We start from the raw sequence: 121,896 nt of genomic DNA, 5'->3' as shown, positions 1-121,896 counted from the left end.
TCATAAATGAAATGGTCATAGCAGAATATTAATTCTACTATATTTTGGACTTTATTCTCTCATCTACTTTTCCAGTACTCAAGTGTAACAAGTAATTTCAGCTGGAACATATTTGTGTTCACATTTTACTCAGTTCCTGTGAAAGTTCATTATGAAATTTCATTTAATGACCAATTTGGCCTGACCAAAAGAAATGATTGTTTTATAGATTATGTTTGGTTCAGTAATGGTCAGTTTAGAAACCACTGTCTATCAAACAAAGTCTAAAGAATTTTCTTACTATACTATTTCCTGAAGATTCTAACAGATATTTGAGCAATCTTAGCAATTCCTATGAGTTTGTACCACATAAAAGCTTCCTGGTACAATGGAAGCTGTGTCATCCAACTTGCAGAAATTCTGTTTATAAAATGTCAATAATTTCACACGAGTGAACAGCATAAAGCCCTTCACTGATAAGACAGCCCAGCAAACTTATTAATCAAATCCAAGCCAGTCTCACTGCCAGTGAGCTTCAAGACAAAGTCTAAATCAGATTTTCAGAGAAAACAGAAATTCTAGCAGAATCTCCAAATGACCTAAATGATTTCAGTGTGAGCAACAAAATACTGCCACCTAGGGAGCCAAAGGAAAAGACAATTATCAGTCATTTAAATAAAACCAACCATGAATGGCAGCATAAATTTAACTGGTGTACTTAATTGAGTATAATTGTGAATTTTTTTTTTCAGTTAAGGAGCCTCCTGCTCCCTTTTTTAAAAAACTCATTATATTTCAATGTATTTTCTTTTGAAGAAATTTTCTTTTTCCATATTTAAAATAAGGGCTACATCACTTATGCTGTGGGGATCACAGTGCACCCTTTGGTTTGGTGTGGCCACTGCACAGGCCACCCACATGGATTACCTTGCATCCAGTTTTGATGATCTCACAACCTTGCAATAAGCAACCCTGAAATATTCACTTTACAAATTCAGTTTAGATGTAGGAAGTGAGGGCCCTACCAAGTGCCAGTTCTGCAGGTTCCTCCCTTGTACCATCCTGCAGAATTGAAGGACGCCTTTTTGTGGGACAGAGAGCAAAAGGCCTGATAACTACCTTGTAAGCAGTCTGAAAGCCTCTGTTCATGTGCAGTCTTACACAGCTGAAAGAAACTTTGTTTCAAAGGTTTGTGAAGAAAACTCTATTTTATTATTTCATTTTCAGAATTGGAAGACATATGTTGATTTTGAATAAATGTACAGCAGCTATACTGACTTCTAATAAAGTTGCATGGACAGAAAAAGATCCTTAAAATCTAGCAGAAGTTGTATTTTCATTTTGTGTGATAATCATCATCTCCTTAGAGGCACTTGTGTTCACTGCCAGCTGTCAATGTCCTGCATAATTAAACTTCTGGTTCCATTAAAACCCAGTGTGAACAGTTCGCGTAAGAGCCAAAGAGTGGAGAAGATGTATTGACATATTACATCATGATTATTTGACAATATGACAACAAATCAGAGTTCTCTCCAGTAAAAAAGAACCCAACAAAACAAACAACTTATTCCAAGCAGTCTTTATTTCATTTCACACAAAGCTGAATTTGATTTCTTCTTTCCCAGGGTGGCCTCTTAAAATGCACTTTAGGTAAGAAAAATTCATCAATAAATGTGATAATTCAACCAACCATATCTTTTATGCCTAGAAACTCTAAAATCAATAGATGCCAAAGGATGGCTTCCTTTGAAAGCAACCAGAAGGAAGGTAGGTGCTATTTTCAGAATTGTTACACTACAAAGTTAGCTTTTATGGATGGTCATGCACTCATTTCAGAATTGTTGCATTACAAAATTAGCTTTTATGGATGGTCCTGATACATCTCTCATCCGGGTTGCTATTTTTCTTGCATTTTCCCCACTGACATTGCTGATGCTCCTCATGATACTTCTTTTGAAAGCCATTTCCTTTTCTGCTGATGCTACTGATTCTGCTGAGCTAATGAAATTGGTGTGGTCGCTGCTAATGGTCCTGAACGGTTGCTTCTCTTCCTTTCCCAAGTATTTATATTCTTATTCTGATTTTACACCCCCTAGGGTCCTGGGAAAAAAGAGAAAAAGTGGTACGCCGGTAAGTACCTCACGGCCATTGTGAGGCCGTGACACAAACGACAAGGGGGATGATTAGCGGGAGCTTCGCAACTCTCCCTGAGCTCCAGACCGTCCCAGAGCAGGGGCAATTCCTCGTACCGCTTCCTTCCTCCGGCACCAGAAAGGGGAAGCGCTGGGGCGGCTGCGGGTCTGTCACGCTTTAGGCGGCAGAGCTTTCCCTCATGCCAGCAGCCTGGCAGAGCTGCGGAGTCGGTGTCACAGAGACTGGGCTGGGCTGCCGAGCCCCAGCCGAAAACCAGGAAAGCTCCCAAAGCCCCCGTGCCTCCGAGGCCAGCCCTGCCTCACCCAGCCCGACCGGCTCAAGCTGCCGGGAGTCGGAGGAAAGGGGGGACCGAACTCCCCGTCCCGCCGCGGGCATCGGGCCATCGCGGCGCGCCCCGCGGGGCCCACCCTCAGCGCTTTCTCAGCCACGGCACCGCCGCCCGGCGCCGACCCCAGGGCGCGGCGGGCGGACGGAGGGAAGCAGGGAGGGGCGGCGGAACGGCGCCAGCGCTGTCCCGCCTCCTCCTGCGGAGCCCCGACTCCCCTCCGCCTCCATTTCCCGGCGTGCGGCGCGGGCGCGGGGCAGGAAGTCCCGTGCGCCTGAGTCAGGGGCGGCCGGGCGGCCGCTGCCTGGATCGGCGGCGATGGCGCTGGAGACCCTGTCCCCGGACTGGGAGTTCGACCGCCTCGACGACGGCTCGCAGAGTGAGCACCCGCGGAGGGCGGGCCGGGCGGGGCCGGGCCGGCGGAGTGCGGCGGGAGCCGCCTCGGAGCCACCTCGGAGCGGGGGGAGGCGCGGGCTGAGCAGAGCCTGCTCCCCCTGAACCGCCCCGCTGCATCTCCGCCGGGAACGGAAGGGAGGGGGGGACGGAGGAGGAAGCAGTCGCGGGAGCTGAGCGGGGTCGCTCTCCCCGCCCCGCGGACTCTGCCCCGCGCCCCCGCCCCCAGCCCAGTGCTGGTCCCCCTGCGGCCCGGCCTGCAGTAGTGGGCGGCCGCCGTGACCTTCTTTGCTCTCACTACCTTCTCCGTAGCTGTCGAGGTTGTTTTAGGGTGGGGGGAGTAGCTTTTACAGCCCTTCATCCTTTGCTCCCTCGGGGGAGTCGTCTGCGGTGCCCCCCGTGCGGCGGGGAGGGTTAGGCTGCTTTGTGCCGCCCTGTCTTTTCTCGCACTGACGGGGCTTGTCGTGGGAACGGTGTTTCTTTCCTTCCCGGTCATTTCTTGTGGCTCACAAATTTTTGCAGTGGCTTCCTTGGTTATTCAGAGAAGTCACATCAAGATATGTTGTGAGCAGTTAGTTGTATTCAGCTTTCATTGGTAAAGGCTCTCTGTCACGGGAGGTGGGCGGTCATTTGTAGTTTCACCTTTAAAATAGAATTGAATTAGATCTTCTAAGCGATGCCGAAGTCTTTCACGGTGGATTCGTATGCCCGTCAAAATACACGTTTTATTCAGCCTGTGGAGGTGACCTAGTTTCTAAACAGGGAATTTATATGGTTGTCACACTGTAATACACGCTGCAAATTGAACTGTGCCAAGTTAATTATACCAGGTGTTGCTGTGGAAATATGTCACTCGTGGACCAACTGTTTCACATATAATGTTATCCCAGGGGATGATACTATTTATGTCATGTTCGGATAGTCCGGTTTCAGTGGAAACAGGCTGTCCTGAGCAGAGCTTTTTATCAATTCTCTAGCTGTGGAAAGGAAAATGTAGCTTTTACTCAAAATGCCAGCTCTCCGCTAGTTTGACTAGGACTTGAAATGAAACTCCAAAAAATTTACATGACTTAATATGCCCTGTTATCACCATCTCAAGGGTGAAGAAACAGGCTGATCTTCCATCCAGAGCAGCACACAGTGTTCTAGAGAAAAGCCAAAGAATAATCGTGTGACTTGAAAGGCATTTTTTGTTCTTGTTGTCTACTTTTGCTTTGCATTGCTAACATTTAGCAATTACAACTTTCTCAACTGAGAACATAAGATCTCTGTCCTAGATGTGCATGGCTATGACGCTTGCAAATCTTACTGCCAGTGACTTCATTGAATATTGATATTGCTGATTTTGGAAGAAGTTAAGATTGAGGCATCTGCTGCTGAGTTGATCTCTTGCACTGTTCCAACTATAATGCTTTAGTTTTATCACCTGAGGGGAAACTAAATCAAACTTTCTTGTAAACACATTAGACCTTATCAAGCATGTATGCTGCTCTGAAGAAAAGGATGATATTTGCTTTCTATGATTTCATTTTCTTCCTCTGTGTGAGTCAGTTTATTTAGGAAAAATGTTCTGCATCTTAGAAAGCTTCTCTTATCTCCCAGGTAATTTTTTACCTGTGGAACTGCCTATCTCTGGCTAGCTAAGAGCTTCCACTCTCTTGTCTCACTAAGAAAGTGAGAAATTATTCCTGTGTCTTATTTTATAGGTAGCAAATTGATGGCTGTCAATAATTAAGTATTTGGAAGTATTTCATGAGTATACTGTTGCTCAAATCCATCATTTGTCTGCTGGAAGGGTGACAGTCAGTGAATTTCTAGCAGAGTGCTGTTGTGAGATTTTGTTTGAGAAATGCTCAGTGTTTTTGTTTCATAGAAACTGATTTAAACAGCAATGCCAATTTCCTACTCTTGTATGACTTTGAAGTTTTTTCTGTTCTTCCTTTAAAGCCCCAGTGCCTGTCTGGTTTTTTGTTGTCAGTTTGTCTTTTGTGTGAAGGGAGGAGATGTGATGGGGAAAGTACCAGAGCATACCTCTTTAATGTCTCCCCTACTCTGGATTTTGTAGCAGTAAAGCACTGAAGCTGACATGATGGCTGGTTAAAATCCATTCAACGGGGCTGTGGATCTATCAGTGTTTTACTGGTTTGCTGCAGCAGAGCCTGCAGAATATGCACTGGAAAGAACCTGAAGGATGAGATGAACTTGATGGAATAGAATTGTACAATGATACAACTTAAGGGCTACACATCAGTGCTTGGAGTGCTGCTGATGGAGAGTGTTTTACTCACTTCTCCTACATGAAATTCATTCTCCTGATCTTGTCAATGCCTGTGCTCTGTCTAGGCTGCAGGTACTGCTAGGACTGAACGGCGCTAATGCCATTATTGTGGGGGAGTGTTCTGTGCTCCTTGGGTAGGCTTTGCAGTCTGCATGCCTTTATGGTTGGCATTGCTGCTACTTTCAAAGTACTATCTTAAAATTAATTCAGTCTTCACTGCAGTCATTTCTCCTTCTCAGTCTCAACCTCCCTACGCGTAGTCCTTTTCATCTTTTCCTTATCAATTTGTCTTTATTCATTCTTCCTTTTCTGGCTGGTGCAGTTTCTCAGATATTTTTGTTTCTGCAAAAAATGTTTCAATGATGATTGATTCAGCAGTGCTCTCCCACTGAAGTAGAAATCAGCTACCATTTGGCTCAGTTGTTTGCAAAGACAATGACTAAGAGGTTGAACATGCAGAATAAAAGAATATATTATTTTTAACTTCTAGGCAAGTCCACTTGCTGAAATGCAAAAAGGGCACCTATAAAGCTACGTGACAGCTGAATTCTTGTGTAAGAAAAGTTCAGTTGTCCAGTTGACCTTCATTCTCTAACTTTTTTTAGATAATCCTATTTTCAATGAATAGCAGATGATCACAAGCTGTTAGATTTGTTATCTAGTGATGGGAAAGGCGCTTTAGTTTTCACATGAAAAAAGATTGTACTTCCTGAGTGTAGGAGCCTTGAACATTTACTCTGTCGTTCAGATTGTGCAGCTAAGTCAGCAATTATGTATAATTTGGGGAAGAGTGTTAATATGGGAAATAAAAAAGATCAGGATAGAGAGCATGAAACTGTTTTGCACCAATTGCCTTTCGATTTACTTTGCTACTTAAGACCGCTGTTGCTTTTGTTTGACCAGCTGAATGTTAGCCTTTGAACCTGTTTGTCCCTTTGAACCTACTTGCCCCTGACACTAACAGGATAGCTATGCATTTCAATGCCCAGCAGAAGAAAAATTCTGCCTGAGAAGAGTGAATTTGAAAGTGTGAGGAAATTACTAAAAGCCATAAGCTTTCCGTGTAATGGTCAAATAACTCACTGAGAGATACCAGGGAGAAATGGAAAGTGGATTGCTGGAAATTCAACTGCCACTCAGGCTGAAGTGATTAGACCCATTGCCTCAAAGTTCTTATATAATTGCATTTGTACTGGTTCAGCTGATGGGTAGGGTCACCTGCTGTGCTGCAATTTCCACAGTAGTTTCTTTGCTCAGCACCTTATGTGATTATTAAGGTCTTAGTAGTAACAATACACGTACCTTGAAAAAAAATAATTTTCTGCATACTGCTTAGATGTTCGAAACTCTTCAAGTAGTATTTGAATTTCTTTTAAACCAACACTAAGTTATAGGATTGTTTTTAAACAAATAAGAACTTTGCATTAAATCTGCATTTTATTAAAGAAAAATGCCACAGCAAAAAGAAGAATACAGGACTAAAGTTAAATAGCAAGATATTGAATGTTTTTAATAACATTTTTTGAAATTGCAGTTTATTGAATTGTCTGTAAAACTGTATGATGTTATCAATTCTCAGAAATTCATGCTGAAGTGCAGTTGAAGAGCTACGGAAAATTTCTTGAGGAATATACATCTCAGCTGAAAAGAATTGAAGATGCTTTGGATGACTCTGTTGGAGATGTTTGGGACTTCAGTCTTGATCCCATTGCTTTAAAGGTCTTCATATATTTAATATACATTGCATCTGTTACTTTCCTAGTTTGTCCTTTCCTTCAAAACCTCCTAAGTAAAAGCTTGATGCATTTTTGCTCTTAAAATTTTGACTTGTGTCTTTGAGAAAACTATCCAGTACTAGTTTAATTATCAAATAATTAATAAATTGGTGCATATCATATGGGAAGAAGCTTTCACATGATTAGTTTCTAGTCCTATGGTTACTACCTGAAGTTGAATGAATTTCTAATTCTTCATGTGTTGGGAAGGCTGGTTGCAGCAGATGTCTTCCCTGTGACTGTTAGTGTTTTTATCTGGGGGCCTAATGGCCTTGGTGCAGTATTGGCTGTTTTCTTGGTCTCCTCTGTGGAGCATTAGCTTTTCCTCTTCACTGAATTTGCAGACATAATTTAAAAGCACTTTTGTTGCCATATGAAACTTGTCTGTGCTGAAGACGCACTCTCAAGCAGTCATCTGTCTGAATAATTTGAATAAATTATGTATAGTACTGCACAGTACTGCATGTTTATGGATTAGTCAAAATCAGGCTGACTTAAGTACAAATTGCCAGTGCCTGCGCACAGGTGTACTTTCTGCTTCCTGTTTCCAGCATTTGGAATTTAATAATGTTTTAGTTTTCCTGAGCTGTTTTTCTCCTACATATGCCATAATGATTGTGCTTTTGCTTTACAAGTTTTGTAAGTAAATTGTTGAAAATGCTATATAATATACCTTGGTATTTGTCTGTCTGCCTAAAGTGAAAGGAAAGGTATTTCCATATGAACATGAAGAGTGAAGGGCTCCTCCAGTGCAGGCTGGCAGTCAATAAGAGAGCAATTGTGGCTCTCTTATTACTGACCCTATTTGAGATTAAACTGGAGGGAATACTTGCCTAGTTGGATGAATGTATTTTTGACTAATGTTTATTTAAAGTTGTTGATTTTTTGTTTCTGTTTGGTTGTTTTGTGGTTTTTTGTTTGCTTTTTTTTTTTAATTCTAGCTTTTGCCATATGAACAGTCCTCCCTACTGGAGCTCATAAAGACAGAAAACAAGGTAAGCACTTTATGCTTAAAGGGAAAAAAAGTTATTCAACCTCAGTCCAAGCCCTCTAAATGTGAACTTGTTTGTAATCTGTGTGATTTTTTTCCTCATTTTGAGTCTAGGTTCTAAACAAAGTTATTACAGTGTATGCTGCTCTTTGCTGTGAAATCAAGAAGTTAAAATATGAGGTAAATTCAACTGACTTTTATTATTATATATGAAAAGTTTTGCAGTTTGGCATGCTGCTGATATATGCATTTATTTTTAACAATAAAGAAACAAGACATGTCTAAATAATTTTGTAGCTTGATTACATATATCCTATTTATTAAAACCAAATTTCTGCTTTTGTTGTTAGGCAGAAACTAAATTTTATAATGGCCTCCTGTTTTATGGAGAAGGAGGTAAGTAGCTTCTTTTTCTGTAAACGTGTGTAGTTTTATATTATTGCTTCAGGTTATATTAAATGCTACAATTACTGTAATTTTATTATACAGATATATGCTTTCTCTGTGATGCCACCAAATAGAGAACTTTGAGCCTATAGGGATATGTGTTAGTGTCTTGTAGCTATCCTGAGTTAGCTTAAGATAAGGTTTCTCTGTAAAGCCCTGCAGTATGTGTTGTTACACGAACAGGAAATTTTGTTGCAGCCTTGTTTACATGGGAAGTAGGGAGTGTGAGCTCCCTACATAGAGCTTGTCTGCTGTAGCAGCTATTTTGCAAGGTATGGCACTGAAAACATGTTTTTCACATGTAAACACATCCTAAACCAACTTACTTCCTTTTGGAGCTACATTTGACATCGGTTGTAGTTAAACAGTAAATCTGTGATTTAACTGAAGTAAAACAATGAAACCATTAATAAATAACTTGGCCCAAGCCCTGGCCTCTTCACTTATGCAATTGGTATTCCAAGACAAGTTGGAGTATGTTGATATCACCTTCCCTTTCAGTGCAGGTAACTCATACTACATGTTCAGACCATGTCATAAGAGGGGGCCCAAGTCATCATAAGTCAGTTCACAAATGGTGAGACACTGCTGTAGGTGACAGTTTTTTGCCTTGGAGTTAAAACTGGTAACTCCTGAATGACTTGGGGTACTAGTGTGGGAATAAGCACAGATCTTTGTCATACGAGACATCAGAAATATCAGGGAATGTGAAATCTTTGAGCTTGGGGCTGTTTATAATTGTTTTAAGTGCTATATAAGATAACTGTTGTGCTTAAGGAGCATAGAAAAGTGGGGGATTTGTTAGCTTGTTATGTGGGAGGTTTTTTGGGGGGTGTGTGTGTTTGGTTGTTTTCCCTTTTTTCTTAGCAGACTTACGTGTCTTATCAGATATGGTTTTAAATATTTTAGAGTCATATGCTGCCAAAATGGTACTAGGAGATCCTTCAGAATTTTCCATGTCTCTAGTGTGAAAAAACCAGAGTATAGCAGATTATTATATTACAGCAGCAATTTGTTCCTGATGGGTATTGTGCAGAGAATGCTTGGAAATGTCAGGAACTGAGAGGTCAGCCTTCTGAGGATTAAGTAGGAATGCAGTAATTATGTTCCTTATTTCCATATCCCTACTTGTAGCATTTTCTTTGATAACAGCAAGCTTGCTTACTTTAAACAACTGGCAAAGTTACTTGCTCAAGGATGGTTGAAATTTAAACCAATACTATGCTGGCTTTTTCTATCTATGTAAAGAGAACTTTTTGCCCCATCTTGTCATTGCAGTGGCTAGGACTAGTCTAGGAACTTCAGGTAGTGGGGTAGGGTTTTTTGGAACATACACTGAAGAGATTAAAAGTTGCATAAAATGTGGAAATGGGAAGCAAAGCAATGTTTAGTATTCTGTCCCAGAGCTCCATGTTGGAGAAAAATGGAGACTCCTTTAATCTCTGACAGCTGTAAAAGAATATATTGTATGTAGCAAGAAGACCTGCATTTCTTAGGTAAACTTGTAATTTTAAGTGAGCTTTTCTTGCTCAGAGTGACTCAGAAGAAAAATCTCAAGTCTAGAGCATCTATCTGTTGTCGCATTAAAAAGACAGTATTTTGTCAGGTGATGTTCAAACCGCTCCAAATGACTGAAACACTTTGGCATGGCTGATGTAATTATTGTAGTTCTGTGTTCTGTGTCATACAGATAATGCTGTGAAGCTATGGTGGTAAGCCTGTTCTTTTGTGCAGAAGGATATGTAGGAAAAAAAAAATCTTTCTAGTTAATCATGTAGTATATTCTCTCCATAAAAAACATCTGGATGTTTCTTGCAAGATAAATAACTAGTATTTTCATGCAAACTTCTTAAAAATAGAAACATTTACATGAAGTTACATAATACATATGCCCTTAAAGAATTATGGGGTTTATTTTTTTTTCTTTCAGATGAAGAAGACTTTTCCCAGCTTTGTATCTAATTTATAAACCATGTAGTTTTTAATGAAAAAGAAACTCCAAAAATAAGTCCACCTTAGCAAAGCAAAATTAGGAGGTTTTGAGGCTCCATCAATACACTTATAATAGTGCACTCTACTAGTATGACAAATAAATGGCTTGGAGGGCAAGATTCAGTGTTAGTTTAACAGGTACAACACAGGCTTTAGAAACTGTTGACAAATGTTTCTCTTTTAAGCCACAGATTCCAGCATGGTGGAGGGAGATTGCCAAATACAGATGGGAAGATTTGTTTCTTTCTTGCAGGTAGAGTATGTTTTGATTGTTTGACAGCAATATAATCTTAATTTTACTTGCAAAATGCCATATTTTACAGTCTGCCATATCCCGTTTGCATTTTGCTGAAAGGCATAGCAGTCATCTGATATGTTGCTATGTTTTGCCTGCAGACCAGCTGATGTATCACACATTGTTTGGGGATTTTTTTATACTTCTCTCTGGAAGTCTAATGAGAGAAGGAATTAGAAATTACTTTAAAACACTTCAGTAGGAGAAGATAAATTGAGGTTGCTTTCATCCGTAGTTAAATATAACTGAGTTTAGTTAGCAAGTTCTGGTGTTTATTGAACATTGGAAATGGGTTGATTGTTTTATATATTTGGGTTTTTTTAGCTGGTAGAAAAAAACAAAATCAAAGTATGTACCTGAAAAAAATTGCTTATGTTTCCTTCAAACATTTTTGGAAGATCACTCCTTTCAATGAAAACAGGATCTGTTTTTATTCTGAGGAATACCTGTGCTCTTGGGATTCAGTCTATTGTGGAGTTTTTTGTCCTTAGTATAACTTAAGCAACTGTCTCATTCCCAAAAATGTTTCTATTTTTATGCAATGTTGCTTGTAAGGAGTAGATGTGGTGAAGTAGAGAATATAGAGGAAGCTTCCAGAATATTTAAATAAATTCTGGTTGACCAAGGGTTAAAATTTATGTTCTGATTCTGCAGCATGACACTAATCATTGTCGTGACAAGACAAATGCTGTGTAGGAAGTAATTTCTCAACTTCCTTTACTATGCTGAAGTGCAGTGAATTGTTAGGATCACTCATGTTTTCTTTCTCATTTTCCAACCTCTTTGTCTTACCAGCTTTGTAGGTTTCATCCTTCATTCTCTGTTTTGCTTATGAAGTTTGTTCTTTTTCAGCAGTTGGATTGTCCTAAATCTGTTCAGTGTTCTACGTCCCTAGATTAGGAAATGCTGTTCTGGTCAGTGTTATAAGCATATCCCCAGGGGTGGTGTGAAAATATGAAGTTAACAAAAAGGTGAAAAGTTGCTTTCATAGAGCTAATCACCATGTATTGGTTTCTTGGCTCTTCTGGGCTTTCTGGATTAGCTAGATGCAGTAGCCTCAAATTTGCTAGGTCAGAAAGTTTTTTTAAAGCATTATCAAAATAATGCTCTGAAATATTAGTTTATTACAGTCTTTTTTGTATTATGTAGCTGCTAATATACATGTGCTGTTGAACTGGACTTCTTTCCAGAAATTTTAAAATGGCAGCTAATGCTGCCTCCCCAGGAAACATGATCTCATCTGTCTATTAATTCATTCTTCTGTTGGCTTATTTCAGCTGCATTTGTTAGAGCAGTACAATTTTAAGAAGTAATGTTTTGTGAAAACTGGTGACTAATAGAAGGCAGAAGCCCAAATAGGATCTATTTTTGATGGAGAGGAAGACAGAATTCAGCTGTTAGCTAGTCTCCTGGCTGGCTGACTGTTCATCCAGTGTGAGCTGTCTGCTATAAAGCCATCTACATGCAGACTGGCTAGACTCATCACACACTGACATTTCCCTGATGGGATTTGTAAGGTAAATTAATGAGCAGATATTACTGCAGTTAAGGGAAACTCATATTAATTTATCCTGTTGTTCAAGGAATGCCATGTTAAAATCCATTGTAGAAATTAAGATGCTTCTTTACATAGTCAGAGTTGACATGTTCTTACTCATTTTGTGTTACATAACCAAGCCTAAGTTCTGCCTTCTTCAGGCAAACCTTTCAAAGACATTGACTTTCTTTGTTTTAAAGCAATATTCTCTGGCTTATCACTCTTACAGTAAGAGCTCCTATGGTAATTTCTAATTTGAATTTGGCTATTACCAGCATCCAGAGTGTGACTCTTGAATCTAGTGGGGAAAAAGCACAACCTCTGCTGGATTTTGTCCCTGAAAGTACTTGGGATCTGTTGTCAAGTCACTTGTTGCTGTCTTTGATAAATTGAACCAATACTATAAAGGGTCAGAGTTGTACTGGAAGCTTGTGTTTGGTAGTTTCTTAGCTTAGTCCCAGATCCTTTTTCAGAGCTGTTAGTAGGATATTTTCCATCCTGCTGTAAATCTGTCCACTGACTTGGGTTAGGGATGTAGTTGGAGCTTTGGCTGCGTATTCTGTAGTGTATGTTCAGGGGTTTTTTTTGTGTAATGACAACTTGTCTATGAGGAGGATCTATACATTTATATGCATTTTGTTTTCTTGTATTTCAGGAGCTGTCTTGCTTTGTTACCCGATGTTATGAAGTGGTGGTGAATGTAGTGCATCAGCTGGCTGTTCTGTATACCAGCAACAAGTAATTATTTTCTAAAATGCTGTATTGTTACTATGTAGAGTTAAATGTTTAAAACATTAATGTTCTGTTTAAGGCATAGTCATTTTTGGAATATTGTTGTCTAGAGATAGAGTGCTTTGCTGTGTAAGTTTCATAAACAGTTATGGAAATGGTTTTGTTTTGCTTTCAGAAAAGATAAGTGCTTGTATATAGTGAGATGCAAGGATGTTAGTGTTTGTCATTTTTAGTCTTTATATTTGAGAAATATTGCTGATTTTTTTATCCTTGCTCTGTTTGAGAGGCTCCTCCTGTTTCTTGATACATAGCTTAAAAATCAAATCACTTCTACAGTCTAATTTGAAAATGTAAATCTTGGCATATATTTTTCACAGAACAGCCATGGTTTTAACATCTGAAGTTTAGCTTGGTAAGGGATGTTTGGTTTAGCTCCTTTGAAAACTGTGAGGAAGGTTTAGTTCTGAACAGGATTGTTGGAGTTAGCTTTGAATACCTCTGCAGGACTCTCAATTGTTTCCCCATCCCCCAATAGGATAGCATCATTCTTCTCAGTTTTATTTGTTGCTTTTATTTTTGACTTATACCACAGCACAAGGCAGACTTCCTGTGTGGTGTTGGATGTGTTGCTTGGTCATGGCTTGAGTAGATACAAAGTGGTTTTATTTTCTGGGTGTGTAAAGGCTATTCACATAACTAAAGTGGGAATTGCTGACACACCTGTGCATTGAATACACTTGGTTGTTTCAACCAGTCACATGCTGTCTCTTTAAAAATAAAGTTTTAAATTTGATCAGAGCATACAGATTTCAAACAGTATATACTTTTCATCAGGTTTTGATGTTCTTTTGTTTCCTGAAGTTACTGTGTTAATGAAGAAAAATGTACCCAGAACACAGAGAACACACCATGATACAGAACTGATAAATGTGATCTGTTCTAAGGATTAAAAAGGCATTAAAATACTGATTTTATTTACAGGAATGCACCTAAAATTATAGAGACATCTGGAGTTCATTTTCAGGTGGGAATGATTTGGAACCCTTTTGCTTATGTGAATATATATAGCTCTTGATTAATCCTGAGAAAGACAGCATGAAAGTGACTTCAGAGAACAGCTTTCAATTTAAAGGTTTTATTTTATTAATCAGCTTTTTCTGACCTTTGTATGGGAAGGCCTGGTGTCTCCATGTCTGTCATATTCTAGATATCTTAACAACAAAGTGTTTGCATGCTCCTTTATTGCAATGTGTGCCTTGGCATATAGACTATTTAAAAAATTGCGTCTTCAGTGTCAAGATAGATCAAGGAATTTAATTTGTGTGCAGACATCCCTTTAATATTTCTTGTGTCACTACAAGTCAAATCTTAAAGCTGCTAAGCCACAATTTCTCCTGTTTAACTCTCTAACTGATATCTTGTTGGCTGAAAATGCATTGAAAGGAACTGAAATTTTATGTGCCTCATATGACTGCAGTAAACTTTCTAATAATTACAGTCCTTTTCTTTCTTTTTTTTTCCCTTCACGAACAGGCAATGTATGAGCATCTAGGAGAGTTGCTCACAATCTTGATAACTCTGGATGAAATAATTGACAATCATGCCACACTGAAAGATCACTGGACCATGTATAAGAGGTGTGTCTCCGATGTGAAAAATACTTCCACAAATTAAGCCATAAAAGTATATGCATCTGTCTGTGTTCCAAGAAAGTCAGTGTGGGAACATGGATTTTGGTAGTCTCTCCAGAAATTTGTGGAAGAGCAGGGCTAAGCTCCCACAGTGTCCTTCTAAAGGCACCAGTAAATATTTTGTCTGTTTGAGTATGAGTGTTGCATTTTCAGTGCAGGGTAGGCATCTTGGCAAATAACGTAATAGTTGGTGGGATTTCAAGAATATTCAGTAAGAAATTTAGTTGTGTAAAGAACTGTGCTAAGACTATCCCTGTCCATACTGATCATGGGAATGGGCATAGAGCTTTAAAAAGGGATGGTACCTTAAGTAAAAGCTGAAGAGTCAGCAATTATAAAGGTGGCTGAATTAGTGGAATATTAACTCTGTCCTTGAAAACCCAAGTAGTTACTCAAATGCAAATTGTTTATACAGTCTGAGTGTATTTTGGGGGGTTTTTTGGCTTTTTGGTTGATTGGTTGGTTTTTTTATTTGTTGGTTTGATTTTTGTGTGGGGGTTTTTTGTTTGTTTGGTTTGGTTTGGTTTTTGTTTGTTTTTGTGGTTTTTCTTTTATTTTGGGGTTGCTGCTAAGGGCAGGAGGGGCGAATTAAAACGTCTTATCAAAATAGTGCAGGATATGATAAAACTGTGACTATGTTTTAAGTGTGCTGCATGTGTGTGTTCCACATCTACCCCTCACAGGCTGCTAAAATCTGTCCATCATAACCCTTCTAAGTTTGGGATTCAAGAAGATAAGCTAAAGCCATTTGAAAAACTGCTGTTAAAACTGGAATCCCAGTTACTTGATGGAATGATATTTCAGGTAATGAACTTCATATTCCCCAGTATGATAAAGGAAGCTTACATGAAAGCAAGACTCTTTTCAGAATGGTTAGTTTGTTTGTATTTTGGTTTTGTTCCAGTCACAGTGATGTGTGAATTTGGCTCTTGGATCTGTGCCTGGGACAAAAAAGGATCTTACAACAGAGCCTTTCTTGCACTTCTCGTGTGCTTGAACTGTGCCAAGCTTTGAATGATAGCAGTGAATGCTGACTGTTTTGCTGAACTAGAGAAACACAGACAGCTTGGCATTAGGACTGTGTATTATCAGAATTCTGCTTTGTCCGCATAATAGTGAGCAGGTTTACATAGCATAGGTCTTTATTTTAGCTGCAAATTAATTAGTTTCCACAATAATCTTTAAAATTTAAAATATGTTGAGTATGACCTGTCATTAGAGACCACTGTGGTGGTACATACCCCTGGATCATTCAGCAATACAGGTGGATGAGAAGGATTTCATTACATTTTCTGTGTAGTTAAATTAAACTTTATTAAATTCATACAAGAACCCATTTCTTTGCAAAAGTGTATATTATAGACATTGAAATGGGATGTTGTGGCATAGTGGCCAGATGATAATGTTGTTGAACCTGTTCAAAGCAGAGTCAGTTGCTTGGGTGGTGCCATTACATCTTAAATGGCATTAGGAAAAAATTGTTTCGACCTTCAAAAGGAAATTGTAGGTAAATAATTAAGCACAGTTTGGCTTATTCTTTCAAAGGACAATGCTACCAGCTATCCATTTTTCATGTTGTAGTTCCCTAATGCTGTTTAAGTACAAAGACTTAATTATAGGTTTGAGACATCAATACGATTTGACTGGAATTTATTCAGGAAGTTTCCTCTCCTGTCCTGCAAATGCCTCTTCCTAACAAAAATTCATTAAAAATATTAGATGCAGTTCTAATAAAGACTTTTCTAGTCTCTTTGTAAATTATGGAATGTGTCTCTATTTTTTGACTGTCATGAGGTTTTGGGAGCTTTTTTAAACTGCCAGCAGTAGAGTGTGATTTTATTCTGCAAGGCCATGAGCCACATCCTGTAAGTGACTTGTGTGATAATATTGATTAAAGGACAGTTAGTAACAGGTTATAATGTGATAATAAAAATATGCAACTATTTTCTTAGCACTAGCTCATCAAATGGCTTCTTTAAAAATGCTCCTTAAAGGAAATGGGAAAATAAATAAAATGGGGTTTGGAATGTCAAGTGTAAGAGTGTTTTAATATTTTCTGGTTTTATATTTAAAAATGTAAGCATAGTTAAGAATATGTATGTCATAGTTCAGAATATGTATGTCATAAAAAGTTAAGGCTTACTTTAGGTTAGTGTTAAATCGGTGTGCTCTTCCAGTATTCTCTTGAAAACCAGTATTCTTTCAAGGTCCAAAACTCATGGCATTATCTTGATATATTGATATTTCCCCCCCCCCCCCCTTTTTATTCAGGCCTGTATAGAGCAACAGTTTGATTCTGTAAATGGTGGAGTGTCTGTGTCAAAGAACAGCACATTTGCTGAAGAATTTGCTCATATTCTTCGTACATCTTTCTCAAATGTCGAAGCCAAACTTGGTAAGGCAAGCTCATGCTTTTCCAGACAGACAACTTCACTGTTTCTCAAATTGTTTATATTGTTTGTGTGGGAGTAAAATTCACAGGGGTGTATTTTTCAGGTGAACCTTCAGAAATTGACCAGAGAGATAAATATGTGGGCATCTGTGGCCTGTTTGTATTGCATTTTCAGATTTTTCGGACTGTAGACAAGAAATTTTATAAGTCATTGTTGGATGTCTGTAAGAAGGTAAGTGCTTTATTCTTTTGTCTTTCAGTAATGAAGTAGATAATTTCCTGAGTTACATAGTGTAGCACAGTGTTGGGAAAAGAAAGAACACAAAAATGTCTGAAAACAGAGTTAAAAATTTTCCACCTTTTATAACACTCCCCTGCTATTTTCTTTTAAAGATGGTCTAAAATTGGTGCACTCACATAGCAGCAAGGTAAAATAAACTTACCATTTCTATTGCAATCTTTCTTCTCAAGATTAATATGGCACTGAAGACAAGAATCTCTTTGAGTTATGAATACTCTGGTGCTGAATAAATGCTTTGGGTTTTGACTGTGACTAGAAACATTGGTTTTGGAAGACCTCTAAATGCAAAGTTGAGTGGGATGTTTTCATATGGGATGGTATGAAGAAATTATTAAATTTTCTAATATTGTTTAGAATCACTGAGAGTGGTTATAATTTTGCCCATGGTGTCCTTAGTGAACATCCAGGGGAACTTTTTTAATATCAATGCAATACTCTGTAGAAAACAGTTACACAGAAATAAACTGAGCTGTCTTAATTGTGTTTATTGCTACTTGGTAGTATTTCCCCCTCCTTTGTTTTTTTTCTTCCCAGGTACCAGCCATTACATTAACAGCTAACATTATCTGGTTTGCTGACAATTTTCTGATTCAGAAGATTCCAGCTGCTGCCAAACTACTGGACAAGAAAAGTATTCATACAGTTAAAACACAAAGGGAGAACTTTCTACAGCAGAGGGCACAGTCACTTACCAAGTATGCATCCTAATACTGCCTCATGATGCTATTTGGCAAATAGTTTTTGAGCACGTGGACTTGGGCTTTTTCATTCAGTGTAGTAGCATGTTCTGTGGTGTCTCTCAGTGGTGTTAGTCACTTGTTCCACTTCACTGCAGCAGTGCGTGTGTGTGTGTGTTAGGGTTGGCACAAAAATTTTGGTCAAAACTAAGCTGCATTTCATGTCATGCTTTCAGAAAAATATGTATTATTACACCAAAATAGCAATGCTCCTAGCAGTTCTAAATATTTGTTTCAGTTACTTCTGTTTCTATATTTTCAAATTCCCTTTTGTTTTTTAAACTAGTGTCTAGTGACCTGGGCTGCTTTGTTTTCTATTAGGGCTCTCTGCTTTCTATGTGTTTATGGAGGTAAGTTGCTAGTAGACTTATAGTGGAGCTTTCCTCTGCTTGGTGATACTTTCTTTGCAAGGTTTTCTTTCTTTGTGACTTTTTTATTGCTTGTTTAATGGTCTTTGAAATTATCTGTTTTTGAAGAAAGCCTCTCTTGTTTTGTGTTCTGCATGTAGTGTGTAGCTCACTTCATTGTCTTCTAAAATATGCTTAAAGATGAGATGGAATATTTTTAGCTGTTAGTCTTAAGAACAAGTGTCCTGCATAGGAAGATAACAGGGCTAAGGTTGGTATGTTTGAGAACAAAACAAGAAAGTGCAAACTGGGGTCTGTGGAATGGCAATAAAAACTTAGGTTTTGCACTTTGTCTTCCAATAAGCAAGCTGGAAGAACTGAGTTGGAGGCAGAGGAGGGAAGGGGGGAAAAAGCAGCTCTGTGCCTGATTCTCTGGCAGATTATTTTCAATTCTGCCCTGCTTTCTTTTTCAACCCACTTTTTCCCAGCCCTGATTCTTTCCTGGGCTTTAATTCCTAGGTAGGGCATAATTGCACTGCTGCTTTGCTTCTGGTCTTGGGCAGTGGTACAACTCTTAAGATTAAGAAGAAGTTCAGAAAAACATCTTGGTATTCATATGCATTTCACAGAAACATAGAATCATTTAACTTGGAGAAGGCCTGCAGGATCACCAGTTATAACTCAGCAGTGCCAAGTTCACCACCAAACCATGTCCCCAGGGCCCAGATCTGCACATCTTTTAGATACCTCCAGCAATGGTGATCCAACCCCTTCCCTGGACAGCCTGTTCCAATGTTTAATAGCCCATTTGGTGAAGAAATTTTCCTAATCTTCAATCTAAACCTCCTCTTGTGCAGTTTTCTCTTGGGCTGTCATTTGTTACTTGGGAGAAGAGACCAGACCCCACCTCACAAAAATCTGCTTTCAGGGAGTTGTAGAGAGCAGTGAGGTCTCCCTGGCTCTCCAGGGAGAACACCCTCAGCTCCCTTGCAGGCCTTATGCTCCTTCCCCAGTTTTGTTGCCCTACTTTTTACACACAATTTTGAGAATATTTTAATAAAATCCAGGTTTTGCATCTGCTGATTTGAATTGTGCAAATAACTTTTTCTTGCTTGTTTACAAATCCTTGCACTGCCTTTGATAATTGGACTGTTCCCAGCATCAATGACCTAAATACTTTTCTACTACAACTGCTGGAAGAAGTTATATTACAGTGTCACAATTCTCTAACTCTACTTAACCATTTATTAAAACTAGTGTAATTCACACAGATGAACTTCTGTGGAATTATGTTACTTAAAAACAGTCCAGTCTGGCATTGATGTAATCACAAATTGTATTTGTTTGTGTGTGTGTGTAAGCAACAAAAATTCGAACTGAGTTGAAAAAAAGTAGCACCAGTGTTGGACTTTTCTGTCTAGTGTTTAAGCATTTTCTAACAGTTTTATGTAGTCTTTTAATTTAAGGAAGTGTGGTATATGCACTGATAACAGGGCCATGTGTTCTCTTGAAAAGTAGATGATTTTTGACTCATTGTATAGACATAATTGGCAGACTAACTAATCCTTACCTGTAGAGAATTTAAATGTAAATGAGTATAGGGTTCTGATACTTTAGGGAAGGTGAGTTATTTTGGGGACTGAAGGTTTAGAATATTTCCCCTGCAAGGGAAAGGTTTGGAAAGAAAAAGAAAATCTTCATAATCTTCTTACTTGAAGTGAGCAACTTTCTCTGTTTCCTTCTCCAGAGATATGCAGTCATATTATGTTTTTGTGAGCTCGTGGATGACAAAAATGGAATCTATCTTGTCCAAGGAGCAGCGCACAACAAAGTTTTCTGAAGATCTTTCTAACCGCTGCAATGTCTTCATCCAGGTGTGCAATCTTTTAATGTGGTGATGCAGCAAACTGATGTTTTGGTGCAAGTTGTTGAACATAAAAAGAAATCACAGGAGCTCTGTGATCACTGGTGTGTAATGTCACAGTTTTGGAATTCTTATAAAGTTTTTAATGTCCAGTACTCTTCCAAGAAAATCTGTAAAAGATCTTTTGATAAAGAATGTGGGGAGAGGGAATCTGACTAAATATTCAGTAGCTAGAATTTTGGATTTTTCTCGACACAGGAAATCAAGAAAGCTTAACCTTCTCTGTAGTAAAGGTTTTGGATTTCTTTCCTTTTGAGTCATGAAGTACTTACAGTGGACTGAACCAGTGTCTATTTAGTTTTATCTAGGACAGTACATACTCCCAGTAAAGGTTTTGTGTTGTTTCATTGTGCTTTGCCTAGTGATGATACATGGTAAGAATCTTACTACCTTCCAAGACAGCTGGGGTATTTTTGCCTACAAACAGCATGTAATCTTAATTATTTCTTAATTTATTTTTTGCTAGTTTTTATAAGTATCTATCTCTCTGACAGAAATGTGATGAGAATAGGTGTGTGAAAGTGGCATGATCTTGAGTCTCCTTTAGCTAAAGATAGGCATGTACCAGGATCTGTGTTTTTTTACATTTGAATTAGTTGCAGTGGACTTAAAAATTTGCTCCATACTGAATTGAGTTTGCCACACCACTTACTGTATTTTCCTAGTCCCTTTTTAGTTTTTTCTTCTTTGTTACTGCTTCTTCTTTGAAGTAAGTTTAATAATTGTTTGTCATGTTGTATATAATCAACATTTTAAAGCTTAGCATATATTTATGTCGAAATGATTGGTATCTTTATTATGGGATGGACATCTCTATTTAGAAAGTGTAAAACTGTCTAAATACTGTCAGTGTATTTGTTCCACAGAATCTGGAAGGTTTAGATTGTTTTTGTGATGGGATATTTCTTAGGGAGATGGAAATTGTTTGATGGGTTGGTTTACGATAGACTGAAGCTATTAGACCTTTGAGGCTCTGTGATTATTTGACTCACTAAACTGTGTTTAATTGGAATGGCTTTAGAAGATGTTAATATATGATCTAATGAGTCATAGGCAGTTTCATGGTGTCTGCTAATAAAAGGGTCTCATTCAGCTTTGGTATCCCAGGCTTGATTAGTGGACTGGTAGGCTCTCTGTTGTGCAAAGGCAAAGATTAGCTGTCATGTATGGAATGGAACAGAGGGCACTTACTTTATTGACATGTGGAAAAAATGAATTTTAATTTTTCTTCCCCTTGTATTCATTTTATTTTTAGGGTTTTCTTTATGCATACAGTCTTAGCAACATCATTAAAACAACAATGAATCTTTACATGTCAATGCAAAAACCTATGACCAAAACCTCAGTAAAAGCCTTGTGCAGACTTGTGGAGCTTCTGAAGGTAGGTCACTGGATGAAAATTACTTCTTTCATGTAGGAAATACAGAGAACATTGACCAAACATCCCATATCAAAAAAATTGTGATGAGAAGTGTTTTTGCATGCATGACCTCTTGTTTGAGAGTGGTTTGGTTAGAGAATAGATTAGGGAGGCTAGGGCTGAGTTGGTTTGTTCGTTTGTTTGGTTTTTTTCCATAGCTTCTAACTGACTTCCTTAGTTGATGTCACAGAATGTTTGAGGTTGGAAGGTATCTCTGGAGATCATTGGTCCAGCTATCCCTTCTCAAGCAGAGACGTGTAGAGCCAGTTGTCCAGAACTGTGTCCAGATGACTTTTGAATATCTGCAAAGGTGGAGACTCCACAACCTTTCTGGCCAATCAGACTGTGACAGTGCTTGGTTATCCTCATAGTAAGAAAGTATTTTCTGATGTTCAAAGGGAAACTCCTGTGTTTCAGTTTGTGCTCATTGCCCCTTGTTCTGTCACTGGGCACATCTGACAAGAGCCTGGCTCCATCTTCTTTGCACCCTCCCTCCAGGTATTTATGTACAATGGCAAGATCCCCCTCCAAGTCTTTTCTTCTCTGGCTGAACAGTCCCAGCTCTCCCAGCCTTTCCTCACATTTGAGGTGCTCCAGTCTGTGAATTACCTTCATGGCCTTTGGCTCGACTCTCTCCAGTGTGTCCATGTCTCTCTTGTACTGAGGAGCCAAGAACTGGACCCAGGACTCCAGATGTGGCCTCATGAGTGCTGAACAGGGGGAAGGGTCACCTCCTTCGAGCTGCCAGCAAAGTGTTGTCCAGTGGAGCCAAAGCTACCGTTGGCCTTCTTTGGGACAAGGGCACATTGCTGCCTTGCACTCTACCTGCTGTTCACCAGGACCCCCCAGGTTCTTTCCTTCCAAGCTGCTTTCCAGTTGGGTGATTCCTGGTATATACTCGTGTATGGGAGATTGTTCCTCCCCAGATGTGGCACTTCATGTTTCTCCTGGTAGTTTTTCCAAAAAGAAGATACTCCTTTTCATGATAACTTCAGAAAGCAGTGGTGAACAAAACAGAAAAAAAATCCAAAACCAAAAAACAAAACTTAAATCAGTCCTGAAACTTTTTAATGCTCATAAATAGTTTTATTTTCTTGGTTTCTAAGGGTTAATTGTAACTGCTAGTAACATCACGTTACAAAATTGAAAGAGTCTGTATTTGCAGTGTGGATGTGTCACACAGCATAAAGCCAGATTCCTAAGGCAGCAATTTTGGTAGCTACATGAGCTAATGTGTTTTGGAATTGACTTCAGGCAATAGAATATATGTTTTACCGAAGAAGCATGGTTGTGGCAGACTCTGTGACACACATCACTCAGCATCTGCAGTATCAGGCTCTTCTCTCTATCTCTGTGGCCAAGGTATGTAATCAAAGTTCTAATAATTAATCTCCCTAAGTATTTTAAAAACTATTAAGTTTAATTTAAAGTGATTTTTGTATTTTTTCTACATGTGTAGTGTAATGCTCTATCATAATCCAGAGATATATAAGCTTTCCAGTCATTCCAAGCTTTTTCCCAGGAAACTGTACAGCATAGATCATTACCTGTTTTTTGACTAAAAACTGGTTCCCCTCTTCCTCTAAGCTGCTGCATCTCTTGTTATCTTCTTCTTTTGTTGTTTTTAGATTTTATTTCTTGTGAGTTTTCACAAGCTGACCTTTGCTTACATCTTTTCTGATGCACATTGATAAAGCAATCTGTTGCTGGGCTAAGCAAGCAGGCTGTTACTTAAATCTTTGTCTTTTTGGCAAAATAGCAGTACGTGATGGCTTACAGCAGCCTACTGTGGGCATAAATTCTGTTTCACTGGGGAATAAAATAATTTCTTTTGCTTGTCAAACCTTGAATTTCAGAATTCAGGTCGAAGGGAAAAATGAGACTTTAGTATGCCTGTTCTGATGTATTACTCATTGGTTTTATTCTTCATCACATTCAGTTACAGAGTTACAAAGGATATGTGCTATTGTTACTGGTGCAGCTATGAAATTTCCTTTTTATTTGACTGTAATCTCAATTTATGTATCTGGCATCTCTATATTTTCTAGGGTAAGCAAAAAAATAGTTGTATCTATAAAAATTTATATACAGATATATAAATTGAACTGAGGAGTTTCCAAACTTCAAAGTCACTAAGAAAAATTGTGTATCTTCAAACGCTTCATGTATATATCTATATCTATATCTATATCTATATCTATATCTATATCTATATCTATATATATATATATATATATCTTTCATAAACATTTCAAATTATAGCTGTAATTACATTGCAATTATTTTTAAGTTAAGAAAAATATGTTAAAACTTTTGCACTGAAGGATATTAAACACTTGTGTGAACAGGTCTTGATATTTTGACTGCTTATCAGAAAATATGTTAAAAGGCAAATGTTGGTAAATAGAAGGATCCATTAGTATGACTTAAACTATGTTCATGTTGGCTGCACATATTCCAAGAGTATAGACAGGTAATATCACTGAATTGGCAGAGTAAGTGAATTTGGATTCAGTTAAGTCTGTTCACAAAATATATTTGCAGAAATAGTCAATTTATGACTAGTCCGCAAGCTTTGGGAAGAAGTAGTAAGCTATTGCCTTTAGGCTTAGGTAACTTTTCTCTGAATTTCTGTGTCTTTTTGTCATCAAGAAAAGGGTGATTTCTGATAGAAAGTACAGTGAGCAGCGCCTGGATGTCCTCTCTGCTTTGGTGTTGGCTGAGAACACCCTCAATGGGCCAAGCACAAAACAGAGGCGACTGATTGTTTCCCTTGCACTGAGTGTGGGAACACAGATGGTAAGTGCCATCATTGTGCCAGCCCTTCATTTGTTTGGTGGAGTGTCTTATGAAAAAGTATCAGCTTGTGATCTCTTGGGTTTTTTTTTTTCTTCATTTCTACAGAAAACATTTAAAGATGAAGAACTTATTCCCCTTCAGTTAGTTTTGAAAAAACTGGACTTGATCAGTGAACTTACAGAGAGGTAAGCAATGACAGCAGTATATAGAAGGTAGCATAGTGTCTTGGGGGTGGTGGATCCTCACTGTGTGAATGGTAAAATCTGGTCTCTGCATGCTGGTGGTGATTTTTGCATGTTTTTTAGACCAGGAACGAACAGAAAGAATTACAGAGTTAAGCACGAAGCTCACTTGTCTTTGTGCAAGTTATGTTTCACCTGGTTGTTGATTGTTTAGAAATTCTGTGACTTTCTTGGATGACTTGGTTTTATGATAATCTGAAGTGTTCCCGTTAACCCAACCCCAAAATTTCTGAGTTAATATCAGTCTGTTTGGGAGATTGGGCTGCTAGTTTACATGTGAACCATGTTTTACTGCTACTGTAGTTTCTGTGCACACTCAAGTTACATCATGCTGGCCATTTGTAAGCCAGGTGGATATCTGGGTTCCATGCAGTTTTTAGGGGAGAGACAAACACCTTTAGTGGTTTGTAGTAAACCCCACTGGTTTAGCAAAGGCACCATGGAGGATTTAACAATAGGAATGCTGACACAGCAGCAGAGAAGTTCCTCACCCCCTGACTCAGAGCCTATCTTTATACCCTTTTAAGGAAAAAGCTTGTATTCGTCACTTTATGGTCCCTCTAACCCTTTGCCATTGGTGAAGCTTGGATTCTGGCCAAGGCTATAAAAGTAGCATACTGTACCCCTACTAACTTAGAAGAAGAAGAGCTGAGACCCTTCATGGACTCCCCAAATAAAGCCATCTTCTTGTTATAGCCGGCGTCTTCTTCCTTCTCATCTCTCTCCATCTGCTGGAGCCTCGAGCCAAGGGCAAAGTTACCCAGCAGCAAGCTGAAATCTTATGAGCTGGCTAATCACTACAAGAGCTGAATCTCACCCTGCTTGCTGGCAGTTTGACCCGTGGCATCTTGGTCTAAGCGAGCTAACTTCTGGCACTCTGTGCCCCTGGGGACAGAGATCCCAGGCTCATGCTCTGCCTGGGATAAGGCCAATACGGGCTCTCTTGGTGGTTGACTTATGAGATACAACCTGTCTGCATTTATCCCAGGAATTTATCAGGAGAGGACTGTTTCTCCTTTGACTTACAGGAGAAATTTAAAAATATGTTTGATCTCTAGGCTATTAATTGCATGTAGTAAGACAACAGTTATTTAGGAATTTGCTGTAATATAAGATTTAAGTCTTTCAGAGACTGAGTTAACTTTTTCTCAAAAGCAAGTACCTTTGATTTATAAATAGGCTAGTGGAAAAAAAAAGTTCTTTAATAAAGAACTTTCTTCTGATGGTCAGTGCATCTGGAACATTAAAGTAATGCTGTAAAACTTAGGCTTGAAATGCACTTGTCTTTAGTTTAAACACACTCACTGTGTTAGTGTGTTAGTGAAGCAATGGCTTCTTCCAAATCTGTGTCTAACAATTAAACTTTTATTCCAGAGTTCAAGCACAATGTGACTGTTGTTTCTTATACTGGCATCGAGCTGTCTTTCCAATCTATTTAGATGATGTCTATGAAAATGCAGTGGATTCTGCTAGACTACATGTAAGTAATAATGTTAAAATTGTTGTGACAGATTCAGATGAATAAATGATAAACCTCAGACTGAAGCTCTTAAATGAAGAGCTCAAAAAGCAAATCCCTGACTACTACTGAGTCAGACATTTCTTCTCATCCTGGAGGATATAAAAGCAATATTTGTTCTAAATCTAGATTCTAAATCTAAATTTAGATTTCTTTAAAAAATCTCGGGTTGCTATTGTTGACTCTGTGTCTGTCTCTTTGTTTCTCTCTTCATTCTAATTTGAAATGAACACCAGCTAGACTTGAACATTAAAAGTCTTTGTTCCTCTTTGTGGTTACATATTTCTAAAGCATCTATCACTGTGTTCAGGGGTTCTGTGTTAGATAGTTGTTCTGTAGTTTTTTCCACCCCTCATCTCTTCTCCTCATGTTGAAGTAATGTGTGCTTTCTGCAGATGTGAATCAGGCTTTGGCATGATAATCCTGATAAAAATCAAATGTCTGTTCCAAGGTTCTATAGTACTGAAATAAATAAAGTGCAAATAATTTCTGATGAAATAGCTAATAATTAGGATCTTCCAGTCAGTAGCAAATAATACCTCAGATTAAGTACAGGACACTTCAGTAGGGTTTATGAAGTCAGTTTTTAATGAAAATGGGAAGACTAGTGGTTCTGATTTTTGATAGCTTTGAACTCTGTTTGAGGTGCTGGTGACATATCTGTCTGTTAATAATATGTGTTTTTTAATAAGTATATGTTTAGTGCACTACGGGACTGTGTACCTGCTATGATGTATGCAAGACACTTGGAATCTTATGAGGTGCTTCTGGAATGCTATGACAAAGAAATCATGGAAGTGCTCAATGAGGTAATTTTTTGTGGTTGGGAATTAAACACACCACTGTGCTTGAAATATCTTTAGCTCAGATTAGCATTTTTTGTAGCAAATCTGATATGATCTGTAAAAATAGCACAGAGAACTTTGGTGTGAAGTGTTTTAATAAATAGGAAAGTGTTTGGTTTGACTGACAATTTTGGTTATTTAAGACTCATGTTTAATGGTATCTGTGTTGGCTGGGAACATGAAAATACTGCACTCTAAATTATGTAAATTTACAAAACCTCAGTTATAGATTTGAATGTGCAGACAGAGGAGTGCTTTTTTCAGATTAGCTTCTGTTTGGATGAATGCCTAAAATCAATGCTACTGTTCTTAGTTTCCATGCATGGCTTTTAGTAGTGAAGGGTCTGTAAATACAGATGCCCTCTTGAGTGAATTATTATCTAGAATTATGAAGGAGATTTGACAAAGAAAATTCAAATTTGGATTTCCCAAGTCTTAGTTTTTAACCTTTGAAATATGCTTTTTATTTGACTAGTTCAAGACAAAACATTACATATTATTCAGAAAATCAGACCAAATTTCTTATTGCAAGACTCTTCCTCACTGAATTTGTTCTTACTATTTAGATAGAGAGCCCTAAGCTTAGTTCCCCTTAAAATGAGAAGTGAGAATACTTGAGTTGTGTTAAACTTGCATGTGGAAGTTTTAAGCATGTAAAAAATGACATTAGGTAGGTAAACCTTTATGTTTTCTGAGCTGGGTAGCTTTTCCTTGCTATTTGTACTAGAACAAGAACACAGGAAATCAGTATCTTTCTGGTTCCCAAGTATTTATTCTCTTTGACTGGTGTGGCCTTACCAAAGCAAAGCTTTCTTCATGAGCTTAATCAGTCTTACACATATCTGTGGAGAGAAATGTTGATTCTTCTAACAGAGCATTGTAAGTGGACACTGAACGTGACTTTTTTTTTGTGTGTGTTGTTTGTGTGTTTGTTTGGTGTTTTGGTGGGTTTTCCTTTTGTTTTTGTTTTTTTAACTTTTTTGAATAGCACTTGCTGGACAAATTATGTAAAGAGATAGAAAAGGACCTGCGCTTATCAGTTCACACTCACCTGAAGCTAGATGACAGAAACCCCTTCAGAGCTGGCATGAAGGACCTGGCTCACTTCTTCTTTCTGAACCCAATACGCTTTTTCAATCGGTTCATTGACATAAAAGGTAAGGAGTTATGCATTTGCTTGGTTCTATTATTTTCATCTCTTATACTTTGGCTTTGTATATCTTTTCACTTCTTTACACACTTTCGTAACTAAATAGATAGCATTATTTTAGTTCATCCTTCGTGTTCACAGCTTATGTAACTCATTATTTGGACAAGACCTTCTACAACTTAACAACTGTAGCACTTCACGACTGGGCCACCTACAGCGAGATGAGAAATTTGGCAACCCAGCGCTATGGTTTAAGTATGACTGAGGCTCACCTTCCCAGCCAGACTCTGGAGCAGGTACAGTGCCCACAGGGCAGGAATAGAATTTAAACCACCATTCCACTGTCATAGGACTGAATCACTGAAATGAAAGTATCAAAGAGCAGAGAACTGTTTGGAAAAAGTGACCTTTAATTTCTGGTTGAATTGTGAGACAGCATCTGTATCTGCCTTTGGAGATCACACTGATATTCATTAATGTTATGTTGGACTTGAATTTTTAATTTTTTTAATGTAATGTAATGAAATGAATTGAGTATGCAAACCCAGAGACAGTGTTCTTGAAAATTCAGTGTCAGCAGTTTGGCAAACTGCCAAGACAACTGTTACAAGTCTGGAATGACCTTTGAGTGATGGGTCTTTCTCCCTGGTTTATTGCTAGCTTTTGCTTAATGATCATCAAGAGAAATTATTTCACAGGCTGGAGATGGAAGACTTTGGGACACCTGTGAATTAGATTCTAGGAGAGTGATTTAGAGCCTCCTAAAAGCTGCTAAACATGGTGACATTCAGAATAAAGTTGTGGAGTCATCAAGTTAGTGGTGAAGATATTCATTGTTACAGGGTCTACATATTGCATAGTTCTGGAGACTTTCTTTCTGGAGTTACAATATCTTGGACATTTTTGACAGTTTGCTTCTTTCCCTCATTTAGGTTAGCACATTGGTGAAGGCTCTTAGAAACACAGCCCCTTTTTTTCTAATGTTCATAATGGCTGTGTCTTCCTAAGTTGAAAGACTGCATAGAACTAAGAACTTGAGCTGTTTTTTTGGCGCAGAAGTGCTGTAGATCAGTTTCTGTTTCCAGCTTTGGTTTTCTCTTGGCCGTATTTGATCAGCACATTGTTACAAAGAACTAAACAATTTAACAAATTGGTTTCATAACATTGATTCTGGTATGAACTGTACTTCACAACAAAGACACCTCACACTTCAAAAACCCCCAGCCTCAAAAGCGTGATGAAATCCCTGGCACAACTGGAAATAGGGTATATAAATTAAATAGCATCATCTCTAGGCACAATGATAATTAAAGGACTCCTTAGGGGAAATAGCGTATACAGTTGTAAAATTTATACTGTTAGATAGCAAACTTCAGTATTTTTTACAGGTTGGGTCAACAGTACTGATAATTAGCTAGTTGCTTATTTCTCTGTAGACATCTGTATGTCTGTAGGAATCTCTAAGGCAAGATTCTATATTTTAGAATGTGAAAACAGATACATCTCAATTTTTAATTTTTTATTGTTTAATTCCACCTTGTGGAATAGGCTGGAGAATTCCTTACTTTCAGGTGAAGCTGGAAAAAGCCAGGCAGGAGTGCAAATATTAAAACATGGGCTGAGCTGCTTTTTTCTCCTCTAAGTGTTATCTTTCAGACACCAAACAAAAATTGTTAAGAGGTTCTTCATTTTGCAAAGAAAGACACTGCTTTCTAAAATACCTTGAAATAACTGCATAAATAGCATTTCTGCACCTTAGTGGTTAGGTGTGTCAGGAGGTCTTGAGAAGTCTTATCATAGTAATTCTCAATAAATAATATTGTTTCAGGGTCTGGATGTTTTGGAAATCATGAGAAATATTCATGTTTTTGTATCCCGCTACCTCTACAATCTGAATAATCAGGTAAGGTATATCCCATACTTTTCCTGGCATTTGGCTCCAATTTGAAGGGATTGCGAAATGCAGAGTGTAGTACGTGTAAAAAAACCCAGGCAGAACATGCATAGTGAGAGGCTATAAAATGGTATTGGTGCTCTAGAAAAACATCTTGGGGGATGCTATGGCTTGGTTTTGGAGAATGTTGTGTAGCATATTTTAGAAATGTGTTGCCAGTAGGATCACTGCATGTCAATTTTCCAGGGAAGCCAGATGACAGCAAGGATAATTGGCTGCTCTGTAAGAACATACTAAGTATGTTATGATTTTTGAGCTTGAAAAATGTGTATCTGAAAATGGTATTGGAGAGATGAAGTGGCGAATGACATGGAGAACATGGACAGGGAACAAACCTTTGGGGTTTCTCACAGTGTGAGAATGAGGTGCCTATTACAAAAATGAGCAGCTTCCTGAAAGAAAATAAGTACCTTTTTTCATAGCTTAAAATTCAGTAGTGGAACTCATTGCTGTGATATATGTGGGGTCAAAAGTGCAAACAGGTGCCAAAAGAATTTAGACCACTTAATGTAGGATATAATCTCAGATATGGGAGTCTTTAGTGCAACATCTGCCTTAGAATTGTTGAATCAATGCTGTGTTGAAGTTGGAAGAATTGACTAAATAAAGTTCATTGTATCCATGCTGGATTTTCTTGGTTCTTTCCCTAATCACCAGTTATCAGCTGCTCTTAGGATATGGGCTAATTTGATCAATAATTTATCACAGAACCAGTTTGGAGTACTTAACTTTATTTTCCCTCCCTGCCTCCCAGATCTTCATTGAAAGAACAAGTAATAACAAACACTTGAACACCATCAATATCCGACACATTGCTAACTCAATTCGAACTCACGGAACAGGAATCATGAACACAACAGTGAGTATCTTTTGCACTGCTGCTGTTGGGTTATTTGTTTGTGATTGTGCACAAAAACCTCCTCCTTGCATCTCCTAATAGTTTATTTGGTTATGCAGTTTTAATAATGCAGTAATAATGTTCTGCATGAATTAATAAAACAAATGAGTTCTTGGATATGGCACAAATCACAATGTTTTGAGTGTTATCACTTCCAGTTACCTATATGTTAAGGAAGCAATCTAAAACCACATCAAAGGAGAAATAGATGTGCTGGTTGGACTGTTCTGGACAGTATGGCCTGATTTTCTCCTTATTGGCACTTAACTGCAGCAAAAGTATCTCTCTATTAAAGCAAATCTTGAAAAAATGCAATGTGGATTTTTGAAGTTCTTCTTGTAATTGTTATGCTTAAGAAATACGAGCTTTTCGATTTGCAAAATAAAGCTACAGACCTCTGATCGCTTGTTGGAAAAATGGGTTCCTATTACAAAGCTTTAAATGATGTCTGAGGTGTAGGTGGCCATTTTAACCAGCCAAAGGTATTTGCCTCTTTGCAAGGTAAATGCAAAGAGGTGCATTGTGTCTGCTACAGCAGGAATTTGTCATTGGGGTTCTCAAATTTGGATAGAGTGACAAAGGTGTTTTCAGGTCAGTGCTTTTCAGTCTGCTACTTCAGTTCTACCTTGTTGCTGTTTCCTTTTTTCTATTCTTCTGGCTCTATCAAATAAGGAAAAAAAAAAAAGAAAATGAATTGGTTGAAATATTGAACCCATTCTCAAGTCATTATTTCAGAAGTGGAAATTACTAAAAGTTTTGATGATTTCTTTCACTTTTTTTCTGAGACTGGGACAGTGGGGACTGTCTCAAAAAATGCTGCTACAAACATTATTTTTTGGTGATGTAGATTTACTCACTTGTGATGGTGAGTTAAGTTGTTTTGGCAGACATGAGAATTATTGAGATAAGAAAGTACTTTAGAAAACTTTTTGAGGAAGTAAAAAATTTGTGTCAGGAGGTTATGAAGATTCTACAGACTGAGGAAGTTGATCGTGTCTGCCTGTTTCTACTTGATCTTTGTATTGTTTCAAAAGGGCAGTTACAGGGTATTCCAGATAAACTAATGGCTGTGTAGGGCAGGGGATCAACTGAAATACTGACCTTGTTCCTTGGTCCTTTCCTGGAAGGCCTTCCAGGAGAATGTTTATTCATTTTTCCTTATTCTTTTAAAACAGTGAAATTAAAGTAAGTTGAGAACTTGCATTAGAAGTTACTCAGGCATGTGGTGAAAACAGGGTCTTAGATGTCTTTGTTTTACTTTGTTAACTTTTTTGATTTGATTTGATTTTGATTTTTTTTTCTTCTTGCCTTCAAGGTAAATTTCACTTACCAGTTCTTGAGGAAAAAGTTTTACATTTTTAGCCAGTTCATGTATGATGAACATATCAAATCCAGACTTATCAAAGACATCAGATTCTTCAGGGAAGTCAAAGATCAAAGTGATCACAAGGTATAGTAGTTTTTGAAGGCTCAAAAGTATTTTTCTAAAAGAAGTGCTACTGTCATGTGACCAAACCATAACCCTGCTATTATTCAAATGTGTATCCCCAGACAAAGGGACAGCTTTTCTCCTGGCAAAATGCAGTGTTACCAATGTCTGTATTCAGGAGGGCTTTGTTTCATTCTGTCTGCTGTGTAAATCTGGAGTTGGCTAAAATCATTCTCTTCAGTGGCTTAAGGATGATTTGATGGAGTTGTAGTCTGTTGAAGGTTGCTTCTTGTTCAACTCATGCATAATAGTTTTCAGTTTTGAATAATGAGCTTACTTGAATGGAATCCAAAATGATGATCATGTAGCACTCATTCTAGTATGTCAGGATTTGGGAATGAGGTTTTCCATCCTAGAAGATTGTCTTAAAAATGAGAGAGACAATGTATTTCGTAAAATAGACTGCTAGCTTCTTTACGTCTCCAGTGCTTATTTGTTTAAGAATACTTTCTTTTTCAAAGTAAAACTATTTAACTTGTCAACTTGCAGAAGTGACTTAGTAAAATGACTCTTGGGAACTAATACAGACAAGCAGGTCTATAATTTATAAAAAAAAAAAAGCTGTAAATGTGACGTAGAACTACATTTCAAATAGAACTTTATTGATGTGATGAAAAACTTTTTTGCTAAGGGTAGGTAATTATTACAAATAATTTAAAATTTTTTTTCTAGTATCCCTTTGAAAGAGCAGATAAATTCAACCGTGGCATCAGAAAACTTGGAATAACTCCAGATGGCCAGAGCTATCTTGACCAGTTCAGACAACTCATAAGTCAAATTGGTACGAAATGCTATCTAACGTGTTGTAAATGTTATTAAATGTAAAAGATCTTCATCACCTAGTAACTGACCTTTTAGCTGAGGCTAAAGCTAGATTTATTTCCACTCAGATGGAAAATAGTTCACTTGTATCCCATGCTAAGAACATGCTCTCACCTATTTATGCAGAAATGGCCTTTACATGTCTTAATCTAAAATACAGTTATAGCTTGCATAGATTCCTGTTCCCTTTTTAGTTCTTTTCTTTGTTTTGGAACTGACTTTTACCCATGTTGAATGTATTTCCTAATAAAAACCTATTAGTGCTTAGTTTCGTGTATTTCAAAAATGAGCCATATATCCAGCTGAAGTATCCTCCTTGAGGGATGCATGATGTGACAATGATATTTTCAGCCACTGATGCTGTAAATGTGCAGAACTGATCAGAACTTACAACTGTTTAATGTGCCCACTGGAAAGAGTTTGTACTGAAGTGGACAAAACCTTGCTTGATGATGCATTTTTGTTTTATTTTTTTACATAGACTTTTGATAGCAGGGTTCAATTTAACTTCTCTTAACTTAGCTTTCAGAGCCAATTTCTGTGCCAGAACTACATGGCAACTTTAATTTACATTTCAGAGCCTATAGGAACTATGCAGAGTGTGTGTGTGTTTAAGTAATTATAAATTGTTTCTTTTTTTTTTCTTGTTTTTAAAGGCAACGCTTTGGGTTATGTACGAATGATAAGATCTGGTGGACTTCACTGCTGCAGTAGTGCCATTAGGTATTTCTACAAATAGTTCATTTTTCTCTTAGCTCCTTCTCTTCCCCTTGCTCTCTATTCTTGCTGATATTCCCTAAACGCTTACCTATTCCCCATCAATTTTGAAAAGCTCCATTTATATGCTTTCATTTAAGTGTAATTCTTGAAGACAGTGCTGGGATTCAACACTGTACAGTCATGGACATAAATCACTAAAAATAAAACAATTTCTATCAAAGCATGCAAAAACATGGCAAAAGAGTTAATAGAATGTACACATTGGTAAGATATTAGTCCATAAGCCAGCAATTTGTGATGTTAAATAATTTCAAGGATGTGTTAAGGAAAAATAATAGAAACATTGAGGAACTTGGAAAACACATTCCTTTCATACCTTTTTCTGTACAGATTTTGTCTGTGTTTATGAAAAGTCATTAAAACATAGTAACTTTTCCATAATAAGGAATAGTTAGTCTTCTTGCAAATAGTAGGAAACATAGAGTTACCAAGAGTATCCAGTGCTAGAGGGAGGAGATGATAGCCCAGTAAAAACAGAAGTACAACTGATGATGTGTCTGTGTTTGGAAATGAGGTTAATAATGCTTGGATGAGAATGTGAGACAGATATGACATAACTTGAACTAAGTAGTTCAAGCCCAGAAGGTTAAATTAAGTAAATTATAAATTAGGGTAGATACTTCAATGAGCATAATCCTAGCAAACAGTAAATTTTCAGGTTTGTTCCTGATCTGGAAGATATTGTTAACTTTGAAGAGCTGGTGAAAGAAGAAGGTCTCTCAGAAGAAACACAAAAAGCAGCAAGGTACACTAACATCATTTGAGGTCTGGGGCAGGGGTGGGATGAGAAAATTGACATTATATGCTACTAAATGCAGCTATTAGTTGTTTGTGTGTGTATGTGTTAAAAGTTCTGCTGCCTTTATGCAAAAATATTTGTTTCTAAGCAAAGCAAATAGAAGCAGTTGTTTTGAAAATGTGAAGTAGCATTGATAGTAATAGACCTAGAACCTGATTTCATGAAGAAATCCTTGTTCAAAAGCTAACAAGCTTTCCTCACTGTGTGCCCGAGCTCTACTTTTAAAATTTTCAGGGTCTTAGGTAAAAAAGATGCAAGTGTTCTATTCACAGGCCTTTTTTTGAGACAATGAAATCAAAAACCACTATTCAAATGGGCTGTAGAGGGAGGGTACTCTCCCAAATCCTGGACACTGGCAAAGGGCAAAGAGAGGGTTGTTTTCCAAGAGGTGGGTAAGCAAGGGGGTTTTCAGCAGAACTAGGTAACTCATTGCTCATCCCTTGCAGGCAGCTGGACTCTGTGCTGAGTGACCTGACCCGGAACTTTGCAGAGGGAACAGAGTACTTCAAAATGCTGGTGGATGTGTTTGCCTCCGAGTTCCGCAGCACGAAGAACATGCACTTGCGGAACTTCTACATCATTGTTCCCCCCCTGGTGAGTGTCTGCATTGCACCAGGGCTTGCTTCAAAAAGGTCTTGTCAGATCAGGGCTGTGTTTAAATGTTTTGTATTAGACTGTAGTAGCATGTATGACAATGCTTTGTGACATTTGTGAGTTTCTTTGTGATTCCAAGACAGCCTGTCATTCTTTCAGACTCTCAATTTTGTGGAGCATTCAATCAGTTGCAAGGAGAAGTTGAATAAGAAGAACAAAAGTGGAGCGGCTTTCACTGATGATGGGTTTGCCATGGGTAAGTTTCAGCATTCTCACTAACCTTTGGGTAAGCCAACATAATGGACATTTGCAAGAAAAGTTTTGTTTATACTTTGTTCCCATAATTAAAAATTCCATAATTTATTTGGATTTCTCTTTGCTTCAGCACAAGGGATTTGAGGGTTATGGTTGTGGTCAGAATTTCCTAACCATGGAATAGGTGTGTATGGGAGCAGACAGTTTTAACACATTGGTGTTTCCAAATTTCTTTCCAAGCTTGTGGTTCTCATCCAGATGAGAAGGAACGCAAGTATTTGGAGAAGTGATGTTTTATAAAAATTTAAGCTTGTTCTTTATTGTCATTTTTCCTGATAGATTACTTGTAAGTTAATAGCAATTTAAATTATATTTGCATGGAAATATTAACTTAGGTTCATCCACTGAAGACGTTCACAAAATGTTTTGCTAATTGCATGTTGACTTCAATACATGGTTTGTTAATGACTAGGTGTGGCTTACATTCTGAAGCTTTTGGATCAGTACCAGGAGTTTGATTCTCTGCACTGGTTCCAGTCTGTTAGAGAGAAGTATGTGAAGGAAATAAGAGCAGTAGCTAAGCAACAGAACATACAGTCCACTAATCAAGATGAAAAACTACTACAGACTATGAACCTTACCCACAAGCGACTGGAAGTTTGTTTACAGGTACAGCGTGAGCCTGGTTAGGTGTTCTGGTAACAATTTCTGTTCTGTATTGAGTTCAACACTTACTCGTTACAAATCAGGTAACTGTTCTAATGGAACACATTGAGAGCAAAGTCCTGAACACTAACTACAGCAACAGTGCAGAAAGAGCATAAAGACTTGGTGTATGACCTGGAGGGAATACCATTGGTTTTTGTGATATTTGAAGACCTGTTTCATTGGAATTCTTTGTCCCATGGAATTTGAAGGCTAATGCAACTAAACCATAAATGCTTAAATAGGAGAAAATATCTTTTGGTTAAACTTCTTATAACAAGGATTGCACATAACGCTGTGAACCCTCAGAGCTGCCTGTGTGTTAATTCTGAGCTGCATGATGCATAATGAATGATGCATTACCTATCAAAGAGAGGAAAGGTGTATTTGAATTTTTGAGCACAGCAGCTCAGGTTTCATCTATGGTGTGGTGCTTTCTCTCTCTTGATTGGAGAAGCCTATGGGACAAATCTGTCAATGGCTATTTTTACAACCCATGATTACATGCTGTAATGTCTTGTTGGAATACATAAGGCCCTGTATGCCCTCATGGTTCCCAGGAGTGTGCACTGCTTGGTCCTCTGTTAAAAAAACACATCGCTGAGCCTTGTTCATACAGGCTTGTGGTTGTTTAAACTATTGGCTGCATGAGTTTCCATGGGCAAGTTGCTCTCACTGCTGTTACAAACCTCATTTTCAGCCTCAGCAGATCAGTGACAGATTTATTGCAGTGATGCTGCTTTGCTTAGGTTGCCCTTTAATGTAATTTGATGTTTGCTTTGTAAAATGTGTGTGAATAAGGAATGAAAGGAGGAAGATTTTCAAGAGCATTTAAGTGATTTAGATACTGAAATCTAGGAGCCTAAGATACTAATGAAAAATCCCATTGATATTTGTCTACATGTTTGTGATACACTGATGCTCCTCTTTATCTTTTACCTTAGGAATTTGAACTCCTCTATTTCTCGCTAAGTAGTGCAAGAATTTTTTTCAGAGCAGATAAAACTGCAGCAGAAGAAAGCCAGGAAAAGAAAGAAAAAGAAGGTGAGTGAATCCTATAAGTAGATCATTTTGGCTAATGAGATTGTGTGCCTTAATAGTGTTTTTTTTAATATCTGCTTTCTTGTTCATAGGTTAGTGAGAGAGGTTTATGTGGTCATGGGTGATTTAGACTCAGCAAGAACAGCTCAAGAAGTCCTTCTTTGGAATATGTGAATTCCAAGCTGGGCTTCTGGAGTGTGGGAAAAAAAATACACCACCACAGAAGACCCAGCTGACAAAAAATGGGCTGTAAAGCCCGGTACAGGGAGAATTGCATACTTGCAGTAATATTAAATTCAGTAACTTCAGCATCCTTACCTCTTCAGTTACCAATGTTGACAATAACAGCCTTAGGTGGTGGTTTTCACCTTTTGTACTGGCTGACTTTCAACTTACATAGCAGATGATACAATTACTATAGATATTTAGATGTTTGATATGCTTGTTCTCCCATTAAATTCTATATTCAAAGGATAAGATCTTAATTTGTGGTGTGGTCTCTTGACTAGGTAACACTGGTATTTTGCATTTCTATTTCTGGTTGTATATTCTCCCTCATGAATTCTGATTCTCTTGGGAAAATTCTTTCCAAAGAAATGAGAATGCTCCTAAGGATTAAGATACAGAAATGTAGTTTGGTCACAAGTTACTTAGAAACTCAAGGAACAGTAGTATCTTAAAATCTGAATTGGTAAATAATTCTCCACTGTACTTCTGACAAAGGCACGAGTGACCTGTGAGATTATAGTCACTGGAGAAAAAGATTAGTTTTCTTCTGCACTAGAAAAACAGTTTGTAAAGAAAAATTCTTTTAGCATTAATTTATATTTGATCATATTCAGTGAAGTTGCTCAGATAAATATTCAGTGCATGAAAAAAAAATAAACAAATTCAAAGAACTCCAAGAATTGTGGGAAGAATAGACATGCTGCTGTGGAGTTTGTAGGAGATCATTCTGGAGAACATCAGCTAATTATATTTGAGGTTAAATATTCTCTGTTATGATACTGGTTCAGTTCCCCAGGCAATGTATTTTGCAGGGAGAAAAACTGGAAATGCATACCAGGGTGGAGAGTTTTCAACATGGTAATAATATCTATGCCCTCTACTATGATCTTTGGACTTGGACTCTGAAATGTGTGAGCATTGTATATGTAATTTTTAGACAAGTACTGCTGATTGAAGAACCTTTCACCCCAGATAGGAATTTCTTCAAAGGTCTTGTGCTGCGAGATCAGGTTGCATATGCTGACTGTGAAATACTGCATAAGGTGTTCCTGTGGACATCAGTATCATATATATATATATATATATATATATATATATATGTGATATATATGTATACGCTAGAATTTGAGGGGTTTTGTTTCAAATACAGTGTTAAACATCATCCATGCTTTTTTTTTTTTGTCTTTGTAGAAGAATCTGGTAAAGCAAGCAATGGAGATCTTTCCAACTCTACACCTGCAGAGCCTGTTGTGAAATGATGTGGCTGGTATGGGTGAAGATTACTTACTCAAATAACTCATGTCCTTGTCTTCATCAGTAACACTCTGTAGGGGCTAAAGCTCTAGATTTGACTTACTTGCTCTGTTAAATCCAAGAGAAGCATACTAGCATCCACTGAGGCTAGGTCTGTGTTTGTCTGTATTTTCTGTAGAAACTCCTATTTTTCAGGAGTTTGCATTATTTACAGCACTTTCTTTAGATTGAAAATAATTTAATAAAATGTTGACCTTTGAGGTATTTTAAAGTACAGATGTGCAGATAAAAAAATCCTTATTAATTTCTAGATGCATTCTCGCATCTCTATCATAGCATTTTAAAAAAACCCAAACTCATAGGCTGTTGGTCCAAGGTTTGAACTGGCATCTCTTCAACCCAAAAAAACCCCTGAATCCAGATATTGGCTGTATCTATTGTCCAAAAAATAATTGAGACATGTCATTGTGCAATCCTGTTGCATTTAATGCAGTCACAGATTACACTGTGGGTGTAACTGTATGTTCTGAATATATGTTAAATCTGTTACGCAAAATGGAAATGCTTATTACTGTTTTATTCCAAACTCCCTTGTTATTACTATAGACAGTATTTGTACTGTGGGAACTTAGGATCCCATCAAACATTTATTTCCCCCTGTTTTTGCCCCCTTATCGAAGAATGGGGAAACAAGAAAAGTGAATGTTAACAAATTCTCATTTCACACCGAAGGTTTGATTTGCATCCACAGAAGTAAGGAAATCCAGAGCCAAGACAGAACCACAATCAGCTCTTTCTTTCATGACCAGGCACTGTGATGAGTGTCTACAGTTCATGAAATGTTGCGCCTAATTGCAAGTTTCAGCCTCAATTCTGTATTTCCTAGCCTTTGTAGGTCTGTTGTACTGTGTGTTGTTCATATAGTCTTACATGCCTGATTATTAACAATAATTGCACTGCAGGCTCAGAAGCTGCTGAACACTGTGAGAACTCTTATTTAACATCTGTCCATCCCTGCAAGTAGAGCTTCTAGATTGTGCAAGAATTACTCAGATCCCTAACTTAAGTAGCTAGAGTTAAAAGAAAACACCACCTTTATTAAAATATACGGGTGTGTTTTAATCTCCCAGAACATTAACACCCTTCTAGTTCTTACCAACCAGAATACACTACTCCAGTCAGTCCAGCTGAGAGAACTACCCTTGCTGGGGGGTTTTCTGGCACTCTTAAACTGTATTTTTAGACCAAACTTTCTTTAATGTTTGTTTTAATGGTTCATATTGTTCCACCCACTCTTGGGTCATTGGTTTAAACAATTCCTCACGTACTTTGATTTGCCCATTCCTGCCTGTCACTTCAACATTCAGACAGCAAGGATTAATGTTTTGTCGCAACTGGAAAGACCAGACTGATATGAACGTTCCATTTATTGGTTCTGAGAACATGACACAAGCTTTGTGGACTGTTAAAATCAGCTGGGCTCATTAAAGTTTTTATTTTTAGTTCATTATAACTGCCCTAAAAAATGCTGCATTACTTGATTTATGTTTTTGCTTTTTTACTTTGATACAGGGTTGTTTTTTTTTTAATTTGTGTACACTTTTTTGACCAAACTTGCCCACACTGAATGCTCAGTAGCATTGCTGAGATCAGCATTCTTGCTGCTGCTTCCCATCCTCCTGCAGTTGCTGTGCACATCCTTCCACAATCCCATCTCTGCTGAAGTCACCCAAGTTTGTGGAGTGGAATGGCTAAGTGCTGCATTTCCTTCTTCCACAGCAACGGCAGAATCACCCACACATGATGTTCCTTTCCCCAGGATGGCCTTGCTAGGGAGCTGTGTGCAGTCAATACACAGCTCACACTCTAGTCTGCACTTGTATTTTCTCTTCTCCATTTTTTCTTTTGGAGACATTATCTTGCTAAGGTAAGACTTTGCAGTTGAACATAACGTGCACTGAGCATTGCCTTTGTGTACAATAGTTAACAAATTCTTGTGGTTCTGGTGATGGAAATTCTAGAGGAAAAACATAGCCTATTTTTATAGATGCCTGTTTAATCTGGGAGAACTGAATGTATACTCTATGTGGCAAAAATATATGCATATGCAAACATGTACAGTGATAATGGAGCTATTCTTGCTAATACAGGACTGTAGTTTGTATTTCCTTCTTTCTCTTTGTCATGTAGCAGCATAGACATGCAGAAAGATTTTTCTCATCTGAAATCCAAGGTGGGTCCTGGGTTTGGATGTCACGTGGCTGAGTTGCATTAAGTCTTTTTTCTCCCCACAAGGATAAGGAAGGGGGGCAAAATTCATGCTGTGGTGCTACAACTCTTTCTGTTGCTTTTGACCTCCTGTCACAATTACAGGAACCAAATGGACCCTAATTGTTGTCTGGAGAGGAGAATGGAGCTAAAACAAAAAAATCCCCTAAACTAAACCAAACATGCTCACTCAGAAATTCCTAGGGGTGACAGAAGTGATGATGAATTTTCTGCAGGGATATAAAACATGTCTAGGGTTTTTTTTTTCTTCAGGGCAGGGTTGGAACTGGCTAAAGGCCAGGCTCTCACCCCCAGCAGGCATCTGTCAGCACTGCCCTCAGGTGTTCAGCCTTGTGCCAAGGCTGCTGGAAGTGCAGCAGCTGCTCTCTGAGGCGTTGTGGACACCCAGCTCTCTGTCAGCCCTGCCACCAAGGGTTTGCATGGCCCCAGCAGCTGCAAACGCCTGGTGCTGAAGGGCACACTCTGCAGGTCCTAATGCAGCCTTGAACCAGAAAAACATTTGAGTTGCATTAGACATCCATCAACAGCTGTTTTCAGCTTCTCAGGTACAAAGGACCAAATGTAATACTTAATGTTTCCTAACTCATTGTACAAAAGGGTATTTTGTTACTCCAGTCTCTTTGGTTTGGGAGTAGAGAACGTTATGTATATAAAACTGTGTTAATAAATGCAATTTTGAGAACCTCATTCCCAGTGTTTTCAATAACACCAGTTCAGTAGGTGTTAATTTTTTTAATAAGATAGCTTCAGCTTTTATTTACGATTAAGTTTTTTTCCACGGTGCTTTTAAACATTCAATAACCAGTTAGACTTATTCCACATCAAACACTTCCAATCTGGGATCTTTCAGATACTGTTGCACAGATTCTGCTTATGGAAAATCTAATTTCTTGGTGACTGAGTTAAATTAAGTTTGAGGAATTTCAGGCGTATTTTCTAGGTACCTTATCTTGATTAATATAAACTATACTACAGCTTACACCCCCTCCCCCACTAACAGCTCTTTATTTTGTCTATTTTGTTTGTTCTTGCAAAGTGATGTTGCTGATGTTTTCAGGATGGAAAAATGTAAACTTATTAGCCAAATCTCTCTAGCATCTAATCTCAGGAATGTACTGTGAGACTTTTCAGTACCTTGTAATTAACATTTTATTGCTCAGTTTCTTAAAGGTTGCTGTCAGACTCAGCTGTTGCATGTTACGTAAGAATTCTTACTTCTTCATATAGTAAGAAGTGGCAAGAAACCTAACCACAGAAAAACTGCACACAGCTGCCTGCTTCTGACGTTTGCATGTCAGTGGTACTTAGAATAATAAATCAAGGAAGTACAATTTGTCTAGTAATTACAGAATGTGAGAGTACAGTCCCCTGGAAGGTAAGAGTAGGCACTTAAATTTGTTTTGTAAGCTTTTTCTAGATGCAATATAAAAATAGATTATATTAATAGGAAAAATTTAGTGTTTAACAAATAGTTTTGTAAATAGGCTAACACAAAAGGTAAATCTTGTTAAACATAAACTAGACTAAAAATAACTTCATCTGAAATAAAGTAGATAGTGCATTTTTAACCTTCAATCAGATGCACATGATCATACAAACTATGAACATTGACTGTGGTAGGAAATCTGAGGCCTGATATTTGTCAGAGGAGCTGGCAGCTCACACAAATTTCAGTGGAATGAGAGGCTGCTGGCCCTGTAAATGTAAGAAATGCCATTAACCCTTAGTTGCTGACAGCTGTGCTCTCCTGCCCACCAGCAGCACTAGCCTCCTGCTCAGGACTGTCAGCTCCCCAGACACAGTTCCACCCTATGCATTCACAGATGCTAAATGCGAGTCCTGCTGTGCTTCCACTGTAAATCCAGAGGGACTCCACTGCAGACACACCACTGCTCTCCAGCAGGAAAGGGCAACTGGCCTCAGGTGTGTGCAGGTGACTGAAAACCAGAGATTCTTGCAAAAAGACTCCCTGCTTTTCTGCTCCCACAAAGGCTGCAGGAAGTGACAGGAGCTGCTTATGCTTCTGATTCCTCCCCTCCTTCATGCATGGTTCCATCCTCTTCTGACAAGTCATGCAGAAGCATGAACTTTCCATCATTTGTTAATGGCACAGACTTCATTAGCTGAGCTAATGCTTCTGGATCCTGAAGAAAAAGAAGAGAGGTCAGCAAGTTGCAGCAGCCTTTGAGGAACACATTTCCCAGTACTTCTTGCTAAGCTTTTGCAACTTTGGCTATTTTTAACAAGCTTTAGAATAAAGATTTGAAACACAAGTAATACCTTTTTGGGTACGTAAAGACTCAAGTACAGCTTGAGCATTTAAGAATAAAAAAAAGGTAATTAATTTTGAGCCTTTATTTTGCTTTAGTTAATGAAAAGCAAGGAAAAAAGTAACTGTCTCAAGAATTTATTATACATGTGCTTAGTGGTTGTGACTAAAAGCTCATTCCCCAACTGGTTCTGAAACCTTAGCAGCAAAAATATACAGCAAATAATAACATCACACCTATATAGATAAAATATATCTACAAGGGACAGGATAATTCTGCCATTCATTTTAATTGGAGAAACACTGATTTTCATGCCTAGGTGAGGAAAGAATGTAAGTTTCTAAAAATGAAACAGCAGTGTGTGTGATTTACACATCATCCCAAAGAGTGTGTTTGGTTTTTTGAAAACTTCGCTCACAGCTTTCTTTCAGATGTGAACATTTGGATTTGTGTCATTTTGAACTTGGATTGGGGTGGCACATTTTCTCTGAAATCACATTACTGAGAAATCAAACAGTTTATTTTTGCTGTGTTAAATAATGCCTGCAAAACTGTCCTTAGGAGAAGTAGCAGTTCATTTTTCTTATGCACACCAGAGGTACCTGGACAGTGCAGGTGAAAACCAGAACAAGATGTATCATACACATGTGGGGAATGAAACAAACTTACCCTCTGTGCCTCAATAATTTCTTTTCCCAAGCTAATGGCATAGCATATCTACAAAGAAGAAATACATGTAAAGTTCCATTCAGTTCTGTTTTGGCTTTTTGTTCCTTGATTAAAAATACACCACACAACTGTCAGTGCAGACTTAGTCTTAAAACCAGGCCTAAAAGCAGAGGGGGAATACCAATTTGCTATCCTAACTACTGGTGAAGAAAACTATCTTGGGTTCAGCTTCAAAGCTCACAGGGGCTGGTAAATCTTTGTCAGTTTTAGTCACCACACTTTATTTCCACACTGTGCATGTAAGTGTTTGTAGGGACAAAAGTTCTCCATCCCACTCCTTATTTCTGTTGCAGCAGGCAGCAAACAGTCAATGGTGTAAGCACATACACCATTGTCTGTGAAAGCTTCACAGCTGTACATGTCTCAGCATAGCTGACATTCCTTTTGTTAGTGCTGCTGATGGACAGCATTTTCCCATCTCTCTTAATGCTGGGATTAGCAATCCCATCCTTTCCTCCTTATACATGCTGCTTCATGATCTGTCCATTTGGTCCCTTTTAGACATAAGCCAGTAAAGGCTTGCACGTTAATGCATGTTTTCTTGACCAGAAACTGAGCTGCTCGTTTCTACAGCACTGTTTCCCAGATGTGTAAGTCAAGAAGCCACAGACCTATTTCTAAATAAAGAATTTTCTTAAATGTTACACAAACCTTTTCCCCTTCTGTGTTGCTCTCAAAAACATATGCACTCATGGATTCTTCTCCCAGAGTATCACTGAGGTGGATCACAAAGCCAATCAGTCTCCTGTTCTCCTGATGGGCAGCAAACTGTGTCACAGTGGTGAGTTCAAACTGGAAAAGTCAAATAAATTATTTATTTGTTTTATTCAGCTCAAGTTAGCAGGTTAGCTCAGGTTCATGTAACTGAGTAGTCACTGCTGTGATAGAAAAAGTTACTTACACTTGCTCGTGTAACTTGGGTTTGAGGGTCTATTAACCTGCAATTACATGTAGGGAAAAAAAGAAAACTATTTTAGAGCGATTCCTGGTAATTTCAAGGGCCTTTATAATACAAAAGCAGTAACTCCAGCAGTTTTACAGATGAGGAAACGTGCATAGAATCAGGTGCTTTAGCTTTGACTGGCAAGATTCGAAACTAGGCTTTGACTCCCAGCTGTGTGACAGGTACAGCAAAAATATACAGCAAATAATAACATCACATCTATATAGATAGATGTGATGTTGTTATTATAGATAGCACCTTTCTTAGTCACTTGGAAAGGATCCTGAGTGCCTGAACCAACATAAATGCAGAGGGACATAAACATACCTCACTGAAAGGGAATGTCTGACATCAGCATATTCTACAGTGACACTACTGTCAAAGGACATTATTAGGAAAGATTTTTGCATTAAAACAATCATAGTTTTGCATCTCTTTTTTTGTATCTTTGCAGGATCTTACAGCCCCCCACGATAAGACTGTCCCTTAGATTTTGATAGGACATTCTTACAATTTGGTCTGGAGGATCATTTCTAGGTACCACAGAATAAGAAAAGAAGCATTTCTTTCTAGGTAAAGTGACTCTTGGGATCTTGCTTCCTCAAAGGTTGTGTGTCTTAGAAAAACAAAACCAACAATACATAATAAATTACAAATTGTATGAAGAGAACAGAACATTGACAAGTTAAAGCTTTTACAATACCTCAGGTTCTTGCTGGTGACCATGAGGTGGGATTCAGTCATGCGGAAGATGTTGTGAATGGCCCGAGCAGCCAGCACTTGTCTCATGGCTTCATAAATCACCTCGCATGTCTCATCGGACTGAACAGCCATGGACCCTAAAAACCGAACCACGAACATCTGCTGCAGCAGGGAATCTGCAAAAGAAAAGCCACGACTTCCTTCACTATGCTATTTCAATTTCCCAGTAGCTCAAAGAATCGATGGAATTATTTTATTCACTTTAGAAATTCAACAGTAAGCCTGTGGTTGGTGGCCATCATGAGCAGTGGCTTTCTGCCATGAGTCACACAGTGCCCTGACCCAGTTTCAAACTGTGTGAACAGGCAGCAGTGTGGAGGTGGGGAAGGAAGTTTTTAAAAGTGTGACTGGTCCTTTATGCTCCATTTGATCATATGCTAGTAAAATTCCCTTGCCTATTTTGCTATTGGGTGCACATAAACTATGATGAATTTATGATTGGGCATAAGCCTTGGCTTCCATTAAGCCTCATACATTCTTCCCTTTCTTCTATGTCCTTCTGACCTTCCATGCAGTTGGGCACAGTAAGGTTTTCACCAAATCCTTCCTTGCTCCTTGACTGTCACTAGAAGATTTAATGACAACTATTTGCAGCCATTATGCAGCAAAGCCATCACACTTGATCAGGCTCCCTTTATGGCCGATGGTGAGCAAGGGAAAGCAGGGTGAATGTTCAGAGCAGTAGGTACTGCTTTGGTTCTGAGAGCACTTTTCTGACAGGGCCATGGGTTCCAGGCACAGAGGAGAACAGCCAGGGCCAAGCCCTACACAAGCTGGTACAGGAAGGTCACTTTACTATGGATCTGTTACTTCTGCTCCATGATGTCAGGTGCTTTTCTTAAGAGACACTGGATAGCTAAAATCATGACTGACTTTATCTGGATCAAGAAGCACTGACCTTCCTCCTCATCTTTGCTGCTGTCTTCAGATTCCCCAAATGGGTTTGCATGCCTGTGAAATAAGAAAACTTGAATTACAGATTCTGGTCATCACTACTAACAGATGCTGCAATACTTCATCTTGCCTGAAATCATACTGTTACAGTGATGGATCACTGTCTCTGGCCATACCTGCCACCTCTGTTCTGGTCCAGAAATTCCATAGCAGGCAGTACGATATCAAATTGAATTGGTGTTCCAGGAGCAATGAGTTGTGTGGAATCTTGAATGCCAGCTGATCCACTGGGAATTATTTCATAATTTTCCATATTCTTTACAGTCTGGCTGAAGTGCAAATGTAAAAAAAAAAATTATATTTCTATCCATCAGTGACATCCTACCTTTGCTCTGGAAGAGAGATAAGGATATTCAAAAGTCCAAAGAGGGACTGAACCACTCTGCAGATATGTAAGATATTTTCCTATTTACCTATTACTGAGGACTCCAATAAAATCCTTTTTTTAATCTAGCATTATTTAGGACAAAAATAAACATTGGTATATTAAACCCGAATACAGATCAACTCTGAGCGTGGGCTGACTTTCAGCAATAGGTGACCATGTGTCTCCCTGCCCTGTCCATATTCACAGCTGCATTACCAGAAGAGACCTGGACTTGTGTCTACACTTCTCAGTGACAATCCCAACATCTTAAGATCCCTCAGCCCCAGGATCAATACAACTGCACATGGTCCCTGCTCCACACAAGGGAGAACATTACCTGAGGTGCTGAACTTCATGTTTTTTTCCCAAGCTGGTAATGGGAGTCACTGCTTGCAGGGCTGTCTGATTTAATTTTATTGCAGCTGCCTATGAAAACAAGACAGAACAGTTTTTTTAGACATGCAGCTTACCTTACCATGTTGAGTAATGGGAGAGCAAGTTGAAGGAATGGATTGAAAGATCAAAACAAGCTCCCACCTCTGGATTGTCAGTGAGATAGATCTGTCTGGAGATATTGTTGATGGCACATATCCACTGAAAGGGAAAATGAAATTGAAGTCTTCAAGCTCACTTATATGCAAGAATAATAACATTAAGAAAATATTTTTACCTCCTCATATTCTTTCTTGCTTTCTGCTTGAAGGGTTATACCCCTAAAATACAAACACAGTGTATAAGTGCTAACAGTGGACACCAGGACTGTTTGACTGCAGTGCTTACAGTAATATACCAAGCTTTATATCTATTAACTGCCAAAGGAACAAGAATCGTGAAAAAGCTGCAGCTAAAAGACACCACATGTTCCATTCAGGCATTTGTGGGGGAGGATTGGAAGGAATAAGCTTTTAATTTGGAAACATCCTTCTGAAAACCCAGAAAAGCTTACTACTACACCAAGCAAGTTTTACAGGAAAGAGCATCTGAAGGGGTAGGTGTGACTAGCTGTCCTCAAACAAAACCTTTCTCATACACTTTGCCTGTAGGAGTAGTGATCTGAAAGCAGTATCTTCTGTCTTCACAGTCCACAGCCATAACAGAGCAGTTATCCAGGTCCTGAATCAATCCTCCAGCTACTGCTCCCCTTGGCTGACACATCAAGTTGCCACCTTGAGTGAAGAAATAGAGTCTTTCCCAAGTTGTAGTCACCAGACCTGTTTTACTGATGAGAAGATACAGTGATAAAGACTCATTACTGTTTAGAAGTAACAGGTATGAAACTGCAAACACATCCTGATACTAATCAGAACTTCATGTTCACCCGGGCGTTTTTTTAATGGTCTCTTTTAAGAAGAAAAAGCAGCACCTGTTTCTAGCAGAAACTAATCTGTAATGAAAGCTGAAAAATTAAGTTAATTCCAAACATCCAAGTTAAAATTCTTATCTTCTAGCTAAGGAATAAAAGAGTATTGAGTAACTGACATGAAATACTATGAGCAGTTTCAGCACAAAATCATAATATAAAAAAGTATCTGCTGCAGTACTATCTCAGAGTCCATCTCTTGCTTAGCTGTAGAGTCCTATTATAGTGTAATCCAGCTTTTGGACTACTAAGAGAAATTATCAGATGTATACTCACAAAGAAAAAAATTACTAGATAAACAAAATAATAAACTGATATTTAATCAATCACAGAAATAGGGTTATTACATGCCACCAGTATACCTAACTTCTGTGGAAGTTTATGGAAAATTTTATATGTAAAATCTGCAGAGGTAATTCTACATATGATACACATTCAAAGTTACAAACTTGCACTGTCCATAAAGCTTTTATTTATGTAAAAAAGGTCATTCATGAAAACACATGTTAACTACAAAATATAGCTGCTTTTGTAAACACCACGTCTCCTTTAAGATTTGGAAACAACGTGAACCCAGTCTCATTAGCTTCTAATTTTTAGCCACTTGAATGCAGGAAATTTTTCCTATAGGTACATTCAATCAGAAGCAAAATTCTGTTTTCAGAAAAACAGTCTCAAATGTCTCTAATTAGGTTAAAGCTTCAAAAATACATTTCCAAAGATGACAGGTGTACTCAGAGGATGAAAAGTAGAGCTACCAAACTGATTTAGGACCCTCAAACATCAATACCTGACAAGTCCTTATGACCCTCCCCCAAAAAATGTAGCCACTAAACAAATCAACAGATAACAACAATCTTCTTACTTTCTAAGATTAAGGTAGCCAGCCTTCTGGATGAGATTTCTATTGATAGCAGGTGAAATTACATCAGAATCTGGGGTGTAAACAGATTCATTAACTGCAATTAAGTCCTGCTGGGATATTCTCATTTTTTCAGCTTCGGCATCCAGCTCTCCTTGTATGCTGGGAAAAAACCAACAACAACACAAAAAGAAACGCAAACCATCATTAGCCATTTATACCAGGATACAGGTAACATCTGTAAGCCAAAATGAACAAAAATTCCATCTGAGATTACCTTGGAGGGTAGTGCAAAGATGAAATTTATTTTTCAAATAGACTTTATAGGAAATACTGTTCTGTGATACTGAAATGAGCATGTGAGAACTGTTGAGACATGTTGAGAAAAAAGAGTAAAGTTTATTTTTTGAGAGACAGCTTCTAAAAGTAATGCTTCTATGAATTTACACTGCTGGACACATACAGACATTGCCCTACTATAACAGCATAGTTCAAAGCAGGCTGTACTAGAGGATCTCTTGGCTTTCTTAGAACTGTCTAATGCCTCCAAGGCTGTAACACACAGGAATTCCTGCCTTGACACCACCTATTAACTGGTAATGGATTTTCATTAATTCAGAACAATACAGTAAAAAGACCTAGAGCTCAAGTCTCCCTTTAGCTTTAATTCTTTGTTTATAATACTGCGTTCTGCTTTGGTGTGATGCAGAAAACATCAGATCTGAATTAAGTTTGACCATATTTTGCAAACTAATGCCTTTTCACTCCATCACTGAATGTCAGAATAAGAATTATTTAAATTCCATTTTTAAATACAATGGAACTATGCTGTCAGTTTTTACCTCAGTGTTATTTCAATGAATCTTTTGATCTGTCATTTTTGTTGCACCACAAAATGCTTTTGACAAAACGTCCCTGACACCTTCATGGTTTCTGAGGCTATATTCCTCTTTCTAAGATGTGCTTCTCCCATCTCCAAGGCAGGAAGAAAAGTGCTGACAATTCTGAAGTTATATGCATTTGTGGCAATTAGGCCAAGTGGTCACTGAGAATGTCTTAGCATAGATATCTCCTGTGTTTTTACACCATTAACAATATTCACTGTATAAATGAAAATGCTTTTAAATACCACTGAAATTCTGTAGCTGTACAATGGGTCACATCAGCTTGTTGTTCCAAAAGAACAAATATGACAAGTGAAAAGCTTTTAGCTTGACTAGCAAGCAGATCTGACTCACTGAGGCCTTGTGATCCCCGGCACTAAGGAAGGAGAGGAGTGGGCAGCACAGTTTTCTGTGGCTGTGCAAACTGAAGTCATGAAACTCCATCCTCTGTCAGTAATTCTGTGCAGCACAGTGCCATTCAGAATTTTACAAGCTTCTCTTTTGGTTTTTCCACAGACATCACACTCTTTTACTAGTTAAATTTGAGCTGTACTTTCAAGCTTTACTGTGTTACAGACTCTAAACACAAAAACCAGACTCAGGAAAATAACTGAGCAGCCTATTTTTGTTTCCATTTACTACTGTACATTGTCCAGAACTCAAACTCATCTGACTGTGGAAAACAAGGGCTTATTCTACGGTGAGTATCCAAGAGCAAGATCCTCCCTGTGCCTGTAAGACAGAAGTAAGATGCCCTACACTTTTTAAACAAAACTCACAATTTCAATGGCATTTAAAATCTGTCCTCCAGTCAGTACAAATGTTGTGTAGAGGGATTTATTTCACAAGTGAGTGTGCCAAGATTATATAATTATATAAGTACAAAAAGTAAAGAATCATTTAGTGAAATAATCCACTGTACAGAGAACTTGTCTGTAGCATGGTTTTCAAATTAACAAATATGATTATTTAAAGTGCGACCAGAGTGAGAATAAATAATGATTTGGCTACAGCTCGGTATGAAAGGAATGAAGGATTAAGTCAAGGACTCAGTTGGGACTATATTATCTTTATGGTCCATTCCAACCCCTTAACATTTTATCATTCCATGAAGAATATTCTTGCTATTACAATTACAGTTCAAGTGTAAAGTTTGCATTTACAGGGACTTAATTATAATTAAACACTTCACTACAAGTAGAAGATGTGGAGGGAGGTGTAAGAAAAAGGATCACAAAATCAGGACTGCAAAAGCAGTTTACTGAAATTTACAACTTAGTCAAAGTAGGTTGAACTCACTGGACTAATACAGCCTACACTGGATGCAATGAATATGTTCCCTACGGTGAGGAGTTTTGTTTGCCTTGTGTAGCTACACTGTCAAACACTTTAGGTCCTAAATTTGAGAGGTTAATGAGTTATTGTTGCTGTATTATTACAGAATACCCAGTAAATATAAATACCTATAATTCAGAGAGCACCTTAAGTTATTTTATTAATACTGTTAACCCGTTTCTAGCCCAAATTCCATGCTTTTCTGTTCATGACAAGACACAGGGATGTAAGGAAGCATGTGAACACTTTACAGTATATAGTTTCTGACTATACTGTAAAAATACTCTCTTCAGTGTACAGACTGCATTTTCTTTTCCATGTACAAACATTTCCTTTCTACCTGTTACTTCAACAAAATATGCCCAACAATGCCACATAAGCATAGAAGGAATCTCATTAGAAAGAAAAAGAGGCACTCTCTCGTATGTGCCGAAGGTTAGAGCGCTACAGCTCGGACTCCAGTAGAATGACAAAAGCAAACAAAAGCACTAGGTTACCTCTGAACCATGTCTGAAACAGATGACAAAAAGCTGTCCATCCTTTTGGAAAACATCTCTGCTCCTTTCTTAAAGAAGTTGATCTGAAAAATACCAAGAAAAAGGGCATTGAAGGTTCTCTTGGCTTTGGCAGACAAGGAGCAGACTGTGGGAGTGTTAACAGTGCTCCCATTATGACTGAACTTCTGGCGGGTGATCAAACACATGGGCAAAACAGCTGCACTGCCTTTCTTGCTACTTCCCACTTTTGCAACTCTACAACCTTTCACACACAGATAAGCTGCTGGCTGCTGACAAGTACGTTTCCAAAGAACTTGTTAAATGACTCAAATAAGGGAACAGGTAGCTTCTCCCACACTAGTACTGGGCAGGGCTGGGGCTCGTGGTGTTAGGAACTGCCGTGTGCAATGCCACCCTATTGAAGGGAAATCATCCATTAGATTTTGCAGTCCAACCTGAACTACCAACTCCACGATGAAAGTCTTCAAAGTGCTGTAATAAAGTCAGTCAGGAAAGTGCAGCTATGCTTGCAGAAGCCTCCAGAGCAATTGGTTGTATCAACTACAGTTCTACCATTGGTTTTCTTCTACTGAAGGAGCTAAAAAAATAAGCTACTAGGGCCGAAGTGCACATGATGTGACAGAAGATTAATTCTCTTAGCTGGTTTTGATCAGCAGGCACACAATAAAGCAAAGCACTTGGTGTAGACTTGACCTTGTACTATCAGTCATCATTAGAGCCTACTGGCAACTGCAGGAAACATGGATACAGATAGCATGTGTGTGCAATTAATCAGGATAAACACATAAAAATCAGTGATCTACTCTGGGAAGAGATGTAAAAGCAAATGTTATAGACCACAGCCTCCCTTTACAAAGGAGAGGAAGAATGGCCTCCTAAAGAATGATTTACCTATTCTATTTCTGAAGCCTGCTTCAAGAGGAAAGAACTCTAAAATCCACTGATGATAAATGCTGGATGGCCAGTTTTCAGTCAAAATGAACCCTCTATTAGCCACTGTTTCTTCCAAAATTTCCATTTGACCTACTCATTTGTTGGAAATGTGAAACTGGAGACATATGTTTGAGTAATTAACTAAGAAAATACATATTTGTACTGAAAGGCAGTTCACAAAATTTAAGCATCAACTGGCTTCTGGTTATTCAGTCATTCCCATGACAACCTGAGACTTCCCCATATAAAGCACTGAGATAAAGCAGTTTTGCCAGATGAAGTATGGGGAAAGTTCTGTTTGGTTTCCAGTAAAGGAAATCAATGCAGTTCTTTCACTTAGGATAGCTACAGCAGAGAAGCAGTGTGATCTCCTGTGGTGGGGAATGTGACTGAATCCTCATTCACTACCTATTTTAAATGAGGCACATGGGCTGCAAAACACAGGATGATGTAGATTATGATGATCCACACTACAATCTCAAACAGAGCACCACATCCATTTTTCCTCTTTTCATGGCCCAGTTCTCATTTTCCAAACACTTTCTTTCATCAAAATCAAAGACCCTTAAAATGGGTGATAGTGAGAATCAAGTGCTGTGATAATACTGGTTTGCTGATCCCCCTGATATTCTGGAGGGTCAGACTGTCAGAGTTGAGAAATGCTCTATCAAATTGCTGTTAGAATAAAAACTAGAAAAAGGATTTGCCAGCCTTATGCTCAATCCTCTCTACTATTCTGTCCTTCCAGCTCTCCAGAGCATGCTCTGTTCCTCATCATGCACACTCCTCATTAGTATGCTGAACATTATGTGCCAGGAAGGGAACTGCTACATAGGAGAGTTTGTGCAGACTGGGTAAACAGTGGAAGTAAATGCTACTGCATTTAGCTCAGCTGTGAAAAGACTAACCCTAGGCTGATTTTGCATAGAAGTGTATTGGATTTTCTTTTCATTAGTGTCTTTCCTGAATATCTAAACATTCAACTATCTGCCACAAACAAAATCTGCTGATAGAATCTAGGCAAGCTGAATGCAAATTGTTTCCCCACCACCCTTGTTATAATTTGTCAGGTCTCAAAATAAATCCAGAACGACAATGCTTCACCTTTCCCAGGAACATGTCTAAGTGATACAGACACTTTGCTGTCAATACCTGTCCTCGTGTATATCCTAGCATAGGTTCCATCATAGCCACCCTCTTCCTGTACTGCAGAGCATTCAGGGCACAGTAATATTGCAAGGATGAAAGGTGCTGCTTTCTTCTTGCATTTGCCACTTCTTTTGCAACTTCTGCCTTAAGCTGAACAAAAAATTATGAAGAGGTTGACAAAGTGTTACTGTGTATATGGATGCATTTACTGATCATCTTCAAGTTATTTTTAAATCACTGTCTTTACAGAACTTCTCCAGGTTAAAATGAAGTATGAGAAACAAAGAAAGCAAATCAAAAACTCAAAGCAAGTACTTCAAGCCTTTATCTGTCATGAAACTAAAGCATTTGGGGAGCCCCTGTGACTACAAACTATGTAACTACTGCCACTAAAAATCTGGATCAGATCTCTGTGCAAGAAATTTATTTGCAGCTGAGATCACAACATAAGTCTGCAAGTGCAGAATTCAGAGGTCAGTAATTAACAGTATGCTATATCACACTGTGCTCTGTAAGGCATTTTCTTTCAAGAACCATCCTGTAGAACAGATTCACTCTCAGGACAGGGCCAGCCATACACTTTTTGACAAAGGGATGTATTTTAGAATAGCAGTCCAGGGGGCAAAGAAGGAGGAATGTAGAACAGTCCTACCAAGAGAGTTATGTGCACTGTTGAGTGGAATGACAGGCCATACAGAGTAATTAAACAGGAAGGTACATGCAAAGAAATGCAATGCTTTAGGAACAGCAGACACAAGGCTTCATAGCAGTTCACAAAGAATTGTGCTCAGTGATACTGCATCACCACCTCAGCTGTACAACTCTAGGCCTATACAAAGCTATTTATAGTCACTTGGATTGCTTCTATCTGAAAAGCTCCCATGGATCTGAAAGGCTCTAGTTGAGCACAATATTTCACCACTTGCCTAACTTGGAGAAAACAGGTATGAGTGCTGAGTTGATGTTTAAAAGCTTTGTGTCTGCTTGGAAACAAAATCACAAGTATTCTTGAGCTACTGTGAATTTAAGCAATGAACTCTCCGAAGTTCACAATGAACAAGGATGCAGACAGAATGGCTGATGAAAACATTCTATTTTCCCTTTCACATTTGTTACCTTTTCATTTTCTTTCCTTTTCGGTAACCTGCTATATTTTGCCATGGACACGTCATGTTCTGTAGACAAGGAATATTATTTTTTTTTAAAAATGTGATATGTGTATGTGCACGGATTCAACATGTCTTCTTTGCTCTAGCAGCTGCACATGAATAGAAACAAAACAGCGACACATACCATTGCTAGCAAGGCCAAAGAGATCCTTCAGTGTGCTTACTTCTGGAAAAGAGAAATCAAATATTCAAAGTAAAACCAGCTGTGAACACTTTGTACAACTTAGACCATTTATGCCATATTTACTGTCCAAGTCACTCCAGCCCTTCCACAGCAGAGACGTATACATTGTGCCTGTCTTGAAAATGCTAAACCAGATCAGCTGCTAGAGGAATGAATAATTAGGGGTGGAGTGAGTTTATTTTATTGAGCAAGTTGTCACTCCAAGAAAGATGCCTTATCTGCCAGTGTCATTTGTCCAAAAAAGCACCATTTCAGTATGTTTATTCTGACTAAAGGCCCACCACTATCATGCAAGATCAGCAGTTCTGAACAACCTGACAGTGCTTATGTGATACTGGAAATTTAAGACACACGGATGTATCAAGTAAAGCCTTTTTCCTGTACATGAATCTCCCTCAGTGTGGAACATTTTTGCTAAGCTGCTCTGTGAAAATAAATCTGTATACAACACACCTGACTGCTGGTGTAATGATGCTTGCATTACAAATACTGGCCATGAGATTCTGATACAGGTAGAGAGAAGACAGACTGAACAGACAATGTAACTTCACAAGTGTCAGGCACAAGCTACTCTTAGTATCCTCACCAACATATTCTGCAACTGGCAAAAACTCTCTCAAAAAGCTACAAAGAAAGCACATTTACAAGAACAGACATTATGCAACTGTGAAAATACCAAGGGGAAATTGTAGGATGTCATCATGGTCTCTGATTATTTTTAACATCCTAGTCATTAATCCGTTTCACTCCACCTTTTTTTTTCCCCCAGAATGCTTCATTATGACTCAGATGAAGAAAAGACAGAAGATTTTTCCATTTGTAACTAACTTGTATTTAGAGGTTTCTACAATATTCAATATAGATTTAACAAGATGAAAAGTAAAAACAATAACACAGTTATTCTTTCTGGCTTCCTTGTTTAATCCCTCTATGAAATTCCAATGCGGCCAGGTCTCTACCAAAAATGCTGTTCTACAAACTGAAAAAGTGGATAGAATTTAAAAAAAAAATTGACATCCAAGGAAGTTGAAGAAACTTTTGTTTTTTGTCATGCAGCAGCTGAAGCTGTGGTTGCAGGCTTCATATGTGTTTATGTGTTTTCATATCTTTTTTAATGAACAAGAGGGAAGAAACCATAAATATGGAAAAAGAATCTCTGAGGCCACATGAAAGAGGTGAGGAAATGTTTATCCCATCAACATCTTACCATCCAAATTCTCCTTTATATTTGACAGTATATGATAAACAACATATTGTTAACATAGACACCTAGATGTCCTCACAATTTCCAATCAGATCCTATAACGAACTTAAACCAGGCAATGTTTTGCTGTAGTCATTTTGTCTCACACCAAAATGATGTCTACAAGAAGGACATAAGTGGGACTGCAAAAAGTGAAATAAGTAGTGGGAAGGAAGAAGAGGGGGGAAGAAAGAAAAGAAGAGAAGAAAGAAAAGAAGAGAAGAAAAGAAATGCTGCTGCAAAAAGTCAGATTTCTGTTGCATAAGTAAGACTGCCCTTGACCTTGCATATGAGTTTTTTTCTTCTGTAATTACATAAAATGTTTGTGTTACTGCCTTGCTGTTTAAGTAATGAAATCCCAAATTTGTGAAATCAGGTAACTTGCATGGAATTACCCTTGCATGGCAAAAATTTAAAGAGGACTGATTCCTTAAAAAGGAGGGAATATACTATTCTCTGAAGTTAAAACAACATTCTTGCTTGTGCTTGTCAAACAGCCCCAAACTTCTGAAGTGGAATAAATACTGTTTGCAAGCCCAATTCACTGCTAAATTTCCCTTCTGGCAATTACAACATCAGTGACTTCAGTGAAATTACATTAGTATAAAAACACAGTGACCCAACAAAGAATAAAGCTGTGTATTTTTAAACTTGCACCATATGGCACATAAAACTTGAACTTGAACTGCTTTTGTCTGAGTAAAAGATTATGTCTCAGTTTGTGATGAAATAAACAAGAAGGAGCATATAAGGAAAATTGAAACTTAGAATAAAATTTACCTGTGAGATCTTTTTCTCGAAATTGTATTATTGGGAGAACCATTGTATCTGCAAGCTGTTTTGCCAGTTCAGAATGAAGAATATTGAGCTGAAACAGAGAATTGTTCTGAGACACAATGTACATAAAAAACCCAAACCACAGAGAACATCAAAACACACCTGCCATTTGTGTCCAGTGGATATAATGTACTTCAATACTTGAAATACACTTCTCATGATATCTAAGACAGATGGGGATGCTCTCCCTAAATGTTTCATTCCTGCCTGGTATTTCTCAAGGATCCAAGAACTTCTCAGTTCCCACATGACGGATTAGGGCAATTCACTTGACCATTAATTCTAATGCTTAACCCAACATGATTTAAACTGTAATTATCCTTTATTAACCTGTTTTAGTTAAGTCTCAATGCCATGGAGTTACAGTCCCACCACCACAACTACAGCGTCTTTCCATGAACAAGGACTAACCAGGACACAATCACAACAGGGGGCAACTGCAACGCAAGATCCCATTCAAGTATTTTACCTTGACAGCAGTTGCCCATTGTTGTTTTTGTGTTTCTAAACTTCAGCAAACAGCTGTTTTAAAGCACCCACGTGGCACCATTTAGGATGAAGGCAGGCAAGGCTCTCATGTCAACACTGGCCTGGTAGGAATATGAGATGGGAGCAGGTAGGACAGCTATCAGTCAGACTGCTAGAGCACCAGGAGGGTGCAACACCTTGCGGTGATATCCTGCCTGTTTGCTCAGTGTCCTGGATACCTCCAGGCAGCCTCATGCAGGTAAGGGTGAACTGAGGATCTCCCATGAGACAATACAATTCAATGCTGATAGAACAGACAACTAAAACAGGCACAAGGGGAAGCTAACACACAGAAAAGGAGGCCAAGGAATGGAGCATGTTCTCATGAGGGAAAATGTGAGTGACAGAACTGAGCAGCAACTTTCAGCTTTCTGCCCTCAAATGGCGCCGTTCTCTTGAACCTGAGAAGGATAAACTTCTTGTTTTGATCTATTTGTAGGCACATAAGCAATTGCAAGACTTGTGATAACAAATGCTACTTTCAAGCATCCTGAGAACACACATGCAAAAAGAAAAGCCTAAGAAAAAAGTAAACCTTTAGGATTCCTCTCAATATATCCTCAGAGTTATTCATGGGCTCTAAAATTTTTAACTTACTTTTTGTCCCACAACCTTCTCTCCTCTCCCAAACAGCAGACCTCAGTACAGCCTTTTGCTTTCTTAATCAAAGTTGGAAGTAGACCAACAAGAACAGACTTTTCTGATGGCACAGCACTGCTCAAAGCAGAGAGAGTGATTTGACGAAACCTAAGCAAGAAGGACCTAGATACCAAGGCCATACTGAAATGTCACATGGGCAGGTCTAACAAAAGCATTTACAAACACTTCCAGTACTTAGCAAAAACCTCCAGGGCATGGGAGTATTCAGTGCACACAGATTCACTGTCTTCACCTCACAGTACTGCAGCCTTCCCTAAACTTCTCTGGATTCTGCATGATCTCATAGCAACTAAATTGCAACTTTACCAATTCACAGCTGCCCTGCATCCACATCTAGCAAGTTTTGGTTCAAACTGCAGTGTTTAAAACTTAGAAATGTGTCATTTTAATATGGAATTATAGAAAAGGTAGCCCTAGCCTAGATGGCACATCCTGTTTTATTCTCTAAGTTCCCCTCGGAAATTCAGCCTTGTTCTGAGGATAGAATATGGGAGGAAGCCACAGAAACAGCTCTAACCATTATGGAAGGGTGGTTTCAAATATCTTTACCCAAAATTAAACTACTCTAAATCTAGCCTTCAGTGGGAAGGCTCTGAATCAAAAGGAGAGACCCAAAGAAAAACCACTAATATTCTGTATTGTAAAAAGAGAATATCAGCAATTCAAATTACCTCATCCACAACTTTTGAAAAATAATGGAGGGTGGATATCACTTCTTCATCTCCTTTACCTAAGGCAAAATGCTGGAAATAGAAAAACACATTTGGTCGATAACTTTATTTAAAGACGAATATAAAATACAACGCTTGTTTTACTGCAAATCTAATGAATATTTCTATAAAATGCAACAAATACTAAAAATAAATGTAAAAACAGAAGCTCATTAATATACATAATTTTACTCTGCTCTTCTTGTGTTAAATGAATTAATTTTGCACAACACTTAATTCTTATTATACTCATTTTAAACTCATAGGACTGGAACAAAATGACTTGTATCTTCATAAATTTATTAACTCGGATTTTGTATCCTTTTGGGTTTTTTCTAATCTGGTTCTTTTCTTAAGATTCTCAGAAATGACCCAACTCCCTTGAACATCCTGAGGAAATTCACAACTGCCTTCACACGATACCAAGTAAAGCAAATGCCCTGAGCACTTCCAGAAAAGTGCTGGTTTACAGTTTACAGATTTCTTCACAAGTGCTGAGGCAGAAAAAAAAAATCAAAGTCACGTGCTGAACATACCTGCTTTTCATAGGCAAGGAGTTGCTTCGAAAGCTGTTGTGTGGCAAGACACATTTCATTCTACAAACAAAAATGACATGTTAATAGAAATAATGAAAGGTGCTCAGTGCTGCTGTTACCACTACTTTGTTAGGAACTTCTTGACTGAATCTGAAACTACTTACACCATCATTCAGCTAGGTGCAAACAGCTAGTCCCAAAATACCTGCACAGATGTCCTGCTTTCAGTTAAGACAGAGTTAATTTCTTCTCAGCAGCTGTTACAGTGCTGTGTTTTGGATTCAGATTAATAATAGTGCAGAAAACACACTTATGTTTTGGATTTTTGTGAAGTTGTGTTCATCCTAAGTAAAGGATTTTTTTTCCTTGTCCCACACTTGGCCAGCGAGAGGGCATGCAAAGAAACTGGGAGGAAGTACAGCTGGGCCAGACAACCCAAAAGGACCAAAGGGATACTCCACACCACAGAACATCAGGCCCAGTAAATAAACTGGGGCAAGTACCCTAAAGGGAGGCCAGTCGGGGTTCAGGAAGGGAGCTCTGGCATCAGTTAGTGGGAGGTGAACAGCTGCAATGCACATCACAGTTTTTTCCCCTTTTTATTATCGTTATCATAAGTTACCATTATTATTGTATTTTACTTTATTTTCCATTATTAAACTTCCTTTATCTCAAAATACAAGTTTTACTTTGATTCTCCTCCACATTCCACTGGAGTGAGGCAAACAGAAATGGGGTTGGGCAAGCCCCACAAATGGGGCTGGTAGAATTTCCAGCTGGGCTTAAACCATGACGACAGAGAAGCAGCAGTAAGAGGGACATGCTTCAGATCTACAGTTTAACTACTTTGAATAGAGCTAATGTTTGGGGGTTTGGTTTCAGGCTTGGGTTTCCCCCATCACAAGAATATAACAAAACTAGAACAACATCAAAGACATAGGCTGCCATACCAGCAAATGAATGTTTCATACTGGTTAATCATCTCTCCCCAAAACCTACATCAATAAAGAGAAACAGAAGGTGTGCCTCACACTGCATTCACACTCAGGGAATGTACCAATGTAATTTCAGCACTTTAAGTGGCTACAAGAGCACAAACCAGCACATCTGTCTTTTCCTGAAAATACACACACACTTAAGATGTGCTTATGTCAGGTAAGATTTGTAGGGAAGTTGTGTAATTTTACTTGACAGCTGGAAAAACCAGACAAGCACTTGGATATGTCAATCTTTAATCAATGTATTCCTAACACTAGCGTATCAAGTGCTCTGTCCCTGATTTGTTAACAAGGACTTACAACAAGAATAAAAGAAAAAAGAGAAGGGGGTAACTGACACCCATCTTAATCCCTATCAGATCCTTCTCATCCTCAGAAAGGCAGAGAACTAGTAACTTTAAACTTAATTTTAAACCTTAAGAAACTATTCCTGTCTCCAAATATATAAGGCCATAGAGAGTTTGTAAAACTAGGAACAGATCTCTGAACTGCTTTAATAGAGCCCTTTTTACTAGGGCTGATACAGAAAACCATTAAAACTGGAACAGAATGTCGCAGACATTTTTTCACAGAAATCCTTTCTTTCAGATTTCTGCGTCTTCTGGAAGGCAGAGACCTCAGAAGAGAATGTAAACAATTGTTATCAGCTGCTGTGGAATGCAATAGGATGCACCTGATTGGCTCATGGTCCCATGTTTATAATTAAAGGCCAATCACAGGAACAAGCTGGGGACCGAGACCCTGGACACAACTTTGTTATAGATTCTTTCTTGCTATTCTTAGCTTAGGCAAGCATCTGCAAACTTCTCTCTTTATTCTATTTAGTATAGTCATAATGTATTATATATTATATATCAATAAATCCAGCCTTCTGATCAAGAAATAAGATTCTCGTCCATCTCTCTCTCACCAGCAGCGACCCACTCAGGATGCTGTAATACAGAACTTGCGTGCTCTCTTATTGTCCCTTATCATCCTGAGCAAGCAGAGCCCAGCACAGTGAACTATCTGGGCCAGAGACCGAGAAACACCCTTTGCTTTGGCCTGCTGCCACCTATCACATACTGCATTACAGCCCAGTACTTCTGCTCCACCTCGACACACCAGGAACAGGGGTCTATAGGGCAGCAGGGCCCAACATTTAGTCAGCCTTAAAGTGTGCTCACGTGCTCAGGGGAAAAATAGAAAAAGCAAAACCAAACCAGACACAGCCTATGTACCAGCAGCTGCATATGAACACAGGACAGGAAAAGCTGAATGAGGTAATTTTGACCATCTTAAAACAGCATGATTATAACACTCCCAGGCAGGAGGAGATGGCACAGCAGAGACTTAAAAGGTATTAACACGTTGTCATCTTATTGTAGGGGTTCCATACTGCTGTCTCCATATCGCAAGTTTCGTGCCTTCTTGATATTTCTCGTGGACAGCTCCTCAGATCACTGACTCTTCTTCACAAAGCAGCCAACTGACTCCAGCTCCCCTCTCAAGGGGCCATCTCGCTCTTTTATAGCATCTTCTTCTCACTGGTTACAGCTGTGGCCTGTTAAAGTCAGGCCTGTTCCTAATCTTTGATAATTGGCCCAGCTGCAACTCCTCAGCAGTAAGATTACTTTCTTCACTATCTTTATTTTCTTATATTCTATCCCCCTACATCAACAGGAGTTCAAAGCTGAGATAATGTGGGCCCATGCTCAGGTCATGCACATCCCATGACTATTCTCACTTCACAGTGACGGAGTAGTCTTATTTCTTGTTTCAGCCCAATTAGTAATAAGCACACTTTCAGACAACAATAATGCCAATGGTTCCTCTAAGATTTGCAGGAGTTTTTACAGATTACGTAGTTTTGACAATGAAAAAGCTTTACACAAACACTTGGCATTCAAGTATTTCCCAAGCTACAGGATGGAAAAGGATGTTCTGCCTTATAATAAAAAATAAACCCTGTTAAGGGCTCAGACATGGATAGGAATGAGCCTTAATTATCTGTCCCCAAGCAGTAAGAATACCAGAGAGACTTTGCCACCTTCCAAGTGGGAGCTAGCAAGCAATGAATTTATGTCAGGGAGGACAGGACTCCCTGAAAGTATACAGAAGCCATTAAAAGGGTTTGTTTGTGTGCATGTGGGAGGAAATTGACATTACAAAAAAAAAATCAGAAGTTTGCAGACCTGGCATCTTTTTCATAAACACAATCTCAAAGACAGTCTTTTTGCACTTCCTACCCAGCTCTAAGTCCTCATACAGCAACTGTAATGCCACCTGTAAGTGGTACAGCTGGATCAGGGTGAGAGAAATCTTTTGAAATAAACCAAGTATCAGAAACATGCCTCTTTTTGCCATTTGTTTCAATTTACTTATTCCTGCAAAGTCTGCAGTTTTGTGATCTGCTCTGAATCTGGAAAAGACATGCTTCTGGCCTAAATTTGCTAACACTAAAAGAAGCTTCAGAATAATGGGCTGATACAAACAAACAAAATCCCCAACCCCAAAAAACCCTGGCCAAAGACATCCTGTTCTTTTGTGTTCACCATCCACAAAGCCTACCAGTTTGGTTTTTAGACTCAATCCTCAATTTCCTCACTTAATATTCAAAGGGCATCACTACTCATCTGTGTGGGGCAGTTTGAAGATGGGCAGTGTAAAGAGGTGTGTGGAATAAGCATCTTCCAGGGATCCCCACTCCCCAGAAGTGATCTCCAGTATGTGACAGGATAATGGGAGAACACAGAAACTCTGAGGATTTCAAAGGGGTGTAAACGAACAACACCTTACCAAGTACACAACCAGTGACAACAGTTAATTACAGACCCCAAGCAGCCATCCGTAGCCTACTACTCCAGATACAGAACAAACTGAGAGGTGTGCCTGACACAAAACTTACTCTGGGATTTTAGGCTGATCTGGGAACAACAGTTCACAATCCACTGCTCACAACCCACTGCTGCCAGCTGGTCACATTTTTCATTTATTGGCTCAGTTCTTTGTGTCAGAGCACCACAAACTTGTTACTCAATCCCTACCCATGTGGAAAAATTAATCTTGGGTCCTTCATCCTCCCTCCTAACACCTGCCAGACTTAGTTCCCATTAGAGGTATAAAATCATTCATTGTATCATTTGGGGGAAAAAACCCAAACAAAAATCAAAACAAAACAGGCACATGCCCAAAAACTGTAAACAAATCAAATTAAGCTAGCAAGCTGAAACACACTTCACTGCACAAGGAACAAGAAGCAAGCAAAATGCTCTGCTGACCTAGTGGTAATACTGCATTGCTAAGCACACTAATCTGGGAAAGTTTAGTTTAATCCTCCTCCCGTTTCTTCCTAATCAGCCTTTTCCCCTCCCCCTACCCTGCTGCCATTCAGTTTCAAGACTTAGAAGTTATTTGCATTGCTTCAGTTGATAGATCCACTAAATCCAGGCAAATTATTTTAACAGGTTTTAATCTATTTCCAAGGCATTTTCCCATGGATACAGCAACATTGATTTCCTTTGTCCTGAAGTGGCTGCAATGCAATACATCACTGCAAAAGAAAAACTACAATACCTTCCTGATTCCACGTCTCCTCCATATTATCTTGACATTTCAGAATTCATCCCACATTTATGGAGTAGGACAGCTATCAATGAGATGATATATCATGCAAAAACTCAAAAAAAAAAAAGTCCTGAACAGAAATTGAAGCCTTCTAAAATGAAGGGAAACATAACTAGTACTGAGCCTTGCAAATAAATTCATTTGCACTAGATCGTTTTGCTTAACAGGTAAGACATCTCTGCAGCATTAATGTAAAAAAAGCATAGCAGAAGGAATAAAAAAACATACATAAATAAGTATAATTAAATCAGTAGTGATTACAGATGTGCTGACTTTTTTTTCCACTTTTCTCTAAACCTGGCTTGCATGATAGCCCTACGAATAAATTTCTCTAAGTCCAGTTCAAATGGATAAGGTAACAAAAGCAGGTCTTGATTCTAGCATTAATCTACCAGAAACGAAAAACAGCTAGTATAAAAAATATTGTTTAATTTTCAAGTTACTTCAATACCTGACCCAGCCTTCAAATAAGTCAGTGGGAAAAAACAAAGTCTGTCTTACTTTCTAAGCTAGTGCCCAGAGTAAAGACATCAGGTTGATTCCACCTTCTTCATTATCACTTGTATTCACTAAGCTGTTCATATCATCAGAAGACATTGATTTTTCTCTAACTTCTGTAATAAAATATCCATGCCATTTACAATTTCCCAGTGAAGCAGTCCATCAATTTTTAGGATCTCTGTATTTTTCCAAAATAAACTCTGAGGACTAATCTGTTGAAATCCAAAGATATTTCTCTAAGCAGTTGTCTAACAGACAACAGATTTGAGGGCATGTAAAAGATAAAGTCGACCTATAAATTAACTTCCAAAGACACAGAACTATTCCAGCACATCCAGTTCCAAGAAGCTTTCTGCAAAGCAACTTTCCTATTACAGCTACAGTTGGCATTTTTAAAACTACAAGTAATGTAACACAGAACTGCCAAAGGCTGCTTCATATAAACAAGCACATTTATCCATGCACTCTGTATGTCCAGAATAACACATAATAAATTTTGGCTTACATCTGGAAAAACTTAATGCCTCATCAAAGAGAAAGAAGATCCAGGTATGTGATTTAAGTGGAAAACCCAGGAGGTAGTTCCAGCCTGTCCACCCCTTCAGAACCAGGCAACACATTTACCTTCAAAATCAGGCACCACACAGAAAGAACTGGGTCTTGATACAACAGTTTTACACAGCTCCCTTTACATATGCTTACCTTCCTACAAAACAGAATTAGCCAGCAATCTAGCAAATGGCACAGACCCACAGGCTTAGGTTTGCATATTAAATGGCTTGGAAACATGAACCCAGGGCTGCAGAAGCTAAGCATCACCAGGGTGCTCAGGCTGTGCAGCATTTTACAAGATCAGGCTAACATATGGCTTGCCCTTGTGGTGATTCACAGCATGGCATCCTATCCTAACAAATGGGAACAGTTCAGCAAAGAATCATCCAGTAGCTCCAAGGAACAGAAGCAACCAGTCAAAGCTCTGCTGAAAAACACCAAAAGCAGCTACAGGATGGTTATTTCAGTACAGAAAGAATCTCTTCTGTCAAAACAATTACTATCAGCAGAATATCTATACATTCATGCTGCCTCAGATCCCCAGATTCTCCTTGGCACAATGTTAACCTGCTTCCAGGCATGGTGACAACTCTGACTTTATAGGCAGCACTAAACCCAACTCCCATGCCTTTGTAATGGCATTACAAATAATTGTAATATTATTAAATATGTTAGTTCTCATGTAGTAATCTTCTGCTTATCTCTGTCAGCAATATATGGTGAATAAGCCTCAGGAAGGTAAGAGGTATGATGCAAACTTGCAAGTATGGAATAATAACGCACACAGTATTTCACAGAAGTCAGTGATGACAATTGTCGTTTATTGCAAATGTTTGTCCTATTCTAACACTCTGTTGAAGCTTCTCTATGTCAAAATAGAAGTTTATAAAATGCTAACTTAATTTTTATTCCATCAAAACGTTTTAGGAAAAAAAAAGGTCTTATAATTTGAAAAGCCAACACAAATGTTCCCTTAGACATGAAAAGAAAACCATTAAAAGAAAAGCTGTATCAGTGCTTACTTGCTAACTAAACAAGAACTCTCAGCACTTGGGGTTAGCTATGCAACATAATCAATATGAAAGTCCACACAAAGTCTAAAGAGCCTGACACCCAACTACTGAGTTACAGCCTCCTGAAGGCAATACACAGGAAAATCAAACAAGCAGCACTGTTGAAAAATGCAGACATGAGGAATCATGAATTTGCAGAGAGAAGTAACATTTATAAAGCACTACTTTAAAAATAGCTTGACAGATTCAAGCTGTCCTGACACCCATAACATGGTACCTATAAACCAAGACTGTTCCATAATTGTCAAAAGTTTCTGTAAGAGTCTGGATGTAAAAAGGCAGTGAGCTACAGCAGTTGTTGCTGCTTTGCCCGTGTGCCTCTGGAATCACAAGACAACTGCTCACAGAGATGCTGAACAAGATCATGCTTCACAATTCCCATGCTGTTCCCTCTCCAGATATATTGATAAATACAACATTTGTTTCTTTGTACTCCTCTTCTGACATCATTGCCCCTGTATCTACACAGGTCTAGTCAGGACTCATGAGATGAAATACCTCAACAATGACAAAATAATGCATCTTACTCTCCTCTCACCTGCTCAACTATTTATCTCTTCTAATAGTCAGCAGACATGCGAGAGTCTCCTAAGTTTCCTAAAGGCATTTTGCTTCAAGTGAAGATTCCCTGCTCAGCCATTTCTAGAGCATGATGGAGAACCAGAAATGACAGCAAAGCTCTGAAAACAATTTACTATGACAGTGGTCAGGAAGGTAAACTGGGCACACTTTGCTCATACACTATTGCAAGAACCTCAGCATTGTAAATTCAGCAAATTAAATTTTCTAACAGTCCTTGCTTGCTGCTGCATTATAATATTGCTCAGGTAATAAAATATCCAGACTGACAAACACAACATTCACAGAAATCAGCAGAATGCCAGATGCAACATCAGGGCTTGCACACAAGAAGGAAGCACTACAAGAATAAACTCTGTAAGGAAGATCTCCTGTATAAGACAACTACTGCAGTAACTATTCCAGAGTACTACAGCACAGCTGGGAGATGTACAGAAGGAAGTATGTACTCACACAGGTGTGGTTTATTTGACGAATATAAAAATGCTTCACTGTATTTAATCACATTGGTTTGCCAGATCAACAAGCCCTACTGCTCCAGTGCTAATTTTGGGTTCTGTGACTTCTCCTTAATCAGGGCATCAGGGCAACCTCACTCCCCTAGTGCCACTTTTGGGTCCTGTGACTTCTTAATCAGGGCATTGCACACTGCATCTATCTTGTAGCATCACAGCTTCTTTTGCACTAAAGAGTTACCACCTGATCCCATGTGGTGTGGGTGCCCAGGAGGTGAGAGCACTGTCCTCATCCTGCAGGGCAACCAGAGGCTTGTAAAGCACTGAGGGCCTTGCAGCCAAGGTAATCTGCTATCCATACACCACCCAGCTGCGGCCCAGGCAGCAGAGCCACTGCTACACAGGATGTTGCACATCCCTCCTCACACTCTTTTTAAAGTCCTGCTTGAACACACTTAAGTCTGAAAAGATGTTTAAAAGGATTCCTATTTTCCTAAATGTTTTTTTTTTACAATTTCTTTTTCACACTCCTTTCAAATGCACTGATCAAAGTGCTTGAAGCAGTTTGAGCTGTCACTTTACAAATTTAGTGTGGCTCTCCACACAGAGCAGTGTTTTGACACAGCTAGAGACAGCATGCAGTTGGTACTAATTGCTACTCCCCTGAGACTCTGCACTGAATCTCTTGAGAGCCATTAATTATTGTTATTTGATCACAAGCTACGGTGGCTTGAATAACATGAAAATCAGAGTTTTCATCAGAAGAAACGCCAAATTTCTACTAAGCTAGTCCAAAAAAATGTTGAGAACATGGTTAAAACATCTGGGAAATGTTAAAGTTCAGAAAAAACTATGGAAGAAAACAAAATTAACATTTTTTTTAACTGTCATAAGTGTTTTGAGGGGGCATAAACCCAGAATTTTCAGTACTGGATACTAGTACAATCCACTGATGCTTTGTCTGACTCCCTTGACTGTGATCCCAGTCATTTTATGGCCATTGCTTTAAAGTAGATCAGTAACTGTAATTCCTACCTTACAGACATGGAAATCAGAGCAGGAGACGACAATGACTTTGCAAAGAGAAAATTTGACTTTGCAGAGTCAAAATTTAAGTCATGAAAATAAAAAGGCAAATTCAGAAAGTGGCTTCTCAATACTCAGCTTTTACAGGGGCGGTAACATCTCTTAATATGCTGCTATTGAGGCCCAGATAACATATCAACAAAAGTGCTTTTTCTCTCAAGTTGTGATTAGGCAGACAAGAAATACCACATACATTTTTCTTAACTGTCAATAACTAACTTTATGTTTAGTAGGCAATTCAGCATTACCCTTCTATTTCTACATCTCAAAACTGCATCAAACTCCAAAGACCTATTTTAAAGAATCAGATTTTATATCAAATAGTCACAAGTGACTGAATAGTTACATCATACTAAAGTTCATCTTACATCTGTTCAGGAAAGAAGTGGTGAAAAAGTGCTGGAAAAATGAAGTAGACTCAGTAGTACTGCAAAATAGTGATGGGTAAATGTACTGAGACAATGAGAAGAAAAAGGAAATGCAATTGTGGTGAAACAGAAATGGAAAAGGCTAAAAACCAAGATGAAAAGAAGAGGCAAAGAAAAGCAGAAAAAGCGCTTTTTTTTTTCTTGAATCACATAGAGCAACCACTTCCTAAAATGCCAGCCTAAAATGTCATCAGCAGTGGAAAGGGACATGAAGCCCTCAGGGGGGACATTAGGAATCAGATTTATCTCTTGATTCCCTTCTTCATCCATTTAATCCTACCCAGTCTTTGCTGTCAGATTCCTACCACACAACATGCCCACACTCTTTGTTACTCTGAAAGCACAGTGACTCTACCAAAATGCCTATCCCCGACTTTTAGTGATGATTCCATGCCACCGCTCAAGCCCTTGGCCATGCCCTGCATAATTTCCTGCGTACCTAAGCTGTGCTACAAACCTATGGCTGCTCTGCATTTGCACAACATCCAGGACGTGGAGACTGTGAAGCTCTCCAAAGCTGGATCCTCCAGGTGCAGGCAGCCAGATCCTGGGCAAATTGTTCTTCCAAGTCAAACTATTGGTCATCCAAAGAGCAATCCCATCAAATGGACATAAGTCTTGCTTATAGCAAGACTTACAGCTGAGCTGATTTCTAATAATGTAGAGATCAGGCACTCCTCAGAGAAATTCAAAATACCCCATAGCTCTTAATTTCTCAGTGGGCTCTGATTTACTGCTTTAAGAACAGAAAAGTTGTTTCTAGTGAACTCAGGAATTTAACCTATGTAAATACTTGCAAAACTTCCATGAGACACTGCGTATGTCTTTAAAGACCCAGATATGGAATTTTGAAACACCTAATTTTATGCCCATGGGAATCAGCTTCACTGAAAATCACTCAGATTTACATTTTCCAAAGCACTGCATGCAATTTCTCTTACACGTTTTACTTTCAAAGGGATTTAGTCATTTAGGTCATGTAAACACTCTAGAAAATGTTATTTTTTCTGCTCCTGCTCATTTCTTTCACAACTACTCTAGGCACTTGGCTTTAGTATGACCCAAAGTGCACATCTGCTCTGTAATCAATGGACATGAGCAGTTCCCTCCATGAGGTGAGTCACAACATCAAAGTTAGGTGCCTAAAGTCAGTGTGCAGACCTGGGAATTGTGTCTGCATTTTGGCAAGCAATTTTGCCAATGCTGGCCTCCCAATGTACCATAAGGTAAGGACACAGCACAGTTTCACTCTGACTGATTGTTTGCAGACAAAATAAAGAACTTTTTTTTTTTTAAATGAATACTACTTTTCTGAGCATCAAGGCAGGAAGAGGTTGAGCTATCAGATGAAAAACACCCACAACTCCTCTTAAACCGCATAAGAAACATGTACTTAGCAACTCTAATGTAAATAACAGCATCATAATAGCAATTTATCTTCTACTCCAGATAGAACAAAATAAATACAAATGAAAAATTACCTGGGCACCATAGACTCGTTGCATTGCCTGAAGCAACTGGTTTGTGTATTCTGTAAGGGTTCCTGCATCTTCTTCAAAGACACTGAGCAAAGAACGAGTCTTCAATAAAAGAAAAAAAAAGCAAAGCTTTCAGTCTTAAGCAGAAATATTAAAAAGAATCAAACAACTACAAAGAGATGGTAGTAAAAAGTAAAAAACAATCAGAAATATGCCCTTGACTTGCATGATTCTGTTTATTCAGAATCTCTAAACATGTGGAAATAGGTTCTTTTATTATGGATGTTAAACTGAGGCACAAGGATGCAAACTAATAAAATGCTAGAGCCACATCACAACTCCCAGGCTCTTGCTCCTACTAACAGTCCTTCCAATAGTCCATAATCAGGGATGTAAAAAATCCTGGATATCTTCCTGACGACAGTAATTCAAACCCTGTTAAGGACTGGGGGTCAAACACCACTGCTTGCTCATTTTACTTCTCCAGTGTCAGACTGCATTGAAAGCACCCCTTTCCACTGAGATAATTTACACTCTGTTATTCACTCCCCACTGTCCTGAGCAACTCTTAAGGGGCCCTGGCCAAAGCAAGCTGATGTGACTGGACCAAACAACTGAGTGTTCATCTCCAAGAGGCACACAAGGATACACCCACTCAGAGATACCCTGTACTTTCTTCACTCTACTAATTCATCCTAGCCAGCAAGCAGGAAGGGGAAGGAAGAACTTGTTATCTTAAAAGACAGAAATTCCCTTGGTTTGTTCAGGCAGAATTGTCAGGAATAAAGAATTATGTTGCTGACACACCTCCCAAGATAGGATAAAAAAATATTTCAGAATAATGCTGGGCTCTAAAATTTGCTAGATCTTCACAATAATTAAAGAGGAAAGACTGTCTCTTTAACAAACTCATGATCCATACTTAGTCTTAGCTTTGATAAATCCAATCTTCTAGAACTGGAAATGTCTCTCCATCTGTACAGCTAAGCCCTATGATATTAATGAGCTTCATCTGCTTACATAAACTCCAATACTTTCATAAACATGTCAGTCCTGTAAAAGAGCAAGGCCTTTATTTATCCCCCTCTTACAGGAATCTCTAATGTACCTGATTAAAATTTGGGAAATTTGTTTTCAAAGTTTTAAGATAATCCACTGCTTTGACAGAAGGCACGTGCATTTTCCAAGGCATTTTTTCTTCTCTGCAAAACTCTCTGCCCAGACTTTCTTCATCCTGGAAAACTCAACACCAGCATGCTTCAAGAATTCTGGCCTATGATTAACTATGATTTCATCTCTGCTGAGAAGTATCCAAGTCAGAAACTAGTGCTGGTCAGTGGTTAAAATACATGACCTGGGAGTCAGTCTTTGGGTTCTTTTCAGAACCTTCTTCCTATGAGCAGCTTTAAAAGCTCTCAACAGTTCACTTGGCTGATGTGCTGAGCTGCTACAACAACCCCTACCTGAGAGATGCTGGCAGTTTGGGAAGCTAGTTTGAGATCCTAGCATGTAAGGGAATATGCATTACAAAGTATTGTTCTCAAATTAAATGAACATAAAAACCAGAGAATGGAGAGAAGTCCAAGTCAATGAAATTTATACCAGGAACCCAAATGTTTAAAGCACCTTTGTACAGAACTTCCCTGTAAGGACAGTGGCACGATTTTGAGTGTCTTCCACATTAACATATTATTTCAGTAACTGCAAACATTGATTTTTAAAAATATCTGGTTTCAAAGGTTTTATCTTCAATGATGTAAAGCAAAATAATGTCAACAAACTATTTTGTATCTATGCAGTACTCAATTTGTGTTACAATGGTACCTGGTTTGTGTTACAATGGCACATAAAAAGTACAGGGTACAAAGATGGTTAAAAAATAAAACTGGGAAAAGCAAAAATTATAAAACTTGACACAATGTTTATCAAGCCAAATCTGAAGCCAAAATTCAAAGGTTGTAAAGAAATTGCCTGAAGTAGGCTACAAATCACACACTTCTGCCTGCTGGAAAAGGTTCCCAAAAACAGGAATGTCAGCTGCATTTGTAAATTTTACTGAATTTTTGCAGATTCAGATTTTTCCTTTGTCTAAATACGGTTTGAGGTAGAACAGCTCCAGGAACCAACTTCTGAAAGTCCTGGCCTCTGTTATTACCACATTGTTCAAAAATAATAAAATGAGAAATTATTCAGACAGTCTGGAAGTTATTCTTGGAAACTTTTACATTTAAGAATATCACATGAAATCACTGTAACAAAATACCAGCATGTACGTATTTTCTTTCTTGCTGTATTGACAAATATTGGAATAGAAGCTAATTCTGCTGAAATAAACCAGTAATCCAAATATTAAGCTAACATTTAGGAGGCTCCATTATTCACAACATTGTCTCAACTTCTGCAAGGACAGGAAAAAAAATTTCTAGTTTCATGTAAGTACTTCCCTTGATTTTAGCATGACTGCTTTTGTAGCCAAACATGTCAAAATTAAGACACTTCTTATGGCTTGTTTCAGCCAGTGTCTGGAGACAAATCAAGACAAAAGTACTGTACTGATGGGGAGAGATAAATCAAGTTCCAGAAATCTGATGAAGAAATAACTTTGCCTAATTCTCCTCGGTCTTGCATGTAAATCACATACTTTGCACAGATTATGAGAAGTGAGGTTATATCCTCATTTCGCCATCCCTTTGCACTACTGTAACTGCAGAGAGCAGGAGAGAATCAGGCTCCTTCTTGAGGAAGTAACTGATCCTATAAAATGCTATGCTGCTTATTTCTGTGGAACAGAGATTAACTTTTTGCCTTGATTTTGTGAATCTAAAGCTCTCCTCAGTGAAAAAAGTAATAAAAATATAAAAGATTGAAAAAACCCGCTTCTTCTTCCTTGCATGACAATAATATATTTTAGCAACACTGGGACATTATAAAAATTAAACATCACCCCCTCTAAAAGCTGTAGAGCTTGAAGAAAAACCAATGACCAAATCAGGATAAAACATCCTGGCAATACCCAGGTTTATGCATTGCCTGGTATTCCAGTGATTGCAAAGGAGACGTTGACAGCCTTCATTTCAGGACACAGGAAAAATGATGACCTCCAAATTCCGTTCATAGCATTGTTCAGCTGCTTTCAGTCAGCGTTATATTTTTTATCATTGAGGGAAGTGTTGACTGAAGAGGTAAATTAGTTCATTTCTTCTGCATGTCAATTTCTTCAGCTTTAGGACACAGTGGGTAGTTTAACACTAAAAATGTTACTAACTACCCATAATGAATCTGGTACATTCTGGTAAACTGTGGAACATGGAAAAGCTCAGGCTGGTAAGGAACTCTGTAGGTCACCTTGTCCAAACCTCTGCTCCAAGCAGGGCTGACTTTTGTGTAACATCACATTACTCAACACTTCTTCCAGCCCAGAGTTTAAAATTCCTAAGGATGATTACAAATATGCCACATCAAACAGATGATGAAATCCTTCCTACTAGAATGAGATTTTATGAAATTACCAAAAAACCACGATAAAATGAGACAATTAAGACCCAAAGCTCACTAAGTCCTGACAAGTGCATTTCCAATCTTTCCTCCAAAATGTCTCATGACAGACTCTGTAACACCTTGCAGCAATCTGCTCTACAGCTTACCTTATCATTCCTCCTCCTGATCCATCAGCACGCGACTTAGGATTACAACACAGGCTTACCTGGGAGCTGCACCCATACTGATCCACCCTGCCCTCATTTGTTTATTCCCTGCTTCACCAACTACTTTTGTATCTCGTTCCACACCATGCTTTGTCCCCAAAACACCTTCCACATCCCCCAGCGAAATTTCCATTCTTTCCCCTTCCTGTTACTTCTCTCTTCCACTCAACCAGCCCCTGAACACATCAAGACACGGCATGTTCTTCTCGGGGGGGCTTCCACAGTGGCAGGGGTGCCCTGTGCAGCTGCGGCACATCGCGGCTCCCGGCGGCGGGGCACGGGACGCTGGGGCCAAAGGAGGAATATCCTCCCCTGCCCGCACTCGGGAAGGAAAGGGAAGGGCAGCGACCGCCTCTCTTCGTTCCTCACACCGCTTCAAAGGAGGTTATCTTCGGTGGTATCCGCCTCACTTATCCTCAAGGAAGCTCCTATATGGGAACTGCGGCCCTTGAGGATCAGGCACGCTGGTGGTGACACTCCTCCAGCCTATTTTGCCACCGGGGCAAGGTGACTCACTGCGCACAGGTGTCGTTTTCCCTTCGGGGGAAGCCAGCGCACCGAGCCCACCTGTCCTTCCCCGACACATCTCGGTGTTCTAGGCCACCTTTATAGCCATCAAGCGCACCACCCAGACAGGACGGTACGAGGAAAAAGCCACAGCAGTTTTACTAAGGGCGGTGAGGAGAACGGGCGCAGTGTCCCCCGCGCTGGGGGACGCCGAGGAGCAGATTCTGCCTGCTTTTCCCCCGACGAACGCCCCGCAGGACACCAGACTTCCCCCGCGGCCGCACGGCTGCCGCCCGCGCGTCTCAGCGCATCCCCGCTCCCCGACGGCTCCGACCGCCGAGCTCGCCCCGACCAATTCCTGGCCCGCCGCGCTACCCCCCCGCACCGCCCTCGGCACCCCTCTCCCCGGCTCTCGCCTGCTCTCAGCCCACCCCGGTCCGGCCAGACCCGCCGGCACCGAGCACTCAGGTGCGTCACACCGACGGACGGACGGGCTGTCCCGGCAGCGGCCGCTACCTGCGGGCTGTCCTGCAGAGCCTCTTCCAGGAGGAGCTTGTCGACGGCGGGCATGTTGGCGCTGCAGCGCGGCGGAGCCCTGGCAGGAGTGGGGTGCGCAGCGCAGGCACGCCCCGGCGGCGGGGCTTGGCTGCGTGCGTCCGTCCGTCTGTCCGTCCCTCCCTCCCTCCCTCTCTCCCTCCCTCCCTCTCTCTCTCTCTCTCCCTCTCCGTCCCGTCCCCGCGGAGGCAGCCGCGGCACTCTGCAGGCACTGAGCACGCCCGGACGACTCCGCTGGCGGGGCCAGGGCCGCTCACTCCGCCCAGTTCCCGTCCGGCGAAGGAAGCGAGTCACGGGGAGGGCCGGTGGGGGGAGGCGTCCTGCCGCCCTCAGCTCTGCGGGCCGCGGCACGGAGGGCGCCGATGGAGGGCGGCTCGGGGCGGCCTCCCGCAGCTCCGTGGCGAGAGGAGGGACGCAGCAGCGGCCCCGGATGCCCCCTCAGCTGAGAGAGGCTGTGAGGGCGCGTGGGTGTGATAAAAACCAGGGGAAGATCAGCTCCTCCAGGCTGAGCTCCTGGGGCTTGGGGACTCCCAGCTGTTGGTGAGCCCTTGGCTGTGCTCTCCTCAGGTGCGCGGCAGGGACACTTCTGGCATCACACAGCCGCTTGCTTATCAGTGACCCTCCTTTGTGGCATCTGCGTTTGTTCTTGTGCATGGACAATTCTGCAAGTGAAACTGTGGGACCTTGTGCTCGAGACAGGCAAATCCCAGCACAGCCATAGCCCATATCACCATAACCCCATAACACTTGGGGGTTGGAAGGGATGCATTTTGAGTTACTAATCCTTCACGTACTGAGCTATGTTTTTATGAGTCTTGATGCTGTCTTAATTGTGTTGGATAACTTCAGCGTTTAGACATTAATTTGGATGCTTAGTTAAAAAATATTAATATTTGCAAAGTAACCACAGCTTGATATTTATGTACATGCCTTTGAAGGGTGTCCATAGCTTTTAGGTGTCTTAGATTCTCCAAAAGTCCAGGGTTACGGATCTTGCAGGGAAGTTGCTCCATTTCTTGTCAGCTGTAGCTTTTGTTGCTCCAGTGTGGCTTTAGATAAAAATGGAGATACTCAAATCCAGAATCTCATTTAAGGAAAAAAAAAAAAAAAAAACCAAAATACAAAACCCCCAAAATAACAACAACAACATCAAAACCAACAAACAAAACAAAACCCAAACAACAAAAAACCCACTTCTGAAGACTTCAGGAAGAATCCTGCCAATTAAACAATATGCAAACAACCATAATGGCTGTAAGATAATACCATCTTTGAAGAAATTTCACAATCTTCAGATAACTCATATTGCTGGCCTCTATTAAAAGAAGAAAATTCTAAAAAATGCAGCTTGTGTGGTAAAAGAACTCCAAACATTAATATTGACCAGCTTTTTTGCATCTAAATCCCAGTGGATTTTTCCACTTCTGTTGTTCTTAAGCAATAGGAAACATTTTATATGACAAGGTGATTGCTAATAAAGATTGAGGGTGTTTTTCCCTAATTAAAAGACTTTTTGCAGATTGGCTAGATGATTATTTGCTTAATTATGTATGAGAAAGACCAGTGAACCCTGCAATTTCGGCTACAGTATTTCTGTGTGTCTGACATTGATTGGTATTGCTTCTGAAGCTTGTGACGGGACCTTTAACCCAATGTGCCAAGCCATAACAGTGGGACTGCTCCACCAGTCCTGAAGCTGGACTCCCTGTTCCAGGCCTTTGAGTAAGAAGAGAGGTCTCACATTCAGTTCTTTTTCCTGCCTGAATAAAGACACTGAACCATAATAAAAATCTCTAGCTAATACCAAAAATACCATGGATGACAGTAAGTATTTACACAAAGAGAAAATAAAAATAGATACATATTTATCATAATAATGTTTCAGAGAACTTTAGAGTGGTGAAAAGAGGCCAGAGATTTTTTTTTCTACAGAATATGAAATAGGACACCAGTTAGGCATTAGGCTTAAGAATCTGCGATCACATTTGAGCCAATTTTGTCAGTCTGTGTTAAGCCTTATTTTTCTTTCACTAGAGATTTTGAAAGCATTACTTGACATTAATGGAGAACAAGAAAACCATGCTGCATCAGATTTTCTGTATCTGTTAAAGTACCTTCAGGGCATTTTTTTAATATTTCCCAAATACTTAGTTTTAGTTATAACTCTTCCTTTCCCCCTCTTGTCTTGAAATAGTTCAGCAACAGCTCTTACCCATTGAGTTGAAGTATTTCCTTCACCACGAAAGCATTGAGGTGGTTTGTGGTTTTATTTCACATCACTGCAATAACCTGGAAGGTTTTGTGTTCTTCTTTTTGATGTCTTTGTTTAGTCTGAGGTTCACGAGTGGAAACCTGTTGTCATTGCAAAGTTCAGAATAGTTATTTCCAGAACAGGTTCTACTAGTTTTATTTAAATAAAACAAAAAACACTTCATTAACTTACTGAAGGGTGATGTTTTTTACTAGTTGTCATTCTTTGTTGTATCATTTCCTACACAGCTATAAACTTGGCAGATTGCTTATTTATGGTGAAAAAATGTTTGTATTGAACTTTACCAATTCAGTCCAGTTGGTTTTGAATTTCAAAAATTGCCTATTAGGAATTGAAATTAATTTTAATTTCCCAGTCACTTGGTTTTATTGGGTCTTGAGAATTATTCTTCAGTTTTGGTAACTCCAAATAATGTTTCTAAAAGAATTAAAATAACCCACAGTACCACCACCAAACATTTCAACAATTTATTTATGCAGCATTAGCAGTATTATAAAAAGAATTTAAGTGCCTTGTCCACGGGCAGTCCTTTGGGTAGAGGTGATTCATTCTTTGACGCAAGAAAACACAGTTTCTGGGTTTCCTGAGTTTCCATGTTCTATATCCAGGTACTGAATGCAATATACTCAACTACTACAAAAAGTCACGCTGACTGAAAAGCACTCTTGCAGCCATTCTGGGAACATTGAACATAAGGAAAGAGAACAGGGAAACAGTAGGCACAGTACCCAGAATCAGTCACCTGACTGCTCAAAAGACCTGCCACGGAAGTGTGAAGTGAGCTTGAGATCACTTCAGGAAGCAGCTCAATTAATTTGCATGTGTGTATTCCATAACCTACAGATGACTCAATCATGTTAAGGAAAATGGCTCCTAGAGTGGGAAAACTTTAGGGAAAAAACCTCAGAAAAACTACAATTAAAGTGATCCATACTGCTTACAAAACTAGCAAGAGATCATAGTATCAAGTAAAATCAATAAATAATTGAAAGTTGAGTATGAAGTAATTTATTACATAAACTAATTATCCTACTTCTAAGAAAAGATGATGCTTCCTTCCAGCAAAAGTCTGACAGTAGCCAAAAAATCTCATAGTTGGGAGAATGATCACATTTAAAGGAAAGAAGAAAGTTTGAATCCATCTGGAATTTCAAGATTTGTCTTCTTAACAAATCTCTTCGCAAAATTATATAAAATCTTCCAGTATTACTGTAGCTCCACAGAAACTGGTGAATCTTCAAACCTGAAATTGGGGTTTTACACAGGACAGTCTTGTTCCTGTTTGAGGATGGTCAGGAAAATCCCTTGGTAACCAGCCAGTCAAGTCTGGCCATGTTCCAGGAGAGGAGGGACCACAGTGTGAGGTGGCAGCTGGGACTGTGCCTTCTGCAGGACGGAAGGTGTCAGTGCCATGCTTCCAGTCTGCCCAAGTGCTTTCCCCCTTGCTGCCTAGCACCAGCTCAAGGCTGGAAGCAGCAGTGCCAAGCCTGGATGGTGCTGTCCCTGAGTTAATAAGCCCTGCCAGCTTTAATTGGACTGTTTGGAAGCAAGGCAGCTGTTGTGCATCCTTAGCCTAATTTATTTCCAAATTTGATAATCCACCCAGTATTAATGGAGAGCTGACTGTAATTATTTTTTTCTGGTTAGACTGGTTAAAGAGTAAGTCATTGTGCATTGTGCTCTCTTTCTCATATGTTCCATTATATCTTTAAAGAACTTATTGCATTATGCTTCCTTTTTGGCTTCATACCTTATACTTTACAAGAAATTTCTGAGCAGTGGTGTGGTAGTCACATATTTGCTGAGTCAGCTGAGTATATTTATGCTTTTAACAAAGTGTCTCATATTCTTCTTTGTGCTCAGTAACAAATCTTTGAACTACAGATGACTTTTAGACATGTAATAATTTACCATAAGTTGTGCAACTTTATATAAATGTATATATAAATACAGAGGATATGTTATATGATAGTAGCAATAAATTGCTTCAAATGAATACAAGTGAAAGATGTGAAAAGGACTCTTAGTACTTTCACTATCAGAAGCATCCCAAAACAATTTTTTTAATAGTATCTGAATAAATAACTGGTTAAATTAATACTAGGACATCTGATGTACTGGACATCTCTTGGACACACAGGAAACGAGTATCTTGTGATTTTGTGTATGACCCATAATACTGAACTGAAATAAAATTCCACTGAAATTATGAATTGCTTTGTGACCAAGAGGTCGTGTTCTTTGTTTTAACATAAAACACATGGCTTTGTTTATTTCCATTAAACATGTTAGTAATATGCCAAAATGGACATGCACAGATAGATTGGCTGGTGGGATGAATCTAATTAAAACCTCATTGAAGGTGAAGGGTATAACTACCATCTTTTATTTCATGTAATTTAAGGACAATTAAGTGCCCTCCTGTAACCAAGCACAGCAGCAGTCTCCACCCAGATCCAGAATAAAAATACGGTTTCAAATGCTGAAGTCACCGATGGCCATACCAGTCAGAGGTGTTGCCATGACTTCCTCCATGCTTGCCCTGCCCTGCGCTGTGTGGGCTCGGATAGTGTTGCCGTGACTTTTTGTTTGGGGGCCTGTCTGATGGAGGGCATTTGATTTAACAGTTTGCATTTGCATTGCAAGAAATAGGAGCATGAGATAGTGGGTAGTTCGTTGGAGAATTAGTGGAATATTTTAAGCTAAAATTTTATGGTTTTGCAGCGCAAATTCAATGCACAGGCTCCTTCCTCCTCCTAGCTGTGCTTTTTGTGGTATATGTTGCTCCCTAACCTGCTTCAGGTGATGGTCCAACAGAGTTCAGGGCTGTGTGAGAAGTGGTGAAAAATCTTTGGATGAAATACAAGAAGTGACAGAAAGAATAATAAAGGTACTTCATCAAAGAAATGCATGTCCGATATGATTCTGTACATTAATATGAGACCTCTAATGCCTGACATATGATTATCAAGTGCCAATAAATAACATGTTAGACATAAAGGTTACCAAAAGTCAGAAAACCACATTCAAGTGCAGGCTGGATCTGCAGAAAAGACTATCAGTTCAGTGTCAGAGGGAACCTGGTTTTTTAGTCTTTGCAACATCAATACAATTATCAGAAGCAAATGCCCTTACTGTGTCTAAAGCCAGCTCTTGGTCTAATTTTTTTATCATGAGATCACATGAACCAATCAAGCCCTGTACTTTTGTGTTTCTTTCTGAACACAACTGAAAAATTCATGTGGTCTTAATTCTGATTACTCCCTTTGATTCACTTTTGTTAATTTTTCTATGGCTGGTTAGGCTAAAAAAAGCTGACTGATAATGTCTTAACATTTATATGTAGCAGAACATACCTTAAGGCCTATTAGAAGTCCACATAAGTTTGCCAGTGTAATTATATCCTTTTTGGTCTTCGTGTTTTCTGTTTGGACTCTTTTTGTTCTCCATACACCATGTAGCACAACAGGGTCTGGGTACATAACTGAGGCTGCTGGAGACCACAGAAGTCCCAAACATCTCTCCTGCCAGCTTCCCCCCTGAGCAGGGTCTGTCTGTGCTGCCCAGGGCAAAGGCAGAGCAGGATGTGGTGGTGCAATAGGATGTAATTTTGTATTTTTAGAGAAACAGCAAAAAACTCCAGAGGATGATACAGAAAGCATTAAGGAAACTCTAGGCAGCACCCAAACAGCACAGATACCACAATCTGTTTGTTTCCTGCTGGGCAGTGACTCCTCCCAGCAGGCTGCTGAGACAATGTCAGGAGCACAAGTACACAACCAAGCACAGTCGTACAAGGAAAATACAGTGCTGCGTTGCTGCCCAGGCAGCAGGTCTGTGCACCCCCAGTGCAGCTCAGCAGGAATCCTCTCATCCCAGAGCTCTGGGTTCCTCCACAGTGCTCAGATGCTTCCACTGTCACAGGATCAGATGTTTCCAATTTTTCTTCCTGTGGCGGCTGCTTAGAAGTTCTTCTGCTGTCTGGAGAAAGCCAAATACTGGGAACCCTTTCCTGTCATATGACTGGACCTACTGCTGCAAATGAGGGGCTTGCCAGACAGCTGGAATTCTGCAGCATGTGCGCTGAGCACTCCGTCCAGCATTGTTGCTGGAGGCAGGGCTGTTGCTGTGGCGAGCTGGTGACTTGCTTTAGGAAGGGCCAGTGAGGAGTGTGAGGGGAGCAGGGTTGAATCATTATAGGAGAGGTTGCAAGCTACACATTGTGATTGCCTTTTGCAGCTTTGTAGCTCTTGGAGGGTCTTTTCAGAGGGGTGTTGCCCTTACAGCATGGGTGACAGAGCACAGCCCCTAGGAGGCTGACAGCAGAGCTGTTAGCAAAATAAGTCTTCCAGTTGGCAAAGCCCTCTCAGTATTTTCCTTGGATAAAGGTCACTGTGAGCAAGGTACAAGCAAGGTGAATCTCACCAGGCTATGGCCAGCTCTTTGGGCTATAAAATGCCCACCATATGTGACTGCTCAAGCACCTGAACTTGTGCAGAATTTGCCTTGCAGCTGAGAACCTGCCCCACCCTTTTGCTTTCCATCATGTGATTTGCCATGCAGGCAGGCGGTTTGTAACCCTGCAACAATGCCACATGTTACCTGTGGACTTGACAGCCCAGCTCCAGTCCTGCAAACTTAGAAACTTGTGTTTAGCCTGTCAGATTCCTGGAAATTAATCAGGCATATAAATGTTGGCTGGATCAGTAAATAGTTTCTCAGTTCTTTCAAGTTCATTTATGATAACATATTGCTTTTCCTTGTTTTTCTTTCACATTTTAAAACCAGAACATTTAGTTCAAGAGTCAGATACAGTCATTATCTTTAAATATTCTGTAAACGTAAGTGCTTCCAAGATCCTAGGTCAGCAACTATCAGTTGAAGCATGAAGCATGCAGACAGCATGTACTGCTGTTAGAGTCAACAGCACCTAGTAATGTGCGTAGTTTTTTCTCAGAAAGGACCAGTGGTTTCTAATTATTTTTTCACCCTCTCAAATCTCACTTCTGTGAAATAGCAAAAAGAAAAAAATCCCTCCGAAAAGAGCAGTATCATATCTGTTACTGGGAGAACATGAATAATAATGCAATGGGAAATGTTCTCATCAGTGTTTTAGCTAACTTAAAAGTTTTGAAAGAAATCTGTGACAGAAGAGAAGTTGCCAGAGTTTTTCATTGCTCCCCTGAACAGAACTGCTTGTGCATACAGAATTTCAGAGGTTTTATTAGATTTGATTTACACTGTGTTGTAGCCTTGCCAAATGGAGCAATGTTCAGTACTTTGAAAACTAAATCAAAAAAGAGTGTCTTTGTTTCAAATAAGTGCTCTGGTCATTGTTAGGTTTGAGTCCAGATCTCTTCTTGTTTTTGCTGTTGTACATCAGGACTGTTGCTGCCAGCACCTGTGGTTTTACCATGTCTCAGCCTTCTAGGGCAGGTTTGCTGTGAGGGACTACCAGGCTGTCAGCCCCCATCAGACCTTCCATAAGTGACATGTTCTTCTTATTATGAGATGGAAGGGATTTGGGATTGGTTGGAAAGTGGCTGGCCCATCTCATTCTGGAGGAAAGAGAAAAGCAAGTCCTTGAATCCTAAATGCTCACTGTCAGAAATCAAAGAATTAAATCTCCACAGCAATTATTTTAATCTATGTTCATTGTTTTCACACAATTCCATGCATTTTAGGAGCCCCAAGTCATGTATTTTGAAATGCCATGCAAATACTAATAAACAAAATACCAGCCTTTTGGGAGTAATTCCAGGTATATATTAAGGAACAGATGGTTTGGGTGTGCTGCCTCCACTTTGCTGTTAAACCTGGAATAAATGAAACTAGATAAAGTATTTAATGCAGAAATTCCCAAACTGTCAATTTCTTTGTCTGTCTCTACCATTTGCCTCTATTTGTGGACTCCAAAAGCTGAGTCTGTGTTTAACAAGGGTGAATTTCTTAATCTTTATTAATATAAATGAGAGGAGTTTGTCACCCTTATATAGGTACTGAAAGGATGCCTCCTATGAGAACATGTGAGGACCTCATATAACTACTATTGATTGCTTACAGTTGGTTTTATTTCATGGGTACAAATATTCTGCTCTTACAAATATTTGAAATTATGCATACAAGAACCACCCTTAAATGCTTAAGAATTGCTAGAACTTACATTCTGTGTGTTAAAAGTCACCAAAGCACAATATGGTACTCGGTATTTGTGGGTGCCTTTTTCTTTTTAATGACCTAACACACACTGCTTCCATATTGCTAATGGTAAGAACTTCTGTTTACTGTATGCTGAGTATAACAGAAGTTTTGATTAATCAAAATTGTTAGCATCTTCTTGTGTTAAACCCATATTTATATAGAGAGGTGCTGTTTTGATGTACATTTATCTTTTCTTAGTCTGGCTGGTATTTGCTGAAGCAGAATTCTATTATTTCAATTAAATGGCACTTGCAAGTTATGAAAGTCACAGTCCGTGTGAATTATAAATAGCTACTCTAAAAAGACTAGCAAATTTTCCCTAAGTTTTCAAAAGCTAAGACATTAATTAAGCAGAGGTAGATAAATATACAGCTTTGTTGAAGACATTTTTTGTTGTGAGGATGTGTCTGCTGCTTCGATAGTCTTCAGGCACACTGCATACAAAAACAAGGCAGAGACTGTGCTGGTTGGCATCAGTACCAATATAGGGCAAAAGCAATTTTTATGTGTGGAAAACTGCAATGGAAATTTATATGAACAACAGAGGAAGAATTGGCATCTGAAAAAGTGCAGGAAAATAAAACGTAATCAAGCAGAGATATCATCTTCCCACAGAAGTGCACAAATAACAGCTGTGTGTACAGAGGGGCCTCTTGAAATAAAAGTGTGGGACTTGAAACAAGAGATGTGCCTTTCTCATACACAGTTCTGAGGCAGAGAGTTTCCTCTCATGGATCTAAATGCAGTTGTCTTGCACTACTCGAGTACTAATTTAGGCTTTTCAAATGGAGCAAGTGTGTTTGAGGTACACATGTGCCTGAAGTGATGCACACACTTTGTTTCAAGAAGATGCAGTGCTGCACTGACATCTTCAAGACAGCACAGTATAAAGGTCCTTTCTCTAGCATTTTGTCAGTTTTTCATATTTTTATTTTGTAATGCTGTCGTTGGAAAAGTTGATTTAGCTGCATCTTGCAAATTAATTTATGAAGTGAGAGACAGGGAAAGAAATTAATCTGTCTGCATAATATATTAAAATAAGAGAGTAAGATGCTGTTCTCCTCTGGAATAGAGCTTTGGGAGGCTTTTTGTTGAGATAGTACAATGAAGCTTCAGGCATCTCAGAGGTAAGAAGCAACCTTACTTATCTCCTGTATTTTTCTGAAACCTTTAATAGAAGAATCTCATACATCATATATATCAACCTTTTGGGCACAGAAGGGATTCCAAACTGTTTCTTAGTATCCGATTTAAGCATTTGGCCATTTTTTATTTTCAAGGGCACCTGAAAATAACTCTTAAAGAGAAATCTTTAAGAAATCCAGACTTTTTAGGAACAGATATAACACTGATGTGAACACAGTAGCATTGAAGTACGACTTATTTCTTCCCCGAACATACCTTTGAATGTTTTAGTCTTGAGCTCCATTTCTACTTTGTGAATCAGCTAAGAATCATATGCCCCTTTTAAAAACAAAGGGGGTTTCATGACTGTGGACAACAATCACAATCAGAAAGAATTATTGCAAAATTAACTGATATTTATTCTGTCAGAGACCGGGGAGGAGGGGGGTGCAGAAATTTCTGTAAAGCTGGCATATCCACTAACGGAATTTTCACATTTCTTTGGCACTTACTGATTGGCTGATGGGTTCCTTGTTCATTGCTTACTAGATTTTTTAGGAGAAATCATTGATTTTGTCTCAATTCATGTCTGATTTGGCCCAACAGTGAGAATTTTATTAGTGACTTCCATGAGAGCAGGAACAGATAGATAAATTAAAGTCTTGACTTAGGAGGAAAGAAAATCCTTCGCATTGGCAAATGCTCTTTTTTTGCTTTCAAGTGAGGTATTTAAATAATATTTTTTAAGTCTGCTTCCACAGACCCTTATAAACATACATGTTCTACCATTTTATGGTGTCTTTTTTAACAAAAGGAGTCATAATTTTAATTTAAAAGAAATATTCAAGACAAACTTTCCACAGTCCCTTCAAGGAGAAAGACAAATTGCTTTTCCCCTTACATTCTTGCGGTTTGATTCTGTTCCTCACTGTGCTGGCATGATAAGTAATGCCACGTGGATCATTTAAGGTTAGATGGTAGCTGGCCCATCTGTGGGCTACTCACTGTGGTGTGAGCTGAAGGTGAGGCAAGACCAGCTCAGAGCTCAGAGGAGTGTAGGGCAGGTGCTGAAAAACTCCCCTGGTGGGTGCGGGGCTGCCAGGCAGCCAGAAAAGGGACTGAGAGGCATGTAAAAAGCCCTCTACCACATTTTCTCATTGCTGACAAGGAATACAAGGGGGGACACGCTGCGTGGATTACAGTAAGTCTATGAGGGGGCAAAGAAATGTGGCTGCTCCCTCCATGCAGGGTCCCTCCCCTGCACAAGTCGTATAAACTTGGTATTACTAGCAGAACCTGGTCTCTAGAATGGGGTTTCTAAACCCTTTCACAGAAAATCTCTTTGAGAAAAAGTGTTCTAACTACCTATTGATCAACTGCCAGAAAATGACAACTTGCTATCACTGCTGCTAACTAAAGGTGAAGGAAGGGGATATGGCATATTGATTTTTTGGTGTTTATTCTACTATGAAGAACAAAAAGTCAGAAATGTCTGAAGTGGGGAATTGATTATTCAATGTTTATCCTGATATAAGGAACAAACCACCAACAGCTGAAGTGGGCAGGCACCAGGCTCAAAGCACACGAAAGTAGGTTCTTCAATTCAATTCAATGTGGCTGGGAGGTGGAACAGAGGATGCCAGGGTCTTACATGTGTTCAAGGGTTGGTGGAACAAGCTTATAGAAGAGAATGTGTTAAGGGTTGCTAAATACATCTGCCTCAGGCAGACGGTGACCTGTAAATGCTGGATGATGGGAGACTTTGGGGGGCACATACCATATGAGTTTCCTATGTTCTCTTCAGCTGCTGCCAGAGGCATAATTCTGAATAAGGTTGATCTTTCCTTTGACCTAATATAGATTTTTTTTGTTGTTTTTTTTTGTTCTTGTTAGGCACATCCATTTTATAAATAGTAATGCTATCTCACTGCTTCCTACTTTGGCTCCTCTATTATCTCATCCATCAGCTATTTCTTGTCTTTCTGACTGCCAGCAAAGATGAACATTCTTGATGTGTCCAGATAGTACCTTGCACTGTTGGGGTCACTTGGTGCGAGCAAGTGCTTCCACAATATGGCCATTATTAGGAAATGGTATAGAAACAGGGGGAATTGTAGGTTTCTTTCCTTTTGTTGCCCTCTGTGTTTTGTTATGACTGTCATTTGGCTTCTGTAACCCAAATCAAATTAGTCAACCCTTTTTGTTAAAAATTAAATGTTCCCAGCAATGTAGAGATCTTCTCAATGTCTCCCTTTGCCATGCAGTAAGCAACTTCAAGGGCTGTGGAATCATGATACCTCTTACTAAGAAGTAAAAAACCCCCTCTCTATTAATGTAAATAATTTGGGGGGGGGGTTGTTTGGTTTTTTTTGAGGGGGGGGGTTGGGGGGTTTTTGGGGTTGGGTTTTTTTTTTGGTTAGGCTGGGGCTTGGACTACAGAATTTTTCAAGAAGAATCATCCTTTCAGGCTTACTGGGAAATTGGGTTGTAACTTTCTGTCATTTACTGGCTAAGTGTTCACAAGCACCATCTATCCTGTATCATAATATTTGAAGAAGTCAGTGAAACCTACAAGCCCAGGTTGCCAGCTATAAAACAACAGTGCTCTAGCAAGACTGTAAAGTTGGACAGGGAGAAACATAATACAAGGTAGCCTGAAAACATGGGAAGTAGAACTTGAAAGCAATGGAATTGAGAATCAACCATAAACAAGGTGGTTGCACTGGCAAACTCTGACCACATATTTGCAGTGCAACTTGCGCCTCTTAAACAGGGCAAGTTTGGTCTAAATTGAATTCCTGTTTGGTTAGGAAAAAAATTATCTCATGGTGCTAACTACTGATGAAGAACTGATAATATTTTCAGGACATTTGCAATTTTGAGAACATCCATGTCTATGAGACCCAGTTCAAAAAAAATACTCAGAAGATGCTAATTAGCACTATATTTTTTTAATATAAAATCACAGAATATCCTGAGTTGGAAGAGACGCACAAGGATCATCAAAGTCTTGCTCTAATACTTGCATAAACTGAGATCTAACCTTTTGTAAGCAAATGTTTTGTTAGAAAGAAATAATGGATACATAATGTTTCTGTGTGGATACTTAAATGAAAAAAGGATTTTGGAAAGTATATATTATTGTGCAAATAAGGGATGTTCCCTAGGACCCAGAAGTAATGGGTTTTATCGATCCTTTCCATAGACTTGCATACCAGCTTGACAGACAGATTGTTTGGATTTTAAGCACTCAGACAAGCAAAAATGCCCAAAAGGGGAAAATCACTGGAATTTCAGATTTAGATAATCCCATTAATCAATCTGTTTTCTCAGCTGGGTAAATTTTCTGTTAATTTAGGGAAAGAATAATGAAATCCTTTTCCACTACATCTTCTGAAATACTTACAGAAGTTTACATCCATACATCTCCCAGTCTTCCTCAGAGGAGATGATATACACAGGGTGTGTGATGGCAGGAGTTTGCTGATGCACGTAACACATCGCTCCCTTCCCTTAATGTCAAGTGTTCATTTAATTAACTTGCTTAGGTGACTGTATTTTGCTACCAGTTATTTTCAGTAATGAAGTGAAATGCTCTGTTAGTGTAAAACACAAGTAAAGTTGAAACTAAAATGTGTCTTCCCATTTGTAGTAGGAGGCAAGTACAATAGAGCTGCCAAGATAGGGGCTGACTCATTACAATCCCAGACACTGTATAGAGGAATACATCACATTTCCTGTCATAAGTCCCCTGAAAGTGCTACTAACTCCAGCTTTGGATGGGTGTGCTGGAAGTTTCTTTTCTTATTGTGTAGACAATAGTGCAGCCCTTAGTTTGTGCACACAGGGTGCTTGGCTTGTGTGCAATACACTGAACTTGTAAAGGAGTGAGAACATTTAGAAGTAAAATCACCTTTCTGTCATCCTTAATACCACTGCGGGTTACCACAGCCTCATGTCTTCTCCTCGTGGCCAGGGCAGTGGCTCGGTGTCAAGGCATCTCCAGGGGAATTTTGCCTCCCAGCTGCCTTTTCTAATATGTGAGGACATGACTGGGTTTCTGTGCTCACCACAACTGCTTCCTCCAAGGTAAACTGCATATTAAAAATACACTCATAGATACTTCAAAATGTGCCAAGCCTATGGTCAGTGTGGGTTGCTGGGAGTTTTTTTTTGTTTGTTTGTTTCTTTTTACTTTAGAAAACCATGGCGCCTTAAGGAGGATGTCTTTCAGCATTGCTTTCAGAGCACCCTTTCTTCCTTCTTAACTCTGCCACTAAAAATTCTCTTTGAGCTGATGCTTGGTGCTGAAAGCTAGGCCTGAGGGTTCATTTTTCAATGTGTGAATTTCAGAAAACTGACTATCAAAAAGATGTGGTTTTGAACCTTTGTGAGATTTTGTTTTTCTGAAGAAAACTACACACACTTGCACTGTCTGTCTGCTGTAGGACCAGTGATGGTGAAGAAATTGTGCAGTCAAACCTATGTGCCCATTAGCCCTGTCCTATTAAATTTTGAGCTGGTTGTTCAGTTCAGACAATTTCTTGGGAAGGTATAGACAAAGACCTTGGAAATACTGACTTTCTGCAATTGACATGAAGATAGGTGGCCAGTCAGAGGAGGGAGATCTTATACCCTTGTCAAGAGGTGGACATCAAAAATCCATAGGAGATTGGATGTTATTGCCTCTGCTGCTTATGGAGCTGCTTTGTTTTAATGTGTACTTCCTGGGAAACCAGTAAGAGAATTGTGATTTCTTTTTTTACCCCCTTCTCAGAACACACTGCAAGATCAGGCAGCAGCTCTTTATATCTGGTCCTTTTGTAGAAGACAGTTATCAGTCAGATGCATATGTGATGATCATACTGATGCATCTGTGACACCCCTAAAACATCTTTCTGAGCCCTTAAACAAATTTGTTGTAGCAGTAGTATCGATCTATCTATCTATCTGGAGTATTTGCAGCTGTATCTAAATGTATCCATTGGATTTCAGCTTCCTGCTCATTTGAGGATGGAGGAGGAGAAACCAAGCCATCAAGATTTTAGAGTATTTTACTCCTTTGTGTGGAAGACAGGTTTGGGTTAACAGAAAGTCAATTTCTTTTTGGTAAATGACACAAATGTTGAATGAAAATGATTGCTTGAAGAATTTGTAAACTTATCTTTCATGTTTCTCAGCGCTGCTGATATTGCTTGGGGAAAATGAATCTGAAGCTCTTCTCAACTCAATGGGTCTTCAGTTTCACCATCATGTTTCTTGTAAGGAGAGAAATACCCAAATCCATGATAAAGATTTGCTTAAAATAGTGATCAGGATATTATTGATAGCAGATATGGAGTTTGCAGCCTGTTCCTGTGGTTACGCCTATGTTCCCCTTTGCGAATGAGGGGTGTCCCAAAGCTCCCGTGGAGCCAAGGAGCGTGAGCCAAGGAGCATCTCCACTGCCCGGGGAGGCTCTGGGCTTGTTGCCTGAGAGTGGGGGTCGTTCGTAGTCCTGCAGGCTTGAGTCTGGACTGAGCCATATCTCCGGCTTAGCAGCTCCAGCCCGTCCGGGCGAGGGGACAGCCCGGGGCGTGGCTCTCCCTGGGGAGGAACGGGGCGTGAGGCGAGGGGCCGGGGCTGAGGCCGGGCGGCGACGCTCGGGGCCGGCTGTTTCCCAGGCGATGGGTGGGGAGGGGAGGAGGAGGAGGAGGAAGAGGAGGAGGAGGGGTCCTCGCGGCTTTATCTCCCACCCGGCTCCGCCCGCCGTCGGCTGTCTCCCGTGACCGCAGCGCACCGGCGGGCGCAGCGCGGGCAGGGCAGCGCCCATGGGCTGCGGCAACTCCACGGCCGGCAGCGCGGGCGGGCGAGGTAGGGCGGCGGGGCGGGCCGGGCCGGGCCGGGCGAGCGGCGGAGCGAGCATCCCCGCCGTGCTGGGCAGCTCTGCGGGACTGCGGGGGGCGGCGGCGGGCACGCACCGCGCTCGGCGGGGATACAGCCCCCGGCGCGGGGGATGCCCGTCCGAGCCGCGGGAATCGCTGCCCGCCCTCTTGCAAGAGCATCTTCCTTTCCCGAGGCTGATCCGTTTGCTCAGGGCGAGAGGGTGATGTGGCCTGCCGCGGCACCGGCGGCTTTCTGGTGCCTGCTTGTCGCTAGAGTCACCACCTCCGACAGAAGCTGCCCAAGGCGCGGCGAACCCAGGCCGGGAGCTGGACGTAACGATCCCGCCAGGGGTGTCAGCTCCAACCTCTGCGCTTCCCTATAAGGCCACGAATGCCACTTCTGAAATGAATTTGTGCGACATCTTCGTCTTTTGCTTGTTGGAGAAGTTGGAGGATATTCCATGATTGAGGTTTCATGCATGTTAATGTGTACTGCTGGCTGGTGAGTCCAGCTGGCTCCCTTATTTGTTCATTGCTATTTTCAAAAGAGATAAGATCTGGGAAGATGGTGCTGTTGTGCTCTTCCTCCCCCCTGCCCCCGCAGAATAGGAAAGTACATGGAAACTGGTAAGTGGACCTTCACCCTGTAATTATAATATGAGCATTTCCCAATCGTTTTTCATCCTAGCTGCACTTGGCAAACATTGCCACCTGTTCCAGTACCTTTATCAAGTCTTTCAGATGCACTGGTGAGCTTTCAGCTCCTCAAAATATGCAAAATAATGGTTGGACAACTTAGAATTACTGGGTCCCCATCTCTTACTGTTTTGAGTTGATTTGAATTAACCAGAGTTTCAGTACTGCTTTGGGTGGTGCTAGTCCTGACTTGGTCCTGCCTATGAGTGTGAATGATGCTGTCTTCTCTAGGGTGTACATATGTGTGTATGCTTGTGGGTGCGATGCTGTTCAACTCTGCACTCCACGCTTGGAGGTGAATGTGATTCAGCCATTCCTTACTCAGTTTCTGTTAAATGATTATAACTTAGGTTTTAGGTACTATGTCTGTCCATCAGAGGCCTCTCTCACCCATAAAGAACACATTGTGTGAATTTGCTTGAACACTCAGTGCTCTTACTGGAGCTGTCCAGTTTGCATACATGAATTCTCTCCCTTCAGTTGATTCCCACGTTGCTGTGACTGGAAGCTCCTTTTGTATATGACCAGTCTAGCTTCATACCACTGAGGTGATTCTTGTTCACATCCAATTTCTGTTTGCTGGATAAAAGCACCAGAGAAGTTCAGATGAGACTGTTCAGTCAATTATTAGTCCATTTGTGGTAGTTTCTAAGTTGATGTTGATTTGACTGTCCTGCGGAACTTGTACCAGGGTACAAATGGGTAGATGTCAAATAGACTAACTCTGACAGCAGTGTTTTTTTGAACTCAAAGTTTGTTTAAATGTGTCCCTTTGCATTAAAGGTAGTTGTCTTGAACAGGTTTTGGCTTGTAGATACATTAAGTATTTTCACTGATGGTCTGACCCCTTTGATAGTTAAACTTACTTATGTGTTTTACATATACATTTGAACTTGAATTTTTTGTAAACTTTTAAATGCTCTTTAGAAACATTCCACAGATCTCTAAGGGCTTAGTGCAGGTAAAAACTAACAATGCCACGTAAACCCCATCTTTAGTATAATGGAATTATTACTGTTGCACTGATAGACCTTTCCAAATCCAATGGAGCTCTGAAAGGTCCCGTTCACTTCTCACTTTCACCACTGTCAGTCAGGAATTACTCTGTGCAGTCTATGGTCTTAAAATAACAAACAGCTGGTAATAAAAGCAAGATGTTGGATGTCTACTATTTATTTACTTCATTTAACATTCCTTACAAAGTGTGTCTAATAAAAATAAAATTATTTTATAAAGGGGATATTCCATTTTTGCTTGGAATCCTTGAGCTTTTCAGGAAAATGCAACTCATAATTTCACCAAAAGATGTAAAGACTGTGTAAATACAAATAAATTTTGTGGCATGCACAGCATGACTACATTTTTAATGCTAAAGTTATGACTATTCTGTAGTTGGTAATGTCAAAGCTAGAGGTACATAGCATGTAATTAACCTGTAACACTCTGTCATATCATATGACTAAGTAAAATATTGAAGCATACTTCACAGAACACATTAAATGTGTTACACCAATCACCATTTTCTTATTCTGGTAAAATTCCTATTGTAGCCTAATTTGATTTTTTCTGAGCAGATGTATATATAGTGATAGTTCAGCTAATGATATTATCTTCTGTTGCATGGCTAGAATGACATCAGACCTTTCAGCTCTATGGTCTGTGAGATCTAAACTAATAGACATGATGTAGAATAACATTTCTGTCTGTGGTGCAGTACTTCAGAACACCAATATAACTCACAGCATTCAAATGTTCTTTCCAGAGTATCAGACAGTGGCAAAATCTCTTCAACTGAGAAATGGCAATTTCAGTTATCCAAGTAAACTGATGTATATGCATCCTTCTTAAATTACCTAGCTATTTAATGTATTAACTATGGATTATAGTTATGTATGTCTCAACTTGCTGTTTTCCTTATGTTTTGTTGTCTCATTTTACATATCCTTCTTTCACGTTATTTCCTAGAGTTTTAGAAGCTCAACAATTTCTTTTTTTGTGTACGTCTTTTTAAAATATGCTCTTATACATTCATTCCCCTTTTTTTTTCCTAAGTTAAGGCATTTCCCTTGATTCTAATGATTCTTCACTAAAAAATTTTAACTGCCTCCTCCTTTCCATATCTAGTGTAGTAGCAATGACAGCACCTTAAATTATAGTACTCTTTGGAGGCTGTCAGTCTAGCCTTAATTTAAATATATAGAGAAGCTCTTTGTCTGTGGAAAGCTTCAAGTACAGTCAAGTTATGATGAGGGAGATCTTTCACACCAAGTTTTAACAGATTTATTAACTTCAAGTTTGGTGCAATGCCCAGGAAGTCATCGCGCCATTCTATTGATTTGGTCTAATCTGTTTACCGAACTCCCACCTGATGAGCTGAAGGAATAATTGACGTGAAACAAATTGATGATATTCTGTCATCAGTTACAATGGGGCTATAAATAGAATAAATTCATGAATGCGCTTCCTTACTGCTGACTGTTGGAGCCTGCAATAGAAAGAAGCTTGCAATAGAAAACTCACTCTTAACAATTGCATGTATGTGTGTGTAATTTGGAGGGGTTTTATTTGCTTTTTGTAACAATTTGGTGTGCAAGAAAATGCCATAGGACATCGTTCATTAAAAAGTATTAGAAAAATGTTTCATAATCTGCTCAAAAGTCAGGTCCTGGCATTTTTTGTATCCATTTTATTTGAGGGGTTGCATCTCATGCTTTTTATACTTTTCTGAAGCTTTTGCCTCTCACCTTCACTCATGATGCATTTCTCAGCACAGAAGAGTATCCTCAGTGGCTACAAATGTCTCTCAACCATCTTTTGCATTAGGCCTGCATTTACCAAAATCCTGCACTATCGCCAAGAGAAGCTGCTGTTGTTCTGAAAGAGCAAAACCCCCTCTCACCTAGTGGAGGATGCTTTGGGATAAATTCATCTTCTTTTTGACTTTTTACTGTTTAAATGCTGTGGGGTTTTTCTGAGGGATCACAGCTCCACTCTTCTAGACAGAATGTTTTTCTTCTGTAATCACTGGGGCTCAGAGCAATGTGTGGCTGAATGGGCCACGATTATTTGCAGGCTGTACTCTTTCTTCTCCTTCTGCAGCTCTAAAATACCAAAATGCAGCCGTGATTCTACTGTGTAAATGGTATGAGCAGAGAGGTCATTCAGGACAATTCAGTATTTCCTATTTCTTATGGATGTGGCTTTGTAGCTACTCTTCAATGTCTTGCTGAGGTTCGGTTAGAAAAACCAAGCAAGCAAGAGCCTATCAAGACAAGGCTTATGGGGTCAAGTGCTGCCTTTTCTTAGGCCAGGCTCTTATAGTGGGAAAAAATGGACAAGCTTTATATATGTGAGCCTTTTCTCAAGTCATTTATGGAAACCATCATACCTATGAGAGCAGTAGGCCTTGCTGCTATGGAGCGAGCTGTAGAGTGTTTGTGGATTGGGAGTAAACAAGATTCTTTGGCTGAACTTCTGACAGAAGGAATTTGGGCAGCAATAAAATTGTGCTGCTCACTAAACGTGCAAGAGTTAGACAAATATGTTGTTGAAGTAACAGGGTGATGGTGAATGGATTGGACTTCACAAATAAACATGTCCATATGAACTGAGATGGTTTTGGTTCCTTGAGAAATAATATCTATGTGTAAGGAATGTTCAGGCTCCCTAATGAACAAAAATTTAGAAGTTTTTACATAGAGAGTTTTTTATAGTATACCTAGCTAAAAGTATGTTCATTTGCAAGCTCAGAACTCTTGCAGGAAGAAAACTCCTTTGGTAACTGGAAACACTCTCAGATCTGTTGTCAGGTACCTTAGTGATACTTGAATGAATTTGAACCAAACACTTGTTTCACTTTTGCTGGTGAAAATGAGAAATAAACCCCACTGAAATTAATGGAATTCCATCAATGAAAGTGAGGATAAACTGGCTTGCTGTGCTTATAAAAAAGTAGAAAACAATGTTTTTCTTTTTATATGTATTTTTAAATTTATTGTAAAAGTAAAACTAATTTCTTAAAAAGTGAATTTGTTTTGATCATACTCAGTTCTCAAAGTTTTTGTGTGAAATACATTTCAAAACACTGCAGTGATTTTTCAGCAGTATACCCTTGCTAATATTCCAAGAAAACAAGTGCTGCCATGTGTGAACGTTAGTGGCATATTTCCATACATGGAATTTTATAGCTCTTATCAAAGCCCGGGCTCATGGGTTTGAGTGACATCTCCCATCTCCAGAGTGAGGATGTATTTGTACCATAATGCATTGAAGACAGGCATGGCACTGAACATGGACGTGGCACTGAAGTACGCCCAGTGATTGACTGGAACTTGATTATCTCCTCTGGGGAGCCTAGCAGTGCTGCTGTTGGCACACAATTTTTCTCCCTTGGCTTGAGGTTTCAGTTTGTATATTAAACACTGTACTTTTGCTGTACTTCCTACAAGCAAGACAAATTTTTGAGATCGGCATCCAAGGTGCTTAGACTCAGAAGAGTCTTGGCAAAGGCCTCTCAAAGGGCCGTGAACCTTTTAGAGAAACTGATTTTGATCACAGAGAGTTTAGACTAAAACATAAGAAAGTTATGGCCCTTGTGCAGAATAGACACAGCAAAGGAATAGTTTCTTCTGGAAAAAATTAAAAATCCTGCTAGGTCCAGCTAGGTTTTTCAAAACGCATGTTGTCTGAAGTGTTGCCGATGCCTGGGCTCTGTCTAGGGGTACAGGGGGGTGCCCTGAAGGCTCATTGCTGAGCTGACTGCATGAACCGGCCTTGGTAGCAGAAAATGTCTCCCTACATTGACAGAGATTGAGCTCGCACAGCAATGCCAGCCTTCCATCTGGGTACAATTAATTGTACAGGTAGTGCTTCATAGATGTGCCCGCAAAGCCAAAAAGTCTCAGAGGGCTGCCTGGTGGAGTAAGGTTTCAAAGCAAGGGCCTAAGCTTATTGTGACTAGAGCTACTCCCTCCAACTTACCTAAGGCTTTCTGCTGATACATGTAGCCATACTGAGATTTTGCTGACTCTGGAAGCAAGACTAACAGAAAAAATGTGTACGAGTCTAGTAGATGTTGTTGCCAAGAAAATGAGGGATAGTCAGGTCATAGGAAATAGGAATGACATTGTGTTCAGGAATTAGCTGTAAAGGGTGATGTTTTCTGCCATTCAAGCAATCCATTCAGGTAGACAGAGCCAGAAAGCCTTGCAGGTCTATTACTTCTTCTTGTTAAAAATAAGAATGCAAAAGGCATATTCTTACACATCAAAGAGAGATGAAAGGTATTTGCTATTTATATATATTTTTCCTCAGCAGAAGAAATAAAAGTTTTCCAAAAAATGAAGTACCATGGGAGGAAAAAACACAACCTACCTCCAAACTCAAAAAATCTTTGTGATTGTGTGATTGGCTACTTCCGTTTCTTCAGGATGAGCTCAGATCACCTTTTCCAGCTAAGTAGTAAGAGGAAAGGAGAAGTGAAAGGTTTTTCTAATGTCTGCTCTAACTTCTGTAATTAATAGAAGGGATAATTTACTAGTTACTCAGCTGAATTCTATACTAGTAAGAGCAACATAACATTAGTAACTTGGGAGGAGTAAGAAAGAGTTTGTACTTGGGTAAATGTTTATCTCCCAGCAAGAAACATCTGAGTCACCAAAACAAAAAAGTCAGTCACTTATACCAGGTAGCCAGGTGGCAGCTTTTGTCTCTTTGGTTTTTTGTTAAATAGCAAGATGAATTAAGGGGTGGTTGATCTCATTAGATGTCTGGGGCTTTGGAAGGGTTGTGTCCCAATGTTTATATTAGTTCTGCTAGTCATTTTATAAAACTTTGTTTATCTGGCAGGAAGAATGAGGCAGTATTTTACACATGTGCCAGCTCTACAACTGCATCAAGTGGCAGAATAATTGGGTGTTTGGGAGTAATGGCCTGGTTAGTTGTGCCAACTTTGTGGCAGACAAAACCACCAGAGTTCTGAGCAAATGTAAGCATATAAAATTCAGAAAGAGTATTTTTTTCTTATGTTGCTCCCATCTTGAGTGGCTGCACCTGGGCACTGGTCCACAGCAGCATCATTTTCACACTGGGCCACTGAGTCTGGCCCAGATGTGATAGATTTAAGGGATTGTGTCGATGGTCATTAAGGATAAATGTAGCAATCATGAGAAATGTGTTCTCTTACGGTAGCAAATTTTTGTTGCTATTTCTGTGTTGTTTAGGACAGAAAGACAGAAAAACAGTTACTGCACTGTTGGTTGGTTTACAGGATTATGCCATTACCTAGTAAACATGTTTTGGTTTTTTTTTTTTGTCCTAGGTGCTACAGGGACTACTAAAGATGTGTAAGTACTTACTCTTCTCTACTCTTTTAAATATATAACCCTGGACATATTTTCAGTCATACTAGCCTTATACTAGATTTAGTCATACATGATTAATCTGGCTTCTAACATATAATCAACACAACCAGATGTTTACTGTCTTTAGTGACAGCTTTCATGTCCACAAAACAACTCCTTGTCTTGTTTACTTTTCTACAGATTTCTTTGCTTGTTATTTCTCTAACAGAAATTTCTTTTCTCTGCTTCTGTTGAGACAGTTTTCTAGCAGAGCTGGTTATGTTACTTCAGACTGCTTTTCCCCATCATGTGCCAGTGCACCTTTTTCCAAAGGCCATCTAATTGTATGAAGCCAGCACATACATTTCCACCAGGCCCAGTGAGAGATTTAGAAAGCCACTGAGACAAAATCCCTCTCTTTTGCATGAGACTCACTAACCTGTCCAACTTCCTTTTCAAAGTACCCACCTTCTCTAGGTATTCTCTGCATTAAAGATAGCATCTATTTGTTTGACACGGGGTAGCAGAGGCAGCCCTACCCATCCTATTTTTCTCTAAATGTGCAACGTCTTTTTTACTTGCTGATACAGGAATGCACAGGAACAGCTTTATTCAGCCATAAATGTATTTTTCTACCAAAGAAAACCATAAAGAACTCCTCCCCGAGGTCTTGCCTTCTCCTATTTCTTGTTACTGGTATTTGCCACTAGCTGGGAAAGATTGTTATGTTATGCAATAGGAACATCCTTCGGTTTTATTTACTTCGCTTAGAATAACTCCTCTAATTAGATGGAGGAATCCTGGTGTAGAAATGAGGGCAGTCAAGTCAGATAAAAAAGTGGAGGGAAGAGCTTAACAACAGGCTTATCCTTGCTATTACAGAGCAAGGACAAGAGAACTAACAACAGGTGTCACTTGGCTGATCAACACTGTTGCCACAGATACTCTTGAGATCTGTCTTACCTCTGTAGTCTGTTTTCTGGGCTTGCAGTGCCAGACAATAAATTACAATTAGAAGGGAATCTTATAAGCAACCTCTTCTTGATGCAGCCTGCAGCATCACTGCCCTCAGTACTCCTGTATTTACAAACACACTGGTTTAATTTACAGCAGGACCTTATTTATTGTTCATTTTAGATGATTTAAGGACTGACTTAGAACTGCATCTTTCTTTTTGCTCATCAGTAGTTTTAAATTTCAAAATCTCATGCACTGTTGAATTCTGAATGTTGTAGGCATGTTCCTGTGCTTAAAGGTATGGAATATGTAAACTGTGAGTATATATAGAACTGTGTTTAACTGTGTGTAAGCATTTTTAGAGCCTGGCTGCAGGAGTTAAAATGGGAACATCCTACTTATTAGTGTGAGTTCATCTGTAATGTTTCAAAATAGTATCAAAATAACATAGAAAAAAATTAATTACTTGTGCAGTCTTCAACAAAGTGAAAGGGTCTATTCTGGAGCTATTACTCATTCAAATTTGGGACAGTGGAGCCAGCCAAACAACCCATATGAGTAATAGCATGGTTGAACCTTCTATTTGATGTTAGAAACACACACTTACTAAAGAGGAATGGCAGTGATGACCCAAAAGCCCTAATCAGGCATTCTAATACTTAACAGAAGATTTTTATGAAGGAAGTAAACTATCAGAAAAATTATTTTCATTTCATAGAAATGAAAAAAGTGGATTTGTATTAACTAATATTATAGATCCACAAAACTTTTTTTACACCTTTTTACTTTCATCAGCTAAAGTTTCTCTTTAAATAACCCTTATCTTTTTCTTTTGCTGTCAAATTTCAGTCATAGCACTTTTGATCCAGAAAAACATTTAGGTGTGTCCATCCTTTCATATTTTTGGATACCAAATCCGGTTATTCTAACATGAGGTTTCTCATTTCTTGACTGTGACTTATTGCCAAAGCACCATGACTCCTGGAGTGCACAGCCAGATGGAAGCGAAGAGGGCTGGATCCTGCTCGGGGCCCTCCTGGGTGACTGTGAGGAAGCTACTTTGCCCTCTGGGCCTGGAGTTTCTCCATCAATTAGACAGGGGTGATGATATGATCTTCCTCTGAAAGGGCTCTTCCTCTCTGAGGGCTGTGTGGTGACAAGGACACATGCTCCAAGAGCATGTCTGCCCTCTGTGCTCCAACCCAGGATCTGCCAGCCAGCTTCAGCCCCATTAATCAAGAAACATTCATCACTGCTAATTGGGAAAGCCTAGCTGTAGGAGAAGTAAAGGATATGCTAGAAAGTAATGCAATGCCTGTGGTATTCAGTGTGTAGCTAAGTCTGGGGGAGGATTAGTTACACTAGGAAGGAAAGGATACAACAGTTCAATTCCATTTCAAAATATTGAGAAGAAATGCATCAAATACAAATTAAAGGCACTTGTAACCAAGAAACACCAAGAATCTGAGGAGTAGTTGTCTGTCACTTGTTCAAAGTTCAATGAATCATTACTGGTGGGACTACTGAGCCCATCTAGAAAGAGTCTCTATAATGATCGGAACAAACAGAGCCATAAAAGCTGAGGTAAGAAAAATGTGGATGAAAAGAATTGGTGTGAATGCCTGTCATCTGACATTTAAAATATGTGAGAAATGACAGCTTCTTTTACCATCAAATGGACATAGGAATGATGGATGTAAAAGCTGACAGATGAACAAAGTGTTTTTTTCAGATTTTGGGTGACAGGATGACTCTTGGGACAGACAAAACCTTACCAAAAGAAACACTTATTCAGCTGTAAATAGAATGCCATTTTGTGGATTTGCTCTTAAATCTGCCCACTGGCTCCAGAGCTCTGCCCATGCTACCTGCTGAGAACCATGCTCTCGACTACTCTGGTGATGTCAACAGCATCTGAGGCAGCTACACGGCAGCCAGTCAGCAGAAAGCTCCTTGAACTGTTAAGTTCCTTTTGCTTTCTATTCCTGGTGCAGAAAAGCTTATCCTAGCTTGCTGTCCCTGGAGGACTGCTGGACTCTTGTGTCCATGTGAGCCCAGGAGATGTGGCAATGGGAACAGTGCCGAAACCAAAGGAGCTTCTCTCCAGCCTCACTGCCATGTGGTTGAGCATTGCTGTTGTGGCTTTGCTCCATGGAGCCACCCATGTTCACTCAGCCTGGGCACAGAAGCAGCACCTGTCTCAGTGGCTCAGCAGACACTAAACATGCAAAATTAGTGGGCACCCTGAAAAAGGGGGTCTTGAGCCATCATTTGTGAAGGTGAGAGGTGTGTAGTAAATAAATGTGTAGTAAATAAACTGGGGCAGCATTCCTTCCTGAGCCCCCAGAAAGGTGTGTAAAATGGCTCATTCCTTAAGTGCCATCGTCCAAATTTTTCTTTCTTTTCCCTCTCACACTCCCATGTTACTACTATCTCTGCTCATTCCCTCTTTTCTGGCAGGGCTACAACAGTTTGCCCCCAGTCATTGCCCAGCCCAAGAGCTGTTGTCTGTACAATCCCAGATTATTTTTTCTGTCATGCATTTGAAGAAAAAAGGTATTGCAAAATTACTGCTTTGATTTATAGCTAGTAAGAGGAAAGGAAGAAAGCAAAATGTTAAAAAACCTTCTTGTCTGCTCAATCATAGACCTGGATAATTTGTTTTGGTGAGAGAATTACAGTAATAGTCTGTGATGCCATGTTACAAAACATTTCTGGAACAGAAGAAATTGGCCCTGTTTCCTACCAGGAAACATAAAAAAAACCAAAACAAAAACAACATTAAATTCCTGTTGGACAATACTGATTATTATTCTTACAACTCCATTTCAGAGGCTTCAAGCTGTGCCTGTAGTTTTTGGTGCCTTTAAACAACTCTTTTCTCTGGACAATGGTTAATCTGGATTATAGAAAATGTTCCAAATAATATGAGAAAATCAAGCCTGTGACACATTTGGTTGGTTCAACAGAAATGACTGTCTGTGATCTTTTGGGATCCAAAGTCCCTTTCCTTAAGTAGAATTTTTTTTCCACCTAAAAATACATCCTCATTTCCACCCATTGATATACACAGGCTTTCCATTTTCTTCAGGAGAAACTGGCCCACACTGTGACAGAGTAGCTTCACGGTCCTCAAGAAAAAATGTCTCTGCATTCTCTGTCAGTGTGTGTGAAGACTGTAAGATGACGTAGGTGACTACACGGGGTCACAGGAGATGGGAAATGCCTTCTGACATGTCTCTGGTTCCTCCAGGAAGGGATGGCAGGAGGGCCAGGAAATGAGGAATTTATTGATCAGTCTTTCTTGAGTGGTAAGACGTAGACAAAGACAGCAGACGAGGAGTGCTATGTCCTGCATAAATATAATTTAGCAAAATTGAAGAATAATAAGATTTTCTCCAAGCCTCAACTATTAAGGGACCTGTGTACCCTTACTCACTGTGATGATGCAGAAAGGATAGTTGGTAATGTCCCTTAGGAAGAAGGTAGATGCCAGAAAATTTCCAAGCTGTAGCAGTAGTTTAAGGCATTTGCTCCCCTCCCAGGAGGTTTAAGGGCATTTTCTTGCACTTAAGACTGCATCTTGCTATGAGCCCTCTGCTCTTCAGGCCACAATCCCATTGACTTCAGGGCCCTGTAAGGGCATAGAGCCCCAGCAATTAAACAGCAGGCACATCAACCTTTTAGAGTAAATAAATTGGTCGGAGACCCAGCTGAAGTGCATCTGCTGCCCCATCCATACCCAGTCATGGAAGTAGAGCTCAGAATCTTAATATTTAAGCAAAGGTGGGTGAGTAATTTTTGTGATGACTGATGTTGGGACACAGACTGAGACTGCAGCACAGGCATTGCACACTGAAGGAGTAAGAATAAATTATTTTTATTTTTTGTATTACCTTTGCCTTCATGTCAGTGCTGCTTACTTTAACCCCTGCTCCCATTCAGCTACACTGTACTACACAGTACAGTGCATAGAACTGACAAAGAGTTTTTTGAACAATGACCTGTAACTGTTGTCAGATGTGACTCATACCCTTTTCACTGACTGGGCCTTCACAGCATTAAGTTGCTGTGCTGTAACATAGCAATGCTTAGTGTCAGCAAGAATAGGCCTCAAGCAGATAATAAGAAACAATATTATAATAGAGCTATGAAATGCAAGTAGTAAATGACACAGTTATGAATGTTTCTTTTTGAGTCAACAGAGAGGGGGAATTGTGGGAATCCATAAAAATCAGAAGGTTTTAGGAACGTGGTAAAAAGACAGGCCTCATACAGCAGATTTGTAAACAGTGCTAAGGGAGCAGAAAAGGTTTCTAAGCTGTAGTGAAGACATAGCAAAGAAAACAATAGGGCTGTGTAAGTTGGACTTTCTAAGTTGCAACAAGTTTATTTAGTATATATTTAGAAGGTTAAATATGAATAGAGCTCTGTGCTTTGTCTCTTATAAACAAGCCATTGTGTTTGAGAAAAGGCTACCATTGTTTTAACCAATGCTACATGTGCTACAGGTGATTGGATAGAATTACTGTCAGTATGCTTTTGCTCTATGTGATTGGCTAAGATGCATTTATGGTATGTTGTAACATTAAGTTTCTTTGGTCTGCTGTCTGACCCACAAGCTGTTAGCATCACTTCATTGCTATAGCCATGTAATGAGACTGATGCTGGAAATAAACAGCTCACGACACTGATCAAAGCGACCCCATCCCGTTTGTGTCTGTATATAAACTGCTGGCATCGATATAACTGGGAGGAATCAAACCTCAGTGACTCTGTGGATCTACAGACTGACCTGTGATTTTGCCCTAAAGTTAAAGGAGACGTAATTGCCCATTTATATGGGATGATTAACAGCATTTGGTCTGTAAACAACAGGAATTGCAGTGCCTCATTTTATACAGAGGCCTTGTAACAGTTTCTGGATTCTGTAATAACTGCTGTGAAAGTTTCTCTCTCCTCATCCTCACTCACATGCCAGCACAGACACCCAGTCCCTTTCTTTCCTCTTATAGGGGAATAGCAGTCCAGGCTTGTTCCTGTTACGTGCAGAGCCTTAATGTTCCTTTTATGTGGGGAGTATTGTGGGGACTCATTCAGGAATAGTGTTAATTCACGTGTTTCTGCTCCCAAATCTACTTTCAGATCTCACTGGTGGGGGTCATAAAAAGTAAGCTGCATCTTTTCTCAATCCTTTATTTCTTCTGTACCTTATACTGGTAAATTGTCCCTTTTTTATACCTGTGTGAGTACTTTGTTGAATGGTGGATGCCCTAATTTAAACTGGGGTCAGTAATGCTTCAAAATGCTTCTGAATTTACCCAGATGGACATGGAGCACCTGAAAGAAAGAATCTGCTAACATACTTTGTATCTTTTGATGTTGCAGAGCAGAAGAGTCCATATCAGATGATGACAAAAGGAGGTAGGTGCTCTGCTCAACCAGGGTTAGCTTTATTTGCAATAGGCTGCAGCGAGTTCTGCTGCTGGTTCTGCATCCTTCCTTCCCTCCTCCTAAGTCCCAGCAACACCAACAAAGTAGAGGAGAAACAAAAAGAGAGGAGGAAATCTCACACAGAGTGAGGTATTGATGACTCCACCCAGCCTGTTATTGAGCTAGGGAGGTGGGAGCTTGGTGGTAAAAAGAGCATATTATCTTGCAGCTGTAGGTGGTATGCTCAATAAGGGCTGGTGGCCTCTGCCTTCACACCATCACCGCCACAGAAGGTGACATTAGTGCTTGTGGGAGATCTCTGCTGGGCTGGAAGTTGAAGGAAGTATGAGTCTGTTATCAAGCAAATTAGAAATTGGCTCAGACTCCCAGGAGCTGGAGAAGGTGTGATTAATTCAGCATCTAACAGGGCAGAGCAGTGTAAAGGGAGGCTCTGCAGGTAATTCCACAGTATTATATATACATAAAAGCACAGTAGAGGCTTTAAGGACCCATTCTTTTACCCCCCTTTATCTGTCCCTGCATTTCATACAGGCTCTTTGGAGCCAGAAGGTATCCTCTGCAACTCCGTGAAGAGAGGGAGAGGGTTGGGCCATGAAAGTACCTAAGACACTTGTGCTCCTTTATACTATCAGTTTTCTCTAAGTGTGACCCTAAGCAGGGGCAGGCAGGTTGCATTTATTAATGAGGTAAAAGTGCTATTTAATTGGTGTGCATTGTTTGAAGTGTGGTGCTTTGGTGGTCCCAGTGTCAAACATCAGTGTCAGATTAGCTCTGTCCTCTGCTGGATATACTCGAAGAAGCTGGGCAGGTTTTATTATTGTCACAAGACAGCTGGAATCTTGTGATAAACATGAGGAATTTGAGTGAAAAAGTACCTCCTTTCACAAGGAGAAGTGTCCCAGCTGAGCTCTGATGTGCCTGTAATTATTTTTCCACCAGGAACTATGGAGGGGTGTACGTGGGCCTGCCATCAGATGCGGCTGCCATGGCTCCCAGTCAGACGAAAGCTGCACCCAAAGGTACTGGCAGGTTGTAGATTTATTTTCTCTTGCTTTCTGGGGATCATTTTATCTAGTAGGATGTATGTCCTTTAAAAATCAATTATTATTTCAGACAGACTGGCTAGCCTTGAAGCCTCTTAATGCTGTGGGGCTGTTTATACTTGTCAAAGGGTTTGTTTCCTTTTATTTAAAATTTAACACGCTTTTGCAGAAGGATCCTAGAGCAGATGCTGACAGTGTAGGTGCATGGTCTTCTGAACATCTTCTACACTCTCTGACTGCTCTGTGAATTGAAAGAAAACAAAACCCTGTTAGGACTAAGAGGCTGTGATAGATGCACTTGCAGAGCCCCAGCGCTATTTTTAGTTTTGAAAGTATTTACTTGCATTGTGGTGAATTCCAGTAATAATAGTTAGTAAGTGCTTGCTTTCAGGTTTATTTCTGTTCTTAAATGAAACCCAGCGGAAACTGTTTCTTTTCCATGTTATATTTTTGAGCAGTGGGAAAAAGCATTAGATTTATAGCTATTTAATTGACAAGTCATAAACATGTAATTATGAAATAATGTAATATTCTTTGTTTTATCACAAAAAAATGCTGCTGTCACATATGTACAGCACAAAGTTTAGTCACTGACTGGTGCTTTGAAAATTTGCTGCAAAACAAGAAAATGAAAAACAGTAACACTTTTAACCAAAATAAAAGTAGCTGGTTTTGGAACAGTACTAACTAAACAAAACAGGTGTTTTGTTTTTTTAAAGATTTTAACCATCTTTGTCTTTCATTTTCTAATTAAGATTAGAAGGAAATAAAGACATCAAGATGCAAGCAACCCGAGGTACAGTATGTTTTGATTTTTTTACATTAACATTATGTGCTTGGCATGCATTTGTTGAACAGAACAAGGCAGCAATGCTCCCTGTGATGCTCTAAGTTGGTCTGGGAACCACCAAATTACATCTCCAGCTGCATAGTAACTTCTAAAGGCTGGACCAGGGACTAGTTCTCAGTGGGTGCAGATATAAATTAGACAGTAGTAAAGTCATCTTCTTGGTGAAAATTGAGAAGCAAGGAAACTTCATTTGGGAGCAAATAAAAATCAAATGTCCTTAGTGGTACTCAGACCTCCCATAAGAGGTGAGGTACATCAGATCAGCATTTGCAGAGACAAAGATTTTTCCAGGAATGAGGGTTTTGCAGTTAGAAAACATCTCCTTTTTTGGAAGGACCTTGAAGACCATAGTGTGTCACCCACTAAGTAATGTATTGGAGCTTTCCCCTTGCTATGGGAGTATCTGTGGGGGCTTCATTTTCCACCAGCTATAATAGAAATTGAAGATTTATAGGCTCTATTCCTAAAGGAAGAGTTTTGACTAAGTTTTAAAAAATGCTTTATTAGTTCACATCTGCAGAAAAAATAAAAACAAATCAAGTTTCCATTCAGTACTTGAACTAAATAAACATTGACAGATTTTGATATGGAATTGTTTTGATGTCTAGCCAATGGGGAGCTGAAAACTATTAAGCTGCCAACAATTTCCATAAGCAGTAGAGCTCTTTCCTAGAGAAACAGTTTTGACTGTCTGGATGCAGGTGCTGGATGCAGGCCTTGTAGAGCAGAACACATATAATAAGTGCCTTTATTATATGAGTGATTAAAGCCCCAGAACTTTGGTAAGAGCAGTCCTAAACAGGGAGAACTTCAGGTAGTCTTCACAGCTAATTTCAGTAACCTGGCTGAGATGTCTAAGCTAGAAACACCATCACCCTTGACCAGGTCAAGGCTCAAGCACCATCTTGAGAGTGCAGCTTTCCGTCTGTGGTTTATGAACAGAGTCCGAGTTGCTTAGGTCCTTGTCTAGGTGCTTTAGTTGAATGCTTGAGGCTGGATATAATCAATCACTTGACTTTTTTTTTGCTATTTAAAATAACTGAAAGTATGCTTTGCCTTCATTCATGCAAGATCAGAGCATGCTGATTCAAGCTGCACAGAAGAGCAGCTTCAAAACTGCAAAGGTTCCTCTGAGCTCCACAAGTTTATGTGCGTGTGTGTCTGAAGTTCATGGACTACAAATCTCTCAGCTTCTAGTGACAACCTAGTTCTCTGGTTTATGTATAGAACATTCCTGTGTTGCTTTTCCACTATTGTTTTACCACTCTACCTAAATATGTTCCTTTTTTTTTTTCTTTTTTTTTTGAACAGTCTATTAAGAACAGTTGCCAGTGCTTTGGAGAGAGCTGTCTTTGTGCCGAAGATTTTGATATTTACACAGCCTTCCAGAGAGCAGGAGAGATCAGAGCACCAAAAAATCCAAACTGTTCCAAGTTCCAACAATGGGTAAAGCTTAAAGTACAGCGTTGAATTCCTTTCCAGTGATAGTTGCATTATGGAAACCTCCTGGTGTTCTCCAGTGAAAGATGAAATTAGTGAACTCATGGTGGATGTTTCTGTTCAAGAGCTAACTTTGATGATCTGCAACTTATTTCTCTGTGGCCATATTGCAGATTCCATCAGCTATCAGCTATGCTTCATATATTTCCTCAAAAAAGTTTGATAGATTTTATATAGAAAACCATCACTACTGTCCACTCAATAGTTTCTATGGTAGGTTCCTGTAAATTAATTGTTATTTTACTTCAGAGTAATATATTTGACAAGTTTGCATCTTTTTGGGAATATTGCAAATTTTAATATTTTTGCTGTGAAATATTAAGAATAGGATGAAACAAGCTTAAGACCTTAAGGTTCTTTATAATTATTACTGTCCCTTTTATACCATGTGACAAATATTAGTGTTTAATTTTCACCTTGTAAAAAGATGTTGCTCAAGGAAATTGATTCAAATAAGAACGATATACTTCATTGTATTATTTACATGTCTGTTTATATTTTACTTTAGCTATATCTCTTTTATAAAGCATTACATATAAAAATACTAACAAAATAAACTATTATGTGTTCCATTCCATGTAATAATAATATGTCCTTGCATAAGGATGAAGTGATAGTATTTTCGGAGCTAGTGGGACTAAACTCCAGTGCTGCATCCTCCTGACCTGTAGAGTATTTTTGATCACTATTAGAGTTTTATATCCCTGTCTCATCTGAAAGCATCTCCAGTATGGCAAATTGAAACAGAATGAGCATTATTACTACTTCAGCGAATTGTTCAGGTTTTAAAATTCATTAAGTTAATAGCAATTGTAAGTTTTGCATAGAACATAAAACAGATTGTACATTTACAGATGGCTGAATAAGTATTTAAACTACTAAAGCCTTTGGCAGCATTCTTTAGTCAAACTCTTTTTAATGGGACTTGATACACCATACACTTTAAATAATCAAATAAACAAAAAAAAACCCCCACCTAATCTGCACCATATTAATATATTACTGTACATTCATGACCATTTTTAAAATTAAAAGAAAACAACAAACCATAAAATTTGGGCATGAAGAAATAAGCCGCTGTGAACCATGAAATTCCTGCCCTTTTCCCTGATACCCATTACTACCAATGAACTACCATTGACTATGATTTCCAGTAATTTGCAGCTTTCACTTTTATATAGTGGTAGTTTGATGTGAGGCTTGCAAAAAGAGATATTTAAAAGCATTCCTTGCTTGTCCTCTTTTAATTATTTGTGACATTATTTATTGCTATTCTCTAGCAATCTGTTACTTGGGTTATCAATGATTTCAGGCTTCCAGCTCCTGTATCATTCTTGACTGTCGACCTCAAACTGAAATGAAATAAGCTTGAGATTAAATAAGCTTGAAGATGTGGTGTTAAAATATCTCTCAGTATGAATGAAAGTGTGTAGATTGTATCTGCCGTGTCTTGTTCTTGCAAGCCAGACTGGTGAGGACTCAAGTTGCCCTGGGTGATAAACATGCAGGCTTTTCTCCTACCTGCTTACCATAGCATGAGGGTATAGTTTCCACTTCACATATTCCACAAATGGCCAAAATGGTTTGCAAAAGTTTATTTAGTACAGAGCAATGCCTGACCTGATCACAATTTTTTTTCCCAAAGCAGAAAAAGCATCAGTCATCCTAGAATACATCAGCATTCAGCCTGTGTACAAAAAGCCAACTGCTGGTGCCAGTAATCAACCCAGTTGTTTATCCAGTTCTGTCCTTCAGTTGCTGGGAAGAATTATCAAAAAGGTGGACAGGGCTAAACTCAAACATCACTTATTCTGCTAGTGACATCTGAAGCCCCATGTGTGGGCAGAGGGAGGAAAGAGGTGATTGCTGATGAACAGCTCCTCGCAGCTGGTGGTGGGACAGTGGCAAGGGGTACTTTGCTTGGTTCACATCATTGCTTGTTTTTCCTGTGCAGAGCTACAGAGAAGCTTGGAGCACTTTGCAAAATTGGTCTTTTAATGTTTCATCCTCTGAATGTGTGGGAGGTACAGTAGTTTCTTAATATTTTTGTTCCTCTGCATCGTTTAATCTCAAAAGTTTACTGACCAACTGACAAATGTGCAGCATCACAGACTGGAACATCTAAAATAGACATACATTCATTTATGCTATGCAGGCCTGTGCCATCAAACTGAAGAGCTATGGCCATGCTCTTGTCTCAATTTGCAGATTCTTGTCTTTTGTTTTCCCAAAGATCCATGAATCTAGAAATTGTGTTACAGGATGCTGTATTCTGTCCTGGCCAAATTCCACTTAGGGAACTGATTTTCTGCTCATGAAAAGTCCTCTACGGTGAGCCGCCTTTGTTAAGAAAAGCACAAGTCATTTCATGGAGAAATGAGTGTATCTGGTCTTTCAAAACTTACAATCTATGGATATTTCTGTTAGGAGGAGGAACAAAAAATAAATCCTATATGCCAGCTGCCAGCTGTGCATGTGATGGCATCCTTGGAGAATATTTAGGCACTCAAAAGATGATGCAGTGGGAAAACTGAGAACAGAACACAAGGAGCCATTGAATGACAGAGTTATTATTAAGGAATATACTTTGGTTTTGTCAAAACATCTTGAATTACCATTTGGGAAAAATAAACATTTAAATGTTGGGGCTGTAATACCATTTTCCTTGCAGTGATTACTGTTTCTCCAGCCAGAGCTGAGGAGCCAGTGGAAATAATTCAGCGAAGAGTTCTTTTGGGCTTAATAATCTCACAGTCTCTGATCTGAAATTCTCTGGTAGCCCAGAAATATTATGCTTGAATTCATGAATCTTGAAAAATTCTGGAGTAGGAAAACGTAAGATTGAAACAACACAAAATATCTTATATTGCAAATTTTAGTCTCTATCAAATACAAACTCTATCACCTCAAAGCTTCTCTTTTAAATTATGCTAATGAGACAGTGCATTTATTTTGCTTTCTACTTAATGCAGGAGCTTTGCTGTAAGTGCCCAACTTCTCTGTTTCTGGGTAGTCCAGACAGAAATAATGCCTGTCTTTTATGTGCCATACACATTCTGGTGTAGTTCAGATGATGTGACAACTATAAGCCTCTATGTTGCTCAAGGGTTAAATCTTGTCACTAAGAGAGTTGCAGAAGACTTGGTAAAAGCCAGTGTAAGCTCAGTTAGAACTTCATTCACTAGAAATGAAATGTTTTCCTAGCAAAGTCCACACAAGGCTGAAACTGAAGAGGTGAAATAGAGGTGAAATTTGTCTCTAATGAACACAAAGTACTAATTTACTTGTTTTCATCCTGCATGTCTGGCAAAGGAGACACTGCTATATGGGATTATGGTTGAAATGGCATCACTATTCCCTGTCACCCACACAAGTCTAGCAATTCCTAATAATCATGCTTCTCAAGCAGTCAGTGAGTCACTGCTGATCTGTTTTCTGCAAAGTAGACCTCTGTTTGGTTCCCATGGTGATCAGAAGTGACAGTTATTATGGGCTGCTACTAAAGATTAGCAGTTGTGTGTGCTCTTACCTGGTTATAGTCCCTGGGTGTTTTGCAGTGCATCATCATTGCTTCCTACTGACAGCAATTTAAATGCTTCAGGTGAATTGGCTTTGTGGAGAACAGGCTGAAGGAGGGGGATTTGGGGAGTATTTTTTTTTGCAATGTATTTAGAACAAGATGAAGAAAATAACAACTCTGTAAACTTTCCATAGAGCAATGGTGGTCGAGTATTGCAGGAAATCTTTTGAGGCTGGGCTAAATGACTCAACCCTTGTTTTAAAGATAATCAAGCACAGAACTTAGGTTTATCATAATAGGAGCTATTTCATTTTATCTGATCTAACAATTTTTGCTGAAACTCAGGGGTTTTCAAACACAGAAGAACTTCCTAGACAGCAGAAATCTGTCACCCCTGATGTGGGATCTTCTGTTTACTGGTCACTATTAAAATATGTATAGCTGAAGATAGGACTCACCTCATGAACCAGCTCATTCTGTAAAGTGCAGTGAAACTCTCATTAGCATAGCTGTACTGAGAAAAGTACCACAGGATGAAGCCTGGGTAAAAGTGAGCTTTGTGTGCCAGAAAGGAGAAAACACATAGGAGAACAGGAGAGTGGGGATTATTGTGCAGTGAAGAGAGATGTAGAAATAGGTTAGGAGCAGAAAATTATGTAAAAAAGGAAATACCTTAATTAAGTATCGACTGCGTTTCTCTGTGATTGTAATCTCTAGAGCAAGAAGTAGACAGGTGCCAATTGTTTTAAGACTGAAGAGAAATGTGAGTTGGCTTATCAGGTCATTCCAACCCTCAGATGTCTGAGACTGCAAACCTTTAAGGAAATAGCTTGTCTCATTTTTATTTGCTTAAAGTCCAGGGTAATGAGTCCATGCACCTTAATGGTCCTTCTGGGTGTTACCAGGATATATAAATATCCTCCTGTATCTTTCAAAATTTCTTTTGCCTTTTCCTTTAGTTTATGTCTATAGGCAGTCTGTGAAAAAGACGTAAATACAAAGATGTAAAAACAATTAACAGGGTTAATATAAGAATAGATTACATTGCAAGAATAGATAACATGCAAAAAGGAAGCCAATGTTTAGTCTGAAAAACAGTGTAGAGATAAAACCTAAACTTTGGTTTAGTTATGCCATGTATTTTAGATTTCTGATATAACCAATGAATCACTGTGCAAATTATTCATTTGGGTCACAGCACCTTATTGGTACTCTAGAATTATCTGTCCACTCACAGAATTTTGTTTCTGATGTTTGATTCCTATGTTACAGGAGATGGCAGTAATGTGAAATACTAAATTCCACACTTCACCTTTGTTGTCCTCTTCTTGTGTTATCTGAATCTCAGTGTTGTCTGCAGGATGGCTTCATCTCCATAAAAAATGAGGTTGTGATTCAGAATGACAGTTAATTAGAAGCAAGTCATATTTGATAACAGTTTTGTGGGGGATACCAGACTGCTAGAAAATGCAAGACTTCATTGCAGTTAGGGAGGCATTCAAACTTTGGAGAGTCCACACCGCATCACTATCAAACTTGACTTGTCAGTATGCAAATATAAAACCACACACATAAATAAACAAAATCAGGGAGGTAACACACACTTTCAAGCTTGTATCCAATATCATGTTTATGGTTATGTATTACTGGAGTCTGACTGTAACCTGGAGCCGTGAATATTTACCTTACCTACAGCTAGGTATGCATTCCCCAAAGGATATTGCTCTGAGGAAGCCTTGGAAGGACTCCCACTACCTGGGTTGTTTGTAGGAGCCTCACATGCTTATGGGAAATCAACCAATAGACTTTCTCTAAAATTAAGATTTAATCAGATCATAATGTATAAATAATATCAACTTGATCAAACTCCAAGTATCTGGTTATTAAAACAATGTACTTCATATTTGAAGTCTCACATTTAATTAGCTGCCTGCTTCTTTTTCCTCTTCCAAATTGTGAGTTACCTAAATAAATAAATAAATAAATAAATAAATAAATAAATTCTTTTGGCTTTACAAGGAACTGCTTCAGATCATCAGATAGAAACAAACCATTTCTGGCAGGGAATAAATTTCTAATAAGGAAACTGTGCCAGCCAGGAGAGATTGAGGGCTTATAAATTCCAAATTATTTTAATAGGATGAATAATAGTTGGAGAATTTACATAGCACTGTTAAAGAGCATTTTTTAAGACATCATTGCTTGTATAAGCATTGCTTCTTGAGAAACCCAAGATTTCCATTGGAAAGAACCCTGAAAATCACTACTTGAAAAATAAGTTTTGATTTATGATAATATTTTCTCAAGAGCAGCATTATATTTTTCTCCTTGAATTTCAAGAGGAAGCCAAATTCTCATTGGAGCCAGTGAGTAAACAGCCTACCTCTCCTTGCCTGCAAACAATCATAGATAATTCTCATTCAGAGGTACAAGAAAAAACTGGTAGTAGTAATAACTGGTAGTAGTAATGTATGTGTTCATACACTTGAAATGAATCCAAATCTTTAACAAATTCGTGTAGATTACACTAGATTTCATGCTCTTCCTTTCAAGTATTATCATTAAAACATGATACTTCTTTTTTTTTTCTTGTTGGTTGAAATAATCCCCAGAAAAAAATATTTCTTCTGTGTTTGTTGCGGAAATGTGTAATTCTTTATAATTTGCAGCACTTCTTGCACTACTTCTCATTTTTATTTAGAGTTCAACTTCTGGCATAAAAAACCTCTGCCACAGACTACGTTTTCCCAAAGGGCTATGCTCACACCTGTGCTCAGCTGAGCATTCCAAGTCGGTGCTGCTGGAGATTTTATCCTGAATGTTTCACTACTCAGCTGTCTTTCTCAACTTCAGTTGAAACAGGGACAATGTTGCCTAATTATACTGTAGGAGGAGAATTTACTGCATGTATGACTGTGTCATCTTGAGATTTGCACTGGCACAGTTTGTGGAGTTTTCACTATCCATGAGGATATTGAAACCTCATCTTGGCTCCTGCATGACACCTACTTGACATGGTTTAGCCCCAGCCAGCAATTAAAGCCCACACAGCCACTCTCTCACTCCTCCCAGGTGGGATGGGAGAGAAAACTGGAAAAGTGAGATAACTCATGGGTTGAGATAAAGCAAAAGCTTCACACACAACAAACAAGCAAATAAGGAATTCATTTACCATTTCCCATGGGCGGGCAGGTGTTCAGCAATCTTGAGGAAAGCAGGGCTCTGGCATGCCTAACACTGACTTGGGAAGACAAACACCATCACTCTGAAAGTCCTCCTCTTCATTCTTCTTCCCCCAGCTTTATATGCAGGTATGGAATGTCCCTTGGATCACTGGGGGTCAGCTGTCCTGGCTGTGTCCCCACCCAGTTTCTTGTGAGCCCTCAGTCCATTTGCTGGTGGGACGGTGAGAGGCAGAGAGGGCCTTGATTCTGCTCAGCAATAATGAAAACATCCCTGAATTACTAACACTATTTCCAGCAAAAATCTACAAAACCACAGCCACATCTGAGCTACTCTGATGAAAATAAATTCTTAACCCAGCCAAAAGCAGCAAGCTCCTTTAAATTTTGTATTACAAAGTTGGAAGGCACAAAATGGTGGGAAAGCGTCTCCATTACATTTCAGTTTGTGCAGTGATGTGCAGAACAAGAGCAAGCATTACTGGTGAATTAGTTGGATAGATGACTTGGCCACACTTCAGTCTCTTTGGAGTGCCTTGAAATGATGACAAAAGGAGCAACATAAGGAATCAGTATCACAAATACCTGTATTAAACATTGCAAATGCTAGCAGTATCTGGTGTTCTGTCCTGTGAAAATTTCACCTCCATGCCCCTCTAGATAGGAAAGGAAATTACTCCCGGTAGTTTTTACCCTAAAAATTAATTCCTCAGAGTGACTGATCAGTATTCTTGCCTAGGTCATGGGGTCTGGCTGATGTACACAGGGTGTAGCTCTTCATAGTCTGGAACCCCCGCTCTGCAGCCTGCTAGTTTTGTCACACGGTTGTGTAGTGCACCTCCATGCTGTCTGCCTGTGTGAGCAGTCATATTGGCCTGGAGAAAGAGCTGGTTGACTGCTGAGGCAGAGGACACATCCATGACATACTCCCTTTGTTGATCCCACTGTCTCTGTTGCTCTCAGTGAGGTATGGCAGCTTCACACCAACCGAGGGAGCAGGCACATGCTGGTGATTGTCCCCAGGCCGGGTGCTGTCCCCACCCAGGACAGCAGGCCAGCACAAACACTACTGTGCTGGAGAGGCTGGGCTGGTCTTTGGCTGGCCAAAGTCTTAAGCAATTCTGGTGTTTGTTTTTCTGCACCTCTTGCTCTCTTAGCAGCAGAACCCAAGAAACTGCACTGAGTTTCCTTTTGTGTACCTCCTGGACAAGCCTCATGTTCAGAGCTGTGCTGGTGACAATCAAATTCATCATCATCTGTCATCAGTTGCACATTGCCAGGCTCTTCCAACAGTCTCAGAGTCTTATCCTAGGCTGTAGACTGAAAAAAAAAATCCTTGACCAAAGTAGGTCAGCAAACCATGCCTGGCCTCCAGCAACAGCTTCAATCAGGGACAGCAATTTTCTCACTATTGCTCCTAAGAATTTTCTTCAAAAGTGATACTTTTCTTTCAAATGGGAAAGAGCTTTACAGATGTAGATGGCAATGACAGCTCTCTGAAGCTTGGATCCTCTGCCAGTACTTTACAGAAAAGGTGTTCTGATGAGAGAGAATCCCAAAGCAGGGGATTTACTATTTAAAAAAACCACCAAAACCAAAAAAACCCCACCTAAAAATGTGTAAGGAATTTTTTGTAATGAACCTTGATACACATATGGCATTCTCATTTCTGTATAATTGAATTGCTCATTCCCTAAAAGCAGATAGCATCTGAAGTTTTTTTCCATAATATCTGTACATGCAATTTTAGCAGCTAAAAATTTACATTTTTTTCAAAACACTTATTTCAAATTTTGAAAAAAGTTGCTTTATGTCTACTATCCTAATTACTACTACTACTACTAATATCCAAAATTTCCCAAATTAATTAACCAATCATTTCAAAGCTGGTGGTCATTTATTTTACACTTTATGGTTTCATTTTAATAGATAGACTCAAGTGCTGGTTTTAAAATGAGGGGTTATGAAATTTTACAAAATATTTAGCAATGAGAATGCTAACAGTACTACTTTTCACTTTGGCACTGCTGGTGATGAAGTTATCGTTTTTGGACATAACTTAAAAATCAAATTGTCTCTAAAGGAACTTCTAGGTTAAGTTTCAAAGATTAGAGTATATAAAAATGATGCATCTGGGCTACTTCACATTGTCCTGTAAGCCATAAAAATATGTCTCTGAGGTTTTTTCTATAGAGAAATTCTTGCTGTTGTCCAGCGATTCATTAGAGCTCTGGTCTAGCCTCTCTACAGATGTTACTATTATTCTGCAATGAAAAAAGACAACCAGCCATTTCTGGGCACTCTGTAAAGTCTTGAAAGCAATATAGCTTAAAATAAATGTTTGTATCCTGCTGTGTTCTTTTGACCTTCAATGCACTTTGGGCACTACTAAACTATAAATATGATATAAATAAGATCAAAAGATTCACTCTCTCATGCTCAGAAAATTTGAAGAATACCAAAATTAAGCTTCCTGATATATTTCTATTAGGACACATTTTTTGACAATGTGATCAATATTATTTTTATGCTACAATAGATTAACCTAATTAGAAATCTGTGGGAAAATATATTTTCTGTTGAAATTTTGCAAATGCTTTTTTATTAATTTTATAATTGTTTTATCCTTGCTTTGGGCCATTTTGTTGCCCAGGATTATGCTTTCTTTGCCTGTGCGCAAGTTTGATAATAAAAATGCAATTTTTTATGTCCTTTCTTATTTTTGGACTACTGAAAGCTGGTTCTTTATTAACCAAAGATGGATAATTGATGAGGGCAACATCTCCCAATAATTGTCAGTTGCTGTCTAAAATGCAGAATGAAAATGTCAATTCTTCAAATTGCTGTAGCTCAAATGATTTTGTTTTGCCATTACTGTAACTTACTGGGAACTCAAAAGCTTCCATCATGCTGCTAAATGGGTTAAAATAAACTTGAAGAGAAAAAGAAGGATGGTACCCTTTCTGCTTCATGAAAACTAGTGTAGGTACAGCAAGGTAAGAAAAATTTGAAAAGAGAGTCCAGTGAAATAAACAGAGCCAGGAGACTTTTTCTCCTTTTTTATTACCTCTGTTAAAAGTGATCAGCTCAGGATTGGGCAGCTCGACGGGTCTGCAGCGTCCGTCATCCCTCCCAGGGCCACTCAGAGGAGGAGGATATGCACAGCTCTGTCCACCAGGAGCAGAGCTGGGGGTCTGGTACTCGTGGGAACCTTTAGGGTGTGGTGACCAGATGTTGATGAGTGCCCCTTTCCTCTCTGGCTCCCGGCCTCGGGACTACCCCCGTCCTCAGGGTGAGGGACCACGAAGGTGTTCAGCATCTCCGCAGGCTCAGCACTCCGTTCCTCACCTTTGGACGTCACTCCAATCTCTCAACTCTATACTGGCTCGTTGTTTTGGGGTTCTTTTCAGTGTGTTTGGAATAGTAGCTTCCCATGGCATGCTGGTCCTGAAGTTAGTTTGCATGCCACCCTCCCACGTCTCAGTCCCTTCTCTTCACCGTCTGGGGAGGTCCCTGCCCTTCTCGGGAGAAGAGCCATTAACTCAGCCCCAGCCAGGGCTTTTACCAATACAAAAACTACTATTAACGACAATGACCCGTAATTACCATAACAAACAAGCAGCACCCCAGCAGCAACAGTGGTCTGATTAATTTTTGTAACCTTTTTCTCACAAAAAATATTGGCAGATTTTTGTTTATAACGGTCCCCCTCTTTTTCTTTGACCGAGCTTACATTTTAAGCTCACATCAACTTACAATTTTTGACTCATGAGCTTCATATTTAATTTTTTGTATTGATTATAAATTTCTTGTGCACTCTGCTAATCATGGTTACTTAACTTTGTTACCTTTCTTAGTTTCTTTAGGCTGGTCTGCATGGCCAATACTACTTTAATGAAACAGGAAAACAAGCATAGTAAAAAGCGCAATCCTCCAAATAGGGCTCTCCTGAAATGTGTTATCAGTTTCTGTTGGGCATTCCCAGTATTTACACAGTTCTTTCATTTTCCAAGAGGGGTTTATACCTTTTTCAGTACACTCATAACATTCATATACTTCATAGTGGGTACATTCATCTCTTTCTTTTTTTTTCAACAGACTCTAATTTGTTTTGATCTCTTGGGATCCACTGGGTAGCTGAATACTTTACTGCTAAATACTTGTTACAAACGATCTTTCTTATTGTTTTTACCATTTCTTTTCTTTTTACTAGATCTACTGAGCTTGTTTCAGCAGCATCACATTTAAAGCACAACCAGGCTTCTTCTATAGGGCACTCTCCCAGGAGTGGCTGCCTAAAAGTGGCAGTATTGTATGATATCCAATGCATTCTCTTATTTGTCTGATAAAGGACCAATTGGGAGAGGTTAACAATTAGGGTTAGAACCGATGTGGACTCTGGACCAGGAGCTCACTTCTTCCTTCTCATAGAGGGGTTCGTGCACGGCTCAGCTGGGCTCCCCAGAGCACCACCAGCCATCAGAGCCATCATTACCACCCTTCCCAAGAGTCCGGTATGGGTCATTTTGCACCGCCTGCCCACCCGGCCTTGCCTCTTGGGGAATTTTACTGAGAAGAAGCTTCCAAGCTCTTTAGAGTCCCTTCTACCCGCTTCTCTGGTTAAACCTCTCTTGGTCTGTTCCCTACCAATTTTGGTTTCTCCTAGGGGAGTGCTCTGTAGAGGATTAACCTGGAGTCTTGAGAATTAAATTGGGGAACTTAACCAGAAGTACTTATTTACAGTCTTAAACTTTTTACCAACATATTTTACACAGAACTGTCTTGAAACATTTTAAGCTATGTTAGAGCTCTGATACCAATTATTTTCCCATACAGTTCAGTCTTTTTGACTCTTCCTTCTGAGAGTCAACTTTAAATCTTTTGGTCCTTTTATCACGGTATACTGGGGTGAATTAACTTATGATGTGGTTGAATCCTGTCCAGTGCCCGGAGGTGAGAGTGGTATGGACTCTGGCCCAATGCCAGAGGGAAAAACTGGGACTCTGGCCCAATGCCAGAAGCAGAATGGGGTGGAGTCCGGTCCAATGCCAGAATGCCAGAGGGAAAAAACTGATGTTGAATCCTGGTCCAATGCCAGAGGGTGAGAGTGATGTGGGTCCAACCTTTTTCTTTTGGTCTGCACAGTCAAATTAGCAATGAAGAGTACCTGAAAGGGGCTTCCAAATATAGGCATTAATGGTCTGCTATTTTATGATTCTATCAAAACTCAGTTTCTCTGGTTAATGTACAATTGGTTAATTTCCCTTTTTCCATAGCTTGCATGTTTCTCTCATCAACTTCTGCATACTCTGTATTTTGCAAGGAGTTGTATTTCTGTTAGCTAACTTAACTCCCAAAGTCCTTTTATTCTCCTATTTTTCTGTGTATTTAACTTATTGGTTTTCTGTTCTATTTTCAAGATCTTATCTATTTCTCTCTTGCTACTGTTTCTTACTTTCACTTACAGCTTAATACTACTTTTCTTTCAACCCCTGACACTTAAATTTTTTTTTCTCACACTATTCTTCTACACAATACACTTCCCTCTAAGGAGATGTGGTAAAACTTATAATGCACAATCTACATTACCTCTATTCTAATTCGTCTACATTCACTCTCTTTTATTTCTCATTCACTTTCACACAATCCTTCACACCCTCAAGACACAAACTGGATCCTTATTGCTAGTAAATCACGGGTCCCTGTAGCTCCCCCCTCACCTCGGGGTTGGCCCACAGGCCTCAGTATCTCTGGGCCTCTTGGAAGGGCCCTGGCTCTGGTTGCCTCTGGTGCACATTCACCTGTGAGGCTGTCTGCGTGTCACTCATGCTCTCACAGCTACGGCACCCTCACCCGCCCGGGGGACACAAGCCTGGTTTGCAGGTCACACACACACTTCCACTGCCCCCTTCCCACCTGCCCAGGAAGTTGACACTGACTTTGCTTGTGACTCGCTCTCACACACACAAAAAGACAACATTACTTTTACTTTCACATCACTTATTACAAGTTTAGTGTTACTGGCCAGTTTTGGTGCTATTGGATATCCTTTCTACCTAGCTGGTTTTTTTCTAACTTCAGATGTTTTTGGGTATTTTACCATACTTTATAGTACTTTGTTGAGACAGGACTTATCTGTTCCTGTATGTACTCAAAAATTCTACTCCTTCATTTAGGGGTCCTACTTCAATGTTTACCAAGGGCTCTTCTAGATGTTGCATCGGGTCCCCTAAAGTGTAAAACCCCTGACCCTCTAATCATCACCTCTAAGGATCTTCCCTAAATTATCTTGTTCCCTGGCTATTGCCTCATCGAAACTAAGCTTTCTACAAAACCTCCTGACGTGTCCTGCCTTTCCACAGTAAGAGCAATGTCGTTCTCTCAAAGGGACTTAAGGTGTCTCCATCCCTCCTGTACCTGACAGTACTGGCCTATCCTTGCCTACTCCTGGTGGTGGACCCGCCCACCCTGCACTTTCTCTAGCTACAGCAATCATGATCTTAGCCTTGGCCCTTGCTTTTTTTTCCTCCGCCCTTAAATACACCTTCAATGCCTCTCTTAATAACTCATTTATGTCCTTCTCTTGCCAATCTTCAAATTTTTTCCAGTTTTCTCCGTGTATCAGGCCAAGACTTGGTTACAAATTGGACCTTTAGTAGCATTTGACCTTCTGGGGTGTCTGGGTCTATTCTAGAGTACAACTGAAAGTTCCGCCTTAGGCGATTAAGCCAGGCAGCAGGAGCTTCATCCTTCTCTTGTGCACCCTCAAATGCCAATTGGGTGTTAGTTCCTTTGGGAACTGACTCTTTGATCCCCCATATTATCAAAGACCCATATTCCATCATGGCCTTCCTCCCTTCCTCCTGATTAGGGTTCCAGCTGGGATCCATTAGTGACACTTTTTGTTCACCTGATGGCACCTGGGGTCGCGGATGGTTATCTTTCTCCCAAATTCTTATGTTAGCTGCTCTAATCGTCCGGACCTCTTCTGGGGAAAATAATATATTTAGAATGGAATTAATCTCTCTCCAAGTGTAGATATTTGGACCTAAGAATTGATCCA

The 121,896-nt window shown here is 39.4% G+C and overlaps 2 protein-coding genes across 5 annotated transcripts; one reads left to right on the top strand and one right to left on the bottom strand.

Moving 5' to 3' along the window:
- Positions 1 to 2,728: 2,728 nt before the first annotated feature.
- On the top strand, positions 2,729 to 42,060 carry WASHC4 (WASH complex subunit 4). Of its 3 annotated transcripts, XM_059473411.1 has the most exons (34): positions 2,729 to 2,837; positions 6,709 to 6,848; positions 7,846 to 7,899; positions 8,010 to 8,075; positions 8,246 to 8,291; positions 10,520 to 10,587; positions 12,822 to 12,904; positions 13,880 to 13,922; positions 14,432 to 14,535; positions 15,273 to 15,393; positions 16,861 to 16,984; positions 17,086 to 17,213; positions 17,817 to 17,977; positions 20,114 to 20,240; positions 21,546 to 21,671; positions 22,965 to 23,072; positions 24,363 to 24,509; positions 24,615 to 24,694; positions 26,126 to 26,231; positions 26,963 to 27,079; positions 28,104 to 28,272; positions 28,407 to 28,561; positions 30,094 to 30,168; positions 30,974 to 31,078; positions 32,433 to 32,567; positions 33,279 to 33,387; positions 34,085 to 34,151; positions 34,867 to 34,953; positions 35,454 to 35,601; positions 35,761 to 35,857; positions 36,329 to 36,525; positions 37,506 to 37,605; positions 39,022 to 39,097; positions 39,817 to 42,060. In XM_059473411.1, the coding sequence occupies exons 1-33, from the start codon at positions 2,777 to 2,779 to the stop codon at positions 39,087 to 39,089; spliced, it is 3,522 nt and encodes a 1,173-aa protein (XP_059329394.1). In that variant the 5' UTR covers positions 2,729 to 2,776; the 3' UTR covers positions 39,090 to 39,097; positions 39,817 to 42,060. The 3 variants fall into 3 exon arrangements, with proteins under 3 accessions (XP_059329394.1, XP_059329395.1, XP_059329393.1); XM_059473412.1 differs by having other exon boundaries at positions 7,864 to 7,899; positions 39,022 to 42,060; XM_059473410.1 differs by having other exon boundaries at positions 39,022 to 42,060.
- Positions 42,061 to 42,497: 437 nt separating this feature from the next.
- Positions 42,498 to 75,950, bottom strand: APPL2 (adaptor protein, phosphotyrosine interacting with PH domain and leucine zipper 2). Of its 2 annotated transcripts, none has more exons than XM_059473414.1 (21): positions 75,790 to 75,950; positions 71,066 to 71,164; positions 60,307 to 60,366; positions 59,732 to 59,803; positions 57,816 to 57,903; positions 55,733 to 55,774; positions 55,556 to 55,614; positions 54,443 to 54,589; positions 52,337 to 52,419; positions 49,624 to 49,782; positions 48,429 to 48,617; positions 48,069 to 48,111; positions 47,936 to 47,992; positions 47,736 to 47,824; positions 47,148 to 47,300; positions 46,976 to 47,028; positions 46,019 to 46,193; positions 45,274 to 45,310; positions 45,024 to 45,164; positions 44,313 to 44,360; positions 42,498 to 43,517 (listed from the first exon to the last, which is right to left on the bottom strand). In XM_059473414.1, the coding sequence occupies exons 1-21, from the start codon at positions 75,841 to 75,843 to the stop codon at positions 43,389 to 43,391; spliced, it is 1,977 nt and encodes a 658-aa protein (XP_059329397.1). In that variant the 5' UTR covers positions 75,844 to 75,950; the 3' UTR covers positions 42,498 to 43,388. The 2 variants fall into 2 exon arrangements, with proteins under 2 accessions (XP_059329397.1, XP_059329398.1); XM_059473415.1 differs by lacking the exons at positions 71,066 to 71,164; positions 75,790 to 75,950 and adding exons at positions 61,257 to 61,301; positions 62,683 to 62,698.
- Between the last annotated feature and the right edge of the window lie 45,946 nt (positions 75,951 to 121,896).

The sequence above is a fragment of the Ammospiza nelsoni genome, chromosome 5, assembly GCF_027579445.1.
Source record: "Ammospiza nelsoni isolate bAmmNel1 chromosome 5, bAmmNel1.pri, whole genome shotgun sequence".
NCBI classification, from domain to species: Eukaryota; Metazoa; Chordata; class Aves; order Passeriformes; family Passerellidae; genus Ammospiza; species Ammospiza nelsoni.
The sequence above is the reverse complement of the archived record's forward strand: the minus strand, read 5'-3'. Positions and strand labels throughout refer to the sequence as shown.

Coding starts and splice junctions, on each gene's coding strand:
- WASHC4 (XM_059473411.1), top strand. CDS start 2,777: ATGGCGCTGGAGACCCTGTCCCCGGACTGGGAGTTCGACCGCCTCGAC. Junction 17,978..20,113: donor AGGGCACAGTCACTTACCAA/GTATGCATCCTA, acceptor TTCCTTCTCCAG/AGATATGCAGTCATATTATG. Junction 30,169..30,973: donor TCTACAATCTGAATAATCAG/GTAAGGTATATC, acceptor CCTGCCTCCCAG/ATCTTCATTGAAAGAACAAG.
- APPL2 (XM_059473414.1), bottom strand. CDS start 75,843: ATGCCCGCCGTCGACAAGCTCCTCCTGGAAGAGGCTCTGCAGGACAGC. Junction 59,804..60,306: donor TCCTTGCCTATGAAAAGCAG/GTATGTTCAGCA, acceptor TTCTATTTCCAG/CATTTTGCCTTAGGTAAAGG. Junction 55,775..57,815: donor TCGAGAAAAAGATCTCACAG/GTAAATTTTATT, acceptor TCTCTTTTCCAG/AAGTAAGCACACTGAAGGAT.